Source organism: Miniopterus natalensis, chromosome 20 (genome assembly GCF_054644295.1).
Source record: "Miniopterus natalensis isolate mMinNat1 chromosome 20, mMinNat1.hap1, whole genome shotgun sequence".
NCBI lineage: Eukaryota > Metazoa > Chordata > Mammalia > Chiroptera > Miniopteridae > Miniopterus > Miniopterus natalensis.
This window is the reverse complement of record NC_142100.1, coordinates 21,901,819-22,027,500: the sequence shown is the minus strand read 5'-3', so window position 1 is coordinate 22,027,500 and position 125,682 is coordinate 21,901,819. Positions and strand designations below refer to the sequence as shown.

The window sequence follows — 125,682 nt, the reverse complement described above, 5'->3', positions numbered from 1 at the left end:
TTACTATTTTCTATTTGTTGCCTGTGTTCTTTGTCCCTATTTCTGTCCATCACTCTTTTTCTGCCTTTCGTGGTTTTATTTTTATTTTTTAATTCTCACCTGAGGATATTTTTTCCATTGCTTTTCAGAGAGTGGAAGGGAGAGAGAAGAGACAGACAGAGGCAGAGACAGAGACAGAGAGCGAGAGAGAGACATTGATTGGTTGCCTCCTGATGGGGCTGGGGGTCGGGCCTGGAACCGAGGTACGTGCCCTTGGCCAAAATCGAACCCGAGGCCCTTTCAGGCTGCAGGCCAATGCTCTAGCCATTTTTCCAAAGCAGCTAGGGCTGCCTTTTGTGGTTTTAATTGATCATTTTATGTGTTTCCATTTTATCTCCTTTTTTAGTGTATCGGTTATACTTCTTTTAAAACTTTTTTCGTGGTTGCGTTAGAGTTTGCAATATACATTTACAACTAATCCAAGTCCACTTTCAAATAACAATATACAATGTCACTGGTAGTATGATGACCTTATAATAATAAAATAATCCTAATTCTGCCCAGCCCTGTATCATTGTTGTCAATCATTTCACTTATATATAAAGCATTCTTAGGCATAGATATACATGCATAAGGTATATACATAAGCATGTACAATTTAGGACCTTGCTACTATTATTTTTGAGCAATTGATAACCATTGGCACTGGTTCCTAGAGTGGTTTTCACTTGTGGGTTTCTGCTCCAGTAAACCAGGACTGCCTGTATTCACCTGCCTGTTCCTCCAATCTTGGCAACTGTGATTTGCCCGGTTCGCTCAGCTCTCTTACAGATTCCAGAAGACTTGCTGATTTTTCAGTCTGTTCTGTTTTCTACTTGTTAGGACAGAGTGGAGACTTCCAAGCTCCTTACATGGGGAACCAGAAGTCAACCTTAGGGTCTTAACCCAGTTTGGAGAAGGAGGAAGGCCTGGAAGGCTTCTTGGAGGAGGTGACCTCTACAATAAAACCAAGCAGGAGTTAGGCAGGTACAGGCGAGAGGCAATGAGAGATCCAAGGAGGAGAGAGCATGCTGGGGTGGAAAACTGTAAGAGGTGGAGACGATTAAAGCTTAGAGGTGAGGAGGGAAAGTGTTGAGAGATCAGGCTGCAGAGGTGGGCTAGCGAGAGCCTTCAGGTCTTCCATGGCATTGACCTTGGAGAAATCTCGTGAAAATGGAACGTTAAGATTCACAACACTGACACATCTCCGAAGAGCTCGGGCGCGTTGTACACATCTCTGACTTCATCCCCACGACGGCTCCTGTGATGTCCGTCTGCAAAGTGCTTCAGATAATTCTGAGTGGCTTAGGGCACTTTGTTGCTATTAAGTGCCCATATAAATGGCAACTTATTGGCTCCAATGTTTGATTTCCTATTTTTCTTTCCATTTGTGTGTCACCTGTAATTAGAGTTCCAAAGTGCTCAGTGCACCAAAGTGCTCAGAGTGATTTTTTTTTTTCTATTAAAACAGAAAGAAGAGGAGACACTTTGCAGATTGCACAGTGGAAAAGACCAGGCAACTCTCTCTGCTGCATGGGCACTTGGGTTGAGATTTATGAGACCCACAGTGACACCCTTCACGTCTTTCTTAAAGGAGCGGATTCATCTTTCTGCCTGTTACTCGTGTGTGTGCGTGCGTATGTGTGTAGTTGTACTATCTTTATTATTTGCAGCCTTTTCAGCAACACAATTTATTGGGCATCTATTATGTGTGGACACAGACTTCAGAAATACCTCTGCCCTCTCTTAGCTCCATCATTTGTGGATGAATTCGTTCATTCATTCATTCATTCATTCAACCAACAGTTTTTGAGCCCATCCTTGGAACCAGGCTCTGTGCTAGGGGGTTGGGAACACATGGGTCCAGGAACACAGGGGGCCTTCATTCTATTAGGGGAGACACACCAACAAATACATAATAAAGAAAACAATTTACCCATTAAAGTAAAGGTCAATTTCAGTGATATGGAAAATCGTGTGTGGACATATGACTTAGATAAGATGCTAGGGGTGGCTCATCTGCAGAGGTCACATTTCAGCTGACAGCTGAAGGGTGAGGAGTCGTGCGGGGAAAGTGTTTTAGGAAGAGGGAAGTGTGTGCAAAGGTCCGGAGGTGGGAAGAGGCTTAGCTTCCTCAAACCACACATCAGTTTGAATGGGAGGGTGTAAAATACACACACCCACGGCTGGCGGGGGTGTGAAGTGGGGCAGCCCCTTTGGACAGTGTGGCGGTTCTTAAGCAGGCAGGTGAGGAAACTGATTCTTGGGATCTCAGGGTCTGAGCTGGAGTGAGAGCACCTTTCCTGCAGACCAAAGCCATGGCTTCTTCCTTCTGGGCCAGCAGCAGCTGAACACAGTTCCTCTGATGAGCATCAGGCTGGAGCTGAATTTTCAAGACAAATAAAACTGATCCAAGGACAGAACCTGCTCTGTCCCTGGGGGAAGGTAAGACTTTCAGAGGGAAGGGCTTTGGAACCAGGATGAGAGATTTAACAGGGGGTAGGGCTTCAATAAGAGCAGGAGGGGATTTAGGAGAGAGAGATGGGGTGTGGTGTCCATATGGGACAACCCTGTTGAATGACTAAGTCTGTAACTGGCAGCTGACACCAAAACCTGTCTGTACAGCATTTTTTTTAAAATGAAATTATCGATGGGAAAGTTCTCAAGAACAGGCAAATTGTTTCTTGTACCGACAGTTTTTCTTTTTTTGAAGACCAAAGTTTTATATATTTTTTCTGCACAGATTTTTTAGATTTTCGTCAATATGAAGGCATCAGACAGCAACAATAATGCCTGTAGTGATGAGTACATCAGGGTCTTGTTGTATCAGGACCACTTTATATCATTCTGGTGCTTTTGTTAATGTTTCTAAACAATATCCTTTGAAATGCAGAGTCTATTATATTTATAATAATTTTCTTCTCTTAGTTCTCACTGCCCTGGTGTTCTGCACACATTAGTGATCCCAAATGAGTCTCCAGTTCTGCTCGCAAGAGCTAAGGGGATATCTTGATGTATGCTGAAGGGTGTTTTGCCCTAACTCATGGATTGTTCAAGGAAGGACTCCTGTTGGGTTTGAAGGCTGCTGAATGCCGCTTAACCCTTTTAATAAATACCTTTTTCTTTTTAAAAGTCGAATTAAAAATCAAGAGAATGAATTTTAGAAGACCTGGACTCAGATCCAAGCGCTGGGTGGAGCAGGGTACTGGTTCCCCCTCTCTAGATGAGCTCCACAAGCCACACCTGGCCCTCCTGCCTCGTTTTTGTTCCCTGGAATCACCTGTAGGCATTTGAGAGGCTCCCTGCGGCTGGCTGATTAATGGCCTGCAACCCTATGCAGGTCTCAATCCCTGGGACCTGTGAATGTTACGTTAAACCATCAAAAGGCTTTTGCAGATGAGACTAAATGAAGGCCCTGGAGATGCAGAGTGTCCTGGATCGCCCAGGCAGGCCCAAGGCCATCAGAAGCGTCCTTACAAGCCCCAGGCACAGGGGATTTGCAGAGACAGGTTCTGAGATGACTGACATCCTTCCTTCCAAAGTGAATTCCTGCAGCCACGCGCCTGGCCTTATTTTATTACCTTCTTTTATTTTCTTTGTAACACTACTAATTCGAGCATTCATTTCACTCGCTGAATGTCCTTCTCACACACACCCCTTGCATGCAACCCCCCAAGATGGGAGAGATTTTGGGGGTGGGGGGAGCAGAATTTAATGCTGAGTTCTCAGTGCCTGGCATTTAACAGTTGCTCCAAGGATGTCTGAATGAACTAAGAGTGTTTGGGAGGCAAAGTCTGCGCTTGGCAAGAGCCACAAGCGGGAAAACAGACACGGGCGCCCGGGTCTCGGCGCAGACGTCGGCCCGGGGAGCCGCGAGCCCCTCGCGGGGGGGAGGGGGGGACGGCGAGAGGGGAGCGCCGGGGGCGGGGCCGCCCACCCGGAACCCAGTGCGGCCGGCCTCGGTTTCCGGCCGCGGCGGACACTTCCGGCGGGGGGACTGTCTCGTGGCGCCCGGCGGGGCCGAGGAGGACGCGGAGGGGCGCTGAGGGCCGCGAGCCGGGCCATGGGCGACCACAGCCTCGACGAGTTCCGCCGGCGCTGGCAGGAGGAGCTGGCGCAGGCCCAGGCGCTGAGGAAGCGGCGGCGGCCCCGGCGGCCCGAGGTGGCCCCCGCGCGCGGGGAGCAGGCCTCGGGCTACCTGGCGCTGGCGCAGGGCCTTCTGGAGGGCGCGAGCCGGCCCCCGGCGGCGCGGGCGACCAGGGCCGAGAGGCAGGACGCGGCGAGCCGTTCCCGCTCCCCTCCAGCCCGTGAGGGCGCCGGGGCCGGGGCCAGGGCCGGGGAGCGGCTGGTGGACCAGCTCATCCGAGACCTGGTGAGTGGCGGTCGCCTCCTGCGAGCCCAGGGCCAGCCCCTCTCCCTCCCCCGCCCCCCGGCACCCCCCTCCCCCCAGTGAATTGGAAAGGATCTGTCACCAGCGTGCGGAGAGACCCGGGTAAGGGTACACACACCTCTGTGCATGCACAGAGCATCTCAGGAAGCAGTGGTTCCCCACTGGGGCGACTTTGTCCCCCATTTGGCAGCGTTTGCAGACACTTTTGGATGCCAGACGGGAGTGCGTGTGTGTGTGTGTGGGGGGGGGTTGCTGGGGGCACAGGCCAGGGATGCGAACATCCTACGACGCACAGGACCCCCCCCCCCCCCCAAATGAGCGGGCCCAAAATGTCAGTAAGAGTAAGACTGAGAAACCTGGCTAGTGAAGGACCCTAAACTTTGAACGAGGTTGCCTTTAGGGAGGAGGACCGGGACGTGGGTAGGAAGGGGTTTTAACTTGTCTGTGTACTGTTTGTACTATTCAAGCTTTTCTAACTGTGCATGTGTTAGGAAAGCAGAGAAAAGGAAGGCTCCTTTGGGTACTGTCATTAGGTTCTTACCATTTTGTGGGGCATGGATCTCTTTGCAAATCTGAAGGAAGATGGGGATCCTCACCCCCGCCCTCAGAAAAAAACCCAAAAAAACCTTTCACAGAATTGGGACAAACAAGATCACCTGAAACATATCCATGGTTAAAAGAACAAGACAACAGGTTTTAATGGTTCATTTTAAGTTAGGCTTCCACAGCTTCCAGATTGGCAGTAGTTCTGTTATTGGCAAGTTATTTTGGTGAATGATGGCTTAACATTTAACAGGTTATGTAGTTATATTCAGATGACATTTATAGCTGAGTTTTTTACCAGACGCCTGGTCCTGTGCTCTGCTTTATCTCTAAGGTTAGAGATAAACCTATTTTGTGTATGTGTATGTTATAACGTGACAATTTTTATACACATGCAATTTTATGCCGGCATCACACCTGCTTCTGTAGAAAGTGGGTCATTACTGAAAAAGTCTGGCAGATGTAAAAATCAAATCAGTGCCTTGGGAAAGTCGGTTCGCCCCTGATAAGGTGCCCAGGTCAGTCCCGTTCTATGCAGAAGTTATTCCCAAGGAAGTACCTAGATTTGCAGGCTGAGGCAAGAACAGCCCATGGGAGTAGAAATAAACAGAAAAAATGCTCAACTTTGCTAATCCTCAGACAGATGCAGATTAAAACCACAATGAGATATCACTTCAGACCCGTCAGAAGTTCTACCATCAACAAGTCAACAAATGATGTGCTGGTGAGGGTGTGGAGAAAGGGGAACCCTGTTACACTGCTGGTGGGAATGCAGACTGGTGCAACCACTGTGGAAAACAGCATAGAGGTTCCTCAAAAAGTTAAAAATGGAGCTGCCTTTTGACCCAATGATCCCACTTCTAGGAATATATCCTAAGAATCCTGAAACTAATCAGAAAGAATATATGCACCCTTATGTTCATAGTAGCACAGTTTACAATAGCGAAGATCTAGAAACAGCCCAGGTGCCCATCAGTAGATGAGTGGATGAAAAACCTGTGGGACATTTACACAATGGAATACTATGCAGCTGTAAAGCAGGAGGATCTCGTGCCCTTTGGGACAGTATGGAGGGACCTGGAAAATATTATGCTAAGTAAAATAAGCCTGGCAGAGAAAGATAAACATCACATGATCTCACTTATATGTGGAATCTAAAGAACTTAATAAACTGATGAACAAAATAGATTCAGTGACATGGAAGCATGGATCAGACTGACGAATCTCAGAGGGAAGGTGGGGGTGGGTGGGGAGAGATTAAAGAATTTATATTCATATATGCATAACTCAAGGACACAGACAATTGTGTGGTGAGGGACTGGGGAGGGGGTCAATGAGGTTAGAAAAAGGGACATCTGTAATATTTTGAAAACAAAAAAACAGGGAAGTGGATTATTAGGACAAAGGCAAATTTGGGGCCTTCCAGTTGAAATCCTCCCCACTGGATGTGAGAGTGTCTTCAGGCTTCACAACAGCACTGGGAGGTAGGCGTTGTTAGTCTTTTAAAATAAAGGAAGCTCAAAGAGGTTTTCTGTAATTCGCCCAGGCATACCTTGCTGATAAATTCTAGGGACTGGATTTGGATCCAGGTCTGTTGGACTATACATTTCATCAGGTAGGAGTTTCCCAAACTTGGCATAAGAATCGCCTTAGGCTTTATTAAAATCTGGGTTCTGGCCCCTTCCTAGACCTGCTGCCTCAGTGTGCTGAGGAGAGGCCCAGAAATCTGGCAGTTGGTATGAGCAGGCAGGTTTGAGAAATTCTCTGTCAAACAGCTTCCTTTGCTTTGAGGTCCTGATTCTCAAGGCTTTCCTAACACTAGTGAGGGGTAGGCACTGATACCAAGAATAGTGGAGGCCTGAATGAAGTGTCTGAATGTAGGAGGGGACTGCCTACTGGAAGATGCGGGGAGCACACGGGAATCTAAGTTTCATAGGTAGGCACTGAAAGCCTGACCTGGGACATGTGTGCCTGTGATCTCCGCCCCCTTCAGAATCACCACATTAGGTACTGTGAGGCTCTACGCTACTTTGAGCAGCCCCCAACCTTTGGGGCACCTCTTTTTATTTTTAGTGTTTTGCAATCATCAGTAACACTGCTATAAATAAGGTAATAATTCATTGTGTGTGCTTACATGCTGGCTCCGTGGTACTGTCTCAAAGGTTTAGAGAGATCATTATCTTCAGTTCTCCCAACAACCCTCTCCAGTGGCCATTATTAGCTCCATTTGGCAGATAAGCATTAGGAAGGTAATTGATTTTTTTTTAAAGGGGCAGTAAACCCAGTATTTTAAGTCTGAGAAATGATGGTAACCTTTATAGGAAAGGCTTGGATTCGTAATTCCTTGGTTGTGAGCGTCAAAGCCCACAGAGGTCAGGCTGGGAAAGCAGGTGAGTAAAGTAGGCTAGATATTGCTCATTCAGCCCTTTTCCCTGATTCATCAGGTATGTTATGCATCTTTTTTTTTTTTTTTTTAAATATATCTTTATTGATTTCATAGAGAGTAAAGGAGAGGGATAGAGAGATAGAAACATCAATGATGACAGAGTCATTGATCGGCTGTGTCCTGCATGCCCCCGACTGGGGATCGAGCCTGCAACCCAGGCATGTGCCCTGATCGGCAATCGAACCCCGATGGCCTGGATCCTGGGTCGACGCTCAACCGCTGAGCTACGCCCGGCCGGGCTGTTATGCATCCTTTCCATGTTCCGGCCATACCTCTCTGATGATATGTTTCATAATGACTGTCGTTCTTTTTATCTCATGAAGTATTGTAGCGTAGAATTAATCTTTCTGATATCCCTAAAGGAAAATAGTTAATCATTTTTCTTGAAACATGGCCATCCTCTTGCTCTTGTTTTCCCACTTTTTAAAGTTTAAGAAAAAAATAAAACTCTGTATTGAAGTGTACGAATCATAAATTTACAGCTTGGCGAATTTCCAAGAGTACATATCCATGTAAACAGCACCCAGCTTACAGAACAGTATTACCAGCCTGTTGGAACCCCCGCATGTATAACCACTCACCTCACTTGTTAACACCTGCTTTTGGTTTTGTCTGTTTTTGAACAATGTAAGTAGAATCATGCAGCATGTGTCTGGGTTCTTGTGCACAGCATCATATATGAGATTCCTGTGAATATGCCACATGTTTTTCTACTGTTGGTGGACATTGTTGATAACTAGCTTATTACACCTTGCCGACCGGCTATTTCAAGCCGGGACTCACCTGTGAGGCCGGCTACTTTTCCGCACTTGAATACTCGTGATGGATCAGCAAGGTGTAGCCAGTTTGAGACTCTCAGGAATAATGCTGCTGTGAATGTTTTCTTCATCTTTTTGGAACCTATACTGATTTTTCGTGAGTTTACACCTCATGGAATTTCTGGGTCATGAGGTATGCATATGTTAAGTATAGTAGATATTGATCAACAGTTTTCCAAAGTGATGGTAGTGGTTTTCTCACTTGCAACAGTAACTCAAGTATGTGGACTATAATATTTCATGATCTTCTTTGTCATAAATATAACAACACCTACCCAGGGTGACACATGGCAACTGAGCTTGACCCCCAATATGGGTAAGATGATAGTGAGAAAATGTGAAATTCATGCTAAAGGTTGGGCTAAAGGTTGGTAGCCACTGCTCATGTCAGCTGGTGGTTGCCGTGTAGGAATGTAGGCCCAGTGTTGCAGAATCTTAGAGATTTTTTAAAAATTGGGAATATGTACTTTAATGTGGACTGTCTATTTTTGCTGCATAAAAGACACCCAAAACTTTGGCTTAAAACAACACTATTAACTCACCAAGTTGCAGAGTGGCAGTTTGGGCTGGGCATGGATGGGCTCGCTCATAGGTCTGAGGTTAGCTGCTGGTCAGTTTGCTAGTTGTTGGCTGTGTGTGTGTGTGTGTGTGTATTTGGGGTATGTGTCTCATCATTCAGCAGGTTAGCCTGGTGGGCCTTCTCATAGTTCTGAGAGCAGAAGGAGGCATAGAACAGTAAGTGCAAAGGTCCTGTGGTGACCAGGGCCAGCTGGCTTCATGGCCTGTGCAACCTGTGTTGTCATACAGGGCCCCAGGGTCAGAAGGGGCCTGTGCTTGGTTTAATGCTGTGTTGTCTTGAAATTCTTAATCATTTTTAAACAAGGGGTCCCACATTTTTGTTTTACAGTGGTCTCCACAAATTATATAGCCCATCCTGTTGGTAGGAATGCACTTGGAATGTTTAGGACCTTTGACATGAGTGATACTCATTTATGTGGAATTAAACCCCTGGGTTTCCAAGGTCCCATCTCCCTCCATCCATGGAAAAGTCCAGTCTTGTCTTCAGCAGAGCTAGAATTAAGGCCACTGCCCAGAGTCGCCACTTCCCAGAGTCTCCACTCCTTATCAGAGCACAGTTCAGTCCAGCATCTGGCTAATTTAGCTCGTGTTCCCAGTTGCAGTCCACTGCACGTGGGGTCTGCATGGCCATGGACCATGGGGCTGTTTAAGGCCGTGTGGTGGGCTGGCACATGGGTGAGTGTGAGTCATGATGCAAGAAACAGGAGCTCAAGAGCAAACAAGAGAGAGCAAGGGGGCAAGAGAGCAAGAACTCTTTGTCTCGGGGTTATAGCCAGGAGCTTAATCAAGTAACCCTTCAGGATTTCCTGGTGGCTCTGACCCTCTAGTCAGTTAGCTTTTCCCCAGGTTAGACTGGCACAGTGTCACCGTGATCTCACTGCTCATGTGCCCATCTTCTCCTTTGTTTAATCCCTTTCCCTAGTGATTTGCAGGGAATGGACTGGTAGTTCCTTGTGGGGTGCGAAGCTGCAGCGTCCTTGTGAAGTTGCCCAGGTGTCCATGCTTATAGTGTCTGGCCTCCCCTTTGCTTTTTTCCTATTGTTAATATTAACTAGCTAGTTAACAACGGTTAACAAATTTAGAAGTATAGAAAAAAGGAAAAAATCTCTTGTAATGTCATTGCTCAGAAGCTCCTGCTTTGTATAAGAAAACATGAATTTTAGACAAATTTGGGACTGTAAATAAATGAATGCCTATTTATCTTGACAGTGTTTCAGGACCCCCCCCCCGCCCCCAACCAACTTTTTCTCTTTAAAAAAGACACAGATGAAACTGGAACTCATCCACTCCTTCTGATTGAGATCGTGTGGGTCTTCTCCACTCAGCTTTTGCAGTATGTGGAAAGCTGAGATACATTCCTTTAGAAAACAGTCTCCTTTCAGTCACAGATTTAGCAGAAATGTTATTACATATCTATTGTTTGAACTGGAGTTGCTTGTCTCAGTTTCTTAAAACACCACCTAGAGAGAGCTTTAGTGTTGTTTGCCCTGGAGATATACATTGGGAACAAAACTGAAGTCAGTTTCTTCACTTTTTACTGATTTGGCTCTTAGTAATTATCCCTTCTTCTACTAAACAAGAGAAGACAGATTAAATTTCTAGCAGTAAGGCACAAAACCAATCCATTTGCAGAATTAGTCTTACATTAGCACATAGGAGTACAAATCAGCCTCCCTGGGGATGGATCCATTTGCAATTTCTCTTAGCATTTTTGGAGTAAGTCCAGTAGACTTTGGGAAAATCTAGTATTCACTGACTTTGAATTAACAAAGTAACTTGACTCCTTTGTGGGTTTTTTTTTGTTTTTTTTTTGGCTTGCTTGAAAAAGTATTGATTTTTATATCTGTCTGTAATTTAGGATTGTGGTTCTCAACTTTTAGTGTGTATGAGGATCCCCGAGGAAGAGATGCTTGATCCCACCTTTGGAAATTTAGGACAGTAGGTCTGAGAGACCCTGGGTATTTTTTTAATGCCACAGATAATTTTGATGTGTAATAAGGACAAGAGTCATCAGTAGAGGTAGAGAATCAGTGTCTGAGCCATTAAAGAATTAAAACCCAGGTTGTGTGTTACCAAAAAGATGTTTTTCCTTAAATTTTAAGGAATGATAATGTTTTGAATTTATTGCTCTTCTGTATAATAAATTTGGTCATTCTTACATTGCTTGGGCTATTAATATGAAATTGCTTTCTAAACATTTTAGTTGTATTGACATTCTTATAGTGTGGCCAAAGTTCCCCTATATTAATATTTCCAGTGTCTTTAATCTCTTTCTTTGTGGAATATCTTTTTTTCTAAAATGCCAACTTGTCCATTTTCATGTTTTGAAGTCAGTATAGATACAGACTTGGTTAATGTGGCCCATAACTTTTTGGATGGCTTTGTGCTTCAAAGTAGCCTAGGTGGAAGTCTGAGAGTACCTTTTAGATGGCAGGGTATTTCACTGTACATTAGTAGCAAGTAATATTTGTTGCTTATATTTATGAACTCTGGGAAGTACCAAAGCCAGAGCTCAAGACATTACGCTGCTGCTGTTAGGGTGTAGGTGGCTCAGGGCTACAGCCTCTGTCCAGGATGTGACTCCCTCTTCTTGTCAAATCATGTGTTCCTATAAAAGAGTTGCATTTTCAACCATAAGGTCAGACATGCTCATAACTCTCAATCTTCAGTAAGGTGTTTCCCAAGTGGTACATTATTAATAATAACAAAGTGAAGTTTATGAATGATTCACGTCACCTTGAAGCTATTCTAGTTTGTTTGTTTTTTTGGTATAATAAAACCACTCTAATTTACTTGTACTCTATCTGCTCATTTAGAGGAGAGGGAAGTAGGTTACCTGATGTTCCCGGAGTTGTGCATAAGAACCCTGGGAATGTGTTGAACACAGGACTGTCATGGATGGTATCTGTTGCTTTGGAAAACAAGGTTGGATTTCTTCAGGAAACGGGCTCTGAGATGGAGATTTGCATGTAGATGGTTTAGTGAGTTGGGCTTTCTGAGAGGTCCTGAGTTGAGGCAAGGGAGCCAGGCCTGTGCATTCTAGATATTGATGAGTCATTGGATGTACACTGCCCTCCAGGAGGGGATGTAACCTTGGATGAAGCAGCTTGTTTGGCCAAGGGCAATGCCAAAGAAGGGACTCAGCTGTGAGCCAGCAGCAGGCAGCATCCTGGGCATCTGCGGGGATGAGTGTTGTGGGCCCAGAGGGGCAATATGAGTGACTCACTGCAGCATCCACTGGACTGTCTTGCCCAAAAGGTTCCAAGTGCGCAACATGAAACTTCAACATTTGATCTCCTGACCTTGTGGGTCTACATAATTCTTAAGCTGTAGACTTTCTTTTAGGATACTGGTTCCCTATTTTTTCCTTCCATTCCCCATTCAGTGGTAGCAACAGGGAAGGCTGTTTACATAAAAGCTTGGGACTTGATCTGTTTGGGATTGGCCATCATTTTGGAGTCTAGACGTAATTCTAAGAGCCCAGTGACTTTTTTTTTTTTTTAACTTTGATTTTGTAATGTTGGTGTTGACATAATTTTAGTCAATGCTTTGAAACTGTTGTCACCCTTCAGAACTTATAAATGACCAAGAACCATCACAACTGGTGTGTTACCAGGAGACCAGCATGGTGTCTCTGATCATTTGTTGGTATGGGAGCCATAACACCCCAACTGGCATTTGTACCCTAGTGGCTGTACCCTTTTCATTCACTGTGGTATGTAACCTTTTAAAATTGATGATTCTTTTTAAAAAATCCTCTTGGAGTGTCACTCAAGAAAGAAAATGGCAATATTAGCCATCTATTGTTGCATGCTTAGCTCTGGTACTTGTGCCAAGCCCTTTCCATGTAATATTTCATTTTGTTTTTAATAACATGTTTGTTTGCAGGGTAGTTATCTGTTTTGCAGATTAAGAAACAGGCTCAGATGCATTTAGCCTGGTCTCACGACTAGTCAGGTGGAAGAGCCAGTATTATCTGTTTGAATCTTTGCTCTAAACTTGGTGCTGTGCTGCATCCCAGAAATCTCGGTGGTTGGGATGAGGGAGGGTGGTGGCAGGGTTGGGGAATGCTAAGGTAGAGGCACTATTTTCCTGGATGGGAATAGAGAATTGGTCAGCTGAATAGGCACAAGAGGGAGGGCTCCTGCCACCAGAAGCGTGACTCTTCCGCACCAGAATAGCTAAAAACAAGGTGATTTCTCATGCTCTTTTACAGTAGTGTCAAGTCCAGACACCAGTTTATGATGAGTCTCGAAGGGACTGATTGAAGAAAACAGTGCTCAGCACGTTCCTCAACAGCCTTCGTTCTGCTTGTGTGAGGATAAGGGCAGTTTCCTCTGGTTTCTTTTATGAGGGTCAGGTAGACTTCTCCACCTCACTGTAGTCAAATAAAGGAGAAACAGAGAGGAGTCCAGGGTTGCAAATGATAGTCTCACCTTGCTATGGCCTCCTCTGCTGCGGGCGATGCTCTCCAGGGGTGTGTTAAGAGCCTCAGTCGCATCTGGGATAGAGGAAGCAATGCCTCTTCGTTTTGAGAGTGAAGCCAGTTACTTGTAGGAGGGGATGGAGCCTGACATTAGACCGATGACTTTCCATTATTTTTTTAGGCAAGGACCCCTTTGTCTTCGAATTACACTTGCAGATTTTTTCCTGTCGTCCCCCCCCCCCATACCCAACGTTTCTCTCTTGATTTAACATTCTGTTCCTTCTTTGCCCACAGAGAACTGTCAACTCTTTCTCTCTTTCCCTCTAGAGATCCTTTTTGGCCTCACACTTAGCCTTGCACTGTTTTTGTAGTTGAATACATTTCCTTCTCATGCCCTGGATTATCTTTTAGCTCTGAAACTCCTAGACGAATGGAAAACACGATTCCAGAAAAATCTTTACCTTGAATCTTGGTAGGGTTTAAATTGGTGCTCACACTCCCTTAAAAATGCTGAGACTATTTCACTTTTGAGACTTCAGCCTTGCAATAAACGACTGTTGTATTTGAGCAATGAATTAGTAATTTGTTTGCAACCAGTAAGTCACTGATGTCAGCCAAAGCTTATTAAAGATGAATTCTATGAAGCAAGCACTGTTGGGACAGAGAGCTCTGCTTTGCCGGCCTTTGCAGAAGCAAACACCGCAGTGAGCTCTGGCAGGTGGACTTGGGAACAGGCAGAGGGGTACACTTGCACACTTGGTTTTCTTTTCTGTTTCACACTCATATTTCTTCGTGCTCCCAGGATCGTCATGACAGCCTTATCTCTCAAATAAAGCCTGTTACCTCATCCCTAATTGCTTATCCAGAGGCAGGCGAGCTCTAATTTCTCTGCATTAATGAATGACACCGAAGAACTGCTTTGTTTGCACTGGCTCGTGTAGGTTAGCCAGTGTGAGCCCCTGAGTGCATTAGGAAGCCTCACGCTTCTCCCGCGGCCCAGGCGGGCTGGTGTTCACATCACTCAAGAGCATTTCATTTATTTAACTTTTTGCTTATGTTCATGGCCCTATTCTCCTTTTCCTGATGAAAACACTTGAATGACCTAGGTCAGCGTTTCTCCCGCAGCTGTGGGGTACTCCCCTCCAGGTTTGGGGAGGGAGGTGGTAGCAGTTGTCCTAAGAGGACCAATGGCCGGCCTGGTTTCAAGGCTCACTCTCTTGGCCACCTGCTGCTCGCCTTTCCTTGGAGTCCAAGATGCTTTCCACAAGCCTATGCGCAGATACCTGTGGCATACGCCAGCTTGTAAGAAGGAACCTGCTGCTCCTTTTGAAGCATATGGGAAATGGTCTTGTGGATTTCATATGTGAATGTGAGGGTGGACCTGCGGGGGTCAGAGAATTGAGAATGGTTGTCAGGTGCTGAGTTAGTTCCATGACTGTGCTATGCTGAATAGTGAGAACGCTTGGCTCCCACTGGGAAACACCATCACCTCTCTCATTACCACCTAAGAATACCTCTGGTAATTTAAAGGGCCTGCAAATATGAGCATTTTCAAATCTCAGAGTTGTAAGCTTATTTCCTTTCTCTTTCCCCTCAGAATGAAATGGACGATGTGCCCTTCTTTGATATCCAACTGCCTTATGAATTGGCCATTAATATATTTCAGTACCTGGACAGGAAAGACCTGGGAAGGTGTGCGCAGGTAAGCAGTCAAGAACGGAAGTTCAGGATCTACCTACATATGTGCTTAAAGTATAGGTAGCTCCTTTGTAACAGAAATGTGCTTAACAGAATGGCCAGCTTTAAAGAATTAATGAATTGGGTGGCAGCTTTACTTGAAGGAAAGCAACCTTGAACTTAAAGAATTGTGTTCCACATCATCACTTGGTGTTTATCTTTTTGTGACCATCTGCTCAAGAGCTCTGTTCTCCCTGCAGTCTGAGTTATGGCTGACCTGTGGCTGTGCGCTCAAGGCTGACACCTCTGTGCGTGGTCTTTATTGAGCTAGCCTGAGCTCTTAATGTCCTCACCGTTTTTAATGCAAAGGTGCGAGCCCTTGGTTCAATCAAGCCAGTCGTTTGGTTGGGAGCTGAGGGTCAACCTGGGGACAAAACAGTGAAGTCATGTTTTAGGCATATAGTCCAAATTCCTCTTTAACCACCAGAATCCCACTCGGTGAGGTGCGAGGCACTAACACCTGAGACCCACCTGGGGAATTGCAGGTCAGTGTCACCCATCTCATGCTTACTCTGGGGCATACATTCATGGAGTGGAGTGGAGTGGAGTGGTGGGAGATACCATCTGGGCCAAACCTTATTGTACACATGAATCACAGGGGACCTTGATAAAATGCAAATTGGGGTTCAGGAGTCCAGGGTGGGGCCTGGTAGTCTGTATTCCTAACCAGGTGATGCCAGTGTGGCTTTGGCATGTTTTGAGAGGCAAGGGGTTAAGCCATTAAAATGAATCTCTTCTTTTTGATGAAGAGAATATATTTTTTCGTAAGTTAAATGTGAACATGATTGCTGACCATTGGCTTTTCATTGACAGCTCTTTTCCCCAGAAGACTTGGAATATCCATTGTCTATAACTGTCAAAGAAGTAATTTGCTTAGTGGTTACCATTTCCCACCCCTGGATTCTATAGTGGATTTTACGCAAGAGTCTATACCTTCAAGAGAAAGGGTTCGGTAAAATTGAGTGGTAGGAGAACCATACACTAAACTCCAATGTTCCACCAAGAATGTGAAGTTAAAAATATGAAGCAGTTTGAGAGGGGTGAAAACTGTAGCCACATTTAGACTCCAGAGCTTGCTCTTTCTACAGCAGTTCAACAAAATCACGCATAAAACAGGACAATTTGGAGAGTTTCTGCTTTTATGCTATTTCTTTATGAATCGTTTTGCTTAATCAAAATTATAGGGCAGGGCAAAAGTAGGTTTATAGTTCATATGGAAAATAATACAATAATAAATAATACAAGAGTAAACTCTTGTGTTTTACATACTTAAACTAAACACTTTGCCCCGCTCTGTACTTTTCTACTTAAATAGGAAATTGAAAAAGTCATCAGTATTCTTGACTGCCACAGCATTACTCCAGCGGGGGTGTTGGCAAGTCTTTTTTTGATGCAGAGTGTGGAAATCTTTGGGAAATTATGGAAGAAATTATCCAGAGGCTGAAATTCACTAAATGAAAATGTACCGAAGTGTAAAGCATGCTCAGAGCCTATCGATTACATTAAGTAAGAGTACCCACATTGTCTCCCTCTTTCCCCTTGCAAACTGTTTGTTATATTCTAACTTTACACATTGGCCCTGTTCCCAAGAGTTGAAAACAAGGGTGTAGCTGAGTGAGTCCAACTCCTGGATGTGAGCCTGATACTGTGAGCTGGAGTCTTGGAATAGGGTCTGATAGCTAGCTGCTCTCCACAAAGTCAGCGTCAGACGATAAAATCTCCATTCTCGATAGGGAGCTGCTGTTTAAGGAATCTTTTCTTTTAACATTGCTTTTTGCTCTCCTGCTTTGTAGAGGGCCATGTGGCTTTCACATCTGCTGCTGGTTTTCTCATCCAAAGAGTTTATCAGTGAAAGATAGAATCTAGTTAGTGGAAGAAGAGATCCCCTTTTTGGTACAATGGGGCTGCATTTCAGGGTAGATTGGTTATGCTGGTGAGATTATGCTGCAGGTGTGAACAGTTTAATTTGCAACACAGTAGTCCAGTTGTCCACCAGAATTCTTCCCTGTTTGGCCACTTGGATTTGTGACTGTTCTTCGTTTTTGTTTTTTTCAACCTCATTTTTAGAGCACATGTATAAGAAGAGAAAATATTTTAAATGGCACCCCTAAGGTGGCTCTGATTTGGGAAGCCAGAATTTTTTTCATAGAGCTGTTGCAGGAAGATGACCATGAATGGCCAGTAATTTGTAGAATTGGCTTTTCTTTTTTCAAGCATTAAAATAAAGCCACAAAGTAATAAAAATAAGTAGCATTTTCATTTGTTTCTCATGGTGATTTTGTTTTTGAAACGGAAGAAGTCCTTCTGTTGAATGGTCTGTCCTGCTGCTTTATGACTTTATTTTAGAGGGGCTCCCTCTCTGTCCTGCTCTGTCTCTCTCATTCTCTTTTAATGTAGGCACTATGGGATTTTAGTGAAATTGGGCCAGTTATGTGGAATTGGCACCATGAACTATATGTGTGCCCTTGGAGAAAACCTGTTTGCTTAGATCTTTATGCCAAATTGGTAACTGACTCACAGTAAGGAACCCTGATCGGGGAGGACTTTTGAGATTTAATTATGCCACAGACTCTGCTGGAAAACTGCTTTTGCCCTGACTTTGCCTCCTTTCTACATCCCCTCTCTTCCTTTCTAAGGCTGTCTGTCCTCAAATCTGAAGTCTGGCTACGTTAGTGATTCCTGTGTACTTTGGATGCTGACCTCTCTAGCTCCGTGCTATCAATAGCTGTCCCTTGAGGGACTTAGCATCTCTGGGGGAGTGTATCATGCTGAAGTATCTGGAAAGCAGTATGTCTTTAGTAAGCAGAGTTATGCATTGGGCAGTCATTGAACAGCTTTATTATCTTGCTGTTTGTAACTTTATGTTCACTTTATCCTGTGCCCACGGGATTCCTGGCACTTGAAAGGATAATATTTTTAAATCAATAACAGTCACAAAATTTCATTGATCTCAGACCTGCAGAATGGTTTGGCTTTTGTGAGAAGGGTAAGTGTGCTGTAACTTACCAGCATGAATAACTCTGAGGAGTAAAGGTTTTTAGGTATTACCAGCATTCATTTAAAAAACTTAAGATGATCATAAATTTGCAGGAGTTTCAAAAAATGACAGAGGGGTCCTGTGGGCCCTACCCCTCATCTCTTCCATTGGAGGGACGGTGTTGGGGCAGCCCACAGAGCTTACTCCCATTTTACTGGCTTCCCGTGCACTTGTTTGTGTGTGTATTTAGTTCTGCGCTGTTTAATCACAGGTGTCGATTCGTGTGACCACAGTGAGATATGGAGCATCCATCAGCGAGGCTCTCTCGTGCTGCCCTTTTATAGCCATAGTCACCTCTTTCCTCGTCCCATTTCTGCCCCTGGCAACCGTTAATCTGTTCTCCGTGTCTGTGATTCTGTCTTTAAATTTTCATTTTTAACGTATTTTAGTTATGTGCATTTTCCAATGTATAATTTTAGAAGTTTAGCTGCTAGGTAACAACGTTATGTTTTTCAAGCAAAAGGTAGAAAATTGTGCAACAGGAGCTTCAAGATGTTTGGCCTGAGCAACTGATGGGCAAAGTGGCCCTCATTGACAAGGGGAAAACAGTGGGATGTGCAAGTTGGGGGGAAGGTCAGTAGTTGGAGGTGAGGCTGGAGGTCAGTTCTGAGTTCAAATCTGGGCTGAAGATCTAAATTTGGAAGCTGTCAGTGCATTAATAGTATTTAAAGCCAGGAATCTGGATGAGCTCATCAGGGAATTAAGTGTAGATAGAGGAAGGGTTTCCAGGGTTGAGCCTGGCACAACACAGTGGTTAGAGGCTGAGGAGGTGAGGAAGCCGTTACCTGTGAGATAAGAAAACCCAGAGTGCATAGTTCCCTGGGAGTAAGGGATCAAAGGCATTAAGAGCTGCTGTTAGTCAAGTAAGAGGAGGACCGAGACACCCATTGGATTTAGCAACTTGGAGACCACTGGTGACCTTGACCAGAATCATTGGCTTGGTGAGGGCAAAAGTGAGTCGGTTTAAAAGTGAATGGAAGGGAAGGAAATTGAAATGAGTCTATTGCTCCTCAAGTAGACTTGAGACATGAAAGTGTGACTAGAACAATGACACTTTCTCCCTGCTGTGGGCCTCGCTGGTAACCCTAATCCAGGCAGAGTTAATAAAGCTAATTTTTGAGCCAAGGTTCTTTTTTTTTTTTTTTTTTGTAATGCTGCAATTCACAGTGGTGCTATAAAGCAAAATGCTGGAGACACTTTTATTAGCAAATTCTTGCAGCTGAGGCTCACTCAGTGGGGCTTTTACTGGGCAGAGCCATTCCAACCCTGGTGCACTAAAAAAAGACCATTAGGCCTTTGGAAAATTTAGGCTTGTAAACTTGCTAGATTTAATATAACTTAAGAAATCCAAACAATTAGATTTCATTTGGGTGAGACTCTTTAAAATTTACTTGTGAAAGTTTAACTAGGTCTTTTTCTTGTTGACTTTCTTCCCCCAGGATTAAAAGAAAATTTTAAAGCCAGTAATTCCTGTTCTCTGTTAAAAGAGGAGAAAAAAAGGCCCCCTCCTTTTATAGTTTTGTTGGCACATTTCTGTATTTAATACCTAATAGTAGGTACAGTCCTGATCCCTTTTTGGAAGTAATTCTCACCTCTAGCTTTTATAAATCCCTCAAAGAGATTTATTGTTTGTTATCCAAGATTTAAACTTTATCCTGAATATCATTTTCTACAGAAGAAGCCCTGTGATCTAGGGGTTAGTGGTGGGGATGGCGCACGGAAACATCCCCTTCTTGTTCTCAGTTTTTCCATCCCATAACCCTGTTGCACAAATTTCAGGTTGTGTCATTTAAAACGACCCGCCGTTTTCTTTGAAGCTCATCATACAAATCTGTTTTCAGCTTCCAAAGTTTTTGAGGTCTGACAGAGTTGAAACTTCTTGAAGATCTCTGAAAAGTTTCTTCATTGTAAAGTGGCTGAAGTTTGCACGGTTTAGTTCCCAATGAAAACTTACCCAGAATGTTTAATTTCTTTGGGATCTTCTAGTTTGTAATCACTGAGCACTGATTTGGATTCTCCTAAAGTGCTGATGGTTCAGTGGCTCCAGCTAACAAAATGCAGCCTTTTAGCTAATTTCTGAACCACAGAGTTGCAAAGATTGCCACCTACTTGGGGCCAGTCTTGTGATCCAACCTGATTGTAGGGGCAGAGACCAAAGCATTTCTCTCTGGTCCATGGGAAGTCACTCATGTGAAAGGGTATCAGTTTGGCAGGTTGAGGTGGAAAGGGGATGAGAATTACTGGTCTTAGTGCCCCGTGTGTAGTTAGCACCCAACACTGTCTTAATTGATGGACTGATAATCCATTTCAGTGTTTTCTAAAGTGTCTTCTGCAGAGCACTAGGCTTTTGAGACGCTCCTTGTAAGAAGTGTTCAGGAGCCAAATAAGTTTGGGGAATGCAGCTTCTTCTGTCTCCTTAGAGATATGTAACGTCATTCTATTAAACTAACTTATTAACATCCCAAGGAGCTGTTCTGCTGAGCATGCTTTGGGAAGTGTTGGTCCTTATAATGAAGTCATGATGTACATTTATGTGATCTTTTAGCAACTCTTGTGTCTTTTGTCCAATAGTTACATTTCATAATTTTTACTAAAGTTTACATTTTATAATTTTTACCAAAAAAGGCTTATGTGTTCCAAGGATCAGAGTACACTGCTTTGTGTTTAGTTAGCACAATTTGCCTTTGAGAACCCACGAGAGTCTCTTAATGTGGCCCTTACCTTATACTTATTTAACCCTGAATTCCAGGGTCTGTTAGAGAAGTACTCTGCTCTGGAACTATCTGAGTTGTGGCCTGGCTCTCTCTGCGCTCGTGATTGCCTGGTGCTGAGACTCACTCTGGCACAGACAGATGGACAGACACCACCCAGTGTTGTGGACAGGCTCAGCTGTGGACCAAACATGCCAAAAATAAAGCCATGGTGTTCTGTGCAGTGAAAACCGGAACTCCGCTGTTACTGAGCCATTATCCCGTCCTTTATGGCCTGATCACTGTGATCAGATGAGGGTTTGTTTCCCTGACGCCATTATGGCGAAGATGGAGAAGTGTGGGGTGACAGTGTGGTTAAGTGGATTTGTAACCGATGCTGTGGCCATGCCCAGGGTGGGCTGCTTAATGGATCCTTGTCAGCCTAGGGGGAGTGCTATAGTGGTTTGCCACAAACTCTGTCCTCAGTCCCATCCTGGTTACCCTTTTTTTTTTTTTTAATAATTAAGACGTGAAGGCCCACAGACCATATTTTGCAGATGATCTATGTATGGGAGAAATAGCTAATGCAAAGGATGACAGAGTTGAGATGCAAAGCTGGTATAAAATGCTGGTTGGGGGTATGTGTGTAATGAGCTGGGATTTAAAGTGGATAGAAAGTTTATTAAGTTAAGAATTTAAGTTTAAAAAATATTGTGGCCCGGCCGGGTGTGGCTCAGTGGTTGAGTGTTGACCTAGGATCCAGGCGATCGGGGTTCGATTCCCGGTCGGGGCACATGCCTGGGTTGCAGGCTCGATCCCCAGTCAGGGAGGTGCAGGAGGCAGCCGATCAATGACTCTCTCATCATTGATGTTTCTATCTCTCTCTCCCCCTCTCCTTTCCTCTCTCTGAAATCAATAAAGATATATTTAAAAAATAAAAATAAAAAATAAAAAAAATTAAAAATATTGTGGAAGTAAGAGATGGGGCCTTAAATTTGTGTTCTAAAAGACTGAAGAATGATAAACAGCAAGTTGAGATTTCCACTGGGGGGGAGAGGATGTGGGCACTGAGACATGCATAGGAGTTTTAAGCTTATTAGTAATACTTTATGTTTTAAGTGGGGCGGTGAGTTTATAAGTGTTTGTAATATTTTTTATACCTTTTGTTTGCCTAAATATTTAATAAAACAGACTCCAGAAACTTTGGTGGAACATTAGTTCAGTAGCCATGAAGATCTTATCCACAAATCAAGTAGCAAATTAGCGGCTGATAAACTCCTGTTCCTGGCTCTTTACAGTGCGTATTTGGGGTATTGTTTAGTCCTGAGCACTGCATTTGAAGAGGTACACTGTACTGCAAAAATAGTAGGGTAGTTTTGAGATAATGGGTATGGGAACTAGTCCTATGACAGATAGTTGGAGGAAATGGGTAGTATTTAGACCAGTGAGGAAACGACTAAGGTTCTGTCTTTAGCCATTTGAAGAACTGTCAGGTGGAAGAGGGAATAGATTTGTTTTTTTCAAAAGAGCAAAAATCAGGGCCGTGGGTATAATCTGATTTATAACCAGTGGAAGTACTGTGTAGTAGAGGTGCCTTGCGGTGAGTCAGGCTGATTTGGGAGGTCAGTTCTTCATCAGAAGCCTTCCACTGGCCAGGGATGCTTGGAGGAGCTTTCCTGCAATGGGGAAATCTGGGTTTCCCCACAGTTGTAACTGATGGTCTGTGACATTACGCTGCTTCTTGAATGATGGAGGCAGCCATCAAGATGTGTCTCTGAAATTGTTATCAAACATATATGTGTATATATTCCTATCACTTTATGTCTCCTTGGAAGAGGTTGTTATGTAAAGGAACTTTGCCATGCCATGATTTTGTTTTGGTACAGTGTAGATTCATTTTGAATATAAAGAATTCCTTTACTATTTTAAAAATTTTTATAGTTTTAAAGAAAAACGTATGAGAACTTCATGTGGCTTATATCCTTTGTTCTAGCAATATGATATATTACATTGATTTTTTTTTTTTTTTTTTTTTATCCTGACTGAAGGGTATTTTTTTCCATTGATTTTTTTTTTTTTTTTTTTTTAGAGAGAGTGGAAGGGAGTAAGGGGGGGAGAGAGAAACATTGATATGAGAGAGACATATCAGTTGATTGCATCCTGCATGTGCCCCAACAGAGGCCAGGGATCAAACCTGCAACCAAGGTACGTGCCCTTGACCAAGAATCTAACCTGCGACCCTTTGGTCTCCAGGCTGAATGCTCTAACCACTGAGCAAACCAGCCAAGGCTGTTACATTGATTTTTATATGTTAAACCAACCTTGCATCCTGGGGTAGATTCCATTTGGTCATGGCATATAATCCTTTGCATATATTGCTGGATTCAGTTTGCTAGTATTTTGTTGAAGATTTTTGTGTATATTCATAAGGGATATTGGCTTGCAGATTTCTTGTGATGTGTTTGTCTGGTTTTGGTATCAGGGTAATACTGGCCTCCTTAAATGAGTTGGAAAGTATTCCCTCTTCTATTTTTTGGAATAATTTGTAAATGATTGGTGTTAGTTCTGCCTTAGGCAGCTGCAATGTTCAACAGTTGTCCCTTACTGTTTTTGACAAATGCCCTGGAGATAGGACAGAGTGCTCCCTGAGTCAGTTCAGAAAATGACAATCCTTCAGAATAGAGCTTTTCAGCAAGCTCTCGGACAGGTCAAATGGTGATAGTTCTCTGGGGATTGTACTTTTGGGGAGCTGTAAACACATCTGGCCCCTCCAGTGGCTGCGAGGCTGCTGGTTTTTACAACTGCTCTAGTTGCAAGGCTGTTGGTTTTCAAGGCTACCATGGAGCTGAAGGAAGAGGTTGGGATTAGCGTAAGTTAAAATGGAAGTTAACACTTCTTACCAAGACTTAGCCATTTTTCAGAATGTTGCAAGCCTTTAGTTAATTTCCAGAGTTCTGAAAAAGTTGATTTTGACAGTTTTTGGCAGCATTCTCGTTGCTTTTACGGAGGAGCAGATTTTCCGAGATCTTGACTCTGCAATTCCAAAAGTTAACTGCCTATCAGTTCTTCATTAAGTGAGGCTTCCTTGTGCAGTGAGCGTCTGCCATGCACAGGCTGCAGGCTCTCTCTCATTCTGTCTCATCTTCTTTCTTCTTGTCTGTGTATTTGATGTCTTGAAGTGGCCCCCAAGGAGTGTAAGGAGCACAGGTTACTGTAAACCACTGGTCAAAACTCTCATTTTATTAGAAGTGAGTCGGATGGGCCACAAGCAGAATACGTAGCAGACTCGAGATGACGTTGATCCGCTGGATCAGTTTGTCATCTTGCCAGTGGAGTTCATTTTTTGCAGTCTGCCCCACTTTGCACACTATCCGGTGATGAAATAACCTTCTCAGTAAGGGTTGGAAGATAAAGCTCTAATAGCTAAAATGGCCATTTCCTCTGGATGCTGTTGGGATTTGAAATTCAGTCCAGGCATAACATAAATTTCTCTATATCAGATCTTACAGTCCTGGTTAACAGCTTGAGTTTTCTGTTAAACATTTTTTAAGGCACACATTTAAAATCTTAAGTTTTCACACATAATATAAATTTGAAATTCTCACATGAGCAGAAGTTTTGAGTGATGGATGTCTATTTTATTACTGCTTTTACTTCATAGGCTGTCACCCTCCAGCTCTGTAAGGTAGAAATACAAGTGCCTGTTGGTAAAAAGTAGAGTGATTCTGTCCTGAAAGCTGCGTGTGATTGTATATTAACATGTTACAGCATGTAGTTTTTATTATTTGTGTATTTTCCCTCTATGTTATATAATACTTCAACCAGTCTAAAATGTGATATTAGATGGTAATACAACAATTCTGAAATCTTGAAAGATGAAACTGGAAACATTTGCTTGTTGGTTTTTTTTTTTTCTTCACCTCGGAGTGTTTTGTTAATGAGACATTTTATACTGCCATAAACCCAGGGCAGTAATAAAGGTGTTGATTGATTTTTGGATGACAAGGGGCTTCTCTAATTGCAGGACTTGACATTTGTATCACTTCTGCTGTTTTAGGTGAGCAAGACGTGGAAGGTGATCGCAGAAGATGAAGTGCTTTGGTACAGGCTGTGCCAGGAGGAAGGGCATCTTCCTGAGAGCAGCATCTCTGATTATTCTTGCTGGAAGCTCATCTTGCAGGAGTGCCGAGCCAAGGAACACATGTTAAGAACCAACTGGAAGGTAGGCAGCCGCCAGTATCTTCTACCTATAGAAGACTAGCCTGCAAGGACACGGAAATCCAAGCCTGGGGTTAATCACCGAGTCCCTCTAATTACAGCCTGAGGGTAACTGCCAGAAGCAGGGAGAGAGGAGGGTGGTGAGCGGACCTTCATCTGGTGACTTGTTGCCCATTTTGTTTGCCGTTAGAGTCTCTGCCCCCATTTCCAACCACACTGTTTGGGAGCATCCTGCTGCTCTCCAGGAGAAGAAGGGTGAGGTGGAGATGCTGGGCACCTCCCCTCTGATGGTTAGGGTCTTTGGTGTAGTGCACAGTGCAACCCCCTTTCACTTTTACCATCTCCCTGGGTGGACCAAGAAAGTGAGAGCACCACCTGAATACAAAAGAGGAGCTATTTCCAGTAAACGTAAGAGGGAGATTATTAAACATCTCTAAGTACTGTCTTCTCTTCCCTCACATAACCTATTGGCTGGCTTCCATCACATTTATCACTTCGAAATCTCTACAGAAATATTAGATCACGGCTAAGAATTTTCACAGTGTAGTGTTTCTGTAGGAACTAACGGGCAAGAACAGTGTTGCATAGAGCTGCTTGCTGCATGACAAGACAGCAGTGTGGTGCTTGTGTTTCCTCCCACCTGAGTAGCTGGATATCCAGTTGTGTGGAGGGGACAGAACCATGCTCTTTCCTCTGCCTTAAAGGTCAATCCTAATAGACTTTGAGATTAACAAGCCTTTGCTCATTACTGATGGTGACATATTGCCTGTGTGCATGTCTGTCCCCAGTCACCTCGTAACCTGATTAGTGACCGATACTTTGGATCTGGGCAGCCTCACACAGTTCCTAGCAAAGTTAATAAGAGCAGTGATTCTCTAATTCAGGGTATCTTAGCCCAGCACGAGTGACATTGGAGCTGGAGAATTCTTTGTTGTGAGGGCCATCCTGTCACTGTAGGATGTCAACTAGCATCCATAGTTGATGCCAGTAGCATTCTCTTTCTCCCCCAGGGGTGACAACCAAAAATGTCTTCAGACATCTTCAAATGTCCCCTGGGGAGCAAAATTGCTCCTGGTTGAGAACCACCTTTCTTTTTTAAAAAAATAAATATCTTTATTGATTTCAGAGAAAGGAAAGGACAGGGAGAGATAGAAACATCAATGATGAGAGAGTCATTGATTGAGCCCGCAACCCAGGCATGTGCCCTGACTGGGAATCGAACCCCGATCAGTTTGGATCCCAGGTCAACCCTCAACCGCTGAGCCATGCCCAGCTGGGCGAGAACCACCTTTCTACGGAGAGTTAGCACAGCTATCCTTTCTTAGGCCATGAAGACACCACCGCTAAGTAAAAATCACACTGTCCCACGGTTTGCATCCTCACCAGGTAATAAACTCGTGTGGAGGGACCCCGTAGCCTCTGTGCTTGAGTAGGGTCTGTGAGGGACATGCTCGAGGGTCAGGCATGAGGGCTTGACAAAGCTGCTTAGATGGGCAGGGGGTGGGGTGAGGCAGAAAGCAGAGGGTCTACCACCGGTAGGAGGGGCTGTAATTTAAGGAAAGCTTGAGAGTTGGGCATTAATGAGGGCCTTTTTGTCTGGAAAGAAGGCATGCTTTCGAGATTAGTGAGCGTGCGAGCTGCAGATCTTCAGTGTGCCCTGGCTCCAGTTCAGAGATGTCAGACCCCGAGAGAGAAAGCAGCAGCTGCTTTGTTTCCTCTTGGGTATTAGATGAAAGCGAGGGAGAGAGGCAGGTACCACTTCCTCATCCAGGCTGGAGGTGGCAGAACTGAAGGGGTTTAAAGACCCACCTCATAGCGTCTGGCACTTAATAACAGTATACAAGTTTCCGTGCAGTTTAACTGAACATCTATTTATTGTTTTGCTCTGACAAGCACTTAGCCCTATGTTTCGTAAGTGCTCAATAAATACTCAATTGGATGAACTGGAGTCTAACTGCAGGCACATTGTGAGGGAGGCTTCTCTCTGGAGTGTGTTGTACCCATTTTTCTGACAGTGTTACCAATGAGGACTATGTAAGTGAAATATTAAGTGATAAATATTGCATTAGCTGTAATGATGGGATTCTCATGTTTCTAGAATGAAAGACAGCCCTATCAAAACATGAAATGTAGAGTAGAGCAAGTTGCTTTACCTTTGTGTGCTTTTGTTTTCTCATCTCTAAAGGGGGGCTCAGAGTGGCCCTGCTCATAGGATTGTGGGAGGGTGACTGCTTAATGACATATCCCCCACTCTTGCAGAGCGCGGCCCATGTCCAGTGCTCAGTGCTGGCCGGAGAAGCCCACAGGCCTTTGCACGCAGATACTGTGGTTTGGTGCTATTTGTGGTTGACTTCAGGGTGGCTTGGGCAGGTGATTTGGTTTGGCATCTCCTAGGTCAACATCTGGGGGACCTAAGAAGGGGCCCCAGGGTTCTTAGGCATTTCTGTGTAGTAAGTGTGTGAACTTACATGAACCTGCAGTTCAGGAAATGATTTGATAAGCTGGCTGTGGTGGCTGTAGTGTTCCTTTTCCTGGGGTTTGCGTTCACTCGTTTCACTCTGGCCTTCTAGGAGTTCTCTAAGACCAGCAGACCTATGTGGGGTTGTAGTGCATGGGGTTGGGGGCGGGCGGCAGTCTCATGGAAGAAATTAGGAAATACCATAAGCACACAGGTCTTTTTCTTTCAATACCTTGTCCCTCAAAAGAGCTTTGCTGTTCTTGAGATTTTGGCTGTGGCTCTCCCACAGATGACTCCCAAGTCTTCCCTTCCATCCCCATATGTCCTCTCACAGGACAGCTCCTCTTGCATGTATCCAGTTTTGTCCCTCAGCCTTGGACTTGGTCTTCAAGTGAGATCATCATGCAGACAACTTTACGCGGTGCCTGGAATATAGTGACTTAAATGTTGTTTTTAATGGAATGAATGTCATCAGCTGTCTTCTAATAACATGGTAGTGATAAAAGTAGCTACCATTTACTGAACACCTGCTGTATGCTGATTGTGCTTGCACTTACACAGTCTCTTTCTGGCCCTTGGTATAGCCCAGCAAAACTGAAATATGGGTTTCTTGGTGTTCTTGAATCCTGCCATACATGCTTACCTCTCCTACTCCTCCAGCATCTCGCATGTGAACACCTTATATTCCTTCAGGCTCCCTTTATTTTATTTTAAAAATAATTATTTTGTGTGTATATTTGGATCGATAATAATTGCCATGGTACAAATAATTCAGAAGTCAGAAAGGGACATACAGTGAAAGGTACATCTTTTCCTTGCCTCTCTTTACTGACCCAACCACCTGGTTCCTTCTTCTGGAGCAACCAATGGTCCCGGGTTTTAGGGTTCCCTTTAAATGCTGTTTCCATGAACCTCTGCCCTCTCAATCAGTGGTAATGTCTTGTCTTCCTTTTCCCCATCCTGACTTTTCCCTTTGTGTAGACTTTTTCATTTTATCCTGCGGGTTGTTTATAAGGGTTGTTAACTGAACTTTTTAATGCACCTTATACAATTTCTTCAGAAACTTGCCATGTTCAGCCTTCTGTGGATTGTAGTTATTTTTGCTCACATATTTCCTTCATATCCCCTTGAGGACAGAGCACCATCCCACACACCTGCTAGTGCCCTCTAGTTCAGTGCGTGTGTGGGGAGGGCGGGTAACTTGTAAATGCTAATAGCTTAACATACTGGTTGTCATCTTGGTCCTTTTAAATGTCCAATTAGTTTTGAACCCAATACACACTAAGACAATCACTGCGGAGTGTAGGTGAAAGAGACACTCTTTGTCTCTGGCAGCCCCCAGAATAACATACACCACACACCCTTTTCCTTACACAGAATCGCAAGGGAGCCGTGAGCGACCTGGAACATGTCCCCGATGCAGATTTATGTGATGTGCACTCTCACGACGGCGTCGTCATTGCTGGGTAAGGCAGAACAATTTTCCATTTAATGCTCTTTATCTCGAGATCTCTTGGTTTTTCACGTACCCCCCGCCCCCCTGAGTCCCAGGGACATTGTCGCCCCTCAGGAGCACGTGCTTGTGGATGGATGGCCCGTGTTTGAGAGGATTTTGTTCTCTGGGGTTGGAGAAAACTGAAGTTAACGATGAGGAGAGAAGGGTGCAGAGCAGACCTGTAATCCATTTGTCTCAATGTCTCTCCTAGTGTTAAAATCACTCTTGTGGCATGTTATGTTAGATTTTCATTAAGGCAAACAGTTTGTATTTTATGAAGACATAAAGTCATGCAAGAATAGTAAGTGCTGGCACAGAGCGGTCCTGCTCTTACTCTAGTGTTTTGAAGCTTTTCTTAGGAAGGACTGTGGCCACACACAGTCTTCCCTCCCCACCACACAGTACCTATTTGTTTTTTATTTGTCTCCGTGGCCAAGAAATTTAATTTTAGCTTCTGTAGATTCCTTTGGCTTCTGCTCTAAAAACCACTTTCGTGTATTCTTCATATTTTACTACAGAGCTGTGTTTATGCATTTCTATAACGTACAATAAGAAGATCAGTTTTATTTTTTGGATGAAGATGTCTTGAACTAGATTCTCAAACCATATACTCAGTGCTGTAGAGACTAGGACACTTAAACTTCTTGGTCTGGATTGGCTTTGGAGGGAGCCACCCAAGAGAGGCTCCTACCTGCAAGAAAACAAAAACAAACCTTGGCCTTGACAACTTGGTAGTGGCAAGTTTTTCTTTAAAGAAAAATCTCTCCTTAAGAAGCATTCCTTAAAGAGCACCACTTGAATTGAAATCATAGTCAGATTATTTTAATACTTTGTGGCATGCAGTGCCTATGAAAACATTTTTGTGCTTTAAACAAGATATGCCCAGGAGAAACATTTGTTTAATTTAATTTTAATTTCTTTGTAAGTGCAATTAAAAACATTTTTTTTTGCAATTACAGTTACATCCAATATGATTTTTTATTAGTTTCAGGTGTACAGCTTAGAGGAACCCTTTTCTTTAGCTTTGCTGCCACAGTTCAGAGGCTAATGCCCTTCCTTGGACACTGTGGAACTATTATTTTAGAAAGAGTAACGACCAGAATTCTGGACTTCTGTCCATCTGGTGCAGCTTTCGTCTTCTGCCCCTCACTGCTCAGGTGTGGGCCTAAGGGCTCATGATATAGAATGGGACTTAGGCCATCCTAGCTTGAAGACCTTTGAGGACAGAATGTGGAGATTGGACTGAGCGAGTCATAAAAGAAATTAGAAGTAAAGGAGACTTTAATGTCCAAAGCCAATTATGAATTTCTTATCTGGACATGGACCTCACAAAAGGCTGGCTGGTGCCAGTCCTTTTTTCCTGCCTTTGTGTTCCCTGGAGGCCCGCTCAGCGTTGCAGATTCTACCAGCACAAAGCAAAGCGATGGCAGAGTTTGTGGATCGATAAGATGAAACTTGATCTGTGGGTCAGAGAGGCTCCTCACGCTCCTCTTTCTAAGAGGACCTTACGTTTATGGCCTCGCATCAGGTACTTCATATCTTGCTTGTGTGTAGAGCATCTTGTGTTTATCATTAAAATTTTATTTGGTGGTTACGATGCTTGTTTTCTGGGTCAGATCTTGAATCCCTTTTCATTTGAGACAGCGGTGCTTGTGGTTACCTCATTGCCAATCAATGTTGTATTTGCCAGGCTTCTACAGTTATGCATCTCCAAGGAGCTCCTTAAAGAGACAGTGGCTTCCTCACCATTTCTGTCTCTTCTGCTTATCTTGCATTTCTTATTTTTTCCCCTTCCCCTCTCTCTCTCTCTTTTTTTTCCTTTCTGCAATCAGCATTACTTTTATTAGCATTTATTTTATGTTGAATTTACTCGCAGGCCATAAGTTTTTGTTTCTTCAGTTTCTTCTGGGATATCTTTTCCTTGGCTTAGGAACAGTCTGCTCTTTTTCAGTCGGATCATCTCAATGTGAGAGGGAGGGCGCATGTGTGGGTTAATCCGCCCATGAGCCCTGTAAGTTCTACGTCGCATCTTGGGAGCTTTGTTCACCTGGATGTGCTCCATGACCAGAGAATCTACATCTGCACCTTTAAGTTCAGCATTGCTCTCTGCATTTTTAAGCATGTGCAGCAAAAATTCAACACTCTTTTTGGGCCACCGACCGTGTCCAGCCCCACTGTTTCGCCTGGGCACACCTACCAACTCCACCGTTATAACTACGGAACGGCACACACTGCCTCTGTAAAGTGGCATATTTCACATACTTGGTGGCTTTTCGAATATGCATACCCTAGATGGCCTGGGCAGTTTCACGAGTGTCGTTAAAGTGAACACGAAGATTTGAACCTCTTGATTTGCATGATTTTGTGGGGTTTTCTGGGTCAAGTGAATAGCGAACCACTTTCAGAGGCCACCTCTGGCCGCTTTCAGGAAGAGCTCTCTCTCTCTCTACACAGGTGGAATAAAGCTAAACTGTAACGTTTTTGCATTTAAACCTGTTAAATATATTTCATATAATTGCTGGAGAGCAGAGACTCTGGGAAAGTCTCTTGCTGTTTTCCATCTTTTCAGCCCTGCGTGTCAGTGTGCCTGGGGTGCAGTGACGATGTTTGGGCCTAGACTGACTGCTATTCAGTTAGACTCACAACTGACCCGGTCTTGGCTCTTCTTTATTCTTCTTTTCACACTGCCCCGAGTAACCTTCAAATGCTTCTTCACTCATGAGCTCACCCGAGACTCTCGGGTACCTACCAGGTGAACGGGACCTGGCCCCTGCTTACTCCAGGCTTGCTTTTCCCCCGGAGGAAACACACATCATTCTCAGAGCTTTGATCTTGCTCGTTTTGGCCCATCAGTCTTTGCTTCCCTTACTGTCTCATGAATGGTGGTTTCCCATTACCTTTTCCTGATGTCCTGAGTCCTTTGAAATTTGTTTCTAACCTACCTTTCTCCTCATTACTCTCCTTAGTGTACCTTTGGATTTTCCCACACTGTTCTAGTTAGTTACCTCTTTTAAAAAATTGAAATGTAATTTACATACCATAAAATTCACCCTTTTCAATGGTATGTCAGAGGTTTTTGGTATATTTACAAGGCTGTGTAACCATCCACCATTGTCTACAATGAACATTTTTATTACCCCTCAGAGAAACCCCGTCCCCATTCTTGAAAGCCCAGCTCGAGTCTTGTCCCCTCCCACAGGTGTCTATAGCACTCTAGCTATTAACCCCCCTTCTCCCCACACCAACATCTACCCTTCTCATAACTCCCGGAGAAGTGCTTAGCTGCAGCTTATAGGGCAGCTAATCACGTGGCTTCCCAGATCCCCAAAACACTTTTGTTTTATATTGTTATTTTAACTATACAGCCATGTATTTTCTTTCCAGCTTGTAAGCATTTCTTAAAACTGGAGATGGCATGTCATATTTCATTAAATGCCCTTAGTGCTTACACATCGCTTTGTCTGAACTAAGCATTAAAATTTAATATATAGACTGTCCCTCCCCCCACCTATATTCTACATTATGTGGGAAACTGGAGAAACTCTTAATTTCTCTGGTCTGTTCTCTGATTTCTTAGTTTTTTCAACTTAGAATCATACAAGTTTAAACCTGGGAGGCACTTTAGAGATTGTCTATTCCCAAACGCTTGTTTTGTGTGAGGTAACTGTGGCCCAGAGAGGTCCGATGAGCCAGGATTGGCTCGTGTGCCGGCACCACTGTGCTGTCCCTCTGCAGTGTCCACATGTAGAACCAGGCATCAGGGCTGCCTTCCCCAACCCTCATTTGCCACTCTGACTGCTTGTCTGGTGTAGTGTCATTTTGGTTTTTCTTTTGTGGCATGCATCTTTCTTTTCTGTTAAAAATAAAAGCAGCGATAAAACCATGTTGTTTTTGCCAGACTGTTAGAAAGTGGCTAAGAGAACCACCTAAATCTTTGTATGCTAACACAACCCTGCTACGGTGTTTGGTGTGTGCAGTTTATTTTTCAGTGGGTTTTTTATATACTTATTTTTGCATAGTATAATCATTGCCTACATTACATTTTTTGACCTCCCCCCCCCCCACTAAACTGATGAAGTTGTGGTTTTTTTTGTGTGTGTTTTTTTAAACTATATCTTTATTGATTTCAGAGAGAGAATAGGAGAGGGAGAGAGAGAGACAAAAACATCAATGATGAGAGAGTCACTGATCAAGCCCGCAACCCGGCCACGTGCCCTGACCGGGAATCGAACCCTGATCGCCTGGATCCTAGGTCGACGCTCAGCTGCTGAGCCACGCCCGGCCAGGCTAAACCGATGAAGTTTTGTTCATGTTATTACTTTACATCCTTCGATTTGTTGCAAAAGCTCCTAGGATATAATTATACCCTAATTTTCTTACTCATTTTCCTAGTACTGGGCATTAAAGCCATTTCATGTGTTTTGTTCTTATACAGTGTGTTTTCTATTAGAGGTTTGCAGATTTCCCCCTTTTTAGTACTATAAATCTTATTTAAAAATTATAAAACATATACTTATTATAGGAACTTTGAATTCCATAAAAGTGTGTAGAGTTAAAGTTCTTCCTTGTCTTCCCCTAGTCTAATTGTTTTCCTAGGCAAGAGTCCCATAAGTGGAACTGATAGATTTAGAAGAATGAATTGTTACACTTCCCAGGCTAAATTATTTTAAATTGTCTTATAACCCTCAACTTCTTTCCAATTTTTGGTTTGAAGTCTCTAAACCGTCCCTCAAGCCTGCTTTCCCAAATAAACCTGCTTTCTGTCAATACCATAAATAATCAGAGTACACGCCTCTTTTTTACTATCCACATCTTAACCTCCTGCAGGCTGGCTTCCAGCCCTTCCACTGAGCTACATCCTCACAGGTCACAGGTGGTCGCAAACCAGTGGCCTTTTCTTGACCCACTCCCTTCAGCCTGTTGGCACTGTTTGGTCTTGTTGACTGGACCCCTCTTAAAAGGTGGAGACCATGTATTAAGCATTTTTGTGCTCTCAGGGCCTAACGCCTGTCCCAGCACACAGGAAACTTGGAGGGACATGCGTACAGAAGGAAAACTCCTCATGCTTCTGAGACTCCCCACTCTCTGAGCTTCTCACCGAATCTTTGACCTGCCCACCTCCAACTCTGGCCCTTCCATTGGCCTTGTGCACTCACTTTTGGCTCCTTAGCAGTGATATGCAGATTTCCAGAAAATTCCTCAGCCTATCTGTTTCTCTCGGAGTTCAGCCTCTGGCTGCGTTTTCTGGGATCTGATATTACTCCTGAAATGTAGTGAGGCTCAGTGGGTGCTATCCTTCTATTTACAAAAAGAGACGTTATCTAGAAAGTTTGTTGATAATAAATGTTTAGAAAGTGTGTTTTTTGTTTGTTTTATTTTGGTTTTGGTGGTGAGCGCTCGGAGGGTTTTAGAGTTTTTCTGCCTGTTTATCACTGAGCGGAAAGAGAAGGTAGAGGGGAGGCCGAGAGAGCATCCCTGCGCTCTTCCGTGATGCCCAGCTCATTCTCTTGCCCGCAGCTGCACCGTGGAAGTGAAGAGGGTTGAAAACATATGACATCATGAGTCCAGGAAGGTCACAGTATAGAGCCTGAGATGCAGGTCCAGGTATAATTTGCCAGAAGTATATTTGCTGTGCTGCCACCTAGTGAAGGAGAACAACTCAGGTAAAACTTACAGGAGAAAGCCAGACCGGGGCTTACTGGAGGCCATGGGCCCGCTGTGCTAACCCTTAAGTTATTAGCTCAACCAGAAGCTTTTATCAGATGCCCAGGAGTATGGTGGTGTTTTGCAGTAAACTCCCTCCTCACTGTTACTTACTGTGAAGGGAATCAGTTTGCATAAGAAAGCACACTTTTCTGTTTACATTTAGGACCATTTTCCCCACTTTTGGTTTCAAAAAATGTCAGGCACCCTCTTTGCATTGAGGTTTTTCTCCCTTCTCCTAAATGTTTTCCTCTCGTTTTCCACTGATAGGATATGCCTTTTTAGGGTACAGTCCCCGCCTTACTGGAACAGTGACTGTGCCCATGTTTCTCCTCTGCCAAGTGTGGTTGGCGGAAAAAGTGTATCATTTAATGTTGCAAAATATCAGCTCTCTTCTTTCACTAAAAATACTCAGTTGTCCCATTTGGTCTCCTGCATTTTCATCCATCTCCATTCCCTTTGAAGCAGGCGTGCCCAAGTAGACACATGACAGAATTGCGACACCTCTCTCTAGGAGCCCAGTGACCTCTGGCTGTCGTTCTAGCTTTCATTTTTTACCAGCTCTGTCTGTCCACACAACCTGGACATCAGAGGCAAGAGGATTTCCAGTCTTCCATAAGCATGAAGCAAAATTTTCAGCTTCTAGGTTTTATATGCAAAATTTGAATTCTGAATCCCTGGTTGGTTCAGTCTGCCTAGTGACACTTACAGGGGAATGTTATTATTCTTTATAATTTATAACTGTTAGAAAATATCAGTTCAAACATACATGTGCCTCTAAGATAACTTGAAATACCTTGCTTTTAGCCTTTCCCGCTCCAGTTATTCCAGTAGTTAAAAATGTGCCTTTGCATTGACCATGTACCATGCCAAAATACAACTTCGATCTGAAATTGTGTATATTTGCCCTGAATTTTAAAATATTTTCTATTCAGGACCTGAAAACCTTAAGGACACTGTTTTTAATACTCTACTAGTTTCGTGTGAATGTATAAAAAGGGGCTAATACCTGGGACTACTTTGCAGCTCTTCAGAAAAGTTGTGTTTGACAAATGTTGCCCCATATTTATACTTACTAAGGACATACTTAACTTTTTCCTTTAAAAAACAAAAAAAAGCTCCTTCTCTTGACAGTTTCCCTTTCCGCCTTGTTTTATGTTGATTTTGTGCTGCTGCTTATTGTGACATTGGGCTGCTTCCCATACGGACTTTGATCATTGCCCGTCAGGGACCTCTTTTTAAAAATACTTTCAAATTTATTTATTTTCTGCGAGGTATACATGCTCTTCTGGTAAATAAGTCTGAGGTAAGATATTGATAAGAGACTAGAGGAGAACATTGCATCTATTATACCCTTAATGAGGGAGCTCCAGAATGTCCTTAATAAATACTGGTGAACCCATGATTGCATTTATCCATCTCTGGTTCTCCAAGGAATAATGGGAGGGGCCACAGCTACAGTAACTCCGTATAATAATCATTGACTCTGGCTCTATTGATTGTGATTAACCAAGATGTATGGAAAACAGTTTTAAGTGTGTAGTGCATGTATCTCGTAAGGTCCATTAAGATGTTCATTATTTTTCAATTGATGCGTCTTAAGCTGCGCTTGATGTTTGTAGGAGTGCATTTCCACAAAGAGACTGCACTGTGGGACTGAGTTCATTTTGTTAATTGCATAATACAACACAGTCATGTTTCATAGAAAACAGTAAATACTCTTGATTTCATTGATTTGTAATCTTTGGTATCTATCACTAACAAAAGCATGGAGTATGTGAATAGTTCTTAAAGCTGCCAGACATGAAGGGAATAAATGTTTCTTGAAATGTGGGTGCTATATATATAGGGGCCTCTGCCTAATAGCTCTGTAGGCTTTAAACCACTTAATCCTGTATGTTTAAGTCAGGAGATTCATTCATTCAACATTTACAAGCACAGATGAGGGCTGCAGCTGTGGCCAGGATCACAGGCTGACTGAGGGATACAGTTATAGGCAGTTACAGACAGTGTGGGGGATGGTAGAGTAGGGGATGGGCAGGGCACCAGGACATGCTGGGAGAGGCACCTTGTCCAGGCTCAGAGTCGGCCTGGGTTTCTCCCAGGAAGTGACTTCTCCGCTGAGCCTGGAAGGATGATTAGGAGTTGGCCAGGTAGAGTTTAGTGTGGGGCAGAGATGCAAATAACATGCTGCCACTCCTCACTCTCAAACCGATGCTGGGCATTGATAGCACATAACAGCATTTATTGATCTTGTGAGCTGGATGGAATACAGCTTCAGAATCCTTCTCAACACAGGGTTGTAGGCAGCCACTACCAATTTATCAGACTTGACACACAAATGAAACCATTTGTTGTTCCTGGTCTGAGGTCTCATAACAAGGCTCCTTTTGGCTGCTGTGAGTACCTGATCAGAATAGAATCATGACTTCGTTTGGGGGTGACTGCATGAGTATGGCCCTGTAGACGGTGACATTTCACCATCCATTCCATGTGTCCTCTCACATCACCTGTGAAGCAGGTGTGGGAGGCACCATTACATCTGCCCAGCTATTCTCCTCGCCAGCACCCTGGGCTTTTGTGGTGGTGTTGGCTTCTTGCCTTCCATTGAGATACAGTGGTAGAATTGATGAGGTAGGGTCAGGAGATGTGTCCTGCAAGCCTGAGCCGCAGTATTGAAAACAATACATTCCTTATATTGCACTTAAATGGGGATGGTTCTTAAAAGCTCTATTTGTTTAAAGACATTGTCATCTGAGGAGGTAGAGTGGCTCGTTGGTTAAGCAGCAGATCGAAAAAAGCCAGAGAACCTATTTTGATCCCAGCTGTGCCACTAAAATGTTTCTTATGACCTTGGGTAAGTCACTTAACCTTACTTCCAGCATTCTTAAGTCAAAACAACCCCCCAGGTTATTATGAAGAGCCTTGAAAAAAATTGTTTTTAGCAGAGAAGCCCTGGCACCTGGAAGCAAAATGGAACCATGCCGCCACCTCTTCCACTCTGCTGGACATTTATATGAGAAGAATGGTTAATATACATCTTCCCTCTTTTCCTTCTGGTCTTTTTCTCCAAATCAGTAGTCTGTTTGTTGGAGACTTAGAAGTTAATGAAATCTCTTTGGTGATAAATCATTTTAAATTGGCCATTGCTCTGGCATGCTGAGCTTGAGAGAGGCTCTGGTCCCATTCTTTCAACAAAAAGTCAGCTGTGGTCTCTGACCTATTTATTTGGAGGTAAACTCAGCCTTTCCAAGTGTGATAAAAAGATCAAGAAGGCATACAGTTTTACTGGCCTGTGCCGTGGGCTGGGATGTCCTCGTTTGGAAAAGGCTGCTGCTTCAGTCTTTCTTGAGTGTTCTTACATCAGGCACTAACTAGAGAGCCATCAACGTTGGGGTCCAGAGGCTTCCTGACAATGCAACTGTCATAATGGAGTCTTAATTGGTTGACTGTAGTCGTCATTAGGCAGCGATAAAGACATCTGGAGCTCTGGAGAAAAATCAGCCTATTTCCCTACCTTGCTTGGATATCTGTTCTTGCTTCTCCTGGCCGATGTTGGTAAGTGCTTTTAGATCCCATTTAGGGTTTGGTCCAGGTCCCTCTGCCCCGACCAGTGTTTTACCCTCATGAAAATGTCTGATTCTTTGGCATTGAGTCCGACTGCCACTGCTATGGTTGCTTTCCCTCGAGTTAGATTTCAGAACCTATAGCAGAGTCATCACGAAGTACCTGCTGAAACAGGATATTTATTCTCTTTTCCCATCATGAAAAAGACATAAAGTCTCATATTTTGTTCCCTAGTCATTCTGCAGCAAAACATTTGTGTTATGATCATGCTCTTTATCCATGAAGAATGGAGTTAATTTAAATGGATATCTATGGAAAATTTCATGTTTACTGAAATAATTTAGATTATCCTTTGTTTTATAGTTATTTTAATTAGTTTGGAAATACATGCAGGGAGTCTAATGCATGTTGATGTGTGAGTTCTGGGTATTTCACTGATCATTAGCATGAGGAGGTGGGCAGTGGAGATGAAACGAGGTGCTACTGAACCCAGTTGAGTAGTTACTTGTGGATACTCCCTTTCAGTCACCCTTTATTTATTATTAGCTGTGCATAGGGCACTGTGATGGAGACCATGGCGTTGAGGTGTGGCCTTCACGAGGAATTTACAGTCCGAGTGGGGAGACATGGAATGTAGCAATGAGTGCCATTTCTTCAGATACAGGGCATAGTAATTGAGTCAGAGAAGGCTTCATGGAGGAGGAGGGCCTTTGATAGTTCTTGAGGAGTTGGTGGGCTTGGGGGAGGTCAGAGGTTTTCAACCTTGACTGCACATTGGAAACAGTAATGCCTGGTTCCACCCCGAGTCAGATTTAATTGATCTGGGGTGTGCCTGGATATTAGGAGTCCTACAAGCATCCCAGGTGATTCTATAATGTGCAGTCAAGGTTGAGACCACTGGGCTGGACCATGAGAAGGGAAGGCACTCCAGAAAGGTGGATGCTGTGAGCCGAGGTTCAGAGGCAGGAGTGTGTGGGAGCCAGTGAGTTGGAGGCTGGCTCCTGCTAAGGAAGAGTAGGTCATGAGCTGGGAGCAGTGGGTACTCATTTGTGGAGTGTTGTCAGTGCGAGGCTAGTAATTAAAACTTCATTTCATAAGGTGTTAAGGCCTAAGTATTTACAGAGGGCTTCCTGGGTGTCCAGTGCAAAAATAAGGAACTCAGCAAGGCCGGTTTGGCGGTGAGCTGAAACTTCTGGAGGAAAGCGTGCATCTAATTGTCAACGTGTGGTGTTGCAGCGTGAGCGGGACAACTTCATGGAAGAAGAGGCTCTGCGGGAGCCTGTTCGATAGTAATGGAGGGCTGTTCTCTGTGGCATCTCTCCCCCCTCTCTCCTCTTCCTCAGGTAGTGAGAGAGCAACACGTTGCGTTTCACAGGTTACTGTCATGTTATGTGGCCGTTGTCCAAGTTTTGTTTGGTGGTTGTTGCTTTACCTGGGAAGTCATCGTGTAAAAGGGACTGGGGGTGGGGTGGAGCACAGCCCCTCTGTACCCCTCTGCTCCCCACTGTGGCGCCTTGGGTGCCGCATAGGACCACATGAAGACCACTGGTATGGTCCCATATACAGGCATAGAAACCAGAATGTCCGAGGCTGGTGGAGAGGAAGGACCTTTTCCTGGTCTGTGCGTGTCTCTCCGATCCCCTGAACTCCCTTTGTTTGTCTTTCACTCCCCTTCTCTGGGTTTCTGACAGATGCTGCCATCCTTCTCACGATTCTTTTCTGAATTGGCTAGTTCCTTTCACTTAGAATTTAACCTTAAGCATCTTCTCTCACACAGTCTAGAATTCCAAACACACTAACTCTGTTCAGTCTCTAGCGAAGCAAGTAGCCTTACTCCAAGGGTCTCCTGGATCATTTTTAGGGAGTCTGGGTGAGCCCAGAAGTTTTGGTGCAGTGGGTGGTGTGTTCTTGTCAGGGTTCCCCGTTAAGATGGATGATCTGGAACACCACCTGGAGGGTCTGGGAGCCAGCAGCCGGGCTATGGCCGCAGTGATATCAACATCTGCCTTCACATGAGTGTCACCAGGTACTCGTGGGGAAGGCGTTTCTGTTTACTGCAGATCGGTGGTCAAACAGATCCATCAGTCCAGTTTTAGAAAGCACATGTCTTTTATTTGGCCCCTTACATGCACACTATCCAGATGCTGTCTGCAGGGAGAGAACCAACCTCTCCAACCTCAAGAATTTGTGACAGAGGGACCTTTGAATTACACTGTAGATATATCTGCTGTCAATTAATAATTGGAGAGAAAGGCTACGTACTACATTTAGTAAATGAAGCACTCCTGAACCAGAGTATCTTTAGTTTCTTCATTAAGAAATCTCACATGAGATATTGATCTGTAACTACTTCATAATGAATCATGCCGTAGATTGCAGTAATTGAATAAATCTCAGAGGTTATCTTGTTCCACTCTACACTTTTAACATGGGGTCAGAGAAACCCTGAAAGAACAGTGGCTTGGAGGACTGCAAGCCCCCTTACATTGTCTGCCTGTCTTTTGTGTTTGTGTGGGTATATCATGAGACTCTTAAAGCGTTTCTAACATGCCTCCCACAGTCGCTGCACATGTTGAATTGAAGCCTCTGTAGCAGATGTAAGGAACTTGGCGTAAATGCCCAGTGGCAGGCAGCACATACCACCTCGTCATCTGGCCAGTCCATTCCTAGCGGCCTCGTGTCTGAGCAGCTTCTGGCCCTGCATCGGCTTTGATGGAGAGTGTCATTTGTTGGAGTGGCAGTAGTAATAGCAGAGTGAGGGTTCCTATTTTCTAAGTGGGCAAAACTGGGAGTGTCATGCCTTTCGGCAGGAGCTTTTCAGGAGAAGGCAGCATTGTCTGGCTGCTAAAGGCAAGATTTAATTGTTTCAGCAAATCAATTAGTCTTCAGGGACTTTAATCAGTCAAATCTGATGCATGGATGAGGTATTAGAAAGCGTGTGTCTGTAAGACCATTAGTCCTTAGTTTCTCTCTCTCCGCCTGTCTTTCTCGTGTGTGTGTGTGTGTGTGTGTGTGTGTGTGTGTGTGTGTGTGTGTGTGTGTAGATACTGTGGCTTCTACAAATTGCTGCTAGTGATCTTTTTATTGGGAGAACTTAAGGTAGCAGATGGGTTATAATAGTGTAAAAGGTAAAATAAGAAGCTGTTGATACCCACTTTTTTATACTATAGTGTTCTCTTGAAATGGTCACCGTTGTGCTATGAGAACATGACAGGTATCCTTGGCCTTTCTGTTGCCCAGCTGACATTTCCTCCTGTTGGAGTTCCTCATCTCAACAGTGTTGTAGGAGTGACTGTGCCGATTCACCTTCCTCCTCGCTTGTTTTAATGCTCTCCCCATTTTCTCCACTGTGGCCCTGCTCTTCAGTCTCCACTCGGAACCAACCAGGTCCTTCTTTTCCAGATACACATCAGGGGACGTGAGGGTGTGGGACACTCGCACCTGGGACCACATAGCCCCCTTCCTGGACTCGGAGGACTCGGAGGACGAGCCTGGAGCGCAGCCGTGCATCTCCTTTGTGAGGATAAACAGCTCGCTGGCGGTAGCCGCATGCGAGGACGGTAAGTAACCGCAGCCCTCCTCCCTGTTCAGGAAAAAACGCTTTACAAAAATTACGCAGCTGTGGCCGGCTGCCCCCTGTAATCCCTCCATACATACATGTGGGCACACACACTTCACACACACATACTTACTCTTGCCTTCGTGTGATGAAGTTGGCCAGTAACCCTCAATGCATTAGTGGGCATTGGAGCACAGCACCCATTAAAATGTGTTTAATTCCTACTGGGACTGTCAGGCTGGGTGTGAGTGCCAGGCACGAGGCTGGCCAAGCCATCTTAAGCAAATAACTTGTTTGGTGTGAAATATTAAATATATTTGGCCTACTTTTCCTTTAGTCACTGCCCAGTCCAGAGGGAGTTGTGAAAAGGGGTGGACATAGATCGTCTATTGACAAATGTGGAAACAGAAAAATAAAAGTCAGTGCCTACCTTTTTTGGCACTTACATACCATGTGAGATAATTCATGGTAATATGTCATCTCTTTGAGACTGACTTTTGTGTAGGAGCAACTGTGGATTACAGAAGTAGGTGAGCATAGCCTAAAATAGAAACCTTGACAGTTTATAGCTAATAGGAAGAATAGTTGAAATGGCCGTGGATATCCTATACTCCTACCTCATGCTCCTAACTGCCACTAGAGTGTGAAGTTTGAATCTCCAGGAGCTGTGTTTCCCAATTGCCTGAAAGCTGGACCACAAAATAGTTCAGAATGTTAGTGTCCAGGCCTTGGCCCCATTGCAGGTCTTCGTCAGGTTGACATTACTAGCTGGCTCAGATGGACAAAACCATGGTAAAGCAGGTAATGGGGAATTTCATATCCATGTGCCATTAAAAAAATAAAAATGAGGGCTGAAGTCTTGAAAATATTTTCATTTTATTATTTTAACAGCATGAACACTATGCTTTTGGCTTGACATTAGTCGACACCTTTGATGTACTTTTTTTCAGCCTCTAGAAATTCAGCTAAGCTGGGGTTTTTTTGGGTGTGTAATGTTTTTTGTTTGTTTATTGAGATCCTGGATAGAGAACATTCGAGCAGCTTGAGTGTGTTTGCTGCTTTCCAAATGATCAATGAGGTTTTTTGAAACAGCGATACAAAGGTTGTAGTATTTTGAAGTTAAGAATCATACAGTTTTGGAATTATCCAGTAGTCTCCTCTGCCACACACATGTGTGCACACATACACATTTTTCTTCAGGTGGGGAAACAGGTACAGAGCAACTAGCTGAGTGATTTGCTTGAAGACAAGTTTTTAGTCAGTGGCGAATCCAGAACTGTGCTGTGTCTCCAGGGCCCTGCGTGGTTGTGGTGCTGGTTATGTAACAGTGAACACTGAGACACTTAGAGAAACATGCGCCTTGCTCTTGCACCCCCATGTCTCAGATCTTGTGAACTTGAAAATATAGCTTGAAGTGAAGTACAAGTGTGCTGTAGGTTTATATTATCGGTTAGAGTTGTCTTTGTCACACTCATCCCCATTGTGCCACAGAAACATTGGGGGACCATGTAGATATGATGGAGAAACTACTTTTTTCTGTAAGTACTTGCACATAATTACATATATATATACACACACACACACACACACAGTCACCCCCCCCACATATATATATATATATATATATATATACACACACACGTACATATTTTAAATATGTTTTTATTGATTTCAGAGAAAGGAAGGGAGAGGGAGAGAGAAACAGCAATGATAAGTCATTGATTGGCTGCCTCCTGCATGCCCCTTACTGGGGATTGAGCCCGAAATCCAGGCAAGTGCCCTGACCAGGAATCGAACCTTGATCTCCTGGATTATAGGTCGATGCTCAACCGCTGGGCCACCCTGGCTGGGCACAAGTTTGTACCTTTAGACAAACTTTTTCTCTGGTAACTACCATTTTACTGTTTTTTACAGGTTTGATTTCTTTAGATTCACATATAAGTGATTATACAGTACTTGTCTTTCTGTTCCTGACTTATCTCACTTAGTATAATATGCTCAAGGTTCATCTATATCGCTGCAAGTGGCAGGAACATTATGAGATATGAATTCGAGTATGCCCTTTTTCTAGCGTCTCTTTTTAGAAAACACATCTCTGTCTACCTCACTGGTTTGAGGTGCTGCCTTTACGAGTTTTTAGATACGAATTTTTCTAGTATTTCGGCCTGTTTCTGGATGTTAAGTTCTGGTCCAGTGGTCTGTCCAGCTGTTTGCATTTGCATCATTGCGTTTGTCAGCTGTGTCCTTCTGGTCTCCGTGTCCTTCTCTGGGGGCTATTCCCACTCTAGGTAAAGGCTACAGTACTTACTTGCCTGCATCATTACACTGATATCTTTGACTTGTCTCAAATTCCTTTCAGTATTAGGATTGTTTCTTTGATAACAGCTCTGTGTTTTCTTGTCTCTCTGTCACTCTGAGCTTGTTTTACCAGTCTGAACTGGGTTGTTACTATTTCTGAGATAAACAACAACTTCTCACTTTCCCCCCAGACCTCAGGTGGCATTGTCTTTGGTTTCACTTCAGTTTAACAGATTGTCTCTGTGATATTTATACCAACATATTCATGAGTAGCTACTTCTGGGCAGAGACAGATTGAAATAATCAAAGGTACATTTTTACATTGCTCCTTTCCAGGAGCAGCAAACAGGCACTCCTTAGGCACAACGGGTAGAAAGGAAACTTACCTTGTGGGGGACTGCTGAATAAAATTTGTAACTGTGCCCCACAGAAGAGAAGAATTGGATAATAAAATGAGTTAATGAACTTCAGCTCCCTGGTTGTGCCAGAGGGAAGCTCTGTAGTGGTAGTGACCCCTTGGTGATCTACACATATGGGAGGAGTCAGATCCAGAGGGAAGACAGAAACTGTTCTGGGAGAAAGTGAGTCATCCCTTCACCCTTTACAGCCTCCCAGCCCTGCAGGAAACGGTACACCCACCTGGGGTGTTGAGATTTGGCAAGGCGATCCACAGTTGTGATTTTTTGAATTCCAACCCACTGCCCTCATATTTCTTCTGCCTTGTTTCCGATTGTCAGCACTGGCCATACTCCAGTTTGATTTTACCACTAATTGTGTTGCACGTTACCGTACCGAAATGAATCAAATCAGAATGCTTTTCCTGGAGCATTAGATAAAGCAGGCGAAGGTTCTGAGTAATGAGCAGATGCTGCTAATGCAGGGACAGTGGGAGACCTTGCCAGGACTCCATCTGCTCCATGCTTGCCTGCCTTTGGCCTCGATCCACAGCATTAGGGAACGGCAGTGTACTGGAAACCCGCTCCCTGCTCAGAGTTGGTCCCGAAAACTCACTCTTTGGAGAGAAGTGAGCTTACACACTTCTTAGGTGCAAAGAAATTCTTATTCGTCTCCCTATATGGGAAGAGGAGGGCCGTGACCCAGCGCATTTCAGCATGTGGAAACCTAGGTGGGACAGCCAGCAGTCGTCTTTCTTTGGTGCCATCCAGCAAGGCAAAGTGGCTTATCCACTTCTGCAGCGTTCCCAGCGCAATTGTCTGACACACACATGCTCCATTGTCCGACTGTGCTGCCCTGGGCTGGAGTGGCTCTGATTTCTCATTCACTGACATGTTAACAATGGCTGGAAGTGGGCCTCTCCAAGCTTCTTTTTAGCAGTGAGCAGTAGGACCACATTTGAGTTAGGCAGCTGTGGCGACTAATTTTATGTTTAGTAAAAGATCAGTTCTAGAGAGTTTTGCTTATGTTTCTTGTTTGAGTGTCATGCCCTAACCTCTGAATGCAGTATTTAGTCTCCCCTCCCCTGATCACAATTGAAGTTTCATAGGTGGACTGTGAACTCACCCAAGCATTGCTTGGAGATGGCTAGGACAGCTGGCTGTGGATGGTGGAGGGTTTTGTTTTTTTCTTTTCCGGTCATTTTTCTCTTTGAAGTTTTAATAATCAGTTGTTGCCCGAAACCTCTGCCTGCTGTGCTTAGTTTTACTCAGACAGTCAGTGAACAAAACTAAATGGAACGACTTTCTGACAAAAACCAAAAAAAATACCCGGTATTGTCCCTTTAAAAGATAGGATACATTAATAAATTTAAACAATTTCTTAGCAGTAAGAATGCTTATATTTTAAAGCTGTTCAGTGGAATTAAAAATGGAAATGCAGAGTTGTGAGCTGAGGTGGTTCTCTCAGTGTTGAGGAGGTATTTCTTAGGGTCTAGGGTGTTAATGTTTCATAGACAAGCCACAGAGACTGTTTCTGTGATGGAGGAAGTTGCTGAAATTCAATTTGTTTTACACTTGCTTACACAGATACAGTCACGGGTGAGAGTTTTGAGATCTTTAGGAAAATTTTTAAAATCTATGTTTTTTTATGGTAATCTAAAAATAGTAAGAATTTGGATCTTTTGACTCTGTAACTGCGTCATGCTGCGGGGTCTCACTTTGCATTTTGTAGTCACAGGCTGTTGGCACCAAGTGATCACCTCCACACTTTCTAGTGCTGTTTTCCACACTAAGGCTAAGACTGAATGACCACCCAGGCCCTGAGCTGGGCTCTCCTCCCTGGTCTGGTACCGGGAAGGGGTGGTGATGTTGTGGACTTTTTTGGAGCTTAATTCACCTTAACCCATTGATGAGTCAGAAGTAGAATTTGAGTTTTTAACCTTTATCGGACGAAAGGGAACTTTAGTTCCCGGCAAAATATAATTTAAATTGTAAATGTAATTTTTATATTTTTTAACATCAGTAACATATATTAAAAGATAACTTTAATAATAAACAATACATTTTCTTTATAAATGTTTTTACTTTTCATAAATAACTCAAAAAATAGATAACATAGAGGCAAAAAAGTAAATGCCTGCAGAGCTGAATTTAAATGCCGTCTTTTAAAGGTTAATTTAGTTTTGTACATCAGAGTTAAATATTATAAAATCATGCAGATTAAGATTGGAATGACTGAATAATAAAAATATCCCATTATCAATCATAGTACTATTTATAAAGGCGTGTATACAAGTTATAAGAATTGTTCTGGTATCGCATGCGGAAAAACAAATAGTACCAAAGATACATAGTAAAAGGAAGTGCTCCTTCTCCATTAACAGCTGGGCCCCTGAGTCCCCAGATTCTCTTGCTCGTTCATCTAAAATGCAGCTTCCAGCATGCTTCATACTTATTGGTGTTTGTGTGTGTTTGTTGTTGTTTTTTTCTGTAAATGAGAGAGTTCCGCTCTAGAGCTATGTGTAGCTGGAATGTGGAGGATGACACGCAAGGTAGGTGCAGCATCACGACCCTCGTTTGTGCTGATACTAACCACCCACAGCCACCACTCCCACGAAAGGAACTGTTCTTGTCAGACTTGGTGCACCTTTAAGTCCCTGGCATACCCTTCATAGCGACGTTGTATGCACGTAATGAAGAGGTGCGCGGTCAGTGAGGGCTGTGGGTATAGTTAACATTTCTGTTAAAGCGCCTGCCCTCTTGTTGCAGAATTTTTTCTGACTCCTGCCTAATTTCCGATCGGCAAGTATTTATTTACTGGTGGAAATTGGGATTGCCAGCTGTCTTTATAAATAGTCAGCTTCATTCAGTGTCTCTGAACTGCAGTTAATTGATCCTGTCTACTTAACCATATGAAGCTGAGACCAAACCTCAGGTGTTTATTGTGCAAGCTGGAGAGAGCAGGAGCTCCTGGCTAACAGAAGTTCTCATTAAGAAAGTGCTAAAGACCACAAGACAAACTGTAGCTCAGGAAGTGGCCGTCTATGGCTTTCTAAACTGATACCTGTGTTAAATTTTATGGTGCATGAGAAAGATTAAAGGGGAGGGGCAACACCAATTGTGTTTTTTTCCAAAACCAGTTCAGCAGTTATTTACCTTTCAAGCAATTAACATAATTACCATTATGCTAAAAAGTGATTTTGGAAAGTTCTGCCCTGAGCTCTTACGACTCCACCGGGACAGTTTTAGTTGGGACTTATCTTTTTGATGGAAGCCTAATTGCAATTTTGGCTTTGTGCACACAAACAGAAGCAGCTAATTGTTTAGGCAAATAGCAGATTAATTTAAATATGCATCCCTAATAAAACAAAAATGGTATCCATTATGGTCCCCGTTCCCATGATGGGGAATATAAATATTCTGTGCAAGTACCATTAGGCGGAGGTCTTAAGGATCGTCGGCATTATTTCACAGTGGTAGCACTTGCCTGATATCGAGTAATCTTTACAAAAGCTAGCATAAATCAGTTTAAACTCATTTAGATCCCATTTCCACTATGTGCAGTTTCATTACCACACTCTGGCTGGCCTCCTTTGGGAGGTGGGAGGAGCACGCTTGCAAACTGGCATGGGTGCCCATCCACAGCTGCTGAGCAGGCTTTATGTCTCTTCAGAAGACTGGCCATCGTTACTCATGTCATCCCTAATGACTGTTCCTAGTCTAGGGTGAACCAGGAGTTCCTTCAGCCCCGCTGCCCTTGTCAAGGTGGAGGGTCCTGAGCCCAGAGAGCAGGTGGGACTGCCAAGCCCTACTCCTGTCTGTCGGCCAACGGCCTTCACTCATTGTGTTCTTCCAGATTTTTTGAGAGACCCTTTTCCTTTTGTCTGCACTCTTGTAGTAAATGATCCTAGCACTAGCTTAGGGTGAAACATCTTTCATCTAGCTGTTGAGGTTCTGTTGCAGAGAAAGACAGATATCTGCTCACCTTCCAGTTTTCCCGGTGGGGAGCAAATGGGGGCCCTAAACCTCAGCTCTTGGAGATTCTGCCTGTTTCAGGGAATGATAGCAATCACCCGCCTCTTAAGTCACCAGTAAGGAACTACACAGAACCTCCCTCTGCATTGGCTGAGGTTTCCTTTTGTTTACCTTGGCCTGGCAGGCAGGGTAAATGTGGTAGACACCTTTCAGGGTACCTCCTTGATCTGAGTTCTCCCCAGCCCCTCTAGGGGTGGCATGTTCATAGTACTTGAGTTGGTCTTTTGGCCTCAGCTGGTTGGACAAGGATGGGGATCCTTATGGCCCTGTGGGGGGGTGGGGAGCAGCTGCTTCATGGACTGGGATGAGCTGGTTGGGCCTCAGACTTTCAGTCTCAGTTGTGCGGTTGGAATTGATGACTTCATGGAGTTGGGAACGAGGAAGCTAGTTTGTGGAGGTAGAGAAGATTGAGACAGCTGCAGAGAGAAGCAGAGACAAGATATGTGGTGAGACATACATAACTGCCGTAGTTCCGAATGTTTTCCTAGAGCCGGGCTCCGATCCTTACAATCTCTAGCTGTACTTCCTGCCCGTGGGTTCCGTGAAACAGCCTTTTTCCTTTCCAGTCAGTTTTCTTTTGTACTTAAGCCATTTCAGTGGATTTGTTTCTTACAACCAAATGTTCTCTTGCTAGAGGAAGACAAACGCTCAGCAAACCTTTGCTGACACTCAGCTGCGTTCAGTACTCTGAGTTCACTGCCACAGGGAGGGGAACAGAAAAAGCACACACCTGTGTCGTTCTGTACCTGCCGTATGATGAAACTCAGAACAGTAAAGAGTTTTGCCACAACAAAGGGTTTTGGCTACTAAGCCAACAAAGGAATTAAAACAGAAAAAGGGGGAAAACTCGCAAAGAACAAATGGGACAAATAGAAAACAAACAGAAAAATGGTAGATTAAACCCACTCTTACCAATAATCACATTAAAGATAGTCTAAACACCCCAGTAAATGGCAAGACCAACTATATGCCATTTATAAGAAACTCACTTTAAATGTAAAGACATGGCAAAGTGAAGACAAAACTATATACTGTGCTAACACTAATCCAAAGAGTGCTGGGGTGGCTGTGTCAGTGTCAGACAAAGTAGATTTCAGAGCAAAAGAGTATAACCAGGGACAAAGAAGGGTGGTGTTTCATACAATGAAGGGTCAATTCATCAAGAGGACATAACAGTCCTAGTGTTTATGCACCATAAAGTGGTCCTGGAGGACCGTGCAGATGATAATGGCACCCTTGATGAGTGAGGATCTGACCAGGTTCTGCACTTAAACAGCTGAAACAGAGAAAATTACAAAGATGACAGCACAGCAGGCATTCAGAAGAGAGTTAAATCGACGGAGCCCGAGAATGTGTTTTCCAGAAAGACCCCGCTTAGGATAGCTCTGTGAAACTCAACCTGTGGTGAAGGCTATTTTATTGCATACGATTCTATTGGGAAAACGATGCCAGCAAAACCAATACTTGATTAATAATGAAAAATATGTTTATAGATAAACTCCATGTGTGCTTAGAGTGAGCTGTGGTTGAATAACTTCCACACTTGGCAGAACACGGGATGAGTTTACGTCAGTTACTCAGCGATCTCATAGTTATTTTATGCACTTGTAACTGCAGCTGCTCATCCTGCACTTTTCTAGCTAAATTCCAGCCCAGCCTCATCCCGTACCAAGTGGCTTTGGACAGTTGTTGAACCACTTGGAGCTCCTGTCTCTCCTCTTTTGTAAAATGAAGATAAGGGCGAATGCTCCTCCAAAGACGGAAGTGAGCACCGGATGAGAGTAGACAGATGAAAGTGTCTGAACGTTGGAAAGCTCTACGCAAGAAGCAACTTTTATTTCTCTTTACTGCCGATTGTGATGTCTCCCAACAAATGTCACACGGAAATATTTGGAAGAGGCGCGTCTTGGAATGCTCCCGTCTCCTATTTTATGTGCAGAGCCATTGGCATTTTCTGCTGTATGTCTGTTTCTTCCAAGTCGGGAGGGAAAGAATTTGCCAAAATATTTGCTGGGGAATGTGTTGTGGAGCCTTTTGCGATCTGCTTACCCCCCGAGTTTATCATAATTCCTGCACTTGAGATACTGAGCGCTCTGTTTTACATACGAAGCAACGTTTAACTCTAAAGTTCAGCTTCAGTTGGTAATCACCTACTTAAGTCTACTGACAGTTTGAAAGTCTGGCAGAGCAGCCCAAATGTATTATTTTCTTTGGACTGTATTTATTTAGTGCTGAAGGATACTTTATAGTAAGATTGTAAGTTCAGAGCATTTATTGTTTAAAGACAAAGTACAAGGCAAGGAAAAGAAAGATGGGAGATGGATCAGAAGGAGAAGAAATATGAAAAGCTTTATCTGTTTTCGGTAATAGGAAGTTATAGGTAATAGGACTGGATTTATGGATGAGCAGTGGAGGAAATTGGTGTTATTAATAGATTAAATGTGCTTCATAGCACAGCAGGAACTGTAGAATACATAAAAATAAGTGACTGCCCTGTCGCCAGCATTTTACATATTTTATAACTTTTAATCTGCCCAACAGTCCTGTGTGGTAGGTAATGTAACCTTCAGTTTTACAAACGAGGGTCCATAAAGCACCAGAGCCACTGGGGCTAGGAGAAGTGGTGAGGAAGGATGTAAAATACTTTTAGTGGCTGTTTTCCCTCCTTGCTAGTGTCTAGAACAGTGCCTGGCCTAGCACAGGTGCTCGGTGGTTATTTGTGGCGTGACTGAGTGGACAGATAGAACAGTGAGTTAAGGACTCCCTGTGTTAACACTACTCAGCCATTAATATATGTACGCCCACTCTCCTTAGGTCTCTCTCATAAAAACTTTTTTTTTTTTTTTTTTTACCATTTTACCCTTTATCTTTTAATTTTCTCTACAGTAAACTATTGTTATTTCATATTTGTGCATATGAAGCGAATTTAAAATTATTGCCTGCATTGTTTTCCTCTGCGTAGGGTTTCTTAATATCTGGGACCTGAGGATTGGCAAATACCCTGTTCACCGCTTTGAGCACGACGCAAGAATACAGGCAGTGGCCCTCAGCCAGGAAGGCGCCACCGTCGCCACGGCCTCTGCCTTTGACGTCGTCATGTTGCACCCCAACGAGGAGGGCTATTGGCAGGTAGCCGCAGAATTTGAAGTTCAGAAACTGGTGAGCTCTCAGTCTGGTCATTTCATTTTTCATTCTTAGAACCTCTGAACCTAATATAAACAAACAGTAGTGAGGTTGGCAGCTCCCATTCACTCGGGATCCCTGTGAGCCTCACATTGTAAGTCTCAGGACGCCTTGTGAAGTGGGTGCAGCCAGACGATAGAAACTCGGAGCAGGGCCGGGCCCGCCCCAGTCTCAGAGCTGAGAAGCTGTGACTGGGCCCCAGGGCTGACACCAGGGGCAGAGCTTCTCGTCGCCGTGGTCCTCACCCTCTCACGTTCCCAGGGTGTCCCCCCCTGCAGGCTCCGCGATCAGGTTCTGGCCTCATACACGAGTGAAACTGAGTTCAGTGGTGTCATCCCAGTCCTCATGGCAAGAAGGGTTCCCTCCTCAACCTTCTTCACCCGAGTGTTCCTCACCTGGAATAAAGACAGTTTTGAGAGAAAATAGATTAAAGCCAGTGTTATTTGTGCGGCCCTGTCCCAGGATGTCACGCGTGGAGAGCCAGCCTTAAAGAGTTCTTTACGTGGAGCTTGCTTCTGAGTTCAGGTGTACCGGAGCCTCTGCCTTCGAGTGTAGGAGGTGATCTGGTGGTAGAAGGAAGAGCTTAAACCTGTCTGTGCTGAATTTGGATTTAATTTCAATAAGCCTGATTTTGGCACTAGGAGGAGAGTGAACAGAAGAGCCAGTGATGGGTAATAAACTGATGGCCTGGCCTGGAACACACCCCGTTCCTCTCCCTTTTCCTCCTGCAGGAAGTCTTGTTCCATTGAATAACTAAAAAGCCACGTGCTGCTGCTTCACCTCTGTAAGCTTCCTGGCCCTTTAATGATCAACTCTCTGCAGTTAGGGTTTAGTGTTCCCCCAAAACTGCCTGAGGCTGTTTTTCCCATCCTGGGTTTTATTAGAAAAATGTGAAAGCACCGTAATTGTTTGTTTGCACAACTACTATCGTGCTTATATTACCTGGTCGATGACTAAGGAACACTATAGACGGGCAATAATTATATGAACTCGGACAATTGCTTAAGATGTGAGTCCCTCTGCAAAATGTAAATCCTGCCTTGGCAATAAGGTGGAATCCTGGCATAGACTGGAAGCTTTTTAAAGTAGTTTTACAGCTCCCAGCAAATGGCACAGCCACTGGCAACCTGAGCCTCTCCGTCTGTCCAAAACTCAACGTTAAGGTGAAATTAAATGGCTGGACTGAGGATGTCAATTTTAGGAAAATAAGAAATGATTTTTAGAATAGAGAGGAAGCAAGCTGGAGGCATACGTTGTAACACTTTTTATGTACTATTTTGAGGGGTTGCCACAGAATGTATTGTCCGTGGGAAGGCACCCCCCTGGCCTGTACACCGGGCCAGTTTTGTCTTCCCCGGATAGGCTCTCTTAGTCTCAGTGGCAGTGTTCCCATGTTCATAATGTTAGCCTAGAACACCCATCCTTTGTGATAGGCCTTCTGCTTCGGATGTGGGACTGCCACTCACGCTATTGGGCTCGAGGATCAGCAGAGTCACCCAGATATTTACTCTCTGTCTCCAGCTCCTCTGGATAGCCCTGAGGACTCAGGCTTGGAACTCACTAGGCTTATCATCTGGACAATGCTGTCCTTTTCCACTGTGGACTTTCATAACCACCCTGCGGCACTCACCTTCTGTGTTCGCACTCAGCATTTGCTCAGGGAGGTGCAGACCTGTGGAAACTGCACTGGGGCCAGTGTGCCACTTGGGGATCTGGGAAGCAGATTGTCCTGGAAGGGCCCTCCCACACATGCGGTGGCAGCGTTGCTGCTGGGTGCTGCGGTGGTTTAAAAACGCTGTTGAGCATGGCCTCCTGCTCACAATGACATTGAAACCAGGGGAGAGCAGGTAGCTCAGATACTTTTAACCTTTTGGCAACACATTTTTGGCATTTGCACAAATGTTAAAATGTGATTTTTGCTCATTTGGAACTGAGTGAATTTTACTCAGAAAAATATTTTTGAATAGTTATTACGCCTGCATGGATTCAGAATTTCAAAGACCCAATCAAGTTTACAGTGAGAAATGTTATTTCCACCCCACCCCTCAACCCATTTCCCTCTTTGAAAGCAGGCATGGTTAGAAGATTTATGCGTGTATAAGCAAGTGCACCACAGCTGCTTCTGCCCACCTGCATACACGTTAGCACACTGTGAGTCCTGTTATTTTGCTTCCTTGCCTCTCCCTCAAAATTTACCTTAGAGATGATCCTATGTGTATCGGTCCATAAAGAATGTCTTCATGCTCTCTTCTGTGACTGCGTGGTATCCCAGTGCACAGAGGGACTGTAAGTTATTTAATTGGTCCCTTAGTAATGCATGGTTAGCTTTTTCCAGGTTTTAGTGATGACCTGAAGGACTAAACCACTCTTACCCTTTTCCAGGTTGACCACCTTGAAATAGTTCCAGATACCGAAAGGTACCCTGTGGCAGTAGCCACTGCTAGAGATCTGTTCTACGTGCTGAAGGCGGACGACTCTGCCAGAACCCGCCCTGTCGTCTTTGCCCAGCCTGTCACCTGTCTGGATGTCTCGGCCAGCCAGGCTGCTTTTGGGGTGAAGAGTCTGGGATGGGTGCACGAAGGAAGCAAGGTACAGAACAGCCAGATGAGCAGTGAACAAATTAGAATATCAATTTTTATTTTATAGAAGGCAATTTAAAAAAATTAAAGCTCTAAGATGTATTGGGGAAAAACATTCAAGCTCCTGAAAAGGACATGAAGTGAAAAGTAACTGTTTCCTTTCTCCTCCTTTCAGCCCCACTCCACAGATGAAGCTGCTAGTAGTTTTAATGGGTACCCATCTGGAAAAAATCCATACACGTGTAGGTGCATTCATACTCTGAAAAACATACCTTTGCAGAAAAAAGTTTTCAGCAAAATGTATGTTCTCACCAACAGTGCATAAAAGGACCTCTGACACTCTCTGAGAAAAGTTTTTGACATTCTTTGCATGATAATGAAATTTTATCACTACCTCGCATGTTACTATCCTACTGTAGGCCATGTACTTAGTCTGAAGTCTTAAAGCTGATTTGTGGACCTCTCTTTCTCCTCTAGTGGAGTAAGGGGAGAGGGGAAAGTTTTGTTTGGTTTTGGTTTTCCTTCAATTTGCCTGCTCTTGACCCTGGGAAGAAACTTCTGTGGGCTGTTGGCTTCTCTGGTAGCATCCGTCTCCTGAGGGAGGAGGCCCTTCTCCACGTGGCAGAATTGTGACCTGAGAAGAGCCAGGCTCTGGACACACATGGTCCAGTCCCAGCCCTACTACCTGCTACCCCGTGTAGCCTTAAGCAGGTTGCTCGCCCCTCTTTATGCCTCAGTTTCCTCATATGTAAAAGAGAGTTCATAACAGTACCTACTTCACAGACTGTCGGATTAAATGAAAATGTGTGCGTGAAGCTTTAAGCATGATGCCTGGTGTGGGACAGTTCACCACCACTGTGCGCATCCTGTTATTTCTACCAGTCATAGTGCTATACTGGCCTCTGGTTGTGATTTTTACATCTTGTTTCCCCTAACATATAAGTCACCTGTATGGTCAGGCCTCACTTACCTAGGTGTTCACTGGTTTTGCCACCCTAGTAAGTACTCAAAAGTGTTGAAGCATCCTGCATTCCAGTGATGTATTCTCACCCAGGAAGATAGGTGAGGCAGGAGAAAATCCATGAGGCTTACTGCACCCGCACTGTGGGAAGGGACTCCCTCTTGTGCTCGCGGCAGGCTGCCTTGTTGGAGCACATTCAGCATATTAGCAGGAAAGTCTGTGGTGCTGTAACTCCTGTATTTTGTCTTCCTGGGAAGTGGGAGGAGGGGGCAGCAATTGCTTTCCTAAGGCGGTTTCGTTTCTCGGGCTTTGAAAAAACTTTTCCGATCCCTGGTGAGCTCATTTGTTGGGAGAAGGAAGACTGCGTATTTGCTTTCTAATTTTTCACCCATTATGCTTTCAAGTTTGGGTTCTCTCATTTATTTCTCAAGTTCTCTGTGTGGTGAGGGGATAGATATATTTAATACCAGCCTGGTTTAAATTTTTCATATTTTCAATAAATTTTTCATCTGGCAGGTCCTATTTCTCTTTGACTTATCTAAGTAGATTTATTTCTGTGCACTCATATATTTTGATACAATAATAGTGGATATATTTGAGAAACCAGTTAAAGGGACAGTTTCAGCACAAAATCAGACTGGAGCATCCTTTAAACAGCAATGGTACGTAGGCACTTTTGTGGATGCCTCTGAAAATTTCCAACCCAATTAACAGTACTAATTAAAGGAATCTGCTCATTAATACCTTATTTTTATGAAAATTTATTTTAAAAAGTCTATAGTCCCTCAAATAACTCATTACTGGTATTTTTCATTGGTCTTTTAAAATTAAGAGTGGAAGTAAATTTGCCATAAGAAGTTGTTGAGATATCCTTTGAAATCTGACAGTAGCAATTAGTTACCCAATATTTTGTGAGTGTGGCAGCATGCCTTCAGACACTTGTGGGTGGGCGGCTGGTTGTTGTAATAACTTTGTGTCGAGATGTTTCTCCAACATGAATGCTACCCACGCCAACATGAGGGAAGCCAAACTTTTATCTATGAAACTTGCCTTATTTTTGTAGAGGCAGGACTTTCCGTCTGATTGTGTTGAACAGATTTTCTGCTTCCTCAGAAGAACCTGCATTTTTAATCAATGTAACTGTCATATAACATCTCTGTGTGACCTGAGCTATGTCATACTGCTGCTGTCCTATAGTGTAATGTCAGTGTTCCCAGCTAGTTTCCTGCACAGCTCTCAGTGTTGCTTTGCTTATGAATGCCACGGTTTGGCCGTGTCTGTGCTTAGCCTGGCAGCATGTGTCCCAGCACATTTTATTAGGTTGGGGTGAGGCTGTTAGCAGTAGAGTTTGCCTGGAGCTACATCCACGTGGGGGTTTGCGTCTGCGCCTCTGGCCTGGATAACTTGGAATCAGATGAAGGCTTTATGAGAGCAGAGTTTGGTTAATCTTCGTTTGTACCTGGTATAGAACTGGGGTTTAGTTATCGTCCATTATTGATTAGCTGTGATAAAAGCAGACAGCGAAGTCCAGATGTTGATACAGAATACATTTGAGTCGTGAACTGGAATTTCTCTAACCTGTATAAGTACTTGCGAGGTGTTATTTTTGTTTAGTTGGAGAACATCCTTGCCCCACATGATAATCACATTAGCACTTTATAGGCACCTCAGCTGTCTGAGCGCCAGATAATAACGGTTAAACCCACCCATTCGCATGTCCAGCCAGCCAGCCGTGGCGCGTGCCACACAGTCAGGGCACCAGCCGTGCCCCTGGCACTGGAGTGGGAAACAGCCTCGTGCACAGATTTCAACAAACTGGGACTTGTCAAGTAACCGGCTCTATAATAAACAGTTTCCTAAGGAAATGAAACCGAGTAATGTAGCAGAATATATCTATTTAACCTTGAGAAAAGGCTGTGGATGCAGCTGGTTTTATCATTTCCAGATCCCTTAGGAAGGGTCAGAGAGAGCTCGTGCTCTGTACATCGTGGTTTGCTTATGGCATAGAGATTCCCGGACTTTCGAATTTCAGAGGCCAGGCCTGGGGACCACACTTGGAATCACCAGCATTTTCTTTTCCCAAGTAAAGTCATAGAAAAAAATGGCCATTGTCTATTTTCATTCTTTGTTAAAAGATTAGATCTTTAAACTTTTTTTTAAAGAGTACTTTTAAACGAGGTAATGGTTTCACCTGACTGAGAAACCAAAAGATACAAAAAGAAAGGCTGTGTAGTGGCATGGCCCTTTCCCACTCCTTTCAACCTGCCACTCCGTTTCTTTCCCTGGAGCCAAATCAGTACATCCTTCCAGAGATATTTTATGAGTAGGTAAGCAAATTATTCCAGACATGCCTTCAGCCCCGTCTTTTGAAAAAATATAAATGGCAAAATACCATATTGTTGTTCTGCACCTTGCTTTTTCCTGCAACAAAATCTCTTAAAGATCATTTCATCATTTCTTGTGACGTAATAAAGAACTTGTGGTGTTTGGTGGTTTGGTTTTGTTTTTTTGCAACTTTATGGTACTGCACTTGAGGATGGGCTGTGATTAATTCGGCGTGCCGTCTATTGATGCTCGCAGCCTTTTGCTGTTGTCAGCCACACTTGGTCCACATAAATGTATTCGTGGGGTCAGTTCCTCGAAGTAGAGTTGCTGGGCCAAAGGGGTCTGTGCCTTTATGATTTTGATAGCTGTTTCCTCTGTAGATGGTGTCCCTTGGAGAGAGGCAGAGGGCTGTAGCTCCCATTTTCCTGGCAGTTCCTTGAGAGAGAAATCACAACAAAATGAGCCCAGAGGAATGTACAGAGGCCTGTCTGCTCCTACTCTTCATTAAGTTATTTTGTAGCTCTCTGCTTTTAGGATGAATGACTGTTCATTTATAGTCACATGGCTTTACCTGGAACTGGTGCTGTGAGACCAACAGCCCTCTCAGGCCACCGTTAGGTTGGAAAGAGATGTATGTGTTCCTTCTTGGCTTACTTAGTACCATTTGAGGTAGAGTCCACTGTTCTTTTAAGATGGTAAGCCTACCTGCCTCTTTTCCATAAATTGAGGAGGGTTGGACCTTCAGACTTTCTGTCTAGTGTCCACGTTCCTTGAATTTTGGATGAAGTAATGAGGTGGTTGAAACTTCTCCTTTACCTGTGGAGTTGTGTTGAGCTGCTCCACCATTGGAAGCTGCTGAGTAGCTGACGGCTTCTGAAATGGGCTGAGGCATCCAGTACTCTGCATTGCCTCTCTAACGAGATCTCCCCAAGATCCCCAAGGGCCATGTCTATTGCTGGCAGAAATGATTGGGCAGGAAATTGGACCTTTTTCATCACTTCCTGTGCCTTGCTGGGCCAGGGGTATGTGTCGGGCAGGGCTCCTCAAAGGTCTTTCACTTTTAGATGAAGAGGGATACTTAAGTTTTGCTGTTGGGTTTTCAGGTTTCAGTGGCATAAATGACCTTAAAGGTAGCCGTTGCTAAGTGGCAACTGATTGTAAAAGAAAGCAAATGTGACAGCCATCTCTCTGGCCCGTTTCCTCACCACACAAAGGGCTATGACTGAGCTGGCACTGAGGATCAGTGTCAGCTCCGTCATAGCCCTTTGTGCCCAAACATTTGTTTCTGTGTCTCATATTTCCTGAATCTGTCAAAAATACCACCCCCCATGAAAATGTATGTGCCATCTCATATCATTATGAATTCTTCTGCTCCCTGAATTAAACTTTGCTCTCAGAGGTGGAGGGTTAGAGGACAGAACTGCCTCGCTTAAGAGCATTGTGTTGACGCCGAGGCCCATGCCTCATAAAGGGAGAGAGATCCACTTAGGGCTCTCAGCATCATTCTACGTATTTGGACATATTTCCTAATTTAGTTCTGAAGGACTTGGCATTCAGTGGCAGGCTGTACTTAGCAGCACACGGCACGCATCCTAATCAGGAGATGCGAGTGAAGTCATTCCGAAGGCTGCGGTGTGTTTGACAAGGACGTTGGCCTGGCGCTGCTGCCTCAGCTTACATCACGCTGGAAAATAATTGCAAACGTTTCTTAGGATAATCACTCCCTTCATGCGAGTGTGAGAAGCCTGGATTGGTTGCTTGCACTCGTCACGAGGTGAAATACTGTCTGGGAGACAGATTTGGAATCAGACCCGCAGTGCTCGTGGGTTCCGACCACATACTCCCACCCCCACCCCCACCCCAGGATCTGCAGCCCGGCTCCTCTTTTGTTCAAGGTTCCATTCCAGACAAAAACTAAAAACTTAGTCTTTTCCAAGCAGAATGAATAACTTAAAATGGAAAGTTCACAAAGTATACATCTCATTTCCTTTTCACTTTCACCTTAAACATGTTTTATCCTAACTTTCTTCTTGGACAAGTTTAGGGAGATGGTCCTTGGAGACCAGTTTTCTAGGCCGCTGAGTGATGCCGACTACCAGAGGGAGCCGTTTTTGTTGCCTAGGTGACTCATTGTTAATGACTGTTTATTGAACACATGCTGTATGCTAGGTTTCTGATTGGCACTGGAAAGGTGGAGATGAATCAAGCATGACACCTGCCTCAGGGCTTTCAGCCTTGTGTTCTTCCTCCGCAGCAGCTTAGTCGCATAAGGGTGTTTCTCCACGTTGGGATGGACATCAGGTCATAGGGAGACCTTCACAGTGAATCTGCTAAATTCCAAAGTGATGAAAAGTTAAATCGATGAGGATTGAACATTCAAATGAATTTTAATACTAAAACATGTTTTAGTATTAAAATGGTATCAGTAAGTGATATAATTGTGTCATTTCATAGTACATGAAACTCTCCTCACATGCTTGGAGAACCCTGAGGCAGTTCACGGAGCTCCTCCTCCTGGGTTTCTGAGAACAAACAAGAAACCTCGGACCTGAGGACCTTTGAGGACCCGACCACCTCTGATCTCTATACAACCACAGTGGTGATTCTGTGGAGAGCATGTCTTGGAATGCTGCTGCTGCTGCTTGTGGAAGCTGAGAGTGCTTTAGGATCTCCACTATCCTGAACCACTCCTGAAAGGGTTCCCTGTGATGCAGGGAAGAGTATTTTCCACTGTGTTAAGGTAATGGCGTAACTGCTGGGGATTGAGACAGGTAAACCTTTGGCAAGTTACTCGCATGGGAAAGGTATGTCATGTGCTTGTTAGATACTGAGCACTAGTACCTCCCCATCCCCACCAGCTTTGGGGTCAGGTGGACTTCATCAGGAAAGCCTGGGCAAGAGGGCAGTTCAGGCAGAGGCAACAGGCTTGGAGGGGGGACTCCTGGGGGGCCGGGAAGCAGCACCAGGGTGATGCAGGCCGGCTGGAGCACAGGTATATGGCTGGTTTGCCTTTTGAGTTAAGCTTAGAATTTTATTTAGGGCCTAATTTTCCTGATGGCTTTCCCGGTTATTTATGTGGAATTTCCCTCCTGGTTTACCAGTTCACACCCATGGGAGATGGTGAACTTGGAGCTGATCTTTGCTTTTGTTTCATGTTATGGATGGGCGTGGCTGGTTTCTTCCTGCCAGATGGGTCTGGGGCCCAAGAGCAAGTCAGTTTGTTCCAGGGCTTAAGAATCTTTTTCAGTTAATGAAGGTCAAGAGGAGGGCCATTGGAAAACTTGCCTCTGCTCTCCAAGTAGGATAGGGCGCATGCTGTGGATGTTTCCGGACAGTTGAGACTGCTGGTGTTGGTTTGGGGGAGAGCAGGAGAAAGGGGCAGACAGAAAATGGCCTATGTGGGCTTGAATTTTAGACTATTTACGGCATTTAACTATTTTCAAATGCACACAGAAGCTTAAATGAGACTAATATTACAAAGCGGAGAGTTTCTGCTCTTCATCCCGTGCCCAGGCGAGCATGATTTGTTAATGCCCTCAGCATGCCGGCCTTCTGGAAGGCACTGTGTCGGACGTGGTTTAGACGCAAAGCTACTCGTCTAAGCACTGTCCCAGTGTGGTGGTAATTCACAGGGTAAATCCAGCTTTGTAGACAGGCGAAGGGAAACTCCAGCTCAGTCCACGTTTGAAGGCTCACATTCCAAGTTAATGGACTTGAGAGGAGTGGTGAGGTTTGCAGTGTGTCAGAGTGAGGCCAGGAGTCTGAACTGTGCCATGTGCAGAAAGCAGCTTGGCCTTGACCTGGGCCCCAGCCTCCGCTCACCTCTCCTGCTCCACAGCAGCCCATTGATGTGAGACCCACTGACTGAATCCGAACCGAGTTTGATACCAAGATGCCTTTCTAGGTTAGAACCTCTGGCCCTGCCTCCACCTACTTCCCCCTGTGGCCTCTGCGCTGTGACATTTCCTAGGGTCATGTACTCTTATCTCATGTTCACAATAAGCTTTAAAATGTATATTGAAAATGACATGGAAATAATTTTTCTGCAGCCCATTTCCTCTGCCCTTTCCCCACCTTAGCTGCCTTTTTACCACTGGTGGGCGCCCTTCCTCATGGTCCATTTCAGGTTTTGTCAGAGCGATGGCTGTGTGCCAAGGACTGAGGTGACGTCCTAATGCCCACTTTCTGCCTGGCCTTGAGACCAGGGGTGCCAGGCTCTGGCTTTCTAGGCTCACACCTCCAGCCCTTGTTCCAGCCAGGCTGGCCCCGTCCAGAATCTGCCCTGTCTGTTCCTGACTAGCAGGAGCATTCCCACCTCCCCCCTGTCTCTTCTGTCCTTGCAGGAAATGCCAGCCAGAGCCCCATCTGTCAGAAGGAGCCTCACGAACTTCCCTGGCTTTCAGTGAACGACCCCTTCTCTGATCCCACAGCACACGCATCCTGCATCTCACATTTGGGTACTGTTACTGCTCAGCACTATTCTGAACCAGATTGGTACCAATTGGAGCCAGGAAGTGAGCACTTAGAGCCGAGTAACATTTTTTTTAATGGCTAGAGTTTGTTTTGGGCTTGGAGGCAGGGTAGATATAGTACAGGGGTTCTCAAACACGGGCAGGCTCCAAAAAATAGGGCTCTCTGGACCCCAGCCCCAAGGCTTCTGATTCAGTGACTGGGGTGGGGGCCAAGAATCTGCATGTCTACTGAGTGCTGCCGATGCTGCTAGTCCAGGGGCCACACTATGAGCACCTGGGGTGGAGGTTTAAAGAGCACGGGCTTGGAAGCCCACCCACCTGGGTTTGAATCCCGATTCTAAAACTTCATAGCTGTGGAAGAGGTTTGACATCTATGGACTTGTGGGGATCAGGTGTTTTGCACATAAGCAAACACTATCAGTATTAGCTATTGTTAATCATTTTTGTGAGGAATCAGAAAAGGCATTGTGAGATGGTGGCAGACATTGACACAGGGATGAGAGTGGCTGGGCTCTGCCAAGTGAGTCCTCAGCGACTTTTGTTACCTGTGTAGTTTGGAGAGTTCTTTACGTGTGAACCACTGCCAAGCGTATGTCTGTGTGGGTACAGTCCTGCCCCGTGCGGGGGTGCGAAGGGGAGCCCACAGCTGGACTGTTTGCCCCACGCCAGAGGCCCCACTGTTTGTTTTTTCACTCTCCTCCATCAGGCCACTTGTCCTAGGTCTCTGGTATTAGCCACATGCTGCCTGTTGGTCCACTTCTGAGCCTTTGTCTGGTCTAACTTGGGAGCAAACTAGCAGTTGCCAGGCCAGTGAACAGAAAGTGGACACCCAAGCAGTGTAGTACCCTGAGTGCATGCAGATATCTACCTCACAGTCATCTCACTTGTAACTTTCCCATTTTAAAAACAATGTCCAAGTTGCCTTTCATTTTCAAGAATTCATAGTTTGCGGCTTCAGTCTTTTTCCCAATATATAAAATAGATTTACTGCTAACTTTTTTCCTCCAGGGGCCTGTGATTAGCTACGTGTCGTTAATGTTTGTGAAGCTCTTTGACACTGTCCATGCTCTTTATTGTAATGAGGCCTGTTGGGAGCATGAAAGAGGGCTGTGAGGATTTTCAGCTCCAGTCACACATTTACATAATTATAATCTCGTCATTGGACTGGATGCTCGGCTGTGAACACTTCCTGCTCGTTTTATGTGTCCGTGAGTCAGTTCTTTGTGGTCACATCTCTTTTCCTTATTCTAGAGCTAGGACAGAGATGGTCTGTGGAGATCCCCAGAGCAAAGCAGAGAGCATCTTCTCTCACTCCCCAGAGCAACCTGCCTTCCCTTCTTGTCTCCAGCACCTGTGCATGTCGGGGGGGACAGGCAGAGGGATTTGGATTGTTTGCCTGCATTTTCACCAGTGCGTGCTCTTGCTCTCTGGGTTCCTTTCAGGCTTAGGTCACAATAGGTGTTGGTTTGGCCTCGCTCTGGTCCTTTGTAGACATCTGCCCACATCACAAAGCGCCCGCGTTTGGCACAGTCTGCGGTGATTGGCAGTGCCTTCCCGGGCAGAGTCCAGTCCTGGAACAGCGGGGGTTGCAGGTGCACTGGCACGTGGTGGTGGGGAGCTCACACGGCCTTGCCTACCCAGCGCCTGGCGACGCTCAGCAACACCGTCCTATTCCTGAAATATCTTGGCCTCGCGGGCTTGTCACTCCAATTAAAACTTAAACATGAAAGCAGCCCAGGCTGCCTCTCCCTTTGTGCTGCTGTTGAGCGTGGCCTGTGCCAGAGCATGTCATGGAAACTGGGCGGGGGGCAGTGGGGGTGCTCTGTTTCAGGGATCTGTGCCGTCAGGGGTCCGTTTCTTCCAGCTCTGCGTCTTGCTGGTTGCTACTGCTAAGTGCACCTGAGAGGCAAGTTCTTGTTTGCCAACAGAAAGTCACCTCTGGGATGGTGGCGAAAGTCATTTTCCACATGTTCACAGATACGCCTGTTAGCAGGCCTCACGCTCTGACTTATCTCTGGCGAGGACTTACAAAATAGTCTCTCTGGCTGATTGTCAAAAATTACATCATATCGGAGTAAACTGCTTTTAAATGAGACATCCATTATTCATGTATATTAACTGCTTTTTTATTTTTTTATTGGCTGTTTTGTGTATGATTTACTCTCTCCTCACTAGCTCCCCCCTCCTAGTTGTCTGTCTTTCTCATTGTTTTTTTAAATCTTAGCTCATCTGTAAATTTATGAGGCTATTCACTTATCTTTGTGTGTCAACATCACTATGTGGACCCTGCATTTTTTGTAGTGAAACTTTTGACCACATTTTGTGGGTCATATTTATGTTGGGTCAGAATAGCAACTTGGGTTGTTCACTTGAGTAAAATCTACCCCAAGAGTGGGAGATCTTTTTCTTTTGTATCCTTTATTTAAAAAAAAAAAAAAAAAAAAGTGCATTATTAGTCTCATACTTCAAGATCTGTACCGAATAGAGCCGTGCCTCCCACTCCTGGAACAGCTGAACGTGTTGCTGTTGGTGGGAAGCAGATTGATTTACCGTGTTCATTTGCACGTGCGGAACATGTCTTCACTGTAAGGCCGGTGTATCTTTTGCCTGCAATTAATAGACACAGGCAGAGATGTGTAGCATCTATTCATTCTTTCATCAGATGTGCAACGAGTTCCTATGTGCCAAGCACAGTACACATGTCCAAGGAGCCCTCTGTTTACTCCGACTGGAACCTTGTGGTCGTGATGCGTCACCCTGAGTTGGCACCTAGCTGCTTGTAATAATAGGGCAGGTACAGTTTTCTGTTTATTTAACCCCAAATCACAGTCTATCCTGTTTGTTTAGCCCCACATGAGCATTGTTGTTGTTCTATGTAATATTTGTTTACTTTCAGGCACACTTACCTGGATCTTTGCTTACAGTTCCTCTCAGCATCTCAGACCTTTTTTTCCATCTTCCAAAAGTATGTTTTTAGAAGTTCCTTTAGTGAGGGTCTCTTAGCCACAAGTGTTCTCCATGTTTTAATCCAAACAAAAGTCTTTACTTCACCCTCCTTCTAAGGTGGTTTCGCTAGTCCTCTGTAACTCTGGGCGGACAGTTATTTTCTCTCAGCCCTTTGGAGAGAGTCGTGACTGTGACTTCCGCGGGTGCCCCTGAGCTGCTGGCCTAATGTCATTTCCTCCTATGACTTTTTCTCTTCTTTTGGCTGCTTTTAAGATCTGCTTGTCTTTAATTTTTTGCGGTTTCACTCTAATGTCTCTAGGTGCGAGTTTAGTTTTATTTTTCCTGTTTGGGATTTCTTATGCTTCCTTCCTTTAGTTGTAGAGAATTCTCTGTTGAAACTTTCCTCTCCCTCGTTTTCTCTGTTCTGCCTGGACTCTGGGCAGATGTGACCAACACGTTGCCGCCTCCATGCTATCCACAGCTCAGTCATACTTTCTTTCTCCATCTTGCTCTGTTACCTTCTGAATAATTTCTTAAAATCTCTCTTAAAATTCACAGGACTCTCTCTTGGACTCTCTTTAATTACCTGTTTAACTCATTCGTTGACTTTTTAGTTCCCAGAAAGCCTGTTGTTTTCCAAAGCTGCTCATTCATTTTTTTGCTTTTGATGCTACCCTCTTATTTCTATAAACACTTTCTTTATCTGATAGCCTCAGAAGTAGAATTTGTGTTTGTTTTCTGCCTCTTATGTATGATGAGTTGTTCCTTTCTGCATTTGGAATTTTGTTTTTATTGTGAGCTCATATTTGGCTGATGGCAAATTGTAGCTTTCCTAAGGGGTCTGGGTTGAAAGGGCCTTCCTCCTGAGAATACTGCCAGGTACTAGAGCATGTCACCAACCTGAATGTACTTTAAACTGATTACTGGGTGTGGGGTTTTGACCTTGCAGGTGGTGTAAATTCAGCTTCTGAACCTGGGTGAGGGCAGATGTGTGATTGCACACCCCAGGGCCAGCATTTTCCGTCCTGAGCTGAGCCTGAGGCAGACAAGCCCTTGGGTACGGTAGGCTCTCTTTGCCAGTGAACAGCTTGCTTTTTACTAAGTAGTAGCCGCCTGTACGAGGGCCGCTTTATGCAGAGGCCTCCATCCTGGTGTTCACTTGGTGCTGGCTAGAACCTTGGCCTCTTGTCCCCAGTTCTTTAGGCTCCTGGCACTGGCGGGTGTCCCAGAGCACCCCCAGCATGGATTTAGTGTCCTTTTTTTGTCATTGTTGTTGCTTATTCACTTTAGAGAGAGAAAGGGAGGGAAGCGGGGAGAGAGAGAAACATCGATGTGTTGTTCCACTTATTCATGAACTCATAGGTTGACTCTTGTCTGTGCCTTGACTGGAGATCGAACCCACAACCTTGGCCTGTTGGGACGATGCTCTAACCAACTGAGCTACCCAGCCAGGGCCGTTTGTTTTCCATTTTTGGCTCCTCGGAATTTTTCTGGTTTCTTAGAAGTTAAACAGATAGGTTGAAAGAATGTTTATTAATAGACTTTTATCTTGCATTTTTGGCATTTGTAAACAGAAGGGTTTTCCAGACATTAGAGTCTGCCATATTGTCAGAACTGGACAGTTTGGGGGTTCTAGAATCTGGATATTATGGAAGGAGATCTGTGGAATGTCTTCCTATTTTGAGTAGGATGGAGTGATCCCTTTGTACAGGCCAGCAGCAAGATTAGACATCCAGAAAAGGGAGGGTGTTAAGAAAAGGAATATGAGTGTTTATTGTGTCCCAGACTGTGGTAAGCTCAGGGTTCACCTGATAATGTGTAACAGTCAGTCAGTCTATCTATGGAGCACCTGGCACACGCTGCATCCTTAGTCAAAGCTACAAGAATTAATGATGGGATTTCTCTCCCAAGGAACGTAGCGTGTAAGTCTAGGACAGTGTTTCACAACATATGGCCGAGGGCTTGGTTAACAGCCTCGGCTGACCTGCTGAAATGACAGTCTCCTTGGTAACTCTCTGATGAAGTGTGGAGACAAACACCTTCGGCCAGGACGGAGGGAGCCTGTGTGCTGAGGGCACAACCAGAGCACACAGTAAGCTGACAGGGATGGAAGGCAGTGAGAGTGGGTGGGTAAACTCTAGAGTCTGGCTTCTTATCATGACTCCCCACCTCATAAGAGCAAAATATATGTGGTAGTGATGGAGGTAGGTTATTGGGGGTCAGAAAAGAGAGTAGGTAGACTTTGTCATCCCCAAGAATTTCAGTAAACCCCCATGACTCTGCTTCAGTGCAGCCTAGGATCTCTTAATCCTGTGCTGTCCTGGATTTAAGAAGTGTTTGCCGTGCTCAGTCCAGTTCTTCCTGGGGGAAGGAGGGTTGGTCTGCCTGAGCTCACGCCACTGCAGGGACAATGGCCATTTCTCAGCTGTTTCTTCATGGTATGGTTGGGAAGCTAGTCCTGGGCACACTGACTGGTCCAGGTCACACCTGGAGGGTGCAGGGCCTGCCTGCACCAGGACAGTGACTGATGCTTCCCAGATGTTGGGCCTGTGGCTGCCGCCCCCTTCCCGACTTTACACGGCTGTCCCTGCTGCTTACAGCACCAGCTGCTGGGACAGGGCCGCAAGGTGGGTCTCCTCAGAGATGCAATCCCCTCGTATGCAGGAGCAGGGCAGCTGGTGGCCGCGCACCAGCTGGCGTGGAGGTGGATTGTTTCCGCTGGCAGCGCGCGGAGGCTTCTGCACGTCACCCGCCGTCCCTGTCATTCCAGTGCCTCCAGCATGGAAGGTGATTAATAAATATTGTTGACTGGCTGTTGAGCAAATTACAGCATTATTTATTTTTTCTGAAAATGAGAAACAACCCAAATATCCATCATTATGGAATTATATATATAGAGAGAGAAATTCTATGCCACCATTAAAAATAACAAGATTTACCTATAAATTGACGAAAGAACTCTCATGTTATTTCGTAGAAAAGGCAAATTGTAGAACAATAATTCCATTCATAGAAAAGAATAATTTTATACGCACATACAGGGAGAGGGAGGAGACAGGTAGACATAAGCCAGATGTGTACAGAGAAAGTCTAGCAGTATATACACTAACCTGTTTGAGTGGTTGTCTCTGAGAGGTGGGTGCACAGAGGTAACCACTTTTGTTATGTGCTGTTATGTTAGATTAACTCAGGCAAAATTGGAAGGCAGCTATTCTCACCACTATACCACCATCGCCAACAACTCAGGCAAAATTGAAAGTTAGGATTCTAAGACTAGGATTTATGAAAATACTTTAAGGTCTCTAAGAAGAAAAAAACAGAAAGAAAGAACATTCTGCTGAAGTTCTTTCCAAACAATGTTTCCTTCTACCAGGAGCCCCTAGATCTGCCTGGACGCTGAAGAGAAAGGAAAACCACCCAGATTGTACATTGCAGCTCCTGTAGTTATCTTTGCAAAATATGCACCAGTCTTAATGTGGTTTAATTGTTTGAGAGATTTCTTGAAGAAGCACCTGGCTCCTATAAAAATTTGCCCTGTAATCACTATTTAAGCTCTTTCATAATATCCACTTGGTACTTAAAAGAAAACATCCCCAGCAAGATCTATTGATTGGGCAGTCACATTAGTGCAGAATATTTTCTCCAAGACTGTAGCGATGGGTAGCTTTTTCCTTCTTTCCAGCATCTCCATACACCTCTGAGGGTGAATCAAGTGGCCATGGGTTGAGACTCGCCCAACTAGGGCAATAAAGAGAAAAATTAGTCTAATGCATGGTCTTAACAAGAGGGAGAGTGTGAGCATGAATAATTAATCTCACCAGGCCGTGGCAGTCAGATAAAATGAAGTCCCATTTGCTCAACCTTATTAAAAGAGAGAGAGTATGAGAGGGAGGGAAGGAGGGAGGGAGGAATGGTAAAGGTCGTTAGGGGACCTGTAACAGGGAAAGGACCGCCTCTGAGATGGGTAATGTGTTTTCTAATCTCTGTGGTCTTTAACTAAACATAATGGTGCAGGTACTCTTCGGATAGTTCTGATTCATTGAATTATTAAACACTGTAGAAGATACTTGACTCCTGACAGCTAACTTAGGCGTCTTTATGCAGAGGCTCTTTGGAGAGGGATGAGCTCTCACTGTATCCCTCAGAAATGGTCCAGCCACTTGTCAAAAAAGAACTTCTAGAAAAGTAGAGAATTGGAACTGACTCAGTATCAGACTTTAATTCTTGTGTTTACCGTGGACGTTTTACATTTTAAAGGCTTACCTTCCTGCTAAAGAAGCTGAAATATTTTTAAAATGATGCTGAGTCCAAGAACCCTGTTGAAAGGTCTGTAATGATAAGTGCAAAACAGTACTTTTACGATAGACCATGAGGTTGCTGTTTCTAGTTTTTTCTACCTTCAGGAGCTGATTTTATGCAATTTTTAGGTTATTCACTGTAGGTAGAAGATGTGATTATGTCTGTGTTCTTACCTGGGAGAATAATCTTATTTTGGATATTTTAGAATTGTTGAAATTTTCTCAGAAACTTTATTCTCAGCTGCATGAAAATACAAGTAAAATTTAGCTTGCTTGCTATAGTCTTTTGGATTAACAAGGCATTTTAAAATTGGAAATCACCGTCTTTCGGATGCTGTTAGCAATAGTTAGTATTATAGCAGTGCCTGGACTATTAGGAATATCCAAAGATTCACTTGTTAGAAATGTGTGTTTGTCTGTGAGATTGATGGAGCTCCAAGTGGAGACAATTGATTCACTTCTCAGGACTAAGTAAGAATCTGTGTAATAATGCTTGATAAATGAATAGGTTATAAGAAAACAAAAGCACTTTTTCATATGTGTACGAAGAGAGGAGAAGCTCCTTACAAAATAGTCCTGTTAAAACTTTCGAGTTCAGTGATCAATTTTAACCCCATGGTCAGCATAATAGGATGTATGCACAGAACTCTGTCATGAGGAGGCTTCTGAACTGTGAATTTTGGGGCAAGAACTGTGTCCTTAGTACTTACAACAGTGACTGACCCATAGCAAGCATTGAGTGTTAATCAAGTTGGACTTAAATAATTTTCAGAAAGATTATTTATGAATCATCCTTTTTTTTTTTTTGTCTTTGCTGGAGAGGAGGCAAGTGTTTACATTTAATGACTACATTGTCTAGAGATCAAGAATACCTTTTATTTGCTTCCATATCTTATAGAGCAGAGCTTCTTAAAGTGAGCCAGTGGAGAGGGACTGAAGAGGGAAACACTGGGACCAGGACTTTGGGTTTGGGTGTGTGGTTTAGTCTAAAGGAATCATCCAGTAGTTGACTATGCAAATGGCATCCTCCTGGATGCTGGCACTGTTCTTTCTTTTACCTTCCATGGTGTGACTACAGAGAGGAAAGAGAGAGAGAGAACCCACGCTGGCTCGGCTACATGTTCCCGACCTGTTAGCTTCCCCATTAATTCCAAACTGGAAGCAGTCAGTGACCCTGGCTTCCTTGCCTCTTTCTCTGTGTTAGGAAACCAGGAAACCTAACTTCCTCATCTGGCATTTTTCTTTGTGTCCTTCGAGTTTGCACCTTGGACAGAGGAACTCAGGGTTTTCCCTTATTTTCTTTGGCATTTCCTTTTGTCATTTGAATAGCCGTATCCCTATAATGTCATTACCTGGAAGAGGTCGGGATCTTTAGTGGCAGAACGCCTTTAACAGGGGCTGAGGTAATGAACCCGTCCTGGACGGTGCTAAAACGAAGCTGTTGGGTGTAGGTCTGCCATGTGTAACAGACACCCCATGTTTCCCTCCTCCCCAGATCCTGGTCTACGGCCTGGAAGCGGAGCGCTACGTCTCGAAGCTGGGTAACGCGCTGGGCGACTTCACATGCGTCAACCTCAGGGACAGCCCTCCCAACCTCCTGGTCAGTGGCAACATGGACAGGAGGTATGTCTGGGTAACCAGATTGTGTAGCCACAGCAGTTTCTGCCACGGCCTGGCCACCCACCTCCACAATGCTCCCCCCCCCCCGCTCATGTTCCTCAGTTCCCACTCCACAGCTTTGTCCACCCGAATTCAGCCCGATCCCATAAATACTGTGTCGGTGAACTTGGAGGACAGAGTCTTGGGCTAGCTAATAGTTGGACGGCGCCATCCCTGCCCCGTTTCCCCAGCACCACGGGAAGGTGGTCTTGGAAGCCATTTGGTGGATGCAGTTGGTGGAGGTCCAGCGAGACCACTTGGAGTATCTTTTGTCTCCCTGCTGCAAAATTTGTTTGGCATTTAAAAGCTCACTTTCTAATATTAAAAACAATAACCTAAGGGATGAATCATGTTCAACAAAATAGGGTTGCCTGCCAGATGATGTCAAGAGTGTGTTTTAGAACACTGTGGTGTCCCTCCAGTGGTGGGGGAAAGAGACCGCACGTGAACAGGTTCCAGTTTCTATTTAGGTGATTAGCAGTCTTCTCTTCAATGCATTGGCTCGGGGAGTCGGATTTTCCCGCTGCAGGGCCCGTGCCAGCCATGGACGCTCCAGGAACCATCAGCGCGAAAGGATTAAAGTGTTTGAAAAGACTCTGAGTCCAAATTTTAGGGTTTCCCCCCCCCCCCCCCCCATGCCCTCTCCCTTTGTCTTTTCCTTTCCTTTCTAATTTTTGGCCGGTTATCTGCCATGTCTGATCCAGTCCCCTGAAGAGAGGTAGCATGGCTAGAGGCCAGGGTCTGTGGCGCCCCCTCCCCCGGGCCAGCCCCAGGCTGCAGGTGGTGGGCTGCTCGGTGGGGGGATCAGATCGCGAGCGGGTGCTCCTTCGTGCCAAACCCCACATCTCTGATGCACCATTGTAGCAGCTTGCAAAAATAATGATTTTGTCAAATAATATTTTCAACTCCTGACCTTCACCCCTCTACTACCCCCTTCCCTTAGAGTCAGAAGAAAATGTGAGTAGCTTTCCTGAAAGAAAAGACGATCACTTTTCTCAAGGCCTCCTAAAATGGCCAGTATTTCCAAGGCTTGAGAATTGAACTCCTCAGTGTATCCAGTTTTTCTCTTTAAAAAAACCCACACTAGGCTTGATAAGTGGCCCCACGTGTGCCCCAGCAAATGAAACACATCAGTTTGTAGTTTTAGTCTCACGTCTTAGTTTCCAGACTGAGCTACACAAAGGCTCCAAGCTTATCTTATAGGATCTCCCCACAGGGACCTCGCAGCTACTCGCTTTCCAGGAGAGCACATGCAGAGGGCTCTGGGGCATGCAGATGGAAGGGTTGGGGATCGTAGGTTAGGCTGGCTTCAGACATTGTTTACCAGCAAGGCCATTTAGGTGGTCAGGCAGAGCCACAGTCCCAGGAAACCAGGATGGTGTTCCAGAGAGGAGACCTCTGCCTTCTGCATACCTTAGCCCGGTCAGCCCTAGAACCGAGAAGCCAGGCTGTCGCCACCGCTGTCAGCTGTGCCCGGGGCTGGCGGTTAGTCCGAGGTGCATGTACTCAGTATATACACTCAGTGGAGCTGACTTTCCCCCTGGAGCAGGGCTGCCTGGTTATGCGACCGTTGCCAGAGAGGAGCCAACTGCTCGGTGTGAAAGGGTTCTCGGTTATTGTGCGTCCAGATCGGACCACGTTAAGTCCAATTTGCTAGTAACCAGTGTTGTTGTTTTAAACCTCGGCTCTTTGGATGAAAAGAACAGACTCGTGGTGTGGAGTCGGGGCGGGGACTCTCACAGTGGCCTTCAGTCGGGGCAGCACGAGACCCGCGTGCCAGCCGTTTGGCCACTGCCCGTGTGTCCGTGCTCACCCTCGCAGGGAAGAGGACTCCTGGCGTCCGAGCAGCAGGGCTGGCTGTGTGAGTTCGAAACACCGGTACACACTGCGCATCTGGGAGAAGGACAGAGTAAGGGACCTGCACTTTTAAACGAAGGGGAGGGAGACATTGTGGGGTGTTTTGGTTTTTTCTCAAAGGCTTCATAGCTACGAGCAGGATCTCATCAGAGAGGGACACCCAGGCTCGTACAGCTTATGTTTTATTTCAAAAGGGGGAGTAAGGGGTCAGATACTATGAAGAGAACTATATCCTTGTCTGTTACTTAATGGCTGATGCAATTTTTGAAAACCTGGAACTCTCCTTTTTTTTTAATTTAAAAAACTGAATTTCCAGTGCATTCTCTCAGTACTTTGTAAATAATTTGAGAATGAAATGGGCTGTAAAGATACATAAACCTGTCCCAGATTAAGACAAAAATAGTTCTGCATTAAAATAAGGAAGTCAGCTTGAGTTAGTTTGCAAACATGGGTGGAATTTGCAAGGAGTTTCTGTTTTGGTGGGGGTGGGGGTGACAATGGTGGAAATAGGCTGAAATTAAAAATGAAAAAAGGTCACCTAGCCTGTCACCCTTTCCAGAAAAAAAACAGAAGGTAGTGTCTGATGAAGATTAAGAGCCTGATTAGGGTGGAAACTGAGTTATTATTGGATTGTGCTTTTCCCTTGCTGGGCGAAAAGGGCTATATATAAAGTGGGGGGGGGGGGGCTTTGCACAAGAGTTTTAACAGTGTAGATCAGTGAGTTTTTCTAAATGCATATTTGGTCTTTCCTGCTAAAGCAAGAAGCAAGCAATGAGTAATGTCAGAAGAGAAGTGGCTTAGAGTAGGTATTGGACTTGTGTCTGTTCTACTTACCACAGTATCTCCGAGTGCTCAGTGAGTGCACAATATGTTTTGTATTTATTCTAAGACATACTTTTTTTCCTTACATTTTCACTTCTGTGAAATCGGCATCTTTAAATTGGCAGAATTTTTAAATGTTACGTAATGGTGCTTCCTACAGTCAGTGGTGTTTTCAGTGGAATGAAAGCATGTATTTGTTCAGCGAAGGCAAAATGACCGAACAGTTTAGGAATTAGACCATTTATGAGAAGCCTGAAGGGCTTACCAAGAGAAATCAACAGGAAATGGATTGCTTTTTTTTTAAAGTATAAGCTCTGTTTGGGGTTCATTGAGCACTTAGAATCTGTACATTTATGTCTTCCACCAGACTTGGGAGGTGTTTGGCCATTCTTCAAATATTTTTTCCTGCGCTAATCCCTTTGTCTTCTTCTGGGACTCTGAACCTTTCAGTGTTTCCTCACAGGCCGCTGAAGCTCCATTCACTTTCTTTCCTAACTGCTGTTCTTCAGATTGCATAACATCTATTGGTTTAACTTCAGGTTCACTGGCTCTTCCTCTGTCGTCTCCATTCTGCTGCGAGCCCCTCCAGTGACTTTTTTTATTTCAGATTTTGTATTTTTGGGTTCCACAATTGCCATTCAATTCTTTTTCGTGGTTTCTGTTTCTCTGTTCCAAATGTCAGTCTTTCTTACCATTTTACTTTTACCTCATGGATTATAGTTACAATAGCTGCTTTAAGTCATTAATGATTCCCCAAGTCTGGGTGGTTTTAGGGTTATCTGTGAGTTGTTTTTTCCTTTGAGAATGGGTCACATTTTCCTGTTGTTGTTGTTTTGGGCGGGGCTGGGGGGGAGGTGGGGATATGTCAAGTAATTTTGGGTTGTATCCTGGACAGTTTGTTATTTTGTGTCCACTTTGGGTCTGTTAAATAATCCTCTGGAGACTGTTGAGATTTATGTATTTATTTTAAGGCAGGCAGTCTCCTTGGTTAGGTTCAGACTGCAAGTTCTGTGTTGTCTTCTGTGGGTGGTCATTCTAGTGTCCGTTCAGTTTCCAAAGCCTTTGCTGTGTCCCTCTGGCTCTGTCCACACGTGTGCCCCTCGGGTTAGTCTGAGATGGCAGCAGGGTCAGTCTAGGGGGTTCTCAGAGCCTCCGCTGGGCTGCTTTGGAGCTGTCCTGCATGCTCAGAGACAAGCCTGGGGTCACTAGGCTGGCTTGTTAGGGGCCACAGGTTGTTCCATCAAGCAGAGCTCTTCAAGACCATCTAATATTGACCTGGCTGAGGAAACAGGTCCAGGAAGGTTGAGTGATTAGTCTGAGGGACTGTTACTCAATGGGCAACATACAGAGAATTGGACCCTTCAGAGACACAGCTTTGAAATGGAGAGCTCTCTGCACAGCCTAGTTGGATAAAACTGGGCTGTTTTTCTAGTTGCTGTTTCAAATGAATGATTTACTAAAGACCATCATCATTGTTATATAGATAAAGCTATTGATTTTGGGATATAGGTTAGATTTAAAATCCTCTTTAATAGCCCAGGTTCAATGAAACAAAACAGAATCATGTATTGATTTTTTTTTTTTTTTTAATACTAGTTTTCTTGATTAATTTGGTCATTTTTTAAAAAAGAGCCTACATTTTAATGCCTTCTTGCTTGTTGCCTTTATTTTCTGGATAGAAATATAGCCGAAGGTCAGGTCCTTCTTAATGAAACTGCCGAGCCAGAGTGGGAATAGGCTTCTCCTTTGCCACCTAATACAGTTCGCCTTATTATTACATGGGATTATTTAATCCAGAGCAGTGGGAAGCGTGCCTGAGTTGTGACCCCCAATTAAAGAGTCTCGGAGCTCACTTCTTGCCCTGACAAATACAGAGTTGCCGCGTGCTTCCGGCCCTGCTGCCTGCTGTTACAGAGAGAGAGAGTGGGGCATAAATGTCGTATTTGCTCCATCTGCAAGTGTTGTAATAAGTTATTCAAAGCTCAGCACAGGACCAACCAGAGCGTGCCTCCCTCTCCCTTCCAGCACGTTTTCCTGCCCATCAGATGGATGCTCCTCTGTTGGAGTCTTTGGAAGGTTCTGGTGTCTTTTGTTTTAATTGGCGGGCTAGAGCCGACTCCTACAGTGCAGTTTTCATTAGAGAGGGGCTGGAGAGAGAGAGTGTTGGAACAGCCCTCCAAGCCCAACCATGAATATTAAACATAATACAATTACAGCTTTCTGACCAATTATTTTTCTTTTCAACGGGGAACGTTGATGAAATACGCGCTAGATGGGGACTCACATATCTACCATTGGCTTCTTTTTGCCCCTGGAATCGGTCGCCTTGGCATATATCTGTGCCTCTTTGCTGTGCTACCTGTCTCCCAGCTTCGGGTATTTGATTTGAGTGCTGAGGACACAGGCTATGCCAAGGCCCACTGCTGTTCAGGTTGGGGCTGCGCACAGTCAGATGTCCAAGGCAGACCCGGGCTCTGAATGTGGATTTGCATGGCTCATGTGGCCTTCCAGAAGCCAGAGCGATGCCTCTGAGATGTTGCATAAACGCTTTTCCCTTTTCCCTGTGGGGAGACGCTCAGGTCTGTTTTGGCCCATTTTTGTTTTCTTTGGTGATACAAACGCACAAATGCTGCATCTTTTGGTGTATTTGTGTATTTTGTTTGGAGCCATCCGTGCTATCTAAATACAATAGGAAAACAGATGGCAAACTTTGAACTTCTGGACCAAATTTGTGTTTGCCTTTGTTTCCTAAACAGCCAAACTGTAAATTACAGAGCATAAATATTTCACAGAGGGGTTCTTAATGAAAGTCACCATGGCAAAGTAGACCCGTATTAACCAAATATGCGCTGGAAAGTATTGGGGCTAAAATGTTCTTTTCCCTTGTCCTTTTCAGGTCCCCATTAGTAAGCGGTGCAGCTGCGGTGGCTCTAGGCTGCGTTCCCTTTACAGCCCTGTACTTCCCCCTTTCTCACCCACCAGTGCCTAGATAGTGTTTCTGAGTGCTGGCAGGGGGAGACCCTGGTTTGCGAGCACATTGTACGTTCTCTCTGCATCTCTCCAGGCCCACCTCCCTCGCTGGGAAGTGGGGGATTGAGGCTTGCTGGAGTAACAGAGGCCCCATTAATATGCATCGCCTAGTTGGTTGCATGTCCCAGCCAGGAGGAATTCATGGATCTTTCCTCTGTGCTGAGATTACATCTGTATTTGAAACAGAATATCTGTATGGGGGTGTGTGTAAGGTATGTGTGCAGTTTAGAGAAACAGAAGGCCTGTGCACGCCCCCAGGTGTCCCTCCCATCATGAATGAGCTCTTTTCTGCGACAACACAGCAGTGTCCAGAACGAAAGGTAAACACTACCGTTATTCCCTCTTTATTCCCCAAGGTAACTGCAGCCAGTTTGCATTTGTCCTTTCAGAATCTTCTCTTTAAATTTTTTCAGTTTTACTTAAACAAGTAATCTGCACATTCAAAATTGAATTAAAAAACACAGAGACATAAATAGGGAGAAGTCAGTCTTCCAGGGACAGGGAGCCTTTTCTGAAGCGTGTCTGCATGTGCACAGCGCACGCCCTCCCCACTGCCACGTGCTGGGCCCGTGGTGGACCCGGCGGCGGCGTTTGGGGATGGCTGCCCGTCAGTGTGCGTGTGCACAGATCTGCCTCATTCTAATGGCTGCACAGGGCTCCACCGCGATTACTTGACCTCATCATACTCGGGTGACTGAGCTCGTTGACTGCCATCCAAACTCACCACCCCCTGAACGTTTCTTGTTTTTCCTGCCAGTCTGATCATCACTCCTTAATAGGCAGTGTCTCTTTTCCTTAGGTTTCTTTTAAGACTTCTTTTGGCTGTTTCCACTTCCTGATACTCTTAGATAGTATTTCTGTTTATTGCAATTACTGCTTATCATGTGTGTAGCATATATTGAGTTTTGCTTTGTGACCTGTTCAAAGCTCTTCTGAGTAGGTGGGCTTGTCCTGTATTGGGTCTTACTTAAGCTGTCTGTCTCCTCGTGCTAGGTTTAGTGTTTGTCACTTTGTGGCCTGTGCATGGGCTCCTCCCAGTATTTTGCTGCATCACTTTCAGAGTATCTACCAGTAGGTCACCTTGAGTCCTTTTCTGTTGAAAGAAAAAACAAAAACCTCTTAATTATGCGTTCCTATTTGGTAGGTAAGCTGGTATACAACTTCCGGTTCAAAATAATTAAGAGTGTAGGACATGGACCATGTTTCAGACAGTCCCTTCTCACCACATTTTTGGTGTCGAGCGTATGCTTTTGGTCACACTGAGCATGCTAGTGTTATGTTTGCCCAGCGCCCCTGCCAGCTGAGTTCAGTTCACCTGTACATACATTTTGCCACAGTCAGTTTCTGCTCTTGTGTTTTATTTCAGGAGCTAAGCATGTTGGAATTTCTACTGGGTAAGAGATTTCCATCTCATCTAATTTATCCTGATATGGAAGTTCACATACTTGTATAAAAAGTTTTTAAAGAGGTTCTTAAATTCAAATGACTGCCCTGCCCAGTGTTGCCCTAGGTTGGAGCATTGTCCCATACACTGAAAGGCGGCGGGTTCAATTTCCATTCGGGGCATGTACGGGAGGCAACTGATAGATGTTTCTCTTCTCCTCTCTAAAATCAATAAAAAGCATATCCTCGGGTGAGGAGGAAAAAAAGGAATTCAGATGATGATGAGGCAAGTGGTTCTTTCCAGACTTTCGGTAAGAGTATGTGGCCACTGGGCAGTTACTTCTCACAATTCTGTTCTACTTGCTCAACTGTAGGTGCTCCCTTCCCAAATTTCAGCAAGATGGTGATGAACAGAGTTGAGTTAAATGTTATTTTCCCAACCAGGTAAGGGTTCAGGTGGTAGATAAGTAACTAATTTACCTCTTACCCTTAACAGAATATTATACCACCAGCAAAATTTCCATGCTGAGAGTTAAACTTACCCTTAGGATAGCCGACATCCATGTAGGGGTGGAGTCAGAGCTCAGCTTCCCTCTGGATGGGCACCCAGGACAGGAGTCTTCCCTGTTGAGCAGATAAATGAACAATAGAGCAGCTACTGGAGTTGTCCTGAGTCTATCTTGTTCTATGTGCTTTTAAATCATTCTTTGCTTCTTGACCTCCTATGTACAACAGTGTACTAAGGAGATAATATTTTATATCGGCGTTTAGATAGTTGCAACCACAAGGGTTTTGTGGTCTTTGTTTTCATAGGACTGTTGTTCATAAACCAACCAGCACAGCCAAGGAGGGATTTGTCATTCCCTTTCACTCTAACCTCCATGCTCATCTTGGGCCTTCCAGGGTGAGAATCCATGACCTCCGCACCAACAAGATCGCCCTGTCGTTCTCTGCCCACCAACTTGGAGTCTCCGCAGTCCAGATGGATGACTGGAAAATTGTCAGCGGGGGCGAGGAGGGCCTGGTCTGTGTGTGGGATTATCGGATGAACCAGAAGCTGTGGGAGGTGCATTCCAGGTAAGGCTGTTTCTTGGTGTTTCTAGTAATAATAATAATGATAATACTAGTCAACCTCTGAGCCAGGCATTGTGCTCAGTGCCATCTAGGGATTATAGTCCTCACCATAACCCTGTGAACTAGCTGCTGCTATTATCTCCATTTTTCAGATGAGGAAACTCAAGCTCAAAACTGGAGCTGGTCAGTAGAGAGGCATTTCCTCTCTTACATTGTGAAAACTGCCCTAATTCATTCCCAGCTCTGGTAGAGACCATAGGGACTCCCTGACTGAGGTGTAGGCGAGACAGTGTGGAGGCAGGGCTGGCCAGGCCTACCGCCCTCCACATCGGTCTCAACAGTAGGATGTGGTTTTCTGCCCATTTCATTATACTGTTTGGAAGGGCACTTAGGACTGAAAGTATTCAGGCTTGAACTTGGAGGGATGTGGAGTCTCAACCTTTAACTTGAATATTCAGGAGAGAAATAGGTACTCTCCTGAGCTCAGGCAGATGGCTTCACAGGTATAGGTACATGTATATGAGGGGGGCCTAACTGGGTAAACATTTTCCAGCTTGCTCCTGACCTTTAAAACAGGGATCATCCCACCTCACCCACATCTACCCAGAACCTGCTTTTGAGGCAGGTAGGATGAAAGGCCACAAGCTTTCTCCCCAGCTGTCCCTTAGTACCATTGTAAAGAAATGTTCAGGGACAAGCAGACTGTGAGAATAGAGGAGAGCATGCACAGATGCCTGCAAATATGAACTGAGCTTTTGTTCCCTCTCTAATGCAACCATGATAAATTAGACCCGTGAGAAGGCAGCAGTTTTCATTTTAAGTACAAGAGGTGGCCAGGTTAAAAGAAGAATTTGGTTTCTTCCTTGGAGGGCAGTGCTAGAGAGTGCCTCGGCCAGCAGCGTTTTCAGGCTACAGCCCTGGATGGCGCCTGCACTGCCTGGCCCTGTCCCACAGGGCAATCCACAGACCAGTCCAGAGGCCCTTTTGTGGACTTCGGTGGTGATGCACTGAGTTGCCACCAGGTGGTGCCAAAAGGCAACTAAAACTCCCACACATTGGACTCCCAGCAGTGTTTCCTTTGAGGAATCCCTTTTAATTGTTCAAGAGCTGGCTCCCCTTGGTCTCTAGGACAGTTCCCTAGGCCCAGACTCCAGCAGATCTCATTTTCTCTTCCTGAAACGCTGCGTGCCCTTGGATGAGTCATTCTGGTGAAGCCAGGTAAGTAGGGTCTTCCCAGGATTGTGGTGCTGTCCCAGTCTCCGCCCTCCAAACTTGTTTGTAAATGCACGTCCAGTTCTACCCCTGTTCAGTGGCTTGTCCATCATAGGTCACCGTTCTCACCAGAACAGGGCTGATACCTCTTCAGTCACCTGCCACACTGTTCGCTGCCATTCCGCTGCTCTTCGAGCACTGGTCCAGCTGTTGCTCGGGCAGTTTCCTGTCCTGCCCCACTGTCCACTTTAAATTCTCCAGGTCCTCCCTCCTGTCCCCCCTTCTGTTGGTAGTCCATCTGTCAGCCAGGTGCGGTCTGGCTGGTGGATTCCTGGTCCCTTGTCCTCCTTGAGTCCTGCTCACACCCATCCTCTGCTCTCCATTCCTCCTGCCTTGCTGGGCTCCCCCAACTTATTTACAAGAGACTCCTTTGTTCTAGCCAAGAAGCCTGTGCCCTGCTGGCCCAGCCTGAACAGACCCTGCCCACCCATGGTCTCGTGCCCTCCTCCTGGTGCTGGATTCTGTCCCATCTGTGTGGCTTACACTGTCTCTCATGCTCTGGGAACACTGTAAAGCTCCTTTTGCCCACCCTGTATGTCTTACCTTCTTGACCAGTTAGGCCTCTCTGATGGCAGGCATCTGGACATTGTTTCCCAGTGTTTCTGGCTCCGTGCTATGGTCACAGTGGGCAATGGACAAAGCCTTTGCTACACATATTTCAAGCCATTTTATGGCAAGGTTTTCTGAATGTGCTTTCACAACCTAGACCACCTGTGTCACATGGATCCTCCCAAATTTAAAAGGGGGCCTTTTATGGATCTGCGTGCCCGCAGAGAGCTTGAATGGTCCAACACCAGCCTGGGGGTGGGCAGAAATGGGGGTGTTCTCTACTGTGTGCTGCTGAGTTTATCTTTGATGTCCAAAACCAAGTTGGTGGGGGCATCCAGACTTGTGTACAGAGTGGGACCTGGCTCAAACTAACTTGGGGAACAAAGGTGAGACACCATCCCCTGGGGCCCAGTTTTCTCCTCTGTACAAGAAGCACTGGCTTGCTCAGAGGGCTCTAGGAGCCCTTGCTGCGCTCTACTCCTGAGGTTGTAGGGCTTACCTTGACAAGAGCGTTCTCCCCGTGTGTTCCAGGCACCCCGTCCGCCACATCTCCTTCAACAGCCACAGCCTCATCACGGCCAACGTGCCCTACAGGAGGCTAGTGCGCAGTGCCGATCTAGACGACTTCACCACACACCGCAGGTCAGTGGGCTGGATGTGCAGAAAAGATAATTCCGATTGATTTTAGAATAGAATCCACCCCCACAGTGCCACAGTACTCCCTCCTGGATGCCCCTAGGCACAGCCACATACAGATGCAATAGAGTGAGTGATGTTAGCAATTAATATGCTAAGTGCCAGTTTTAAGTGGTTTCCCCACAGTATCTCTTGGCTGCCTGGGTGGGGACACAGGGAGGGCTGGCCCTATAAGCTGAGGCTGGTGGGGGTTAGCATCCTAGTCACAGGCAGAGCCCAGGCCTCTGAGTTTAGTCACCCTGCTGGGTGGCTGGCTGGGTAACTCAGCTGCCAAACAGGAGACCCCCATGCTGGTGCCTCCTCTTACTAGCTTGTTGACCTGGCTTCTAAACAGCCTCTCCTCCTAGCACTTAACTCCCACCACCAAACTTGTCCACTTACTCGTTTACCTCTAGTCCCGGGATCCTGAGTGTCCAGTGCACTGTGGGCCCAGAGGACAGATTTAAAATGAATCACTGTCCTGTCTCAAGTGCCTGCTGCACGGACAGAAGCCTCAGGGCATGGCCCTCTTTGTGCTCTTTCTAGACACTGGGGGCTGATCCGTGCCTACGAGTTCGCGGTGGACCGGCTGGCCTTTCAGAGTGCTCTTCCCATCTGCCGCTCATCCTGGGACACCACGGCAGGCCACAACTATGACCTTGCGCTCTCCTTTCCCTATGACAGTACTTAGGGAACAGAGAAAATGGGAAGAACCAATTTTATGAATTTGAAAACAACAGAGGAACTCTGCACCTGGTTTCAAAGGTTTGGGGGAAGCAGGCAAGCCCAGGGTACACTTGCGTGACACCCACCTTCCTGAACTGCCTTCACTTTTCCCATCTTTGTCAGGCTTGTTTCATCTCACTGGTCCCTCTCTCCTACTTTGAGAACCGCACACTGATGACTCAGATGTAGACCTCCTTCCCACAGCCCCCTCCCTCTAGCTCAGCCCTTCCTCTGCTCCCACCTGTCTGAGGAGTGACACCCCCAGCAGGGTTTCCATCTCTCCTGATGCCTGTGGATCTTCCACATCGTCATGGACACTACAGGGCAGGGCCTGGCTGCTGCTGTGGCTCTGGCCTGGGGTTATCACTGTGAACAAGGCCCTTCTGGGCCCTGCTCCCACCTGCTGGCCGTCTTTCCAGCCTCAGACCCTTCCTTTCCCCTTTGGGTGTGCTAGTCTCTGAGCCTACAAGGCTCCACCACCCACCCATCCTTGGATGAGATCAAGTATTCACTTAGGGTGGGCTTCCCTGACACCATCCCCACCCAGTGCAAACCTGGGGTTAGTAGTACTTTTCCACAGAGCTTTACCACAGTTTATATATTTATACCATTATCTCATTAAGGACTATTTTGCTTACTACTGCATTGACAACATGTGATACAAAGCAGATATTTTCTATATAGTCATTGAATAAATAGCCATCCTCCAAGTGAGATGGCTGCGATTCTACAATGGAGAATGGGTGAGAAGTGGGTGAGCTATCTGAGGAACCACCGTATTAAACATGAGAGAACTGTTCATTTGATAAATAGCTTCCATTTCCAGAGGATTAAGGGGGTGAACTGCTGCATTACTCTTGATTTACAGTGTTCGCAGCAGCAGCCACCTAATAGGCCTTCAAAATAGAAACAAAATCCACATTCCTAGTGGGTTAGCAACAGATCAAAGCAGCAAAAACACTTAAGCATTAAGATTTACTGTGTATATGGAATTTTGTACCTTTCAAATACCCATAGACCATGCACAGAAATTGATACCATACAGGCCATATTCAGTGACCCCCAATCCTAATACAATAAAATTGAGACCATCAGAAAGCTAAATAATGGAAACATAAACCTGCAAATCCCAAATGCTCTGAATTAACTTGGTTTTAAAGAAGGAAATCAAGGTGGGAAATTATGAACTCTAGACCTGGGCAGTGAGGAAAGCACAGCACCAAAACCCAGGGGGTGAGGCCAGAGTGGGCCTGGGAGGAGCTGCAACTTTAATAGAACTTACCTTCCCTAAGCTTTCTGGGGGGACAGCTAACAGTGATCCCAAAGGAAGGGGGGGAAGGCATTCCAACAATAAAAACACATTATTGAAATAGAAAACTGAATAGTAAAGTTTCATTTTTGGGAAGACAAAACACACAAGTCTTGATCAAGAACGATAAAAGGGAGCACAAGGGACTGTCAGGAACAGGAAGGGAGCCACTCTAGGCACAGACCGAGCACTTTCAGCATGGGGATGGTTTGGCCACGGGAGTGGAGCTTCTCTCCCATCCACGAGCGTGTCAAGTCGGGCACCATGCACCAGTACTCAGAGCCTCAGCACCTCCGAGTCCTGAAGGCTGTCGTTAAAAATTCCACGTCCAGCTGGGAGGCCAGTGGGGCCAGATGAAGAGCCCTGCTTCCTCTCAGGCTACCTTCCTGGGGAGGCAGCATTGGCCCAAAGGCTCTCTGCTTCCTTTCAACCCAATTACTTCATAAATGAAGCCGCTCTGCAGTTAGCAGTGAGTATTTACTCACTGTCATGCGGGTGTCTGACTCCCTCCGACCTCCCTTTTTATAAGGTTTTCATCTCTTGTAGTCTTAAGGTTTTCATCTCTTGTAGTCTTAATGCAGCCCTGCCACTGGGCAACCTGTTTCCTTTTAAGAAACATTCTTGTCAGTCTGATTTCACAGTTCATTTCGCAGGTATGTTCTCCCTCCCTAGCTGGGCAGAAATTTTACATAATTAAACAGTTTAAAAGAAATCTGACCAGGCAATTGTATTAAAATTAAAAGTAGTTTTAAACTATTGTTATTCACTGCCAACAGCCAGTCCAGTGTAAAATGTTACACAGGCGGGTTTTCCCCAACCTGTTTATAACTCATCTCCCATTCATGAAAAGCGCCTGGGTTTTGCGCAGGAGAGGTTGTCGGACCCCAGCCGTCCTCTCTAAGCCCGCCACCCTCGGTCAGCTTCCTGCTGTAGGCTTCACCTCCCCAAGGAATCGGCCGGACGGGGAGAGGATCAGCGCCCCTTTGTAAACCGCATTTACCCAGCAACAGAGTCCAGCCCTGGCCCGTGTCCACCCCTCCTGTTCGGCCCGCCTTACCTTTTCCCCGCTGGCTGTTTTCGGGGAGCTTCTCCCCATGTTCTGGGTTGGTAGCAGATTTGCCTTCTGCTTCTCAGACTCCCTCGCTGTCTCCCCTGCAGACAAGAGAGACTCATGTGCTGTGGGAAAACCAGAGGGCCAGACACCAGCGCTCTTGTGTCTTTGTCTGAAAACATCGTGACTTTTGCTTTCTACTTCATAATGTCTGGGTTGGTTCTAATATTAAATTTTTAAACTTTTTTGTTGCTCAGATGATTTGCCACCTCTGGCATGGTGTACGGTGACAGTCCCCTGCCTGTCGCACCTTGCATGGTGGCCTGGTTCTTCCATCCACGGTCATCTCTCTCAGAACCACCACTACAGGGTTCTTAGCCCAGGAGCCAAGAAACCCACAGAATTACATGTGAAATTGTACATTAGCGTTTTCTGAGAATTTCGTCGCTGCCGCTAGACTGTGCTTCGACCCAAGCCCCGTGCTGCCATTACCCAGGCGTCACCTTCCCACAGCAAGGGGAAGCCTCACCCTGGCTCCCTGGGTTTCAGCCCGAGGAACACCGAGTTTCCCTAAGCGGGAGCTGGGGTCCTGGGGAAGCCTGCAGCCCCCAAGAGGAAGTCTTCCACGTCCCCTCGGGACCTGGAGGCGCACTCCGCAGTTAAATGACAAACACTGGCCACTGCTGCTCTGCCTGTCATTGTAAAAGAAATGGCTTCTCCTGGAGAGGCCCCAGCCTTGTGAGCTGGTGGCTGGCCGTTACGGGCCAGTCTGTGGCAGCAGCTCCGACAAGAGCTGCCTCCTTCCCTTCCCGACTCGGGCCCCTGCTTCGGGCAGCAGCTGCGGCCCCGAGCTCGCGGAGCTGGCCGCACAGACCCGCCCGCCTCGCCCTCACGCCGCCCCACCAGATGGCTGCCTGGCTGCCGCTGCAGGGCCTGCGGCGCCTTGGCCGGGGCTGCCTCCCTCTCGCTGGGCTGCGCGGGTGCCCTGTGGGCGCGGCTCGCTCGGCTCTGGTGTTGAACGTGGCTTCCAGCGTAGGCCTGCGACGCCTGGGCACCGTGGACCTTCTCTTTCTCTGGGAAGGGAAGGAGCGCTGCCACCACCCCAGAGCTGACCCCGTCGTGTCCTGTCTTCCCTGTGCCGTGCCAGGCTGCATGCTGCCTCTGTATGTCTCTAAGTTGGAGGTGGCAGCAGACTGCTTCTCAGCACATCCCGTGACCTTACTTCTGCCCATGAACCACTCCTGGGGTACAGACCAGAACCTAGTCTCTGCTGACTCTGTGGTCAGCGAGCGGGTCAGAGGGACAAGCAGCCATATATGTGGCCATCAGTGCTCAGTCCAGCAGGGCCAAGTTCATGCACGCAGAGCCCCTGCTGGCACGTGTTGGATTCTAGGAGAGCCCAGGGACAACAGCAACTCAGATGCCCTGGGAAATGAGCTTAAAACCCTGGCCCTCCCACTCAGTTCCCCAAGGCCTTCCCAAGGTCACCATGTGGGAGGACAGCTTGCAGAGCAGGTGTTCACAGAACTCTTGCCAAGGCAACTAGTATTTTTAACTCTGCAGCAGCCTCCGTAAGTCACTGTGCCGTTCACAGTGACGGCTCAGCTTCAGCCTTGTCAGTGCAGCCAGTGAGGGCAGGTACAGCTGCTCAGTGACAGGATCGGGTCCGTCTGTGACCTGTCTCCCGTTAGCGAGGCACAGAGAGAGCCTCCCAGTGCCTTGGACCAGGAGATAATGGAATTGTTTTGTTAAAGTCTAGCAATAATTCCTTCCCTACGAGGGTGCTTGGCCAAAATTGGAAGCTTGCTGTTACCTTACCATTGCCTTATCCATAATTCATGTTGAACATGGCTGCAGAATGTGTCCCCTGAGCTCCTCCCATTAGCTTTCCATTACACAGCCCTTTTGTAAACCTACCAAATGGCCGTGTGTGTGTCAAATTGCCATACTCGTCCAAAGGCTGACTTCTGGTAACTCTCCCCCTTGGTGAGATGGGCAGAGTAGGACAGGATCCCACCTTCGACTTGATTCCTGGGTAAAGAACAAACAGAGAAGTGACCTCACCCTGCCACCTGGACTGGGCCCCTGCCTGGTCTCCCCCCTCCTCCACCCCCCCAGAGCCTGAGGCCCTCACATCCCGGACTTATCAGCTTCCTTCAAATATTTGACTTTGCCTTGATTTCTGCCCACTTCCTCATAGTCACTAGTGCAATTCCTGATAGAAGGGAGAAGGGAGGTTGCTTACAAATGCATCTGTTTGACTTATCACGTGGCTATTTTAGAACAAATTTCAGAACAAACATAACCTGCTTCGATGAGGTGGCCCATCCAGGGGCCTGGGGGTTGCGCCCGCTCTGGGCCTATGCAGCCAGCAGGCCCCTCCTGGGCGCATCCGCTAGTCCAGGCCACCTGCCTGGGTCCTCTGCACGCACCACACTGCCAGATGGCCACCTCAAGGCCTGTGCCCAGAGCAACAACCCTCAACTTGTTAATCAAAGGCCAGCAGCCCCACTAGACGGTGGGGAGTTAACCTACCCTTTCTGGGAGGTTTGTACCAACTCACAGCCAACCTGGTCACTCCCCAAACTACTGAAAGAGCAAAAGCCCAGCCTCACAGACATGGCACCCTGGAGCCAGGCGGGGGGGCGCCAGGCGAGCGCTGCAGCCCAGGCTCTGGTGGAAACCAGCCCTAACCCTGCCAGTCAGAGGACACCGTCGGTGACTGAACAAATCTCTCCTCCGAGCAGCAGGGGACTGGGCTCCTGGTGAATCAGTCTCACATTAATTAGCTGTTTAAGGTAAGCGGCGACCCAAAGCTTCAGAGACATCACGCTGGGCCCCCTCTGTGGTCTGAGAGAACATCTGATGTGAGCCCACATCTCCCAAACTCAAACTCCAGGCGCGGGGACTGACGGATTTATTATTTATAAAAGCACTTTACATTAATGAACTGCCTTTGTTGAGAAGAACAAAACTGAAGCAAACTGGGAGCGTCCCAGAAAATCCAGGCCTCCGGTGGCCCAGCCAGCGATCCTGCTGCTCAGTGACCCCCCCGGGTCTGTCTCACTCGGCATGGGGAGGGGACCCTTCCTGTGCCAGATCCCCCCAAGCCTGGCTGTCCAGTGATTCTAGATCCCTCCTCCTGCTGGCAGCCAGGAAACCCAAGGGCATGAGCAAAATAATCCCCAGCGGCAGGGGAGCGGGAGGGAGATCACATCCCATCCCCCCACCCCCAGAAAACTGCCTGGCTGTCCGCTTCCTGGTGTCAGGGTTGGTCTTTCCCACTAGACTGTGGCCCCTGGAGGGCAGGAAGCGGACGCCTTCGCCCCGACCTACCACTCTGGGTGCCTAAACGGTTGTCGAATTGAGTCTAGGATGCAGAGCTCCAAACAGGCCTCCAGCCTGTCTTTGTCACTTACCCAGAGTTGGGCCAGCAGCCTGACCATCCGTCTGCCAGCACTGGGGGGCGTGGAGGCCGCAGTCCACCTCGTGAGACCTTGGTGGCGTGTCCCAGGCCAGCGTTCCTCAGGCACAGCTGGGTTCAGAGGCCCTCGCCCATCCTGCCGGGTGCTTACTGACAACAGGATGCGGGCAAGAGCCTCCGCCAGCCGGGTCTGCAGCCCTGGGGACTCCTGCCCTCCACACGGCCCCCGCTTTTCTGCAACTCACCTTGCCACTGTTTTGGTTTTTAAGTTTAAATTCCGACAGTAACTTCATCCTAAACAACACATTTGCTTCTGCGTGCGTGAGACAGGTACGGGGTTAAGGTGATGCTCTGTGAAGAGAAAGCTGGGGGCCAGGCCAAGAACAGATGAAAGACCGCACGGCCTGCCGTCGGTCCCTTGTCGAGCCTAAACCCCAACACGTGCGTATAACAAGTACTGTAAAGCACACTTGGGTCAAAACTATGAATTGAAAATTCCAGAATGCAAATAATAGCAGCTGCCAGTTCCCAGGAGAACTTTCTTACAAGCCTGGGACGGTGCCTCTCAGCAAGTGTCGGTGAAGGAACCAAGAGCATCGTTTGTGACAACTGGAAGGTCTCCTGGAGTGCAAACCGCGGCGCTGCCTCCAGCGCCAGCAGCCCTCTGCTGACACGAACCACCTGTGCTCCCCCCCCCCAGTCCTGTACCAAACCCAGTGACGAGCTGGGAGACGCTTACCTGGGGCGGTCACCTCCCCCCGCCAGGTGCTGAGTCTGCATTGCTGCCACCGATGCAGGGGACTGAGTGCTGGGCCCTGCAGCTGGCCCATCCTGCCAGGAGGGGCCACAGCACCGGGCCTGAGCCCCGGCGTCAGCTGGCCAGGCCGTGAGTGCCAGTGCCCAGGAGCCCGAGGCCAGCCTGGGTCCGTGAGGCCGGCTCAGGCGCCGAGTGAGCACGACACCGAGGAAGCCCAGGGCCGAGGCCCTGATCCCGGGGAGCCAGGAGCCGCTTCCTCACTGTCCTGCCTCCGACCAAGCAGCAGCTGACAATTCCCAGCCCTTCTGCAGGGAAAACAGCAGGCAGCTGACCAAAATAAACCCCAACAGGAGAAAACCCACCCCTTTCAAACCAGCCTTCGCCCACGAGTCGGCTGCTGGCTGCTCCTCAGGCTCCGCTCGTGCCAGCCGACGGCCAGCCGGGCCACTCACGTGGACGTGAGGAAGACAGGAGCCACGTTCATTAACAAACCCTGTTCCTTTTTATTAGAGATAAAAACAGCGAGTCCCACACACCATTCCGTCCTGGGGGACGGGACGAGCAGAGGGCTATTTGCAGGAGCTGCAGCCCAAGGCCGCCGGGCCCGGGCCTCGCTGCTGGGGCCTGCGGGAGGCCAGGCGGCGCAAAGCCCGGTGGTTCGCGGGGAGGCGGCGCTCAGTGGCAAAGGGCCATGGTCTCCATGTTAAGGAAGCGGACGTGCATCTTGGTCTCAATGTCGATCCCCTGCCAGATCTGAAAGGGACGGCGGTGTGAGGGCCTTGCGCGGCCAGGCACATCCTGAGCCGTCTCCCACCCCCACCGTCGGGGACGTGCCCTGGGAGGGGGACCAGCTACGTGACGAGGAGCGGCTGCCACCGCCTCTGTGCTGGCGAATTTGACTCTGACATTTGGATTCTGATTGTCACCACGGTTATTACTAGGCCCTGAATCCACGCTCCAGCCTGAAGTCATCCGAATCCCGCCCACCACTCAGGCCCCGTCACATTCACGCGAATTCCCAAGTTGCGTTCCATCTCCCCTTCGCCAGGGCCGTGCCCGGACCACCACCTGTGCCACCCACAGCACAGAACATGGGGGTTCCCAAAGGAATCCCTCAGAAGTGTTTTGTGAACTGTTGAGGGCTGTTGTGCGGGTTCATTAGGCCATTGTCACCGATTACAAGGTGAACACAGTTTGGCCTCTGTAACCTCCCTGCCTGGCACAGGAAGCCTCCAGGGTCTACACGGATGAGCTCACACAAAGGACAAGTCATTTCCCCCCAGAGACCGGGTCCCTCGCCACAGTGCCTCCCGGCTGGGGCCCCGGCAGACATCCGGGCTCCCAGACCCGATCGGCCACCCCCCCAAGTCCCGCCGCTCCGGCTGTGCGCTCGCCCCAGATGGAGAGAGGGCGGGAGGGGCGCTAACGGAACGGAGGGACATGGTGGGTGGCGACTTCTCACGGTCTCCCTGCTTCTGCAAGAACTTCAAGTTCTCAAGCTGTCACCCGCAGCGTCTCCAGGGACAGCCCTGAGGCTGGAGACGGGGAAATCAAGTGGCAGGGAGGCCTTGGCTCACTTCTGGCCACTGTCTCGCCCACGGTCCCAGGTGCCTCCCGGACGCCTGCAGCTGTTCTGGGTGTGGTGTGACGCAGAGAAAACACCTAGCTCCACGTGAGCAGCTCTGACCCCGCTGGGTGAACGTTTCCAGGGAAAGGCACCTGGGCACCCAGGGTGGTTTCTGCGAGATGCACGTGGCAACAGGGTCACCGAGGAAGCTGGTGGAGCCTGGGATGGGAGGTGCTGGCTGACAGGAAAGGCCCCCACGGGCTGTAGGCCTGGCGGGTGGCCAGCCTTCGGGGAAGAAGCCGGCTTCTCTGGCAAAAAAATGGGTCCTGTGTTTGCCCCACCCTCGCACTCGCTGCTGACCGGCCAGGTCGGGGTGCAGACTGGGAGGGGCCCCCGCCGGGCTGCCCCTCACTCCATGGGGCTGCGGTCACCTGAGTCCCCAGCCCCCCTCCACGCACAGTCCTCGACTTCCTCTCTTCCTCGAATCCCATGGAGGGCTTGGGGACACCAATATTGGGGTGCTCAGGGCCAAAGAGACACAGCAGGGGGCTTCGCCTCCCTGCAGCGGGTATCTGCCTATCTGAGCAGCGAGGGGTCCGGTTCCCGGCCTGGGAGCTCACGTGTGACCGGGAAGGATGGGCGAGGCCCGGACGTCCCCTCGGCCTGCTCCACTGCGAACAGGGGCTGCTGCCGAGAAGGGGGACTCGGCACTCGCCGGGGGGGGGGGGGGGGTTCGCTGTACACCCTTTGTGCCACCTACATTGTTTTGACCACCTGGGAGTGTTGTTTTTTTCAATGGAAAGGTAAATAAAACCAGCTGAAATTGTTTTAAAGGCCACGCCCAGGCTCGACTCCTTTCCGCGGAGACACCAGTCTCCTCCTGACCCGCTGGCTGCCCAAGTCCCCACCACAGCCTCACCCACGACACTCCCTCTCCCCAGACACCCACCTTCAGAAAGTCCTCGAAGGTGATGCCTTCATACACCTGGTCAGGCTCCTGGGGACAGAGCACAGGGGGTGAGCGGCTTCCAGCCGAGGCTTGGCCCCCCCCCCCGCCCACGCGCACGTGTCCAGGGCACGTGTCACAGGAAGAGGGATCATTGTGGATTTTTCGCCTCCGGCTCAAGGCCAATCACCCTAAACACCAACTCCAGCGTCCCCTTCGCTGGCTAGAGGGTGGCAGGGTGGGTTTGTGTCACCATGTGTGCCCCCCCATGCCTCCCTGGGGGGACCCCACGGATGAGAGTGGAGAAGAAAGCAGGGTGGGCGCAGAGGCCCGGGGCTCTCCTTCCCCACCCGGCCGCCTCTCTGCCAGGTCCCAGCAGTACGGCCACCACCAAGCACTTCCTGCAATCTCCTGTCACCGCAGCATTGATAAGAACCGGCTCCAGGCTGATGGGAGCTCAGGCCACCGGGGACAGGGGCAGGGGCACCAGGGCTGGCATGTGTGCCCAGTGAGTCATGGTGATGGTGTCTGGCTGTGGGCCTCTCCTGCCCTCTCGCCGGCGGTGCTAGCCTCCCTCCGTGACTCCTGCTCTGGGCACGGGGACCTCGTGAGACGGTAAGCGGGCTCCTGTCCCTTTCGCTGCTACTCTCAGCTCTGAGAAATCCCCCCGCAGCCCCCTTAGGGACAGTGGAAGCCCGGCCGGCGCCCACAGCCCATCGCCGGAAGCCCGGCCACATAAACTCCGCTTGTCCACAGTGCGGCCCTTAGGGGAAGGGCGACCTACACACGCCCATACGGAACAGGCGCCAGACACGAACACAAACGAGGCGCAGAAAGACGCCCCCGGACCCCTGCCCGGCTCACCTGCCTCCACTGTCCGCCACACGCCTCAGGACAGAGGAGAGAAGCCAGGGCGGCCAGCCCCGCTGCGTGGAATCAGAAATAAAGGGCACGCAGGTGCGCGTGGCTACGTGGGCCGTCTTTTATTTCTTAATTTATCGGGAAGAAACCATCCAAGGCGGTTCCTTTCGGGGAGCAGGGCTGAGTTTACGGGAGGTCAGGGAGAGACACTTCCCTCTCGGGGCCCCCCTGGGAGTCCCCATGTTTTTAAGGAAGTTCGCTCCATGCCAGGGACTGTCCCGAGTGCCTTACACACGCCACTGTTAACATGAGCACCGACGGAGGTGCCTCCCAACAGCCTCCCAAGGTGGGCTCTGTCCCTGCGCCCATTTCACAGGTGAGGCCACTGAAGGGCCCAGAGGTGAGGCTGGCTGTCCAGCGGACAAGGGGAGCTGCCTCCAGGTGCGCGACAGGGTTCTCTACCCTCTGGTTTCTTCATACTTTTTTTTTAATACAAAAGGCAACTATCAATATATATATTTAAATGTTATAAAAGCAGCCGGTTCTCAGATGCCTGGGCCAGTCCGGTCTCTAGGGCTCCCTGCCCTGCCTGCCATGGGCCCAGGGAGACGCGGCTGTCCCCTCCCTCCGGGCAACCCAGGCCCCTGGGGCAGCGAGGAGACTTAATTATAGACAAGGCCCCACGGGCCCCTGCCCAGGGCTGGAGGGTGGGCGCCCTTGGGAGGAAGGAGGGCAGAGGGCTCTGGGGAAACAGCCCCGGCTGGGACCCCAGCCAAGCGACTCCCCTCCCCAGGCCGCGCGAAGCCTCTCCAGAGAGCGCCCTCTACAGGCACTGCGGGGTCAGCAGGGGCTCTGGAGCCCACCAGCGGGGCCATGGACGCTGGGGGGGGGGGGGGGCCGCCCCCGCCCGTGTGTGCCCCCCGCCCGTGTGTGCCTCTGGCCCCCCGATGATCAGGGAAGATGTTTCGAGAGCTCACGGAGGGTCCCTAAGTAAAGAGCCGCTCGGGACACGTGGCCGGGAGGCTGTGCGGAATTGATGCCCATCGGCAGCTGCCAGCTGCCTACGATTTTACTACAGCAAGTGAAGAAAACTGTCGCCAACTGAAGCTGCAGTGGAACGGACCGGGAGCAATTTAAAGGAGGAGAGTGTCATTAAATCAAAGGGGAGTTTGGCTCGGGACGGGGCGGGGATCCCTGCGCTCCCCACGGAGGTCACCAGCCCTCTCTGTGGCAGTTAATTTGCGAGTGGGGTGGTTCCACCGAAGCCAGCAGCCTCCCCTTGGGCCTGAGCAGCAGACAGAAAAAAATACACCCCGATAAAATGACTGCAGCCCCCACCCCTGGGGGCAGGCCTGGGCCTGCTGTGACCCCGGGGTGACAGGCCTGGGGCACAAACAGCAGATTCCAGCAGGAAAACAGCCCCCTGCCCCCGCTGTGGTGAGCCATCAACCATAAGCTGCCTAAAGTGGCAGCTAATTTAAATACCCAGGAGTGGAGGGGGACAGCCCCAGTGGGACCACCTGGTTCCAGGGAACAAGGTCCATCGGGATGGTCCCGAGCCTGCCAAGCGGTCCCCGGGGGCTCAGAGCCACAGTGTCTGGGGGTGACCCTGCTGGCCCCAGCCCCCCAAGAGGCAGCCCACTGAACGCCAGCCTCAGTTTCCCCTCCAGTAAAAACGAGGCTCAGAAGCGATAAAAGGATGTATGTGGAGTTCCTGGCATGGTGGCCACACATGCTCCGTGGGAGAGGAGTGTATGGGGCCCGGCCTGCCTGGAGCCTCCTGGGGAGGCCCTGTGGTGCCCCCACACCCGATGACAGTCGTGAACGCCGGTGGCGACAGCCCATACGGTCAGCGCCAGGTACCACTCCACTCAGCATTTACTTCCGTGACCCTCCAATTTGATGGCTCTTCACCGGGGACGGTTCTACCCCTCCCCCTGGGGACATTCAGCAACGTCTGGGGACATTTTTGGTCGTCACCACCTGGAAGGGGCTGCTGGCATCGCGTGGGTGGAGGCCAGGGGTCTGCTCAACCCCCTGCTCAAGCCCCCGACGGCCCCGTGTCCAGCGCGCTGGGTGGAGGGCCCGGTGACCTGCCCGACCAGCACAGGCCTGAGAAATGACCCGGCCACTTCCACACCCGTGACCCTGACGAGCCTCCAGGTGTGTCCAGCTGTGCTCGTGCCCGAGGGTCCTGCTTGCCTTCCTCCCGACCCGACTCTACCCGCCCGGCCTGGCACAGCTCTCCCGGGGCTGGGACCTCCGGGGGTCCCCTGGGGTGGGGAAGGCAGGGAGGGTTTCCGAGCACTGCTCGCGCCAGGCACCGTGAGAGTGGGGAGCGGGCCAGACGCGTCCTTCCAGAAACAGACGGGCCAGGGCTCGGCGCGGATCACAGGAGGCGGCGGGCACTCACCATCTGCCCCACGCAGACGCTGGCCGCCTCCATCATGGCCCCGTCGGCGATGGAGCGCGCCGACTCCTTCTCGATGTGCGGGTTCCCCGACAGCAGCTCCTCCACCACCTGCCCGGGGCACAGACAGGTGACCGCGGGCCTGCGCCCCGCCATCGGGCCGCAGGGCGGGGTGGCCAGGAGCCCTGGCCGGGCCGGGAGCATACTTTACATTTCGATATTCCTCCAGGGTGATGCGGCCGTCGCTGTCCGAGTCGTACATGTGGAACAGAACTGGGGGTGCAGTGGGGGGAGGCGTCGGTCAGGGAGGCGGGAGGGGGGCCCGGGGCTCCCTGCTCCCCCAGACCTTCCCCGCTTGTGAGCAAAAGACCCCAATAGTAAAACCACAAGGCCAAAGCCATAGGGGTCAAGGGCCAAGGACATGGGGCAGACTGGCCACTTCCTGGTGGGCGACCTTGGGCAAGTGACCCAACTTCTCTGAGCCTCGGTTTCCCCATCTCCAAAATGGGAATAACCACACAGCTCCCTCATGGTGCTGCCAGGGCTCGGGGAGCGACAGCGGGCGGGTTGGGGCCCACGACTGCCTGGCACACTGATGTGAGTGTCGCTGACGTGAAGACAAACCAGTGTTATTTCATGGTATCGTCCCTGCCGGACCCCAGAGGGCAGCCATCATCTCGGCCCTTTGGCAGGTCCTGGGTCCTGGAGCCCTGGCTGAGCTGAGCTGCCCCTGGGGGCAGGAGGGGTGTTAGCGCCTCCTCCTGGTGACATCCACTTTGTTCCTTTGCTGCCATCACTCAGCACCCGCAGGAGCTGAAGGGGAGGTGACCTCTCCACCCTCTAGGCTGGGCCTCAGGGAGCCCCAAGCTCTCCAAGTCCCCTTTACTGACATCTGCCCAGTGCTGACCAGAGGCCCCGGTCAAACATCCTTCCCTCTCATCCTCACACGACCCCGTGAGGCCAGGGCTGCCCTGAGCCCATTTCTCAGATGGGGCTGTTGAAGCTCATGGAAGTTAAGGTGTTTGCCCACGGCTACCCCGTTAAGGGAGGGGAAACCCGGGATTTGGACCCAAGTTTATCCCATTCCACGGCCCCTACCACCCTGGCCCTCCCGTGGTCTGGAGGCCCCGGGAAGGTCTCGGGACACCCAGCCCAGGCCGTTCCCACCAGCCCTCAGGTACCCAACCCAGAGCCAAACAGCCCAGCTCCCACATTTCCACTCTCGGTGACCAGCCTGCCTCACGGAGGGACAGAGGGGGAAGTCAGAGTCCTGGGAAAGTCCGCAGGGAAGGGAATGTGACGCAGGCCACCCTGGGTCCCTGCACCGCTGGCCATCCTGGATCACAGCCAAGCACGCTCCACAGCCCAGGGCCAGGGGCAGCTCCCGGGGGGCAGATCACCCCACAGAGGCCGTCCTGGGAGCCCACGCACTGAGGCAGCTTGGGGACCAGGGGAGAAACAAACTTCCGGGGAGCACCTCCGGTGGGTCAAGGACTCGGCCTGGGTCACCTCCTCCAGCCTGGTTTACAATCAGATCCCCACCCTCAGGGTCAAGGTCACATGGCCGCCCAGTGGAAGGGGCCTGAGGGAAGCCAGGTCTGTCTGGACCCAGGGCCTTGCTCTTTTCTCCTCAGGGGCCTCCAGCTGCTGAGGGGTGTTCATGAGGCCGCCGTGGGGCAATTTCACAGGAGAGCGAGACGCCCTGGCGCCCTCTGCTCGTGGGGTAACTGGAACCAACCTCCCAAAGGCTGGAAACCCCTGAGCCCCGCACTCCCCAAATGCTCGCTGCACCCCGCATGTCGCCGCCCCCACAGCCCCCCCCCCGCCCCCCGCCGAACGGGGAGGGGTGCGCACATCGCAGCTTCTCCTTCCGGCACAGCTGCACCTGTTCTTCGTCCATGGTGACGTCGATGGGCTGGAAGTAGGCCATGATGGTCAGGAAGTCCTCGAAGTTGATCTCGTCGGCCAGCCCGCTGGGCCCCTTGCGCAGATTCCTGCGGGAGCAGCCAGGGCATGTTGGAAATGAATTAAAAACCACCAACAGCTCGGAGGAACCGGCCCTCTGGGACACCCCCATCAGTGCCCCCAACCCCCGCTGCTCCCAGGCTGAAGTCAGCACCCCTCTGGTCAGGGGCAGCGTGACAATGCCCTGCTCTTCCCACACCGCTAGCTCACCGTGCTCGGCCTCCCTGCGCTCCAGCCAGGCCTCCTCTCTGCCACTCATACTAACTGTCCCTGTGCCACTGGGCCTTTGCACATGCAGCTCTCCTGGAGCATCTCCTCTCCCCTCTTTGCCTGGTGAACTCTGGGTCACTCTCTCCTCAGGTCTTGCCCCACAGGCCCTGGAGGAAGGCCTCTGCATCTTCTGGGGCAGCCTGAGTACTCCCCACTCCCCCGCCCCATGAACGGGTGAGGCTCAGAGAGGCCCAGCAACTTGCTCCGGCCCCGCAGCCCTGGCACAACCAGAGCTGAGCAGTTCAGGCTGGCATAACCTGAAATGGGTTAGGGAAGTCCTCGCCCATCTTATGGCCCGTTCCCTTCCTTCCTCTTTCTGCTGGTTCTTCCTGTGTCAGCGATATCTGCAGATATAGGGTGTCAGGCCTGGGGAGAGCGAACCCACCCCCACCGCCCAAGGCAGCCTCAGACTCTGTGAGTCTCCAGCTGGTCATGTGAGTCTTTCAACTCCAACACCACCGGACATTTGGTGACATGAGCTCTGGTCTGAGCCTCAGCTCTGGGAAGCTGGCCAAGGTGCACCACCTCTCCATGACTCAGTTTCTCCACCTATAGTCCAGGGCAACAAGCATAATGATAGCCACCCTAGCGCTTTAGCACACACCATCTCTGTGCACCCTCACTGCCACCCTGCAAGGCAGAGGCTGTTATTACCTCCATAGATGAGAAAACGGAGGCAGCCTCCCAGACGGCCCCCACTGATGGCCCCCATCTCAGGACCTCTCTGAGCTCGCCGGCCAACAGTGAGCTCAGAAGCACAGCCTCCCTCAGTCAAGCCTTCAGACGACTGCAGCCCCAGCCGACCTTGAGCCCAGGAACTCAGCTTGTTTGCATCCAGATCTCGGAGCCACACAAGTAAATACCCATTGTTTCAAACTGCTAAAGTTTGGGGTAATTTGTTATGCATCCATAGCTGACTAATACGCAGGTCTAGAGGGACTGAGTGAGCCACCCAAAGTCACCCAGCTATAAATCCAGACAGCTCTGACCCAAACCTGTACTCACAGCTCCTACCCAACACAGCTCTCTCCTCCTCTCCGCATCAGCTCGGGGGCCTGTTCTGGGTACATCAGGGCTGTGAGAAGTTACAAGGGCAAAATGCTCCCCCAAGGACAAAGTCACCTGCCACGGGGCCGTTCCAGGAAAAGGGCCCACCTGTTGTCAAAGAAGGCACGGACGATTTTGGATCGGATGGGGTTGAGCTCCAGATCAGGGACGTTGTTGAAGTTCTCCTTGCTGGGTTCCAGGAAGGACAAGCACCGGGAAAGGAGGGAGAAAAGAGAGCAGATGTCATATAAAATGTCACAGCTTGTCAGGCTGTATTTTTCATCCCGATCAGGGTCCCCAAGGACAGGTCAGAGACAGGACTACAATGTGCTGTGCTGATCTGTCTCTTCCTCTGACGCTTGGACTGGCAGGAATAGGGAGGATCTGGAGACTCAGAGATGCTTTGGGGAATCTAATAAATGTCCCAGAATTCCTCTCCAGAAAAATAAAGGAACACAAGGATTGCACCCCATTCTGAGAGGCCAGAGACTACTTGTGGCCCATCGTATCCCCACGTAGCCCTGCTTTGGCCACTGTGGAGTCAGAGCAGCAGGATGCTGGCCTGGAGATGTGGAAAACCATCTGGCAGGTCCTCAAGGGATGAGACGTCGAGTTACCACCTGACCCAGCAATTCTGCTCCTAGGTGTGTACCCAGGAGGAATTAAAACATATGTTGACATAACATGTGTATGAATGTTCACAGCAGCATTATTCATAATCGCCATGGAATGGAAACACCCCAAATGCCTGCCAACTGATCACTGAATAAATGAAATGTGGTCTATGCACACAGTGGAATATTATTCAGCCATGAAAAAGGAACGGCCTGCGGATATATTCTGCAACACAGATGAACTTTGAACACACGATGCTGAGTGAAAGAAACAAGACACAAAAGGCCATCACATAGAGTACAATTCCGATTACATGAAATGTCCGGGATAAGCAAATCCACAGACACAGAAAGCAGACTCGTTGTTGCCAGGGGCTGGGGGCTGGGAGCGATGGGGCACGATGGCTGAGGATACTGGCTTCTTCCTGGGGTGGTGAAATGTCTAAAAATGGACTGTGGTGCTTGCTGCGCACACAGGTCTGGGAACAGACTAAAGCCAGTGACTTGTACATTTTAATGGGTGAATTGAAGGGTATGTGATTGTATTTCAGTAAAGCTGTTTAAAAAAAAAAAAAAGATGCTGACTTGGAACAGGAGACGGTGAATCCATCGAACACATCGGCCCTGTCGCTGGGCATAGGCGTTGCTGGGGCCTTGAGGCTGCGGACTTGCGGGCACCGAGGCAGTGAGTCCCTCACCTCCCTGACCTTCCCACACAGGCCGCCCTTTGTTCTCGGAATCTGTTTCCTGCTCACCTTTTTTTGCCCTGCTCTGAGGACTGCAATGGGTCGTGGTGTTGGAAGAGGCCCAGGGCACAGGCCGGGAATCCCGGGGAACAGGGAGGCACGCCCGGGGGAGGGGGGGAGGATATCAGCCACTTCAAACCAGACTGGCCAGGGAGGCGCACTCATCAGACCCGGGGCTCGAAACCAGAAGCAAGCGGGGCCGGGAAGGGGCAGTGCCCCGTACGCCGGGCATTAAGCACTGTTTCAGCCGAAAGGCCCCCTAAGCACACGGCTGGCTCCTCTTTGCAGAGAGAACCTGCCCCAAGGCCCAGACAACTTGTGTTCTCTGCCCCCTGTGCCCCTTCCTGTCCCCTACCCGGTGCTCCCAGCCTTGCCCCCATGCAGTGTCTGGCCAAACTCAAGAGCCGGTGTCAGTGGACACCAATGCTTTAGATTCGCGAGCGCCCACTCCCACACCCGCGGGCCTGGAGCCACGGAGTATCACGCAGCCACCAAAAGGGATGCGGTGCAGGTGCACCTCGGAAGCACGGTGCCGAGTGGAGGAAGCCCGGCCCAGAAGGTCACACGTCATATGACTCGGTTCATATGCCACGTCCACGCCAGAGAAATCCACGGAGACGGAAAGCAGACGGCTGGCGGCCAGGCCGGGTGACTGGGGGTGACGGCTAATCAATCTAGCCCATCTTTTGGGGGAGATGCAAATATTTTAAGATTAACTGTGCACTTTAAATGGGCGAACGGTCTAACATGTGAACAGTTAAAGCTGCTAAACTATCTCCCTAAAATCTCTTAAGGAGCAATAAAGCAAACCAACGGCCCCTGCGCGGCTCCGTTTACACAGAACGAAAGGCGCGGACGCTTCACCTCTGCAGCTCGAAGTCAGGGTGGCAGCCGGGGGGTCTGAGGCGTCCTCGGGGGCTGACAGTGTTCTGCTCTCGAGGCGGGCGCCCCCGCATCGGGGGGCACAGTGCGTTCAGCCTCTGAGAGTTCATCTGACTGCCGCCTGTCACTTTTCCCGGTGGCACGGCACCAGCCGGCCTCTCCTTTTCAACAGGCTGGGCAGCAAGAACTAACGACAGTTCCACGCCCCATAAACGCCGGTTTCGGTCTGTTTTCCTCCCTCCCCACTCGCCCCCGGGTGCCCACTGGGCTGGTTGGACCGGCTGGGCTGAAGGTGTCTGAGCCGCGGGAACAGGCTCGGCCTCACCTGGGGCCAGGGCTGAGGCCGGGTGTCCTGAGGAGCTGCCTCAGTGACCCCGGGGCGGGGGGGGCAGTGCTGGCCCAGGAGGGCTGCAGGGGACACAGCCTCCTGGCCCCTCCAGGAGCTGGAGCCTGGGTTTTACAGTCCCCCCGGGGTCCCGACGGCTTTCCTGTATCCGGCTGTGCTAAGTGCCTCCCCATTTTACAGGCAAGAAAATGAGGCCCAGAGAGGTGCAGTGACGGGGCCGTGACCACACAGCTGGCAGAAAAGCTTCGAAGCCAGCTCGGACGGCCGCTTCCTCACTCACTAACTCGAACAGCAGACATCCTCACGGGGCGCCTGCCCCACCCAGCCCCCAGAGGCCCCATCGGGGACCCAGAAAGAGGGCGAGACAAGCGTCTGGCCCACAGAGGGACAAGATGAAAAAAACCACCGGCGACGGCGACGGGCCTGGATCTTCCTCCAGCCCCGTGGTGGGGGCTGGTTTCCGGCGGCTCTGAGGCTCAGCTCAACCGCCAAGTCCTCTCTGAGGGTTTTAGGTCTGGGCTGCCCCCAGCCACCACCAGGGCGTCCTGACCCGAGCTGAGGATGCAGGGGACCCCAGATCCCCAGCCTGGACTCCAGCCCAGGACCGAGACAGGGGTCTTTCCTCCCCATGGCTCTCCGGACCCCCTCCCCGCACTCGCTGGTTAGCTTCTGACGGTTCCCACGCTGGGCCACCGGATATTAAACAGTGGGGACCTGGGGCCCCCTGGGGGCCGTGGAGGAGGGACCGGATCTCATTAGCACCATCCTCCCAGGCAGCGGCCAGCTCCTCAAAGTGCAGAGACCACGGTGGCCTGAATGGCACTTGGGAGGACAATGAGAGGCTTGCTTGGGGACACATTAAGTGCGAGGTGGGGACATCAAGTGGATGGGCTCTTGCTACGTGGGAATGGCATTCAAAGATGTCCAGGCGCAGGTAGGAACTCGGGCACTAACATCCAGGCGGTGTTTCCAGCCACGAATGAACTTATTTCAAGTCCTTGCTACGCCCAAGACACCCCTCCGTGACCTGCCCCGACTCTCCAGCTGTCCTCTCGCGCTTTTCGCGGACTCGGTCCCACCTCCCTGCTTTGACCGTGAGGTCCCCTCTGCCCGCAGCTCCATCCCCTCCACACCCCAGCTCCTCAGGGGCTCCTTCTAGGCATGGGGGGCTCCACCCACACCCCCCATGCCTAGAACAGGGGCTGAGGGAGCCTCACCCCCACTCACCGCAGCATCCTCAGAGCTGGAACCCGCCACACTAATAAATCTAAGGCCCTTTAGAAAGCGTCCTCCCGCTTCGGGGACACCTGGGCACCCCACACCAAACTGAAGGGTGGCGCCTTCTCACTCCTGCCCTCCCGCCTCCCCCAGCAGCTGTAGGAGCCCTGACGGGCGGCTGCTTCCCCCCAGGCAGCTTTACAAGTGACTGCGGGGGTTTCCTTTTTACATAAACATGCATTGTCCTGGCTGTGGCTTTCACCGGAGGAAGGTTAACTCCTGGGATCCATTAAATCCTGACAGTGAAACAGCCCCAGGATCCAGGCAGGGCCACAACCCTTTCACTGTGTAATTCTAAGAGGATGGCAAATGTTTAGCTATCTGACAGGTTAAGAGCAAAGTGACTCAGTTAAAAAGTGACTCACAGCAAACTGGAGCTGCGGCTCCGCTGTCAGCCAGCCAGCTCCGCTGTGAGACCTTAACCTCTGTGCCCTCAGTTTCTTAATCTGCATAATAGGGTGATGATCTGGACTTCAGAGGGTTCCTGAGACTCCTGAGGCCACCCCCATGAGCACTCAGCCCTGTGCCTGGCATACGTTTGCACTTAGCTCATGGCAGCTGGGGTTCCCGTTTATGGGGTTTGCCCTGAGCGAAAGCAATGGTAAGCGGGGCCGGGGAGCCCAAAACAGGCCTTGGGGGGATGGCTTTGGCTGGCGCCCTGGTGTGGGCCTCTCAGACGCCACTTTGCGCGTGGCAGGGGGTGGGGGGGGTGGTCAACAGTGACCACCACTCCCCTTCCTTCCCCATGTGTGTCTGGTTGCCTTTATCCCAGGAATCACTCCACTTTGGTGGCCTAATGAAACTAAAAATATTTCTGTAATTCAGCTCTATCTAATCGGGCCCCCTCCTGGCCTCCATCGCCACGGCTGAAGTATCCCACTGCGTCTATTTCTGGATGTTGGGGAGCCTGCCAGGGCGCTATCAGGAAGTTAAAAAGTGGCTGTTTAAGGCAGGCACCAGTTAAAGGGCCCAACGACAGAAAGAAAACATGAGAAAGGCCATCACTGCATTGTCTTCACGGCCCACAGCTAGTCTTTCGGTGGGTTTACTTATGGAGGGCCTTCCCTGCCAGGAGAAAAGCTTGTGAAGACAGGAGAGGAGACTCTGCATAGTAAGTGCTCAATAAACGCGTCAGATGACCCTTTTCTACTCAAGCACCCGCCAGGAGGCCTCAGAACTCAGTGTTTTGTGGCCAGGATACATTCAGATTTGGGGAGGCCTGAGACATATAATTTTGGGGGCCTTCAAAGAAAAAGAATGAAACATGAATTTTTAAAAAATTAGGTGCTAATCTTTGCAAGGAGCTCAGAATGGGGCCCTGACGCCCTGGCTTTAAAGGCCTCAGGGTAACACCTCCCACCCCGGATGTCCTTACATGATTTCTAGAAAGTTACCCCACCGAGCACAGACAGGAAACAGTGGGTTAAAATTAAAGTCAATTTTGGCAGTTTTAGCACATTTGATTTTTTTTTAACCTATATTTAATTCACTAAAGTCACAAATTCCAAAGCCCAATTCTCTGTTAAGCTTTAAAATGCAACTTGCAAATCTTACCTGTCTATGTACAAAGCCTGCAGGTTTGAATGGTCACTTTTAAGGGACCTCTTGCACTCGAGGTTTTCAAATATCCTGTGTGAAAGGGGGCAAGGGAACTGCTTCCCACGCCCCTCACAGACTGGGGTGCTGGAGGCCACGCTCAGGGATCCCCAGTCAACGCCTTTGGCACGGGGCAACTGTCCCCACGACCTGGCCAGCTTTCACCAACAGGTTTTCCAAACACTGAAGAAACAAATCCTTTCCCGGCTCTGAAACCCCAGCACAACCCAGGGCCCTCTGCACGGCCCCCTGGACATGCCAGGGATCAGAGAGGTTGAAGGCCCGGCCTGAGGTCACTCAGGAGACCCTTGGCAGAGTGGGAACAGTGCTGAGACCAGCTCGCAGCCCACAGCTAGCTCCTCACCCCTCCTGCCCTGGGAAGACAAGGAAGCCCAGGGAACCGAAAAGCTGCCCTGTCCCCCGTCTCTTCCCTGGGCCCCGGAGGGTGGGGGGCTGGGATTGGGCAAAGCCGTTCTCAGCGTCTGCGAGGAGGCCCTTCCTGCGGCCTGTTTGCGTCAGACGCTGTGGTCAGTCCACCTCCTTCCTGCAGGCTGGCGGGGCCGTGAGCGTGCAACTGACGGTGAGACGTGGAGCAGGGGGGCTGTGGTGGGAACCGCGCCCTCCACCCCAGGACATTATGGCCCCAGGGGGCAGAGCAGGGAGACCGAGGGCCTCAGAAGTCGCTCCCGAGTCACAGCTTCCTTACAGCAAGATCTCGGCACTGGGTTCAAATCCCGACTCCTCTTACCGAATGGTGGGCTGGTCCCCGCTCAGCTGCTTAAACCTCCGGTGGAGCTGCTCGATCTGGTCTGATGAGACTGGGGAGGGAGAGAAGGGAGGAAAATGAGAGAGACGGACGCCACCGGCCGCCGGACTAGGAGGGACCGGGGCAGGCCGAGGCCCCCCCCTTCCAGGCGCTTCCCGCTCGCCCGTCCTGGCCGCGGGGCGGTGGGGTCCTTAGTCCTGACGCCTGAGCAACAGTCCAGCGGTTGCCGACCAGCTGCTCCTGGGGCGGGGCAGTGGCGACCCAGGGTTTTTCTCCCCCGCAGAGATCAGGTCCTCTCCCGCTCCTGAAGTCGGCTCTTTCCCAGCCGAGAGAGGGGCTTTGTGCAGTCACGTATGAAGAGAACACAGACAGTAGACTCTTGACGTTGCTCTTAGTAATCTTTTTAAAAATATATCTTTATTGATTTCAGAGAGGGGAAGGGGGAGGGAGAGGGAGAGAGAAACATCAATGATGAGAGTCACTGACCGGCTGCCTCCTGCACGCCCCGGACTGGGGATCGAGCCCGCAACCCGGGCATGTGCCCTGACTGGGAATCGAACCGCCATCTCCTGGATCCCAGGTCGATGCTCAGTCGCTGAGCCACACCGGCCAGGCTTAGTGATATTTTTTTGCTACATCTCCTTGGGCTCGGCTCTACCCTTGATGAGTGTTGACTTACATAACCCTCTGGTCAATCCTATCAGGTAGGGACAGTACGACCCCATTCTAGAGATGGGAACACTGAGACTTGCCCGAGGTGGCACAGACAGGGAGAGCTGTACACACCAGAAATCTCCACAGACCGGGTTTCTCTCGTGAAGGGTTTCCCGCTAATTGCTTCTCAAATGCACACACACTCACAGGTGACAACCTCCCACCTCTGGTCCCCTCTTTTCAGCACCCAAATTCCCGGAACCAAGAGCCTGGCCCTTCGCTGAGCTCCACACATGCCCAGCTCTGGCTGCCTGGGCTGACCCTGCACCTCCGCAGGGTCTGGCCCAGGGGAACCCGAGACGCATGAGCCCGAGTCACACCCCCAGGACGTGAAAGGCCCTGTCTGTTGTTGCCCTCGAGGGTCCCTGGGAAGGAAACTTTTCCAGCTTCCCTGCTTCTCCCTCAGCCCTTTCTCCAGGCCCTCATGAGGTCACAGTTGCCATGGGGACAAGCGACAGCGACACTGCTGCTTTGGTGCCTGGCATCTCAACTGCCTTATTTTGTTTCTAGATTTCAACCTGGGGGAAATGCACACCCTTCCAGGAGGCTGGGGGACGTGTAATCGGCTCAATCTTTGATGTGCGTGTGTATGTGGGGGGGTGACATCACTTTGTATCTAAAGCGTAAACAGAGAAGTTATATACCTGCACCCCCAACAGGGAGCCGCTAGCCACACATGGCCACCAAGCCTCTGAAAGGTGGCGAGCCCAAGCTGAGATGTGCCGGAGTGTAAAATACACACAGGCTAAGTCAGGGAACAAGGTCCCATGTGCCTGGTGACAGAATGGAGGGTGGATGCAAACGATGGGGCTGGAACCCAGGGCCACTAGGGCAGGTGCAGCAGGCCAGGTGCCGGGGTGGGAGCGGGGGAAAGGGCTGGAGGTGGGAGTGGGGGGGTGGGCGGGAATCAAGACACAGTTGGGAGGAGCGAGGGCGGCTGAGAGCTTGCGCTTGCTCTTGCTCTCTCCAGGGGTGCCCGGGTGCCACCCTGCCCCCCCAGCAGCGCCAGCCTGAATGCGGGCCCCGGGACTCTAAGTAGCATCACTGGGAAGGTCTCGGTGGCTTTCAGGGTCCCCAAAGCTCTCCTGCTGCAAGTGTCCCGACAGACTGGCCAGGGCTGCACCCAGGTAAGGGCCGAAGTCCCGGAATACAGAGGTGAGGCAGGCCAGGCAGAAAGGTGAGCTCACGCCCGTGCCCCGAGCTGCTGTCCCAGGCCCAGCTTCACGTCCTACTCGGGTGTCCCCCTGGGGCCGCCGCCTCCCCTGTGAGCCGAGATAACAGCAGCACCGCCCTCCCCAGCTGCTCCCGCAGAAAACCCACCACAGGCGCCGAAAGGAGGGAGCTCCCAGACGCCCCTCAGCTGGCAAAACGCGGTCCCTCCTCGCCACGCAGCGATGCCACCACACACACACACACACACGCAGGCACGACCCACGCCACAACGTGCACGCACCTGGAAACGTGCGGGAGGGGCCAGGCGCCAAGGCCACTCTCCAGGCTTCCGCGAGTGTCGAGTGCCCAGGACAGGCAGGCCCACAGGGCCAGAGGGCAGATCGGTGGCTGCCAGGGGCTGCGGCCCTGGGGACCAGAGTGACCGCTCACGGCACGAAGTTTCTCTTTGGGGTGACGAAGATGCTCTGGGAACACTGGAGATGCTGGCACAACACTGCGGAGCCACTTAATGCCATCGGCTTATACGCTTTGAAATGGCTACGATGCTACAGTTTATGTTACATAAATTTTGCCCCAATTTAAAAGTAAATCGCAGGCGCACTTGGCGCTGGACCTGGAGGGGGGAGCGTGAGACGCCGGAGTTGCCACGAGAGTGGTTATTATGCGTCTACGGCAATAGTCCCCTGGGACCTGCGCTGGCGCTTCGGCTGGTCCCAGGCTGGGGGGGGGAGAGGCAACTTGTTGTGTGCCACCTGGGGCTACAGCCAAGGCAATGACTAATGCTGGGGCTCCGCAGCCGGGAAGGGGCCCGCCTCCCACGCCTGGCTGCCCGGCTCCGCTCCTTCGCCTGCCTCCCCTGGGAAGCCACGTGCCCAGCGCGCACACAGCACAGCCCACGCCTCGCTGCGTGGCTCTAAGATACACTGAAGCTGCACCCGGGTGCACTTGGCCTTGAGAGGGCGTCATCGAACCCGGCTCTACTCTCCGAAGCAGAAGCAGCGGCCAGAAGGTTAGCTGCTGGCTTTGACCCCGCGCTGGACGTGCGAAAGCCCAGGGAGTCCTGGCGTGGGCCGCCAGCGTCTGTTTTCATCTCAGGGGCTGCTGGGTTTGGGATCTCTGTGTGTTTTTTTCTAGACAGAGGGGACCCTCTAATTCTTGGGGCTGGAGGGGAAGCTGGGACGGAGAGAAGTGACGCGACTTAGGAGAACAGTCTCTTCTCATGAGCCGTGAGACAGCTCGGGAAGCTGTGAGAGTGGGCGCGCGTGCCTCCCGCACTCACATCTCCGGCAGCTCCCTGCGGCTCTGCTCTGTTCTTTGCCATTTGCCTCGCAGAGCAGTAACTTCGCCGTGTGTTACTGTTTACTCAGAGGCAGGAACTAGGCCGAGCGCTTGGCAGGCACTGCCTTCCTTGGTCTTCAGAATAGTGCCTGCTGCCTAGGGTGGGTACCACACCCATTTTACAGACGAGAAAACCGAGTCTCTGAGAGGTTAAGTCGCCTGCTGAAGGTCACACAGCCACGGAGGACAGAACTGGGGCTTCAAACCTAGGTCTGTGACTCCAGAGTCTTTTCTCATAACCGTTTACTACGCTGTGTGCCAAAACGGAGGGAGACATGACTGGAATAATGAAGACATATCATTTATGTCATTAAAGGAACAAAGAGGTCTCCATTTTAATAAAAAGACTAAAGATGAGAAAGTGTGAGGGGGAAGCAACAGAGAATCAGCAGAGATATAGAGAGTGGGTGTCTTTCAGAGCATCCAAGGAACTGGTTTTCACATCCTTCCAGAACTATCTTCAGCTCCAGATTTATGCTAAGGCCACACCAAGTGGAGATGAGCTTATGAAAAGTATGAGGGCTTCTTATGAAAGGACATTTGGATAAAGAACTTTAGTTCCTGCTAATAGACTCTTCATTCCACTACAAACACATGAAACACTGGATAAAATAAGAAAAAAATTAATTAAATACACCACTAACTTGGAAAGAACGGGAAACCCCCAGGTGCCAAAAGTGAGGAGAGAACTCAGACCCAGCAGGGAGAGAGTTCCAGATACTGCTGAGGTGGTCCTGGGGTATCACAGTGGTTATAGGCTCTAACAGCCAAGGGTGGGGGGCTTCTAGCCCACTGATTGACAGAAGTGGCCTTGGGTCGGCATAAGCTAGGAGTGAGATTCCCATCAAAAGCTGAAGCACAAAAGGCTGTTTGTCCATGTAAGGTGGGACAGAAAAAATATTCCCACTGACCCAAAGAGTCAGCAAGCAAGCTGAATCTGCTGAGGAGGTGGCAGGGTACAGAGCAGGGGGCTAGGCCTCCATGATGAGTCAAAACTCAGCCTGTGCCATGCATGGGTGAAAAATCCAAACATTTGTGGTGCAGGAGAGCCAAACTGAGAATTAACGTAAAAAGTGTTTCCAGTCCAGTGAAAGCACCAAGGTACCTAGCTCAATGAAAGCAAAGCACTGTGTGAGGCACTGCTATAACCCAGGGTACACGGGATTCTCACAGGGGAGGTACTTTGGGTAAGCTCATCTCCGCTGGTTTGGACTCAGCATAAATCTGGAGCTGAAGATAGTTCTGGAAAGGCGTGGAAGCCAGAGGAGACAGCACAGTCAAAGATGAGCTCATAATAAAAAACCAAACCACACAAGCAAATGAACCATCACATGGGAGAATCAGCAGACACAATGAACAAAAGGATCGGCACCCCAAGTAAGTGAAACAGAAGAGACTATGTAGTAAGCTTTAAGTTATTGCAAGTTACTACACACACACACAGAAAGAAAAATAGCAGTATCCTATGACCAAAGTAGTGAATTTGAAAATCATATAGAACTTATACAAGGTTTTTAGAAAGTCATTGGCATTAAAAAACTTAATAGTCAGGTTAAGGCAGCAAAGTTGTAATAGCTAAAGAGAGAATTAGTGGACTGGAAGACAGATCTAAGGAACTGACCCAGAATACAGCACAGAGCAATAAAAAGAAAATATGAAAGAAAGGTAAAGAAACATTCAGGACAGAATGACACGGTCCTACAAATTTCTTATAAGAATTATTGAGGAAGAAGATAAATAAAGAGAAAGGAGAGAGGAAATATTTTCATGATGGAAGACATGAGTTGTCTTCAGAATGAAACAGCATAAAGCAGTCTCAGGCAGCATAAATAAAATAAATCCACACCTAAGACACAGTGTAATTAAAAACAACAAAAATTCAAAATAGGTTAAAAAAAAAAAGCAGATTTCTACAAAGACATATCAATTAGACAAAAGAGCTAATTTTTCAACTACAAGAGACCATAAAGTGCTGAAAGAAAATATGCAACAACCTTGAATTTTATACCCAGCCAAATGATCTCAGACAAAACTGACCACACACAGAGACTCATGGAAAAAAAAATCTATGGAAAGGTATACTACACAAGGAGAAAACGAAATCTGTATGGAAGAATGGTTGCAATAATTAATAGGGTCTGCACAAAACAATAAAACCAATACATAGGTTTTAAAAATAAAATATACTACAGAGTGATACAAATTAAAGCATGTTAAGGTCCCTGATCATCAGCACAAGGGCAAGATCATGATTAATTTCAGGCACGTCAAAGGTGGCAGACATGTCAAAAATGGAATTACTGAAGGAAGTTAATAATGCCCTTAAAAAGGAGAAATGTAGCCAGCTTCCAAAAAGTTTATAATCAAAATGATTAGAACCTACCAACCGCTATCGAAAACTTACAACATGTCAAAAGCTGGACTCACTCTCATTTCATTCTAACAAGAGCCCTGGGACACATTCCCATTTTACAGATGAGGAAACTGAGACGGGGAGGCAAAGTTACTTGCCTAGACAGTGAAAGGCAGCACCATGAATCAAATCCACATCTATCTGCTGGTCAAGGCCAAGGTGGTGGGAGGCCGAGGTGTGCCCCCAGTGGGACTCTGGCTGAGGTCTCAGGGATGCAGGTGAGGACAAGACAGAGGAACTCCTTAGAATTACCAGGTGGGTGAGGCCTGTGCTGGGCACTCACAAGGGGTTCTTTGATCACTGGAACGCTGGCATGGGTGCCAGAAGAGGGAGGGGAACACCCTTCCAACCTCAGTGCACAGCGGAGTCATTCACTGTCGCCACCTCCTCTTTCCACTGCTGTCTAAGGCTCAGCCACCGGTGCTGATGTCTCCTGCTTGGCCACCTGTCCTCTCTCCCAGAGGTACTTCAGCCTTGAGACCTTACTGCTCTTTCTCATCTCCCAGGGAGCTATGCCCAGAACGGAAGACCCACCTCTGACAGCCTGCCAGTCCCCAAAGGTCACAGCGCTGGGACAACAAAGGGTCTTTTTGTCCTACTGTTGAACGTGGCTGCCACCAGCGGAAATCACCCACTCGACCTTCTTGCTTTATGAATTAATAATAAAATTAGAGCAGGAGACAGGATGGCTGGCTGAACCAGGGTGCCGGGCTCCTCCCTGTCACCTTGCTCAGTGCCACCAGCATGGGCAGGAGGAGGTCCTGCCTTATCTTTTCAGAGCAGAGGGCACTTCTGAGCTGAAAACGCCTCGTTCCCCAAGCTTGAGATAATAGATAATGAAGTGCTTTGCAGACGTAAAAGCATCTTATCGACACCCGAGGCATTCTGTCTGTATGACTGGGCCGTATGGTGTATCTGAGCGTTGATTACATTTGTGCTGCATTCTGGGGACCATTAACTCACAAATAAATATCCTGCCAGCGTGGGGGTGGGAAAGGCAAGGAGGAAGGATGCATAAGGGATCTAATTACTATTAATCTGTGGAGCTGGGAAGTCTTGATGTGGGTTGCCAATTGCTTCCACGCTGAGAAAACACAGCCACGCAGTAAGACACCACTAAATGGGCAAGGTGGCAGATTCCAGTCTCTTCCTCCCAGGGCCCCTCACTCCCCTGGCACTGCCCACCACTGAGCCTCGCCCTCCCCAGGGGTGGCCCACAATCCTAGAACATTCCACATCACCCAGAACCAATCCTTTCTGCCTCGAGGTCCAGTTCTCCCCTTGCCAACTCGGTAAACAAGCACGGGGGACACTATTAATGAAGTCATGGGGCGGCAGTGAGGCTTCTCGCAGATTCACAGGCCTGCAGACTCAGAGTCTCAGTCTATATACATCAGGTGGGGCGTATGTCCCGGGGAAGAGGCAGTTTCGCCGTGAACTTGAAAAAGAGGCCTGGTTTTGAATTTGGGTTCTACACTCAGCCTCTAAGCAACCTTGAGCCGTCACTTTGTGTGTCTGAGCCTCAGCTGCCTCATTTGTAAACTGGCAATAATAGTAGCCCTGCCCTCCTTGGGCTCTCATGAGGACCAGAAGGAAGACGATTGACATGAATTGCCCAAGAGCAAGCAGCTGACTTACTCACAGCTGGCTGAAGGGACCACAGACCATCTGCTCAGCCACTGCACTCTCTCTTTTTGTTTCAATTTCCACCCGAGGATATTTTTCCCATTGCTTATTCAGAGAGAGTGGGAGAGACAGACAGACAGATAGACATCGATGTGAGAGAGACACATCGATTGGTTGCCTCCCGCACGTGCCTTAACCAGGGCCGGGGATCGAGCCTGCAACCGAGGTGTATGCCCTTCGTCTGAATCGAACCCGGGACCCTTCAGTCTGCAGGCCAACACTCTAACCACTGAGCCAAACTGGCCAGGGCTCCACCTCATTTTCAACAGGGTGGAAATGGTGGTTCAGAGAGGGCGATGGCCTTGACCAGGCATCTCCGCAAGACAGCCCAGGGCAGACCCGAGGGACACCGTCCCCCAGGCCAGGCTCCACGGCTACTGCTAATGAGGAGATGACAGGGCCGAGCTGAACAGAATAAAAACATTAGCATGGACCAGGGCAGGGGGGCTTCCCCAGAAATTAAATTCACTTGCTACCTAGCCCTTTGGGAAGCTTCCCAAACCAGCCTACCCGTTTCCACAGTGAGCACTTAGGGAGGTGGGCAGGGGAGGTCCAGGTACCCCCACCTTGCCAACGTGGAGGGGGTTCCCAAGGGCTGGGCCACTCGGGCCTCCCTCCCACTGTCTTGACCACTGTGCCCAGGACACCAGACCATTTGCCTCCCGGGGACCTGCCCTGAGAGCTCAGCCTGTGGGGACTGGGCCACCCCAGGCGTCATAGATGTCTGTTCCTCCCTGCCAGGGAGCCACAGTTTTCCTAAAAATAATCATAATAATAAGTGCTTTTATTATTTTCTCATTGAGGTATGATTTATACGCAATGGATTACATCTTCACTGTTTGAAAGCCTGCTGAGTGCTGGGGGGTCTACGCCCCTCCTCCCCTGAGCCGCACAACACAGTCCTGCAGCCTAGTTCATAGGGTGTAGAGACTCCCCCCCCCCCCCCCCCCGAGGATCCCAAGTTAAACGCCGCTGTCCACTCCAGAGGAGATGGACAGGGAGCTGGGTGGGTTTTGTTGGCCTTGGGGACAACAGGAAGTGGCACCAGTCAACCTGTCCTTAGCCCTGGAGCCCTGAGCATCTGGAGGGAGGGGAGGCATCTGGTCCACCAGGGTGTCCAGTGTCTGGAGCACAGTGGGGACACCGCACATGGTGAACGGCACGAGGCCGTGGTCCAGGCCCACTTGGAGACTTTCTGAGCCAGTGGCAAGAATCCAGTGGAAAACTGAGCCCCCACCAGCCGGCCAGGCCACCACATCTCCGGTTTCCTCCCCAAACGTCCAGGTCTGGGACTTAGACCGGGAACTGAGCCCTGACTCTACTCAGTGGCCTGTGGCCTTAGGCGATCCCATCATCTCTCGAGCCTCGGCTTCCTCATCTGTCGAATGGGACCTGCGGTGTTGCTGGGAGGGTCCGTGCGCGAATACAGATAAACCACACGGCTCGGCCCAGCACTTGGCAGATGACAAGCTCTGGGTAAACATTAGCTGTCGCCGTGATGAGGTCTGAACTCGAGATCTGGAAGATTGTTTTTCTTTCTTTCTGGCAGCTTCTTGGCGTCTACACAGACTTGCCTGTGGAGCTGTTTTGGAGCCTGAAGGAAAAAATAGCCCCTTCACCTTTCCCAGAAGCCTCCTCTTATTATTTCCTTTTTAAGCCCAGGAGCAGGCGTGGATTGGGGGGGACAGGAAGTGGGGCTACCTCCAGGCCAGCTCGAGGTGGCGAAGGGGAACGGCCTTGGGTGAGTGATTCCTAAGGAGCCTCTCTTCCTGCCCAGGGACCATTTCACACCTCGGGACGTTTCCAGGCTTGATGGGAAAGGCCAGCTGACCACTCAGCGCACACCCAGGGTGCCTTCACTGGCGTTTTTAATGAGTTTTAACAATCTAGCTAATCAGCGCTCTTGGCTCAGAAGTGACGGCTGCGCTTCAGATCCATCAAGGAGACTCCACCAGGCAAAGGGAGGTGGGCGTGCAGCCCCGAGGATGCCCTGCGCGGGCGAGTTGGGGTTCACACCCATTTTTGGTGATGTTTGTTCTGTGCTGAAGCCAACGGGATGGGGAGGGCCAGTGTGGCCAAGGCCAGCTGGTGGGGGGTGGCAGGAGGCAGAGGGACTAGATTTTCTACTGGACACATGCTTCTGGGCAATACTCCTTTGGTTAACAAGTCCCCGGGGTGGTCACCCCCTTCACGTGAACCTCTTGTGTTCTCAGTGAGGACCACGCACTGCGAGAAGACACCGTCGTCCCCATTGCAAGAAACTCCAAGTTTCAAGAGGGCAACAGGTGACAAAACCAACACTGATAACAGGCTGCCATGTGTGCTGTTATGGGGGGGAATGTAAGGGGTGCGGGGGCCCGGGGACGGGCATTTCACCCACAAAAGTTGGATGGAGAGAAGGCAGCCAGGGATGCTTCTGGAAGGGAGCAGCAGCTCAGCTGAGCCCTGAACGATACAGAGCCTGAGCTTCATGAAGAGGCAGGGCTGAGAGGAAATGTTTGCAAGCTTCACCTGGGGGGTGGTTACCGAGACATTCCCGTGTGCAAATACCGAAAGCGTGCTTCGTTTTACTGTGCAAAGGTCTGGAGGTGGGGAAAACATATGGGCAGGCTTTTCCTACCCCTTCTGGGTTCCTAGAAATCTGAGACGCAACTAAACACGGTGAGAGCAGAGTGGTGGCAGGACAGTGGACTTGAGGATCCCGTGACACCCCCTGCTCCTCCACTTGTAAGCTGTGGGACTGCAGGCAAGTTGCTTTACCCCTCTGAGCCCCAGCTGCTTTACCCCTCGGGCCAGCAAGAAGGGACACCTAGGAGAGCTACAGAGTGGGAACACTCAGCATCTGTCACCTCCTCCCCCCACCAAGAGGGGACCCAGGAAACTGACAAGATTCCCAGCATGCTCTGTGGCTCCAGCGCCTGTCAAACCCACAACCGGCTGGAATTCCCCCAGACTGCCCGCTTGCCTGCAGTGGGGGCTGCCTGAGAGGTGGGGGCCACTGGTGGCCAGCCCACCCGTCTGGGGGAGCTCCCAGGTACAAAGAACCCCCACTTCCACCAGTCCAGATACAAGACGGTATACGAGGCAATAAGAGGGCACTCGAGAAATAATAAAAACAGGGGAAACCCAAGAAAGGGCACGGGGAATCCTACCTCCTCTCGCTCCTGAGCCTGGGGATGGAACTGGGCTTTAGAAAACATTTTGAAGAAGTAAAATACCCACAGGTGGTTCAAAATGGAAATATAACAAAGTTTACAGTGAAAAGCTCACTCCCCCTTTATCCGTTCCACCCAGTCCCTCATAAATATTCATTATTCTTACTGCCTGTAGGTCCTTCCAAAGTCCTTGATGTTAATAAAGCAATGCAAATATATACTTAGTCCCCCCTTTTTTTAAAATAAAAAAGGGGGTTCCATATTATATATATATATTGTACCACACCGCTCTTTCCTCCAGTTGCTGACGGTTCTGTATCTGTACACAGGAGATACATACATATGCATGTGTGTGTGGGCGTGGGTGCGTGCGCACTCACTCCAGTCGTCAAGGGGTTTCTGTAATTTCCATCCAATTATCCTGGAAAGGGGTGTTCAGACTGGGGGTCAGGAGGGGTCGTCTCTCAGCCCTCGGGCACAGGGCTGGTTTCCTCCCGAGACTGACTACAGACACTGGTTGTCTGCACTCAACTCAAATCGGGTGCCAGGAGCCAGCCCCCACTTAGAAACAACATCTGCAGCTCCCACTTCTTGAGCATCTACCAGGTACCAGCAGAAAATACCATCCACAGGGAAGGAAGCCAAGGCTCAAGAGAGGTAAAATGACTAGTCCAAGGTCACGCGGCCAGGAAGGAAGCGGTGCTGGCAGGGTTCCCACCCACTCTGTCCATCTCCAAAGCCAATTTGCCCGCTCGCCCCGGGCCTCCCTGGCCTAAGGTCCACACACCTCTTCAGAGCCCGTGGCTGAACTCGGCCCCGCGAAGGTCAGGGGTCACGGTCAAGTGTCTGGCCCGGCTGGACTTGGGCGGACAGTCCCTGCGGGGACCTGGGGCGCGCGGTCGGCCCTCCTCTGCGGGCCTGGGGGTGCCGCCAGCTCCAGGAAGGTCGCCGGGCTCCCGCGAAGTGCTCCGCGGCCGCTGCCCCGGGAGGTGCGCCCCCCTGAGCCCATTTCACAGATGGGACGAAGCCAGAGCCCCGTGCCCACCCGGCCGCCGCCGACTTCAAAACTTTCCGGCCGCCTGCGCAACGCGAATCCAGGCGACTTTCTGGTGCGGGGCGCGCGACCGCGGGGCGTAGCCGGGCGCTCGCTCACCGGGCACGGGCGCCCGCCCCGCGCCAGGGGAGCCCCGGCCCTGCTCCCTCCCGGGTCCGCAGTCCCCGCGCCCCGGGGTGCCCGGCCAACTTCGAGAGCGGTCAGGATGAGTGGCCCGGGCACTTCCTCGGCATCGCCTCGGGGCCCCTCCCCGCAGCCGGCACGGGAACGGCAGGGACCCATTTGCAGGTGGGGGAGACCGAGGCGCAGAGAGGGCCAGCTACTCGCCCAAGGTCACACAGCCAGCGGCACGAAGCCAGGCGGACGGCGCGGGCTGCGCTTCCCCGCGCTCGCCGTCCCCGCCCGCGTCCCCGCGCCCGTGCCCCGCCGAGATACTCACAGCCCGTCTTGCCCACGAGCTCCCGCACCTCCTCGGACGCGGAGTGGGCAGCGCCCATGGTGCCCGCGGCGGGGGCCCCCCCGGGCGCGCGTCCCTCGTCTGGCGTCGATTGCGCAGCGGCCGGTCCGGCCTCGGGTGCCGCGGGAGTCCGGACGCGCCGGGGCCGGTCTGAGCCGCGGGTTCCGCGTGGGGCCCCGAGCGCGGCCTCTTATAGCGGCGGAGGGCGGAGCGCCGCGGTCCTAGCGCGCGCCGGCTTCGCGCACTGCGGGGAGCGGGGCGCCGGGCGCGGGGTGCGGGGCGCGGGGTGCGCGCCGCCCCCGGGACGTGAACGGCGGGGCGCGGGACCCGGGCGCCCACCTCCAAGGCTCTTCCGTCTGCGCAGCGGCCCCTTGCGCGCCCCGGGGGCGCTGGAGAGAAGCCGGGGCGGGCAGAGCTGGGCGTGAGCAGAAGAGGGATCGGATCCCTGGGAGGTCCCCCCCCCCCCCGTACCACCCCACGCCCTCCCAGACCTCGGGAGAGGAAACCCGCCCGGCGCGGCGAAGGAGAACTGCGAGCACTAATCAGCTCCGCGGAGCAGCAGCCCAGGACCCAGCGACAGTCATCACCTTGAAGGCTCCGGGCACCGGGCGCCGGGCTCGGTCCACGAAAGCTCCTCCCCGCTCCCGGCACCCAAGAAGCGGACCCGCCCGCGTGCCGACCCGCCCGCCCCGGCCGCACAGCATTAGGGGGAGTGTCCAAACTTTAGGAGCCTCGAGCTCTGCCCAGCCCCCATCCTGACTCAGGTAAGGCCCAGGAGGCTGCATTTCCCACAAACTGCCAGAGATGCGACGCTGTGGTTGGTCCCCAAGTCAATGGGAGAAGTTCTGCCTTAGGATGGCTTCAAGTGATCAGGTTCAGGGTGGTGGGGGCTAGCCCTGCCCCCTGTCTGACCAGGATTCCTTCCCCGTTCCCCAGCTCAGGGCTCTAGGGTGCTGGGTGACCGGCAGGGCCATCAGTGATAGGCATGTATTCAGTGTCCCGGGCGCCAGGCTCTGCGATAGTGTTGGGGTGGGGCCAAGGATCCTTCCCTGCTCACAGAGATTTGGGGGGACCCACCTACATCAGCTTCACAGGGCACTGGGGTGGGGTGCACAAAGCTGCTAGGCCACAGGCCCCAGCCAAGGGTTGCAACCCTTTCTAGGGGCAGGGGTGCCTTTCAGGGCCACTGGGGAGCTCCTGGAACCCTCCAGAGCAGCAGAGGCAACCTGGTCCTGGTTGAAACTCCAGCTGCCAGTTACTGGCTGTTGGCATCCAGACAGCGGAGGCAGCTCCTGGAATGTACATTTTAGAAGCACCCTTGGGTGGTGCTGAGACCTAGCCGAGCTGGGAAATGGTGGCTGTCGCACACCGGCTGGTCTCAGTGAACTGGGAAGCTGACCTGGGGACTGCGTTTGGGGTCAGGAGGAATCTGGAAACCCAGACTGGCTTTGGGGTCAGAAAAGGGGATCCCAGGCCCCTTGGGAATTACCCACGACTGCTGGGAACTATTTTATTCTGACTTAAAATATCGATTCCTGGAATGTTATTATATTAAATTATTCAAGGGTTCAATGATGGGCTTTCTGCTGGGGATTTAGAAAAAGGCGTCCTCAAGACTGAATCTCCTGCCCTTGGCAGGGTTACTCCCGGAGCTAAAGACTGCATGTGGGTGGGGATGAGGGCCCTGGGATGGTGCTCAGGGACAGTGAAGGGGGTGCCTGGCTTCGCTCTGCCCTTCAGGTGATCACAGAGCCCCCTCCCCCACCCCCGTGCGTGGGGTGAAGGGAGCTGGTCTTTATCCCACCGCCCCGCCTAGATTGTCAGCTTCACCTCAAGGCCCACTGGCCGCTGTCAGCTCCCAGACAAGCACTTGCACTTGCTCCTGCTGCCCGGAACTCCCTTCCCCTCCCTCTTCCTATGGCCGGGGCTTCCTCTTCAGATCTCGGGGCAATCGCTTCCTCCCTGAGGCCTTCCCAGGGTCCCCATTCGCACTCCTGGGTCTGCTGCCAAACAAGCCACCTTAGCCAAGAGAAGGCTGGGGTGTGATGACCAGGAGGATTTTACTCCTGATGGCAGGGCTTGGGAATAAAATCGGGAACTCCTTGTGGCAGCAGGAAGGTGCGGTGCCAGGGCACAATCTGTGGGCTCCTTCCTCCCTTCCTTCATTCATTTATTCACTGCACGTTTTTGGAGGGCCTGCTGTGTTCAGGGCTCTGGCTGGGTCCAGGAGCCACTCCTAAGGGACTCCTAGAGGAGTGGGGACACTGACACAAAGGAGATGACAACGCAGGGGAGTAAACAAGGGCCCCTGGAGGCTCTGTTATCCCTAAAGCTGAGCTTTGAAGAGTCCATGATTGTCCCCAACTGTGGTCCCTAAAGGCAAATATTGAGTGGATAGACGTCTCCGTGAGTTTTGGGGGGCCCTGTGGAGGCACCCACCCTCTGCCTGGGCTCTGCCCCTTCTCTGGCAACGATGCACACACACGGCAGGGCCCTCTCCACACAAAGCCCGCGGCGCTGTGCCAGGACGTCACGGCTCTAATTCAATCTTACCCATGGCTCTGCTGGCGTCACGAAAGAGGCCTGGAGCTTTGCATGGGGTCTGGCTGGGCTGATTGGATCTGTTGTCTGGAGCCCGGGATGAGGGGCACCCCGTGTGGGGACCTTTATCCTTCTGCTCACAGCATGGCCTTCTGAGGGTTGGGACACACTTTAGTCACCAGGCAACTGCATGTCTTCTTCTGGAGGAGCTGATTAAAAACCGTGGCCGTGATGAGCGTGGCTGGTACCTGTGGGGCCATGACAGGCAGCTGAGCCCAGAGACGGTGAGGACGGTGCCCATTCGGCTCCCTCACATTCCTGTCAGGGAAGGCTACTGAACCACACTTGGGCGAGTGACACCACCTCCCTGGGCCTCAGTTTCCCCATCTGTAAAAAGGAAATAATAATGGTGGTTGTGGGGGTTAAATGTGGATTCATATATGTAAAGTGCTTAAAACAGTGCCTGGCATGGTAAGAGCTCCCCATGGGATGCTGGTAAACAGGCTCTGAAAACGGGGAGGGAAGCTCCGATTTGTGGCATTTGCTGATTTAGTTCCTGGTATAAACACGCCCACCTGGTATAAATCGGTCAGTTTTAAGCTACCGATAATTTAACACTTTGGGCCTGCAACAGTGCTGAATGTTTAACACTTTGCTCTACAAGCTGTGGGAGACAACTGCAGTAGACTGTTGTGCCTACTCATGTGTTCATCCATTCGTTCACTCACCCGCTCACGGCTCAGTGCCAGGAGCTCAGGCCTCAGGGATCCCAGAAGCTGGCAGGGAAGAGACATGCACGGCCATCGCCAAAGGGCACACCAATCGGTAGCAGCTGCTGCGGAAGCCTGGAGGAGAGGAACCCAACACGCCCATTTTATGGATGGGAAAACCAAGGTGTTTCAGAACCAAGGTGAACCAGAGTCAGAGCGCAGGGGTGAAGCTGGGTAAAGGGCAGTTCCCAGCATTCGCCCAGCTCGCTCCCCTGTCCCTCTAATCACTGAGCGTGGGGGTGTTTCCAGGGCTTGGCTGCGTTCTGGGAGCAACAAGATACCTTTCATCTTTAGGTCACTGACTCCAGGAAATTTACAGGGACTCTAAGTGCTAATCTCGCTTAGCCTGTGACTTAGGACCACGCCCAAATCACCTCAACGGGTAAGGATTAGTGATGCTTTCCTAAAACGCTTCCAGGGTGCCCTACGCCTGTGTCTGGCTCTGACACTGAGTTTTTCTCTTAAGCTCATTCAGGCTCTGATGCTGGCCTCTTATTTACTTCCTGGTCTCTTGGTTTTAATGTGAATGCAATCAGAGAAGAATCACCCCCAATTTGCATTTTGAATTAAAGTTATCTTTTAAAGAACGCTTTCTTGCTCAAGGCACCTGGTCTTTTAAGCTAACCTTGGGTGACAGCATGTTGCAGGAGCCAGCTTCAGCTCTGCCATTCCTGGTTGGGTGTCCTTGGGTTGGTCCCTTTGCTGCTCTGAACCTTGACGTCCTCATCTGTGTAATGGGTCCACAATCCCATCTTTATAAAGAGGATTCAGCGAGGGCTCCATGGCTGGCACAGAGCACAGCCTCCACAACTCTCCGTTCCCTCGGAGGAAAAGATCCAGGACTTAACAGCCACCCTGTCTCTCCTCCTTCGAGCTCTCTCTTCCCCACAATACCCAGTGGGACAAATCAACAGACCTCACACTCAAACCTCTGTCCAGCCCCCACTTCTTAGGAAATCACTTTCGGCCTTGGGAGAGGGACCTCTGCAAGGGGATTTTAAAATAATTGTCGTCCCCCCCCCCCATTGCAGCCACCAGCATCTCCGTCTCAACCCAGACCATAGACGGAGACACACAGATCCTCGGGAGGGAGGGCTGACCGTCTAAAAATAGGAGGCCGGGGCTCCCAGGGGAGCGCAGCCTGAGCGTGTTTTTCTATTATTTATATAATTATAAATAGGGCCCTATTATGGAACTTGCAAGGGGCAGATAGAAACGTGTCCCTGGATGGGCTTCAAACTCTGCATTGTTGTCCGAGAAACAGACTCACCAGAGTAGCAGAAGGAGGTGGCAGGAACCCAAACTCTATTTTAGCTTTGCCACGGCTTTACATGGAGAGGGCAGTCGGGCAGGCCTTGCAGAGGAAAGAGACGGCGATAATCAGTATCGAGAGGGTCTGCTAGGGCCTCTTCTCAGACAAATGCACGGGCCCCGGGAGGGGGGTCCGGGTGGGGCGAGTTTAACTTACTCAGTGTCTGTCACGTGGGGAGAGGCGTCCTACGCCGTTAAGCAGCAGGACTGCATGGAAGGCAGGCCCCCGAAGATGTTCATGTCCCAACCCCCACAACCTGGGACTATGTTACGTCACGTGGGGGAGTTAAAGTTGCAAGGCAGCTGACCTTGAGGTGGGGAGGTCACCCTGGATTATCTGGTGGGCCCAATGTCATCCCAAGGATCCTTCTACGTGAAAGAGGAAGGCAGGAGGGTCAGAGTCAAGAGTGATGTCACAGGATGTGGCCATTGCTGGCTTTGAATTGGGGGGGAAGGGGCCACAAGCCAAGGGATGCGGGCAGCTACTAGAAGCTGGAAGATGCAAGGAAATGGGTTCTCCAGCAGGGACGCAGCCCTGCTGGCACCTTGATATTAGCCCGGGGAGACCCACTTCAGATTTCCAACCCAAAACTGTGAGATAATATGTGTGTGTTGTTTAAACCACCAAGTTTGTGGTCATTTGTTTCAGCAGCCCTAGGAGGCTAACACGGGCTGGGTTTGCACTTGTAAAACCCCAGTGCGGAGGAAAAGGCGTTGACCAGACTGTCTTCCTGGAGGGATGGTTCTCTAAGTTCTGTGTGCGTGCAAATCACACCCCACGACAAGAACAAGGGGCTGAGGGCTCAAGGGAAGCGACCCCAGAGTCAGAGCTCTTAGCTGCCACATGGGGGATGTTCAAGTGGTTTTGTGCCACCAGCCTGGCTCAGCTCAGCACCTCCCCAGCCAGGGGGTGAGGCTGGGGGTGGGCAAGGCCATGTCCCCCCTTTCCTTCCTCCCTTCACTCCTGGGATGGCTGCAGGTATGGGCGAGACCGCGGCTGAGTGCCTGGGAGGCAGGATGATAAATACATGTTGGGGCTGAGAGCTGGTGCAGTCGATAATTTGGGGCTTACCTGGCAGAGGAGGCAGCAGGCACCTGCCATTTGGGCCAGCTCGGGCAGACGGCATGGGCACGGGCAGGCCCGGGGGCAGTGGAGGTAAGAGGCCGAGGTGGGGAGCCCTGCTGGCCCGGCCGTGCTGACTCAGCAGAGCTCAGGGCCTGCTCCTGCTGACGGTGCACTTTCCAGATATCCACTCTCAGCTGCCTCTGAAAGCTCTCCTGGGGGTGCTGCCTGCTAGAGGGGTCCACTACAGGGAGAGACCCAGAGGGGAAAAGCCCTCCCACGTTGCATCAGGTGGGAGCCAAGTTGGGGGGCTCAAGGAACGCTAAAGAGCCCCTCAGAACTGGCCAGCTCAACCCTCTCATTTCCCCCCAGGAGGAAGTTCAGAAGGTCAAAGTCATGCACCAAGGACAAGCCTGGCTGAGCTTGAGCTAGTATAGGTCCTGAGACTCAGAGCAGGTGGGGAACTGGCGGGGGGGGGGGGGGGGTGCAGGGACTCTTCAGGGCTGGCCCCTCGCCATTTGTGTCAGGGTCTCTTGCATTCTTGTATAAAAATGCAGGTTCCAGGGGCCTATGGAGATAGAATCGCTGGGGTGCTTTTTATGTCTCCAATGTGAGAACCTCTGCTGTAGAGGTTGGGGGTAAAGTTGGAGATCTGGGTTCAGATCCTGCCTTTGGCCTTAGGCCATGACCTTCCCCCTCAAATCCTTGGTCTTCATCTGTAAAATGGGTCTGTGAGACTTTATATGAAGTGCTTCCACAGCGCTGACCCATGGAGGGTGCTCTGTCACCCGCGGCCAAGACTCTGGTCACCTGACTAGCTCGGGGACAGTTGCATATTCTGGCCATGTCTTGGTGGGTAGAGGGCAGTTTCCCTGCAGCAGCTGACATGCCTGGGGGACAGTCTGCAGGGGGACCCTGTGCTCAGCTGGTCATTTGGTGCCTGTCAGAGCACAGACAGACCCCAAGAGGCTGTGTCTTACAGCTTCCGTGAAACCTGGCCTCAAGCCCAGCCACCAGATGTCATAGGGTGAAGGGAGGGCCTGTCAGTTTCTGGGGAGAGGAGGTGGGTGCAGAGAGGAGTGAACTCGGCATGTAGGGCCCCTGTGGGCTTGTGGGTCAGGGTGAACAGGAGAGCACATGCTGGGGAGGGCCCAGAAGGAGGCACCCCTCCTGGGGAACCTCAGGTACCCGGGGGCCAGGGCAGAATGGAAGGGCACAGGGAGTTGCCCTGGGGCTGTCCTGAAAGGCCTGGGGGTACTCTGTGGGCTCAGAGCCTGCAGTGAGCATGTCAGGGCTGACTGGCTAGGACCTGGGGCTGGATAGCAGGCAGCACAGTCCCCTGTCCTCTACCACACCTTCGTGCCACTCACACTGAGCTTTTATTTCCTAGTTAGGAAGGTGGGACAGAGGACGCATCGCTTTGGACTGGCTTCCTGACGCTCAGAAGCCAAGAGCAGAATCTTCCCTCGAGACGCATGTTCGGAGTTGGAAGCAGCACCGTGGGCTAAAGTCTCTCTTGGGAGGACTTTTGAACCACGGGGGGAGCTTTCAAAACTCCTAATGCTCCCCCCGGCCGGCATGGCTCAGGGCTTCAGCATCGACCTGTGAACCAGGAGGTCATGGTTCATTCCCGGTCAGGGCACATGCCCGGGTTTCGGGCTCGATCCCCAGCAGGGGGCGAGCCGCCTCCCCTCTGCCTCTTTGGACTCACAGAGCATTCCAGGCCACTCTGTGTAACGGACAATCCTGGTGAAAGGGACACTAGGGTCTGGGGAGAATGTCACCGTGACCTTTTCGGGCTCACGTGGAGAGCACCTTGGGTCTGCCAGTCCGCTGTGATGACTAGTAGATGCCAGAAGGCAAATCCATGCTGCAGAAAGGGGGAGACTGAGACCGAGGGGGCTACGTTCCGTGGAGCCAGGGTGCAAGGTCAGAATCAAGCGCACCAAGTTAGCCTCAAAAACCCCCCCGTGGCAGTAAACGCTGCTGCTCCCGGCTTCACGCACACAACCCAGCGCAGCAGATTCGAGCAACACACAAATGCAAACGCCCAGTAACATCCCACAGACACACGTGCCCAGGTGCTGTGGGCGGCGGGACATCGCTTAAAACAGGACTTTCAATGAGCCCACTTCAATGGTCCCTGTCCCTTTTCTCTCTCCCCTCCCCCCAAGTCCCTCTAAGGTCTCTGCTGAAAGCGCCCAGCTCCTGGCAGGAACCCAATTCAACCTCGGGTTGACTTCGTCTTTTGTTTTCTCCCCAGAACGATTTCCACCTGCTGGGGCGCTGAGCAGGTTCCACTGAGGTTCTTCCCCGAAATCTGGGAGTCCCAAAACTGGGGTGGCTTTGAGACTCCCCCAGTGGGCAGGGGTGCAGTGGGTGGAGTGGGGGCAGGGTCTGAATTTGTTAGAGGCCCCTCAGGTGACCATGAGGCAGGGGCGACCAGGACAGAGGCACCTACGTCTCCTCACTGCTGGGGGGAAACGGAAGTCCCAGAGCTGGCCAGGGCCCTGCCCCGTCCCTCCCCTGCTGACCTCTGCTCTCTGTCCTGGTCCTGCTGGTCAGGCCAGATGGCCAGCATTCAGCAAACAGTGGGACGGCAGGGAAGGGGAGACGTGACGGATGGGAAACTTCCAGACTCAAGATAAAGCCTGCTCCCCTTGGGGGTCCCCCGGTCCCTCCCTACACCTTCATCGAGGCCCCGGGCTCAGTGCAGCTTCCAGGGGGGACGGGTGAGCCTGCACTGGCTGCTAGTGCTAAGCAGGAGGAAACCCACGTCCCCCCAAATTGCCTCTCTCCTGGCTGTGAGCGAGGGGGCTGCTGCTCTGATGTCACCAGAAACCGGCTCCTGTCAGGCCTCAGCAGCTATTCCTGGTCTAGAGAACACACCTCCGCCTGGTAGAAGTCTCTAGACTTCAGCAGGCTTTTTATAGATAACTCAGAAACTTGCCATGTGCCGGCAGCTGGGTAAGCACTTATTTCTTTTTCAAGAGATGCTCAGAGTCTCGGTGAGGGGCACGCCCTCCCTCCCTGGTGAACCTTGTAGATATTCTTAAGGTGACAGAAAGGATCGCGTCCCTAACTGACCCGGCCTGCCACCCTGCAATGAGGTCCCTTCCGCAGTAACAGGGAACAGCGGGGTGCGTTCGTGTTGAGCTGCCACTGAATCCTGAGCCGTTTCGGGGGTGGTCCCGACGCAGCCAGACCGCCTGGGTTCAAATCCTGCCTCTGCCGCTTGCTGGTCACGTGACTTTGGTGAAGTCCTGATGCGTCTCTGCCTCTGCGTGGGCATCTGCGAAACCAGGGCCACAATAGGGGCCCACGCAGGGGCAAGGAGAAGCGCGGGCGAGCCTCCTGAGGATCTGCGCTGCCCATGACGGAGTGAGAGGCACTCTCTGAGGGGGTACCGTCCCCCCAATTCGCCCACAAAAAGTGGACACCCCGCCTGCAGGTTAAAGGGCTTACTCACGGAGGCAGTATTTGAACCTGTGTCTGTTCCTCCGTGAAGAGCACGGTCAATCCCGGAGCTCTGCTGCCCCCTAGGGCATGGGCGGGGATCAGACACAGTCAAGGCCCTCGGGACTTCCTCCCAGTGGGAGCCTGTGACCCCTGGGAAGCCAGCCCCACCCCACCCCGCTGGGGGCGCCAACCCCCACCATCTATTTCTTTCGCCTTGAGACCTTGGGCAACCCGGTGTGCCCTCGCTGAGCCTCAGTTCCTTCATCTATAAAATGGGTTCATAGGAATCGCCTCCACTCTGCAGAGCAGCACCCGGATTAAAAGACGTGGCTTTTTAAAGGCAGCGACCGCACCAGCAGGGTGGGTGTCATCTTCCCCTCCCGGAGAAGGCAGCCCCCCAAGAGCAACGGGCCCCCAGGATGAGCCCAGGATGTTCCAGTCTTCCTCCGGGTCTCCCCACAGACCTCCCAGAACCTCATCCTCGGCACCG

General features: G+C 49.2%; 2 protein-coding genes across 3 annotated transcripts; one reads left to right on the top strand and one right to left on the bottom strand.

The window, feature by feature from the left end:
* The first annotated feature begins 4,081 nt into the window (after positions 1-4,081).
* On the top strand, positions 4,082-83,600 carry FBXW8 (F-box and WD repeat domain containing 8). 2 transcript variants are annotated; one of them, XM_087828475.1, is made up of 11 exons: positions 4,082-4,390; positions 14,818-14,922; positions 24,742-24,906; positions 28,738-28,826; positions 41,528-41,685; positions 51,375-51,571; positions 53,978-54,184; positions 70,672-70,799; positions 78,831-79,004; positions 81,354-81,464; positions 82,044-83,600. In XM_087828475.1, the coding sequence occupies exons 1-11, from the start codon at positions 4,082-4,084 to the stop codon at positions 82,186-82,188; spliced, it is 1,788 nt and encodes a 595-aa protein (XP_087684601.1). In that variant the 3' UTR covers positions 82,189-83,600. The 2 variants fall into 2 exon arrangements, with proteins under 2 accessions (XP_087684601.1, XP_016057109.1); XM_016201623.2 differs by lacking the exon at positions 4,082-4,390 and adding an exon at positions 4,473-4,510.
* Positions 83,601-89,221: 5,621 nt separating this feature from the next.
* Positions 89,222-116,105, bottom strand: TESC (tescalcin). Its single transcript, XM_087828363.1, has 8 exons — positions 116,031-116,105; positions 104,041-104,110; positions 97,939-98,019; positions 96,403-96,542; positions 94,760-94,821; positions 94,552-94,659; positions 91,281-91,328; positions 89,222-89,517 (listed from the first exon to the last, which is right to left on the bottom strand). The coding sequence occupies exons 1-8, from the start codon at positions 116,086-116,088 to the stop codon at positions 89,440-89,442; spliced, it is 645 nt and encodes a 214-aa protein (XP_087684489.1). The 5' UTR covers positions 116,089-116,105; the 3' UTR covers positions 89,222-89,439.
* Between the last annotated feature and the right edge of the window lie 9,577 nt (positions 116,106-125,682).

What these genes read in the sequence shown, in the direction of transcription:
- FBXW8 (XM_087828475.1), top strand. Translation starts at nt 4,082, where the DNA reads ATGGGCGACCACAGCCTCGACGAGTTCCGCCGGCGCTGGCAGGAGGAG. An exon ending in ACCTGGGAAGGTGTGCGCAG is followed by an intron (nt 14,923 to 24,741) that starts GTAAGCAGTCAA and finishes CTGCTGTTTTAG; the next exon opens with GTGAGCAAGACGTGGAAGGT. An exon ending in GACTTCACCACACACCGCAG is followed by an intron (nt 81,465 to 82,043) that starts GTCAGTGGGCTG and finishes TGCTCTTTCTAG; the next exon opens with ACACTGGGGGCTGATCCGTG.
- TESC (XM_087828363.1), bottom strand. Translation starts at nt 116,088, where the DNA reads ATGGGCGCTGCCCACTCCGCGTCCGAGGAGGTGCGGGAGCTCGTGGGC. An exon ending in GCGTCTGCGTGGGGCAGATG is followed by an intron (nt 91,329 to 94,551) that starts GTGAGTGCCCGC and finishes CTCTGTCCCCAG; the next exon opens with GAGCCTGACCAGGTGTATGA. An exon ending in CCTTCGAGGACTTTCTGAAG is followed by an intron (nt 89,518 to 91,280) that starts GTGGGTGTCTGG and finishes CGTCCCTTTCAG; the next exon opens with ATCTGGCAGGGGATCGACAT.